The following is a 144179-nucleotide window of genomic DNA, read 5'->3' on the forward strand; positions in this document are numbered from 1 at the left end:
TTGTCTTCAATGTTTCAATTCAATTCAATTCAATTTTAATTTATTTTACATATTGTGGACATTACAAATTATAAGTTTAAGACGTTCACAATATGACATTTAGAAACAAAGAAATATTATTAAAACAGTATTATGTAATACTGTAATTATGCAATATTAAGTTATTCTACAGTATAAATGTGTAAATACAAAAAATATGAAGTATATAGGTACAAGGAAGTACACAGGATGAGTTAAGGCGTATGGGTTTATTCGCAAGAATCAAATTTGACGTAAGCGCCATGAAAAATAACAATGCTCGAAGCGTAAAAAAACGCTCGCTTCTCTTGTAGTAGATACGAAATCAGAGGTTTTAAAAGTGTTGAATTAATAATATTTTTTTCCTAACAAATTTTATAAACATTTTTGTATTCGGTAGAATAAATTATAAGAATAAAAATAGTAGACCTCTAAATAAGAACCTCATATTATTGATATGCTGAATTTGTGAAGTGACACCTTTTCTTGAACCTATCATATTTAGGTTCAAATTCAGTGCAAATATTTTTCAAAAAAAAATCTAATACTAAAAAACACGAAAGTGTAAACAAATATAATGTTATTCATTTTCATAAGCTAACATTACAAATTATAAGTTTAAAACATTTACAAGATGGCATGAAAGATTTCTGTTATTATTGCGTTTTTATTAAATTATAAAAAAATGACTCATAAAAGAAAGCAATTCAATGAATATTTGTCGAGGAACGTTTTTTTTTTTTAATTTAGTACACAACAATTATGATTTAAGAAACAATTATTATAATAGCATGTATTTGACGGCAGTACGTTTTGGTCGCCGCGGAGGATTTCGGAACATTAGTGTATAGAAAATTAATAATTGGTTCCTTAATTAGTGTATTGGTTTAACGGTATGCAATGTATTAGAATAACTATTATAAATTGTTTTTTTTTATAATTTTATTTTCTTTTCTATTGATAGCTATTAATTGATAATTGATATTATTATTTGTTAACTTGATAATTATTATATTGAGGGTTTCTTATATCCATCGACCGAGTTCAGGCAATACACAATTCATATAAATCTTGTCACTTGTGATGTGAAGAGTAATATTGTTTTTATTATTCAATGAAATAGGTTCTTACCTCAATATATGTTTTACTTGAGTTAAATAATTACTAATAAATGCCTAAGGTGATTCCATTCAATTCAACTCGGCATTAAATATATTAAATTCTAAAAGTTTTGTACTATTTCATTTGAGTCGTTTTATGCGATCCTGGTTTCGCCTTTCGACATCGTCAGGATGCGCACTCCTCAAATATACACTGACAACGAAAGCAGCTAATTCTCACTTAACAATAAATTAATACAATAAAGTAAGGTAAAAACTTTATCACCTACCTATTAAGTCAAAGTGCACAATGAAAAATTTAACAAACAATTAATTATGAATAGTTGAATTGTGGCAGTATGAAAAAAAAAGATTTTACCACAAACCATCTGAAAAATACATACATCATAAAACATATACGTGATTTTGTGCCCCAAAACACTTATTTTATTATTATTTTGACGATTAGGAAAATTATGACTCATGTTTCAGTGGCCATTACTATGACAGCATTCGAAAACGTATTTTACTTTAAATTTTCTACAAATTTACTATTTGTGACATAAACCACTTAAGATCGATAATAAATAGACCTTGAAAAATAATATTATTTTGTTTCTATTGATAATGCCAATAAACATACTCCTGGATACGTCCCTTTGAAAATAACAAAACATGGCGACCCAGGTACATAAAAACTGTATTAAGCCCAACCAAGTAGGTATTTATCAAAATAATTAAAGTCCACTTATATTTTATCTAAACTGCTCAAGTCCAAAATATTTTTTTTTATAAATGTTGCACCGAACGAATACCTTTAGGACTTCTTTGTAGCCATCGTGGTTATAAGATTCAATTATCTTACAATATCTCACATGCTGCAACCATTTGTATTACAAGATAATAAATAATATAATATAACTACATTTTTCTCAGTTTGACATTCACTGGTATTTTATGATGTTTGATTTGTCAACACAAATTATAACACCTGGTCTACGTTATGTGGTCTTGCCAATTTGATTGTTACTGCAATGCGAGTAAAGGTCATTTTTCTATGAGTTAAAATACTGTTCGCGACGGATAAAATTTTGGAAAAAAAAGACGTCCTCACCCGTTGAAATTCACAAGCCTACTAAGGTTAGAAATGAGAAATTAGAAAAACTATATGGATTAATCGATCAAATGGTCTCTTTTTGTTAATTTTGCAAAATAATTATATATCTAAATTGTCTGAAAATAGGATAAATACATGAAAACGTACGACGTGTTTTAGTAATATAGCGTCACTAATTGTACCGAATTTATAGGGTTTTATTTATTTTTTCATTGTTAATTATTATTTATAGTATTACGGAAATGTTATATTATAATAAAAAAATATTTTTATTGTGCAGTATATATTATTTTGTGAGAAAAAATCATTCAAAATTGGCTGATGTATACTCAAACTAAAATGGCTTTAAAATCTTTATTTTTCTGAAATTAAAAAAAGTACGTGAGTTAATCAATGAAATGTATTGTTTTACCCATTTCTTTCATACAATATATACCTGCAAAACTATTATTAAGTTCAAAAATTCACTGTGGCGTGACAGTCGTTTTGGCCAATTTCGAAAACAGGACCGACTATTTGTCATTCATTTTAAAAATTAAAGCGAATCAGAAAATTTTAATGACACAAAAAGTGTTATTTCAATATTATTTATTAGATTTAAAATAAATAAAGTATTTATTATGTGTCAATTCGTGTTAAACGTCCTTGCCATTTCCACGATTTTGAGAAGACAGGAAAAAACGGGTCCAATGGCCTTAAGAAGACCCTATTTTAAGAAATTATAAAATAACATCCACCTATACTCATTCTGACGTAGATGGAATCTATCAACATCCGAAGCAATTTGGTTGAACAGAGTTAATGCCCTCCCAATTGGCATCACCAATGGCAGGTTAGTTCTGCTCCTCGGGAGAACAAACAACTGATGCTCCCGATTTCTAAGATAGTTGTCAGGGACACACAAGTCAATATTACCAAGAATGGCAGAGTTCTCATTCACACCACGTATTAGTCGAAAAAAATACGTGGCCAAATATTGATATCTTCTAGCACTTAAACTACAGCATGTAATCATACCTAAGAGAAAGTCAGTTGGATAAAGCCACAGATAATATCCATATAACCTCAAATAAAGGAGTCTCAAAAATTTCTTTTGAACTCGCTCCACCATAAGGTCATATTTCAACTGATGCGGGGGCCAAAAAATCGACCCACTCTTAAGCCGGCTTCTCACTAAGGAATTATAAAGAATTTTTAATACAGTAACATCCGAAAAGACCCGGGAAGTACATTGTAGCGCCTTTTTACAAATGATAGCTATATGACCACTAAATGATAGCTTACTGTCAAACGTAATGCCAAGATCCCTTACAGATGGTATTTGCGATGTTCATAAGCTCTAAAAGAAGCTAATATTCAAATGTATTTTAATCCATAAAAATATTCGTTATAAAAATTAATAAAATGAAAAAGGTAAAGATTTCGTTACTAATATAAATGAGGACAAAATAAATATCTATAGATACACTCTATCTGAGTATGAATAATAGATGTAAATAGTTTTGAAAATGGGGTTATAGCCCAACCATCAACTTACTGCCAACATAAATAACTTAAATATTGATATGTAGAATATTTTAAAAAAATATTAAGAAACAATATAATGGAGTTAAACGACATAAAATACCATGTAACGTTGTTTTGCAGAGGCGTTAATAAATTGCATGACTTGCATGGTATACTAACGAGAGTTTCAATTCATTAATAACTCAATTTTAACCATTTTCATATTAACAGATTTTTATTTTTACGAGAAATGGATTTTTTGCACATTGAAAAAATGAAATTCCTTTGGAATTTTTTTTGAAATGGGATTCGAACCCGAGACCCTCAATATTATAAGCCTGACTCGTAACCGTTCGTTTATTGTTGGTAAACTCTATTAATGTACCGACATTTTTCAATCCAAACCAATCGCAGATGGATATTTTGCGCTGGAGTAAATACTATATAATGCTTTTTTTCTAATGAAAAACATAATATATTTGCAATTATATTTTGCAATTCTCGGATAACTATAAAAGAGAATAATCATAAACATAAAAAATAAATACATTACCATAATAAAATATTATAATTAGGTAAAAATACAACATTTACTGTATTGTTTGATTTATTAAAATAAATGTGAACTGAGAACTATGTAAAGAGTTCGGGCGGTCAAAGATTGAATTCAATTTACAGTTTTAAACTTAACCAAACGATTATGTTTTTGTTGTTTTGATTTTAGCCTGGAAATATCAGTTATGTATAATGAATTAATGTAATTATTAGATTCTGCTATTTAATTTAACTATAACAGCATATTATTATTTTATTACCATGTTTTTCTTAGCTCGTATTCTTGTTGGTCCGGTGGTTGTTAATCCAGTACAAATCTTGCAAATCGATTTTTAACTAACTTCCCAACTAGTTAGATATTTGAAACTTTTAGAATATATCAGAAATCGATGCCAATGCATTCTTTTAATACTTTTAGCCATCTTTAAGTAGAATTGAATTCATTTTTAGCTAATTCTGTTTTGTATGAAAAGTTATTTCGGAAGAAATTTGTAAAAAGTAAAATACTATTATTGGTTGCTAAGGCGGTGGTTCTAGCAACTAAATTATTAATTTATACGCGCGTTACTATGGAAATCAATATGAAATGTCAAAATTACATTTTAGTATTCTATAATATTTATTCAGTGCATATTTCTATCAAGTACAAAAAAAAAGTATTTATTAATACATAGAATTGTCAAGTTTATATGATTCAATGGAATATTTAAAAACTTGGTACATAAAAAGTTCTTTTCATCTTGTAATTATTATATACTTTAGTACATTATAAATAGACATATTATTTTTTCATTGGTTTGAACTTTAAAGGGATAAATGGTAGAAATGTATTTCATAAGTGAGCGTACAAGCGAAATATATCGTCACTGTTTTGGCAGAAAACACTAATTCGAAAAAATGACATATTGAGTTAGTACCAAAATGTTCCTTATTAACCTTACCGTCTGGAAACCTTCTTAATAAATAAACAGACTTTATTTTAAAGTCACCCTTTTTACGATTACTTAATAAACTCACATGATAAACCATTATTTCAAACATTTTAACAACTTCAAAGTCAAATTACTCAAAACTAGTATTCTCCAGTGTGTTCTGACAGAACAGAGACGATATATTCTATGTTAGTTGTCAACATTGCCATAATAATTCGTTTACCAACGCCTTGGCTGATCATTTGAATGAGAAATGATTATTTGAATGAATTGAAAAAAATATATGACTAGACTAATGCATTAGTATGTAATCAACCGAGATTGCAAAAACGTAAGTAGGTAGTATTTTCGAGAACTTGCGTAGGTAATCTTATTATGTAGAGTATATCAGGAGAATCTGCCGTGGAAAATCTCAGGGTGGATATTTGAATCAGCGAAGAAAAGTAAAAAAAAATACGGGGTGGTTCAAATAAGTAATGGCATTAGTATGTTGACCAAAAACGGTTAAAATATTATAACAAACTTTATTTCAGTAATATATAACTCGAGTTTAACAAATCAGTGTAAGCATATAATAATTTGCAACTTTACAAGAGGGCAATTTTAAACATTTCTTTCCTTTTTATCAGCTTCGCTATAATTTATTTTTCAATAATTAGTCTACCAAATAATAATGACATTATTTAACTGAATTAAAAAAATAATAACTTTACCAGTTAATCTTGAAAATATTTATTTAAAAAAGACACGTTGAGTACATAACAAATTATTAATTCAGGACGTTCACAACATGAAATTTAGAATAAAAATTACAAGTAATCAGTTAGAGAAAAAACAAGGTAGAGAAAAAAACAAAGCAAAAAAATAGTTTTAGACAAAAGAAATAAAATAAAAAACAACAATAATAAAAAAAATACAAATTAAACAATAAAATGGAATTTAAAAACAGAATATAATATAATGGATCGCCAAGATATCTACCTAATTAAGTGATTGAAAAACATTCAGTTACCTCGAGTGACATCAAGAAAGCGGTCACGCGCGGGCTTGTTATAGCCTAACCATCGTTAACCACAGATTGACTCAAAACGCATATGTTTGCATATAACGCTCATACGGACGTCGCGTTTATCGTCTATCCTGAACTTTTCATCATAATCCATTTCAAAACCAAATGAAACCGTGAGAGTGACATTTCGAACCGTCCATGTGCGTGAGTGCGTGAAATCCGAACCGGCTCCAGCGCTCGCCAGCCCTCTCAACATAAAAGGCCAGTTTCTGGCATCTAAACCCCCCTCTCCTAGATCCGTAGTTCACCAGCACCCTCAATTTACAGTCCATTGGACCTCTGCAAAAGCGCCACCACTTATAAATAACGTTTTTGATAGATCTGATAAATCCACAAATAAAATTGTTTCTTCTTCCAACTATTATAAAGAAGCTGCTTTATGGAAATAGGGAGAGCAATGACTATATAATAATATTCCACCTAATTGTTTCGGATATTAATCTAACTATCCTATATTTATTATTTAAAAGTAAGTTAAGATTGGATTAATTTTTAAAATTCCAATAATTAAGTATATTACAGGTACTTGATATTGCATATAATATTATTTCAGTTACGTGATAATCGGGTTGTAATAAAAAAATCTTTAAAATACTAAAGAAGAAGTAGTGGTAGCCTTCGTCTAAAAGCAACAGACAAAAGATGCAAAGATAATGGTATTATTATAATGTTTACGTGTGACCGCACGTTCTGGTCACCCTATTGTCGGAGGTTAAAATAAATTGTTTCACATAAAAGCAAGAGCGGAGACACTTAATGAGAGTTTGATTCCCGCCAAAATCGATTTCGAATTTAAATTTAGAACGGAACATCACAATTTACGCGCCTGAATTGCGTCTCAGAAAGAGGTTGGTGACTTTTAAAATTCTTCTTTTGTATTAGAATAATATACTTGTATTGCAAGTTATAGAACGATAGTTTCGCATTGTGATGAAAATATTCAATAATTATATTATTACTTACTTATGTACCAGCATTGGAGGATAGGGTAAACACAAGTGCGCACCACTTTCCTTAGTCCACCGCCACAACCTTCACCTTCACCTATGTGAGACCTGCAACTCGTAAATCGCTTCTGTAGCACCGCTTCCGGGTTAGCAACGGCGACAGAATCCTTGGGGCTTTGCCACAGGGATACGGAGTATCGCACTCTCTGACGAGGCAACCAAACCATCATTATTCTAGCTCCTACCAGCTCCTCGTAGCTCCGCTGTATAGGCTCTCTGGATAGTATTTAGCGGCCTTCCAGGACACCCTAATTCTGTTGGCTTGAAGAATAAGCAAGTCAGATTGAAACTTTCTTTAAACATCCAGGTCCGACGTCACCCTTTCACTCTCATCGTAATGAGAGGCTGCTTGGTCTGCTCTCTCATCTCTTCGTTACCCAGACACTTCGCATGTTGTTGCACGAGTTGAATATTGGTCCAATCATTCCATTTGTATAACGAGGTGTGTTTTCAAAGTGCATTCTTCCATGATGTAGACCCCCAGGTAAATAGTAAAAAAGTTACCTGTGAGACTATTTTAATCCACGTATGAGGGTGTGCGATGGGTACTACGTACTTTTTAGTTTTTGATTACTAACTGTGAGTAGGTGGTTACATCTTTTTAATCTAGATAATCTGTTATCCTGAAAAAACATGGTAATTTAGACCTCTGTTTTTGAAATTCAATAAATTTCATTTGACAAAACTTTATTTTATTCCAAAATCTTCCTTATTCATTGCATTCTTTTTCGATCTATCCATGCTATACCAGCCTTTATTCCACTTGATCATCAAACTAATTATATTCAGAGGGAAGAATAAAAAGAATTAGTGAGCATTCAACAAGCAGTGGATCAGTGTACGTTGATAATCATGTATTAACATTTTGCTCTATCATACCTTTTCAGTGGTTTCTTTTTCGTATTGTGACCTTAATTAATAAAGTGAATAATTAACTGAATTTCAATAATTAGACATAAATATGAAATAGATCATATCTTATTTTTTGAATTTTTGTCTAGGTATATCGTTATTGTGGACACGAATATCGAACGAATCCATATAGCTTTTCGTACCAAATCAAAAATTACTGTTTCAAATTTTCCTCGAAGGGGGTGAGAAAGTCGTAAAATTCGTACATTGCACAAGATTCGAACCCTTTTCATTTGTATGCACAAGCACGTCCCTGAAAACGGCGACAGATGCACTGAATTTTTATGAAAGCTTCCACTTTTCGTTGCACGGTTAAAATGCATCGCGGAAAATCACGGAAACTTACGAAACTTCGATGGAAAGTTACGTATGTATTTGGTTTTTGCACAAGCTTTTGAGTTTAGTTTCTTGAATATTTTGGTATTCATGTAGGCACAGAATATTATTACTTGAAGCTCCCATTTTTTTGTGATGCATTATTGTTCTAATTCACATTTATTTATTTCCATAGGTGAACATTACCAATATAATGTAAAAAGTTCATATATCACAACATTATTCCCTCCTTCTTTCCGCGTTATATATATTATCAGACATCGGTGATGATTTCAGCTAGTTTTGCCCTGCTTGTCACTAACTGGTCTAAATAGGTTTAAAGCGCTGTATTTAAAGCAGACTGAGATTCTTAAACCATAACGTTCTTTATCTTTTAGGGTCTCGCTTACATGACATTTTCTTTGGAATTACAAGATGAAGATGGTGATATTTCTCGGGATCCATAAAGATGTAGGCAAAAAAAAACAATCTTAAAATGACAAAAACTTGCGTAATAAAGAACATACATTTTACAAGATATATCTAAAGAATTTATATAACTCTCTAATGTAAAGGGTATAATATCTTTATCCAGAGCAACTTAGTTGAACACAGGTATCGCCTTGCATTTAGCAGCACGAATTGCAAGTTAGTTCTGCACATTGGAAAAACTAGTATCTAATATTCCCGACTTCTCAGGTATACTTACTTATATTGTATAAATAATTCGAAAAAATACGTAGCCAAATCAAGATCTCTTTCAAATTTTAAACTACAGTAATTTAGCATGAATAAGCGAAAATCATTTGGATAAAGACACGGATAGTATTTATTCAGTCTCAAATTAAAAAAAAATATTTTAAAAAATCCTCTCCACAATAAGTCTGTTCACACGGAACCCAAAAACATCGACCCAGCCGCAAGAATATTATTTCGTACGAAAGTACCAACGATTTTACCGATAGGTACCTACAATATTCATAGCCATGATCTATTCCGGGTCAGAACTGTTTCCTCGAGACAAACCTATCAGGCACCATTAGCGAGGGGTACAAGACTGGCAAATGCGCTCCCTAAAGACATAGACATTTTCAATGATGGAGTTTGCATTTTGTTTTTGAAACTTTATTTTATTGTATAAAATTGTTTTTTTTGTTGTTATTATTATTATTATTCTCTCTTGTGAGAGTAATATTTGTTATAATGTAAATCTCATGTTGTGAACATCCTGAATTTTTCATCATAATCCATTCCAAAACCAAGTGAAACCGTGAGAGTGACATTCCGAACCGTCCGTTTACTAGTGAATAAATAATAATAAAAAAGTGGTATTAATAATATTCCCATGGTCGTTGTACAAAATGTAGTGAGCTGAAATTTTCCAGGAATCTTTCCCTCAATCTGATTATAAACCAAATAAGTCCATATTTTATCCGAGTAGCGGGTGGCTTCGTATGGGATGGTCCAGCTCCTATTAAAATATATACGAAATCTAGTCTCACTCTGATTGTATTTATCGTTGATTAATTTTGTTGTTTTGCAGTTCATTTTATTTTGAGTTTTGATACGCATTTATGGAAATAGAATTTTAATTTTAATTAATGCCACTCTAACTGTCATTTTATAATAAAATAGTTGAGTATACAATTTATTATAAATAATTTTCATTGTTGTTATTCTGTAAGTTTTAATAACTATCAAAACTGATTTTTAATCTGTCAGATAAACATGTTGTACTGATATCTACTTGGCAGATGAAACTGGTCCCGATTATTATTAAACTATACAGACTAGTTGCTTACTGTTAAAACTTATTTTATTAGTAATAACCACCAAAGTAAATGTTAGGCGTTATTTATAATACGTCTCTTTATGGCAAGAAATATGACTTTATTTCGGATTGTCAAAAAAGACTTAAGTGTATTTTTTTAGAAGAATTATTCAATTCTTATAGTGTTGATTTATAATTTATACAACCGGGATAATGAGTTTTTTATTATTTTAAGGTATGGAATCTGCCCTTTCATATTTAGTGTCCGTTTAGATTATTTAGAAGACAATAAATAGAATTTCTTTGGATATCGTTATATGCATTCCTCTTAATATACGAGTAGAGGCGGCTCTCGTGGTGCAGTGAGTAAGGCGCTGGCCTTCCACCCGAGAGTTCTGGGCTCGATTCCCGGCCAGGACACAATATTTATGTGTTTTTCTCAAAGCCTGGGTGTTTGTGATTGGATTGTTCAAAATTACTAACAACCCACCTTGTACAAAAAAAGCAAGGACATGGTTATTAAATTCTAAAAAAAATATATATGTATATATACGAGTAGATTGACATTGTTTTATTTATACACTCTTAAAATTGCATTCGTTAAAGTGACTTTATCGGTAGACTTTTAGTTACATCAGAAATTTTAAAAAGAGGCATTAACGTAGTTCACATCAATCATAAAATTATTAATTAAAAGTGTTTTTTTTATTAATATCGATCTAGTTGTCACACAAAAAACTCACCTGCCAATCAACAATGTTAAAAACAGTGATGTCTCGTATAAGTAGGCAGGTCATGTGTTGCTTGAGAGATGGAAAAATAACGCAGAAATTTACTTATTATATATATCTTTGGTATAATGAAGTCAGTGGATTTTTTGAAAAAAAGTAATGGGTGATTTTTCCATGCTCGCAATACCACAGTAACCTGTTCATCTTCTACATTTATTATTGTAATTCACCGAATTATATTATATTATTATTTTAATCGAAATTCACGGAAGCAATTATTAAGCTAACTGTTTCATTTTGTAAGTATGCTGATGTTTATATAATATATATTGTGATTTATAAAGAGTGAGTCTGTTTATGTAAATATATTTTATTTCACACGATCCAATCATGTTGTATGACGTATAGAAAATAAAAAATTTAAATCGTTAGAATGCACGGAATTATTTGGAAAATTAAAATTCGATTATTATTTTTTATCGTAGGCGGCCCCAAAACTAATCAATTCTTAAAGCTCTATGTCACTAAGGGCGTGACTGGTTTCATAATACGTATTTTTGATTTGTGAGCTTTTATATCTTCTTTATTTTTAAATCATAATATTATATAAAAAAATAAATTGAACATAATTCAAAAGCGTAAATATTTCGGTAGATAGTAAATTAATAAAATGAAAGTTCACATTAGTTGCCTATTCATATTAATTTAGCTAGCACAATAACTCATGAAAATAGAACATTTTCCTAAAATTAAGGCATACTTCGTACACCTATTAGACCGCCAACGGAAAGCAAGTATAGACGTTACTGGTTTAACGACACCCGTTACACAACCGTTACGGGACTGGACTTACCCTTGCGGTCGAAGGTAACATGTTGGGTATAGCAGTCAAACCAAAAAAATCATACCGGGCTAGTACTAATATAATTTGTAGCATAATATTATTATTTCACTTTAATAGTGTTAACTGTAAATTCACAGAAAAGGCATGGCACATAAATTAAAATAGAACTTGATCCTATAACCTCAGTTGAGAATGCCTTACAAAATGGACGTAATCGGTTTGTTTACTTATTAGGAGTGCTTACCTACTTTGTAAAGGTATCTCGTGTCTTTAAGAACAGCATTGTAAGCAAATAAGTTTCTAGGATTTATCATGCGATAAACCAAACCATTCCAGAATCCAAATGTCATACGTACACTCTACGTCTCGTTAGTGCGTAGTATTCTTGAATATGAGTCGATTATCTGGTGTCCTTATGAGGTTTTCTATAAGCTTATTTTAGAAGGCGTCAAGAAGAAATTTCTTCGATGTCTTTATTATTTTAAAACATATAACTATTTTCCTTTTAATAATTCGTCAAACCATTACTTTCCGACTGCCTTTCTACAAGGCATGCTGATTTTTCACTCTCTTGAATCTCGTAGTTCACTTCTGTTCTTGACACATTTTTGCCTGCTATCACGAGGGATGGTTTCCAAGGCTGGCATCCCAAAGAATTCAAATTTATATGAGCCTGTAAATTATCTACGTGGTCGCAGCCATGACCTATTCTGGGTCAGAACTGTTTCCTCGAGTCAAACCTGCCAGGCACCATTAGCGAGAGGTGAATGATTAGTAAATGCGCTCCCAAAAAACATAAACATTTTAAATAATGTACTTTGCATTTTGTTGTTAAAACTTTATTTTACCACGTTTTTATTAGCTCGTATTTTTGTTTGTCCAGTACTAATTTTTTCTTGTGTGTCCAGTACATATTTTTTCTTCTTTTTCCAAGATTGTATTGGATGATTGAAGATTTTTAACTAACTTCCCGATTACCTAGACATTTGAAACTTTTTGAATATATCAGAACACGACGACAATGCTACGAATTCATTTTCAGTTAATTCTGTTTTGTATGGAAAGTTATTATTATTGGTTGCTAAGGAGGTCCTAGCAACTAAACTATTAATATATACGTGCATTACTATGGAAATCAATATGAAATGTCAAAATGACATTTCAGTATTCTATATTTATTCAGTATTTCTATCAAGTACAATAAAAAGTTTTTATTGATAAATAGGATTGTCAAGTTTATATGATTCAACAGAAAATTTAAAAAGTAGTATATAAAAAGTTCTTTTTATCTTGTAATTATTATTGTATAAAATTGTTTTTGTTTTTATTTTTTATTATTATTATTATTATTTTATTCTGCTCTGGTGAAAGTAATATTTTTGTTATAATGTAAATCTCATGTTCTGCGCGTCCTGGATGTTATGTCCACAATGTTTTGTTTTCTTCATAAATAAATAAATAATATTCGTTATTAATGTTATAATACACTGTAACACAGTAACATATGACTGCATGAAGCATGATAATCCGGGGTGACTTCTGGCTTCATTTTAAAACTCTCTTCCCGTGTTTTTATAGCAAAAGTGGTTATTTTTTAATCCTGTAGTACAATCGTATTATGGTAATTGTCAGTGAGTAACTCTAGACAGACTTGACTTTTCTTTGTACCGTATGAGATTGCTATACATTAAATTTGTATTTTTTAACAAATGTACTTTCCAATGCTATGTGGTCTCTCAAAGTAAAAACGTATTTATTTATCAGCTCTTGCTAGTATTTTTTTAAATATATAATCATTTTTTTTTCAATAAATAATACGCAAGATTTAAAAATATATTATTATAATGTATTATCATTCATTATTGAATACATATAAATCACATTATCAATACAAATTTAATATTAACATAGGTACATTAAAATAATGTGATGTTATAATAGTATACTTAAATATTTTATTTTATTTAGATTATAACATAATGGGTAGGTAGTAACTATGGGCAACGTAGAGCTTAAGTCTTAAAAAATATGTTATTTTTGTAACTATATGTAATCTTTTGGATGATACTTCTATTTCACAATGGTTGTACTGTTAAAATCTGTAATAAATTATACAAGATATAATATCGATAGCTTTTTCGGGTTTGATACCATTATTGCGATTTTTTTCAAGTTAGGTTTTTGTCAATTTTATTGTAAAGATTTAATTCAATTCAATTTATTTATTTGTGAACATTACAAATTATAAGTTTAAGACGTTCGCAACATGACATTTAGAAAGAAAGAAATGTAAAAGAGCATTACATAAAAAAAGAGATAGATCAGAATAGACATATTATATAGTAAGTTATTAAACAGTAGAAATGTGTACATACAAAAAATATTAGATAGGTACAAGGAAGTACACCGGATGAGTTAAGCAGACCCTATTTTAAAAATTTATAAAATAACAAAGTTAACAAAATAAAAGAAATAAAACAACAAAGATTACATAATACACATAATAGGTACTGAATTTAATAATAACACACATCTGTCATATCTGCTTCAGTCTCATACTAAGCAAAAAACAAAAAGTTTAAAAAATGAAATATGAAATAATATAGTGTAAATAATTATAATATAATTAATTTTCTTACTCCTGGGACTCCGTTACTTTTCGGCATAGAGATGCGCTGTACTAAAATTTCTAGCAGAAATTTTCGTTTCACAGAGAAACAAAATAGATTTCAGTTTCCTGGAAGAACTAAAAAATGTCACTTTATTTTGTCGGGAAAACTTAATATTTTCCATAGCTTAAAAAGAAGCTCCCACATTTTTTCATCACTAATGGAAACGGAAAATAATTTATTTCACTTCAGATGTTTCCTTAGAAGGCATTAAAAATGACAATTTTTTTATTTACTAAAGTGATTTTTTTTTTCAACATTTCATTTTCAGAAAAGAAAAAGATAGCATTTTTATTGCTAAATTGGCTCCATCAGCTATATTTTAACTACACACACTAATATTAATTATCAATCTTGTCATAATACTTCAGTACATATTCTTTATTTCAGAGCTGTTTTAGAAAATTCGTGATTTTATCTTATTATTGTTGTTATAATATTTAATAAGTTTAATTACATATTATTTGGTTGTATGTTTTGTTATAAATACCTTATAATAATAACTAGAGAACCTTTTAAATTTATAGAGATGACTGATGTCAAAAAGAAACATTTTAACCAGATCGTAAAAATGCCGACTGCTTGCAGTGCTCCAATCTAGTTTACGGCCGATTGGTCTTTAGAACCGACAATTCTTAGACTCAAATTAAGAAGGTTCCAACCAACATTAACTAATTTGAAACTAAAGTACTTTCCACTTGCCATTGCAGGTTAATCAAGCAACGCCAAGTTTCGATATGATGTTGAATGAATTAAAATATATGATATTATACTGATGTATTTAGGGCATATTATATTGTTTCACTATAAGTACCTATAGGTAAATCAGTATTCAGTGGCACCATGGGGACGATAAAACGGCTTGCAGTTGTAGTGGTATTGTTTACTAGCAATGCAACAGGCATTGTACCATATCGACTATGGTGCCATTGTACACATACTAAATTATTGGAATATGGGTTCAAATGAGACAGTTCTTGCGTATGTATATCGTTAGCGGAAATGATGGTCATAAGACATTAACCCATTGGAGACAGATAGAAAAGGAGAAAAAAGTGGACAGCCAGATTATTTTTTTTAGTAAATTTAATAAGAGTTTACTAAAACTGTTACAATATGATTAATTTTAATATTTTTTCAAAACTTGTGTATTATATTGAAACACTTTAATTTAAACTCATCCTTTTAAAAATATAGGTAAATTTGTAGGGTTTTAAGAAATATCTAAAAGTAAAAAATAAAGCAACAATTTGAAGCCAATTGTCCATAATCACTTGGTCAACAGCGGCGTCAACTTGGCGCCGTTTGTCTACAATGGGTAAATGAAAAGTTGTTATTCATTGAAAAAGAATCAGAAAAAAGTTGACAAAAATCAGTTGGAACTTTGTTGCTTTGAGCTATCTTAATTCTTTTGCAATACGCGTTACCCATCACTGTCCTCGTAAATCTTGTACGAGCCGAAAGGTTTGTTGTTATGGATGTTATTCGAAGCGAGGTAGCTATACAGGTTTCGATAGTGATGGCCAAATCGATTGCCATTTGGCAAGTATTTGCCGTAGTGCGATAAAAACAGTGCAACATACGGGTCAGGCGGTGAGTGGTTCAACGAGTTATAGCCTCGTTGAAAAATCCCCAAATCATCTTCAGAGCTTTTGACCTGTCCACTTGGATTTCGAAAATATTGAGCAATTCTCTTTTGCTTTATACTTGTACTTCCGGCAGTATCATTTAAATCAACAGGACCATTGCCATAGATATTCTGTTTAATATTACTATAATATCCTTTACCAAAATTACTTTCTGTAGTAGTTCTTGCTTGCTCCGGTAATACGTCATCTTTGGAAGTTTTATCAATAATTATTGACCGTTTTTCATTGTCTTTTATTGGGTATTTTAGTTTATAAAATATTTTATTAATTTTATTCTGATCTTCAAATTTCAGTTTTGAATCTATTTCTATTTCGTCAAGCTTATTTATTTGTTGTTCTGCTGTATTATAATATTCATAATCATTAACTATTGGTATATTGTCACTTTTTTCAATTATTCTTCTTCCATTTGGTTCATTTGATCTTTGTTTCAAATAATTTTCATTTGTATGTTTGATAATATCTCTCTGTACTACATTATTATAATAATTTTTATCTGGTTTTAAATCTTCATGATTTTCATTTATAATTTTTATATTCAAGTAATTCGATTTAGTAGCGGATGTATTAGAAGAACTGTTATTAAATTCATGGTTTTCAAATCCGGTTGTTGACTTTCTGGCTTTCACTTGTAGTGCGGCATCGTTTATTGTTGTATCAGGGTCCCCTCGTTTCCTGCTTACTTCCTGTGATCTCTGCTTCCTCCTTTCCCCTCGGTCATAATCGAGAGTTCCGCTACTGTGTCTGCTTGAATTTGAATCTCGAATTGGGGGCCCGGCGTATCCTGTTTCCGCGTGGGGAGCAGAGTTGTGGCCAATCAAAGGCGCGGACTGCAGACCGGATATGCTTGGATTTGATACTGAACCTGAATCCTGGCGTACAGATGATCTGATTGGGTTATACTTGTCTGAAATAACAGTATTCATTGGTTTTTAAATTTATTTATTAGGTAATTATGTTTTTTCTTCAAAGTATGTTTTCTTCTTTATGGAATATAATAAGGTTGGTGGCTTTGTTAGTATAGTTAATACTGATCAATAAAATAAATAATCTATTATTTATACAATCAGATAGCACGTCATGTATTGTTATTTACTCTATTTACAATAAAAAAAATTACGACATGTGTTACGTGACATGGCCGCGCGGATAACATGTCCTACAATGTAATCGGTCCGGGGAAAACACGTTGTTTTTTCAATATAAGTATTATGTTGAACCCAGAGTAGGTATAGGTTAAGAAAGTGACTAGAACCCATTTCTCGTAAAAATCAAATTCTGTTAATACAACCTCCACTCCGTGGAGGCCAGTGGCGAAGGGTGGAGGTAGGCTGTTAAGATCCACAAAATATATCTATGAAATATCAAAAGTTATGCAAATAAATCATAGAATAACTTTAGATATTTTGTAGATAGAATAATATTTTTATCTATCATGACTTGGTTTGGGCAGGACTTTTGAATTTAAAAAAAATTAAACCAACAATATGTCTAATTTTTAATCCAACGAAAACAAAACAAATAAGTATGAATCAAATAAGTGTGCACAATTTTGTCATATCGCCCATAGTATACCAAAACTATTATGGTTTGCTTTACCCAGGGATTAATTATTGATTTTGAAAATTAGCCAACAACACCTGTAAATTATAGTCTTAGTTCAATAACAAAGTTTAATGTGCACTATTTATGGCGGATTTTAACAGCCTACCTCCACCTTTCGCTACTGGTGGAGGCCCATATGATTTTCTTATGATCGGACATGGCTTAAAATAAAATAGTAATGCTCGACCCTTTGAAAATATAATTTTTAAATCGTTCCAGTAGGTATCTACATAACAATAACTAGGTATGTACATTATATAAAATTATTATCTTATTTTTTGCATCGAATGTTGCATTTTTTTGGTCATCTTGAATCATTGTCGATCGGTGAAGGGTTCACATTCTGCGAATGTTTCAAATTCGCAAATAGATGACGTTCATATTATTGAAAAACAGAGTGGCAATAGCGTTTTTTCGCGCTGTTAATAATATTATCATTTCAAAAATAACTTTATTGAATATTTTTTTCAAACATAACTCACCTGTATAATTTCCATAGGCATTTCGCTTATCGTTCAAAGATGTCAATACGTCAAATTTCTTCGCATTGAATATCGTAATTTGATCAGATTTGTCATTCGTTTTATTGACAGCTGAGTCTAATATCTTGTTCAATTTACTTTCAAAGTCGTTCAACATTTTTATTACTCTCTCCCCGATCTCTGATTGGGAAATATTTTGTTTCTTCATGGCAATATCAGCACTTGGAAAATCGTTAAATTTATCGGGACTCTGTAAATTTAAATGAGACTTTTTGTCATTTTCTAAAGACTTTTTTAATACCTTAACAGACTTTATTGTTTTTGAATTATTTTCGTTCTGGGTTTCTCCAACGTTAGAAGATATTTTATGCCGTCCATTTAAATTTAATAATCCATTTTGATTTTTACTCGGGAACAATAATGGATATAAATATTTTGAGTGTGACGTCATTTCTTGTACCAATCTTGGCTTCACAGATTCATGTTGAAATGTATTAATTACCGGCTTCCAAAAATTAGTACCAAGAGAAAAAACATTATTTTCAGTTGTGTCTTTTTGGCTGTAACTATTTTTCTCTCCGCCATTATTTGGTGGTGGGGTAAGATATGGGTATATAGACTGGAATCGTATTGGAGAAATAGTATGGTGGGCTTGGTAAACAAGAGGTGGAACCATTAAAGCTCTTGAATTGAATATATTTGCTTCGACCTCCTGGCTTAAGACCACTACGACCGTCAACTGAAATTATAAAAAAAATTGATTAGTGAAAGACATTTAAGAAAATCTTGTCTTTAAGGGGGGACATGCTCAGCGTAGGTCAAAATGGAGCTTATGTTCTATTTTCAAAGCATGATCCAGGACATACCTTAAACGTTGTAGATAATCTATTTATATAATTTTGATGCCTTATAATCCTTTATATTTATCTTAAACATTTGATGATTGCATAAAGTATTTTTATTACATAAAATAGTATTCTTTTAAACCTCTCGCTCTAATGTTTTAGAATATAGTCATATTTCAGTACATAACTGTGCAGTGGTGTTACGATTTTTTACATTTATTATTTTTTAAACGCATTTATAAAACCATTAGTATAATTTATGTCGACATTATTATAGTAAAATATTTACGATAAAAAATTATATTGATAATCTCTGTGATCCCAAATTTGACAAGAATTAGGCATTTTATTATTCAAAAATGAGCAAGATTAAAACATTTGAAGATAATTCTAAAGATACTAATTATAAGCTATGTCTTTGACCATTCAAGTGTTATAAAAATCTTACGAATAATGATTGCTTTATAATAATTATTGACCTAAGAATAAGGTAGTGTTTTTGTGAAATACGCCATTTCTTTTGGCATTCCCCAGTGGTAACAGGAGAAACTCATGCCTGTGGTAAAAATGCTCTATTATATTTATTAGGTATTATGATTCACGTAATTAATACCTACATACAAATATTTTTTTCTTTAATGATAATATGACACACACTGCCTGTAGGTATACAGCGCTCGAAATGAAAAAGTTTACGATCCGGAGCGCTCGAAAATTTTCTGGCGATATTAACAAGGTTATCAAATTTTATTTGTATATTATAAACATAAGTGTGCTAGATTTTTTGTTATATCTATAGAATATCTAGCTCTGACGGTCAAATTATCTTGTCCGTGAGACGGAGCGATAACTTTACATATTTTATGAACCGGAACAGCGCTCCGGTGCGTTCCGGTCCATTTCGAGCCCTGTCTGTATAATAAACGGCCATTTAACAATAATTATGTTGCCAGGCTTTGTATATATTTGTATTGGTGTTTTACAGTCGACAATGGGAAAAATACGCGTCTCGATATATTTTTATTAAAACATATTTTCATTCATCGCTTGAAATCTCTGTATTTGCTGAATATTTTGTATTCTTCAAAAGTAACCTTTCATTGTGCCTAAACCGTAAAGTGTTCAACCATTGTATGCTTCTAGTGCTCACGTTTGCACGTGAGAGAAATCCAAAAAATACCAATATGGCAAGGTGCATATTATATCATGGACATAACTAAGGGGAGGCTTTCATCCAACACCTACAACTACCTACTTACAATTTTATTTACATATCCAGTACCTATGTATAGCGGCGAAGGATGGAGGTAAGCTGTTAAGATCCGATATAAATAGTCTACAATAAACTTTGTCAGTCATACGTAGGTATTTGTTTTCATTGAACTAAGTCTACAATAAATTTATAGATGGTGTCGGCAAGTTTTTTAAAAAGTAAACTAAACTCTGCCTAACCCAAACCATAATAGTTTTGGTATATTTTGGGCGATACGACAAAATTGTGTAAACGTTTTCATTTATCTTATTTGATTTCGTTTGATTAAGAATACATATTACACATATTTTTGGTTATTTTTTGTTAAATTCATTAAGCCCTGCCTAAACCAAACTATAATAGACAAAATTTATTATTATATCTTTAAAATATTCAAAGTTATAAATGATTTAATTGCATAATTTTAGATATTTTATAGATAGACGAGTATTTTTTGACTATTATCTATTATGGCTTGGTCTTCCAGGGTTTAACTGAATTTTAAAAAGTAACCAACAGCATCTGTAAAGTTCAGTCATATTTCAATGAAAACAAATACGTATGGCTGACAAAGTTTAGTGTCTACTATTTATGGCGGATCTTAGTAGCCTACCACCAATGACATTTAAGGACGAAGCATCTGGAAAAAAAATGACACTCACTTTTTTGTCGGGTCTGCCGAATGGCATAATCTGTTCTAACGCCATTACAATAAAGGTGATATTGCTATAAATTCCCGATGCTTTTTGTTGGGTCTGCCGAATGGTTCGGTTCGAACGGGTTCGCTCAAACGAACATTGATACTAGAAACACTGTTCTAACGCCATTACAATAAAGGTCATATTGCTTTAAATTCCCGATGCATGATATGGCATAATGGATATTGCGTGACGTCTACCTATGCACGTGCGAATGTCGCTATGAGTGAATTTACTTGCTAGCTACTGTACTGAGTGCGTCGTCCATTAATTATATCATTGCCTACCACCAACCTTCGCCACTGCTATGTATTGTTGTAGAATATCTTAAAAAGTATCATTTTTGGATGAAATAAATTAACGTTTTATTATAAAAATTAACGGAATTACATTTAACCATTTTTTTTTTAGATAATATCTACATATTAATATTATGTAATTAATTAAAATATTTAGGACCTCAGTCCCAAAGGAAAAAGCGGTGGTTCATTCGTTAAATTATTATGTAATATCGATAATTCAATCTGGAAAGGATATGGAAAACTTAAATTTTAAATGTACCGTATATCGTCATTGTTCTAGCAGAAGACACTAATTCGAAAAAATGACATATTGAGTTAGTTATACCAAAATGTTCATTATTTCAAACTTTATCGTCCGGAAACCTTCTTAATAAATAAACAGTCTTTATTTTAAAGTCATCCTTTTTACGATTACTTACTCACATGATAGACCATTTCAAACATTTTAATAACTTCAAAGTCAAATTACTCAAAACTAGTATTCTCCAGTTAGTGTGTTCTGCCAGAACAGAGGCGATATAAACTATTTGCAAATTTTTATTATGAAGATTCTATTAAAACAAGGTTATTTAACTATTTTTTTTAAATAGGTTTTTTTGTAATACATTTTATTTTCCCACTCATCTTGAAATCCAGATATTTCATTTAATTAAGGCTATACTTCAACTGGGACACGGTTTAAACGATCCTGACTACGTGCCGCGAAGCGTGCAGAACAAAACATAATTTGTCAAAAAAATACAACATGCGTCCATTTAATGTTATGTTTATTGTTCTATTAGTAACAATAATAATATATTCATTGACATGTTTACTTTTTAAAGTAAATGGGTAACGTTTTTAGTCATCTTTACATGATTTAAGAATTAATACGCCCGTCGCCATCACAAAACAAATTGACGTGTTCACAGCTCGACTTTCGTTCTCCGATTGGCAGCGAGTCCAAAATTACGTCGCGCCTATAGTTTAAAATTATTTGCCGTTTCCCTGAAGTATGCTCTTAAGGTGATACATCAGTGAAATGGCAAATAATTTTCAACTATGGGCGCGACGAAATTTTGGACTCGCTCGCATTCTGAGAGAGAACGTCGAGCCGGAAACACGTCACTTTATTTCGTGATGGCGACGGGCGTATTAATGCTTAAATCGTGTAAAGATGACTAAAAACGTTACCCATTTATTTTAAAAAGTAAACAATATGTCAATGAATATATTATTATTGTTACTAATAGAACAATAAACAGAACATAAAATTGACGTTTGTTGATTTATATGACAAATTATATTTCGTTCGGCATGCGTAATTTGCACCCGCGACCCGCAATCCGCGCATCGCCTAGCCACGATCTTTTTAGACCGTGCCTCAACTGAGGTACAGCCTTAAGCAATCAAATACCGAAATAGGTTCAGTGTTTTTTTTGCAGAATTTCAACTACAAATACGGAATTTATTAAATAATATTATACAATAATAATACTTTTGAAATGCTTTATAAGCACGATTATTGAAACTGATGTTGCAAATTTAATTATTTAATTACAGGTTGGGTAACATGATAATATAAAATAACGTATTTATTATAAAAAGAACATCCGGATAATATAATATTCATAATTTTAAATATATTCTTATGTTATTTTATTATATCAATAAATTTTAATATTGAAGAAAGCCGGGGGATATATCAAATAATTACAATGGTGAACAATATACTAATGTGAGATTGCCCACTCATTGGTAATTATTTTGAGAATGATGGTAGGTAGTTAATTAATATTTTTTCTAAAATTTATTGTTATCAAGTAACTGCAAACTATCAATTCTTACTAGGAAGACATTTTATTAATCAAAATATATCACAATTTTATTTCAAATACTTTTAATTTTACATAGGTAATAAATAAAATTATACATTATAGTTTTTTTTCAGATGTATTTGATATCTTTTATTAATTTTGATTGATTGATTGATTGTATTATAACATAACTGACATGTAATAGCAGTTTAACAGAAGTTTAATTACTGAATTTTAGAAGACTAGGGAGCTGTGATTTTAACACAAAATATTCTAGAATATACCTTAGGTACCTAGGTATATAATTGCTATAATCTTTATCTTGCAAAATACATTATCGATACGATTAAAGTATTTGTATAAATGGTCGTAAGACCCTCGTTTTACTGTAGTTATAGTGTTTTATTCGAATTATGTAATTACATGGGAAAATATAGTATAAATAAAATGATTATAATAATATTTGAAAACTTACTAATAATAACAGCGTTTTAAATAACATTTGAAAGCACTTTATTAGTATAACTATTATTTTAACACTTCTGACTGTTATTTTTTTGTTTATTTAATACGTCTTTATGGTAACAGAGTTCGCACGAAACTATGTAGTTAGGAAGAAAACAGTGGAAATGCAAAAACATTTTTTACTTTCTATGCAATTACAAAGAGAAATTACTTGAAATAAAAGCGAAAGCCCGTTCGTCCCATTGTTTTATAGTACCTAATAAACGGAACATATCAACATGGTATGGCACTTTAAGCAAAGGATGTACTACTGCAGGGGTGGCGAACCTACGGCACGCGATATTATTTTGCGTTGAAGATTAAAAAAAATACCAGTATAAAAATAGTAAATGACAGATCGCATTGCTTAAGAAATAGCAGGCAAATACACTTGAAGCAGTGACATCCCTAGACAAACTGCTGCCCATAGGCAGAGCCAAAATGCCGCCCTTTTTATACAGTATTTTTTATCATCCTTTATGACTCCAATATCCAAGAAATGTGTTGTATGGATACATTACTAGCAAAATATATTCCACTGAAACTAATTAAAATGCCATATCTAATTCAACGGTTTCAGATACATTTAAAAATACACGTGATAACTTTCAAAACTCGCGAGTGACTGGCAAAAATATTTGGATAAATTAATTAGGTGGGTAAGTCTGCACGTATCATTGTTGGCCATCAAGGACGTGACGTCCAAGAATAACGGAAGTAAACTAGATATCGCGAAATCGACAAAAAAATACAGTCCTGTTAAACCTTTTATGTTAATTAATACATTTTGTTTCCAGCCAGTGAGCTGAATGTTTTAATAAAAAGATATTTCCATTATTACTAAGTTTAGGTAGATATACTAAATAGTACATATATACTTAATGATTCTCCTCGATTTGCCGCCCTTCGAGTAACTGCCGCCCCCAATCGATGCTCAATCTGCCTACCCCCACGGGACGTCACTGTCTTCAAGAATAAGCATTACGTTTAATGTAAATATATAATTGCATAGGTCGTTCCATAGACTTTATGCGTCATATATAATATTATCACACTAGAATCATCAGGCGGTGGAGGATGCCGCACCGCGAACCTCTAATTTTTATCGATTTACGTTGCTTGAGACCACTGAAGCGAGAGAATAACCTCATCTGATCGGAGCAATTCTCGTGTCAATTTGTGCCAAACCAATTAATACATTACCAAACAGTTTCATTTGTACCCATAAAAAATAAGAAACAAAAACTTGATGAAGCTAGTAGTTTTAATTCTGGCAGGCAGTTTCAAAATTGGTGGACCGGTGGAAAGTGATAAAGCTAATACGTGTGCTACATTCTTTGAGTGGTATCTAGAACAGTGGTTTCTAAGCTTTACGTTACTACGCCTCCCTTTTAAAACAATCTAATCTTGGCGCCTCCCCCCCCCCCCCCCCTTTAATTTCATTAAATACATTTTTGCACAAAGTGCTTTTTTTCTACTTAGCTGGCTCGATATATTGATTTCATTGCATCTAATGCAGAAAATTCCGTTTCGCATAAATATGATGTTACGAACGGTAGCAGTTCCTACTCGCATCGCTTTTCTTGACAAAGTATTATGTTATTCTTCAGTTCGATCCATATAAGTATAACCATTTTTATTAGTCAGGAAATACACTACAAATAATTAAATAAAATTCTACGTGTGAATTATCATCAATCACACACACCACACAATTACATCAAATTGAATCACATAGACACATAGGTATATTATAAAATGTTAATAAACTGTAACCGAAATAGCGCCGCAGGTGACTTTTTTTACTAATAGAACGAATTTGTGGTGTGTGTTTATCTCACTTAACTGGTCGATCCGCAACACCGGGCTCCCAGACAGGAGCCATGTCAGCCCCCCTCTTGTGGGGGCCATGCACTAAGTATAGAAATGAGGTATAATAAAATTAGTCTTCATAATTCATACAGGTTTGCAAACAACCTAACTTTTATAGGACTGTTTTTTTTATGTAGTTTATAACTAGCTGCCATTTTATAAACTATGCAATTGCACACTGCAAACCTGTGTCTACATTATCGTGTTAAAATTTTCGTGCCTCCCTTTGCAACAGTCCGCGCCTCCCAAGGGAGGCGCACCCCTCAGTTTGGAAATCGCTGATCTAGAGCATCATCATTTTTTTAAAAGGATTTTTAAAAACTATTTTTTCCTCATGAAAAACTGCCCGGCACGTCAGACAGTTCAAAAATAATATTTGGGAAATTTTGCAACGCGATAAAGAGGTTCGCCAATTCTGTACCTACAACTGCATCAAGAGTGACATACATACTAATTAAATAAATAATTACAGTAAGTATTCTATTCGGCTTGAAAAAATATAGGTACCTAAAAATAATCAGCTTAAAAATAATTTGTACCTATTAAGGGCGGACATGTTCAGCGTTGTTTAAAATGGAGCTTTTATTGTATTCTCAAAGCATGATCCTGGACATTCCTTAAACGTTGTAGATAATCTATTCATATTATTTTGAACCCTTATTATCCTTTATATTTATTTTAAACATTTGATGACTGCATAAAGTATTTTTATTACATAAAATAGTATTCTTTTAAACCTCTCGCTCTAATGTTTTAGAATATAGTCATATTTCAGTACATACATGTGCAGTGGTGTTAAGTTTTATTACATTCATTAATTTTTAAACGCATTTATAAAACCATAGTATAATTTATGTCGACATTATTATAGTGAAATATTTACGATAAAAAAATATATTGATAATCTCTGTGATCCCAAATTTGACAAGAATTAGGCATTTTATTATTCAAAAATTAGGCAAGATTAACACATTTGAATATAATTCTAAAGATACTAATTATAAGCTATGTCTTTGACCATTCTAGTGTGATAAACATCCAACGAATAATGATTGCTTTAAAATAATTATTGGCCTAAGAATAAGGTAGTGTTTTTTTGACGGCCGTAGCCATAAATTGACAAACCAAAACTGAAGTAGATCATGTTAACGCGCGTGTTTGAACATCATCATGCTTATAACTCTCCACGCTCCATTTTGACATACGCTGAACATGTCCCCCCTTAAGCATTTTGTAAAATGAAGCTCTACCAACTAAATGCTAACTCAAATTATAAGCAGTGACGTCCTCAGATAAAATGCCGCCCCTAAGCAGCGCCAAAATGCTGCCCCATTTTCTTATACATTATTTTAATCATCCTTTCCAATGAGTTTGAGTCCAATATCTTGTGTTGTATGGATACATTACTAACAAAATATCAGACTAATTATTCGCAAATCTGCACGAGTTGTTTCTGGTCACCAAGGACGTCGCAGGGCAACGGAAATAAACTAGATATCGCGAACCCGACAAAATCAGTGAGTTGAATTTTTTAATGGAATGATATTTTCGTTATTACTAAGTTTAGGTAGCTATTTCAATATATTCCTAATGGTTTTCCTCGATTTGCCGCCCTTAGAGTAACTGCCGCCCCAAGCGACGCTCAATCTGCCTACCCCCACGGGACGTCACTGATTATAAGAGTGTAGGTATCTTATTTTATTGATACGTTTACTATATTAATAATATTATGTCAACGTGACTTAAATTTCTAGATCATTTTTTTAAAGTATCATTGAGATTCCGATTAGATTATTATTTTTGTACATAAATATTATTAAATTGAATATTATTTTTAGCCGCTAAAAGAATGATAATGCAGTGACATCTATGAATACAATGTATTAATAATGTTAAGTTGCACGAATATTATTTTCAATGTCAGCTAACTCATTTAGTTCTCAGCCTTTGATATAGGTGGCATTAGCTCTAGTTAAAACGATATATTATATTATAATTATTACAAGATTAGTTTTATAAAGGACACGGTTTTTACTAATGAATCTAGTATTTATAATGTACTTATGTCGTATTATTATATTATAATAGAATAATTAATACTTTTCATATTAGAACGAGGCATACCAGCAGAGGCACCTAGCGGAAAAATACGAAGCTTGCAATTTGAGACAATTTTTGATAATAATTTACAATAATTAATTCAACTTATGTACCTATCTGAAAACACTAAAAAGAAAAATATTTATTTTAAATCAAAGATAAACTTACGACAGTAAAAAAATGTGAATTTGTTACATATTTATGTCCATAGTTACGTTGTTATTACATTATATTTTATGGTCATATTTATTATTAAAATTTAGTTTATTAAGTTTTCAATTTTTCACCGTATAGATATTTGACTAATTCATCGTTGTAATATTTTTTATATTTATTTTAAAACACATCGATTTTTATAAAAATATAAATGTGTATAAATTGAAATCCTTTTTATTTTCTTATATCAAATTTTATTTTAGTTATGGTCCCAATATTGAAGCACGATTTGATATAAATAGAAAGGATGCCCCCCGCAAGGGAAGGGGCTGACAAGGCTCTGGCCTGGGGTCCGGTCTTAAGCGGGGCCTCGGCATGGCGGATCAACCAGCCAAGTCAGATAAGCACGCATCATAAAATGGCACAGAGTAAAAAAATGTCTTCAAGCCTAACATTAACTAAATTAACACTAAATATGTGGTTAGTCGATGCGATTTTTGATTGATTGGGTGCCATGTATGAATACTAAAGATAGATTAGATAAACTTAACCAAAGTGGAATTTATCTAGTAAGTTGTGACTCTTGTGATGCCAAATATGTTGGACAAACGGGAAGTTCTTTTAATACTAGGATCAAAGAACATTTAGCCTGTGCCAAAAATGGTAATGAATCTTCAGCTTTTGGAAATTATTTAAGTTTAAATAATCACTCTTTTAATATCAGTAATAATTTTAAAATCCTGCATTTGAATGAGAAATCTATAAAATTGGATAAACATGAAATCCTAAAAATTAATAGGTATAAAATTTTTGCCCAATTCTAATTTGTTAAATGATCAATTATATTTTGTGTCTTCTCCATTATTATACCCTATTTAATATTTGGGATTGTCATAACATAACTTTATATATTGTATATTATTTATTATTTTAATTTTTATTTAATTTTGACTCATTTTTGGTTGTATTTGTTTTTTTATTCGATCTCACTTCAATTGATAATATTGTTTTATTTTATTTTTTATAAAATTTTTATTGTAAATTTTGATTAATTATAATTATTTGTTGATATTAATGTTATGTAAGTGTAGATTGTTTCATATTTTGTGGTTTGTTAATATTTTAAATAATTTGTTTAATGCCCCTGACGTAGTATGAAATATTAATGTCCAATCTCATTAGTTTTAAATTAGTCGTAGTATTATTATGTACCTATTGTTATATTATTTCTATCGCTTTGAATTTTGTTTGATAAATATTGTTTTAAAAAAATGTATTCAGTTGAAAATGTCCCACTGAGGCGGACGAAACCGGTCCTAATATATTAATTAAAGTGGAATAAGTACTATAAAAAAATTGCGTTTTATTAAATAAAAACAACAAACTACCTTTAACCTTAGAGATAGGTGGGGGGGGGGGGGGTCAAAGATCCGAGTCTGGGAGCCCGCTATGGTTCACTCTCTTTGTTACCCATGTGCAGATTTTGGATTATAATTACAAAGGCAACTGCTTACTATGCAGTAAAATCGACTCAACCCAAATGTTATCTCGAAAGCCAGGCCTAAACGCACCTAACTATATTTTTTTTTAAACTTGTAATAGGTCCATATTATTTTTAAATCAGGCATTGTTTTTTCGTGGACCCCTTGATTTTATGTAATGGAAATTGATTCCTGTGTGACTGAATTCGGAAACGTCTCTCTAATGAATAACTTGTGGTAGTAACCAATGCAATAATGTAACGCCCACGATGATCGAACGGTATTGTGTTGTTTTTAATAATGTCGGGGTTTTTGAGTGCAAATCCCGTATTTGATAAATTCACACGTTGTGTTTTTAATGTATGTTTGTACCCAGTTTCCAGAGTATTGATATACTTACTATGTTAAGCATGGTTTGGTAAATATCCATCTCTCGTAAAATACAAAAAATCAACAATTCAATCAAACGTGGTGATATATGTACGAGTATGTCGGTATATAATATAAAGAAAATAATCATTTTCAATAACGTTATTCCTAAACAAATACATACATATTTTGTGGCTAACTGTATGAAAAGCAAAGATGTTGATTTTCAACAAGGTTTTATCAAAATTTGATACTTTAGGTACCTTTAATAATGCAATCACTGCATCCATTGAATAGTTAATGTTGTACATATAAATAATTGACCATCTGATTGAAAATCAACGTTGTATACAAAATATCTCATGACTTTATTTCACATAGTAAAAAAAATCGCATCCGGTGCAATTTTCTTCCATGTAACTTAATGTATTGTATAAATTGTGATGGGAGTGTTAATTACCTCAATAAAAATAAACATCACTAATAAATATTAGTGTGACGTCGCGTGGGGATATGCAGGTCATGCATTGCTATGGGACAACATATTAAGATGGGCGGAAAATGAAGTAACAAAAACGATCATTACAACTTTTGAAAGCATTGACTGACGATGCGGTCGCTTCGTTTGAAATTACCAAAATCTTAGTTTTTAAAAATCACAAGGGGACCTCTAAACTTGTCAGACCTCCATGGACCTAAAACCGCAATTGTTTGAGAATGGATTTCGTGGAAGTGCTCTAATCTAATCCTCAGTCATAAAATAGTCATAATATGTAATTTATTCATGATTGATGTGGCATTTATATATTTAAGATTATAAAATAGGTAGATATTGTAGGTACCTAACAACTTAGCATACTATTTGAGATTAGAAATGAAAGCGGATGGTTTCCATTTGTCATATTGCGTTCTTCATTATATTATTAATACGAAATTGTTTTATATTAAAACAATATACCTAATGACCGCAAGCTTTCCTGACGACAACGATAAGCATGTGAACAGGATGTAGATAAAAGTAATTATTTGTATAAATACCCACATCTTGCAAATTACTGATCATTTGCAATTGTCAACTGACTCTTTCAAAAATGAAGTATTTTATTTTAATTTACGTGATATTGTCTGTGTTTTCCAATGGATTTTGTACAGATTGTACCAACGAGTCTTGCGATAATCATTGCAAAAGTATCGGGAAAACTGAGGGTGAATGCCTTAATTACATCTGCACGTGTTACTCAAAGGGTAATTACTAATAATTATAATATATAAGTTACTTACCTAACTAAATTAACTAATTAATAACTTGTCCATTATTATCACGGTCCTGAAGAGAACGTTTACTTTCCATACATGATTAACACAGACTGATAAGCGTAATGTTATGTTTATCTTATTTTTTTTTAACTTATTTAAAATGTGGAATTATTTTTCACTCATATTAAGTATTTATAATTAAAAACTTATGCAAAATTTTCAGATTACGAACATCACGTCAAAAATATTTTTATATCGAATATATTATAAAATTGTATGATAGTTATTGATATAATTAGTATTGGTATTACGAAAGAAATGATAGTAATAGGTACTACGTTTATTCAAAAAAAATATTTTTAATAAACTGTTTCTTTTATTCAACGAATAAGACACAAGATTTCAGTATGTCACATTATATGTACTGAATATATACACAATTTGAAAACATATTATCTTGCATTTATACAATAGAAAAAATCTTGATACTGGCGCAAATCCAGCAGATACAGGTTCAAGTCCCGTCGGGTGTCGTAATTTTTTCTACTGAACGATTTTTTTCTAATATTATATAAATCCAAAAAAATACGAATTCCACAAACAAATAATTGGCTGTTTCAATGAAATTAATTCTCATAAAATAATACGTACTTACATCATAATCAGAAGTAGATATTATTTATTGTATTAATAATAACCTCTTGTTATTTCAGAAAGTGATGGAAAGTTTTACAAAAACTAAAAAAAATAAAATATTAAAACAAGTAGCCATTTTTTATTTCCATATAATTTATAATGGAACAGTAATAGATACAATATAATTTATATTCTTTTTATAATGGAACATTTATTTTGCATTAAAAATTGTATTATATTTATAATGGAACGTTTATTATGCATTTTTTTATAAAAACAAACAATTTCATCGATTGATTCGCAAACTTATTCAATACAACCTACAATTTAAAAATAAATGCATTTTCACATTTCATTAAAAACAACCAAATTTGTAAAACTAACGAATTTACTGGCATCATGGTAGGTATTTATTAATCAGTCGAAACAGTTAAGATCGAACATTGAGCCTGGTTAGTTAAAGTGTATACAAGATAAACCTAGACAATTAGTTCATGGGTCTTATATTATATTTTTACCTGAAGGAAATCGTTGTTGTCAAAATAAAAACACTGTGGAAAATGCATTTTAAGATTTTTCATACCCTCATACGCTTTATTGTCTTAACATTTTGGATATCAGTTATGAATAGATTAAAACTATGCATTGAGACTGACATATTAGGTAAGTATATGATATTTTTTGTATAAAATCTGTATGTACTAAATTTAAAAAACTGAATATTAGGTACTGTTCGGTTATATGGAATACAGCGGAAAACGCATTTTGAAAATAGCCGATAAACTGGATTATTTGTTAGGTTAACCTAACCAAACCAAACCTAACCTAACCTAACCTAAACTAACCCAAACTAACAAATAATCCAGTTTATCGGCTATTTTCAAAATGCGTTTTGTACAATACAGTCGGCTCTCGTAGTGCAGTGCGTTAGGCGCTTGCCTTCCACCCGGGAGTTCTGGGTTCGATTCCCGGCCAGGACACAACATTATGCGTACTTTTCAAAGCCTGGGTGTTTGTGATTGTTCAAAATTACTAACAACCACCTTGTACGAAAAAGCAAGGACATGGTTATTAATAATTCTAAAAAAAAAAAAACCGAACAGTACCGAATATTATTTTGCAGTCGCAAAGGGTGGAGGTATGCTGTTAAGATTCGACATAAATAGTGCACATTAAACTTTGACAGTCATTTGTATGTGTTTTTATTGAATTGAGACTACATTTTACAGATGCGGTTGGTTGATTTTCAAAAATCAATGAAACCTTGTCTATATCAAACCATAATTAATAGTTTTGGTGTGTTATGGGCTATTCGACAAAATATTGCCCAATTTTTCATTCATACATTTTTGTTTTTGTTGAATTAACAATACATACCTATTACATGCGTGTTGGTTAGTTTTTATAAAATTCATTAAGCCCTGTCTAAACGAAACCACAATATATAAAACATATTATTTTATCTGTAGAATATCCAAAATTATGTAAGTTATAATAACATAATTTTAGATATTTTACGACGATTATTTTTTGACTATCATCTATTATGACTTGGTTTTCGCAGTGTTTAATTGAATTTTAAAAAAGGACCCAACACCATCTGTAAATTGTATTCTTATTTAATATAATATAAAATAATTCTTATTTTAAAATAAATTTATATGACTCGCAAAGTTTATTTTGGACTATTTATGTCAGATCTTAACAGATTACCTTTCGCAACTGTTATTTTGTAAACATCAAAATATGAAGACTTTTTTGTGAATAAGGGCATGAAAGAATACATTCCTGCTACATTTAAACTCCTTCTAACCTTGGACGATTACTATAATATTATATTATTATCTCTAATATAGACATTTCCAATGTTGTAAGTGATGTATTTTTTCTTTTTAGTATCGGAAGCAGTAAGTTTACCTGGTCAACCCCCTGTAGATGTACCAGTGCCACCACCACCACCGCCACCACCACCACCGCCACCACCACCACCGCCACCACCGCCGCCAAAACCAGTGGCCTCTGGAGCTGTTACATCGCTGTTCTGTGTCCCATGGATAGGAGTCGTCTGTTTGCTTATAATTAACATTATTAATAACAACAACCGTTATATAATCATGATGTAAGTAAGTAAGTGATAATGATATAAATTTTTGTAACAAACAATAATATTTTTTTAAAGTTATACTTATTTTGGGCCGATTGGTAGAGAGTGAAATTGAGACGTTACGAACGTGCGCGACAGTATGGAGTTAGTTGCGAATCAGTCAGTTATATACAAACGCAAGTTTGATAGTAGAATTGTTCCGTTGCCTAGGCAACGAATTAATTATTGTTGGCCATTTGCAATCCCTTACGTAAACAAACGATTAAACGTCAGAGTGACAGTTGTTACTTCAAAAATAAAAACAACGAAAAATAATTATATAATTTAGTAATATAAGTTAAAGTGTATAGAAATAAACCAACGGCGCTTTAATAAGCGGCCCCTTTTCTTGAGTGTGTAATTTAACAAGACAATAATTAAGAGCTAGTCTAAGAATCTAGGTTATCACAAGTTTTGTTTTTGTTTTGTTACGCCAAAGAAGTAAAACTCCTAATTCTCCATTTTATACACAAGGCGACTATCGACCGCTAAAGTGATAGTATTAATTACATATTTGTATTGAGGCATTATAATTGTTACAATAAGTTAGCCGTCAAAACTGTATATCTCGCTCTAAATTTTATCACAGCCAAGAGAGGTGCTGTTAAAATATAGCACTTATTGCAATAATTACAACCAACTTATTGTACTTGTTACAATAAGTGCTAATACTTTAATACAAACCTACCCTAAGTTTGATAATATTTATCACTTTAGCGGTCGATAAGTATAGAATAGACCCACTGGGCCTTTAGTGCAAAGTTTTTTTTATTATTTTCTTTAAGTTTCCTGAGTTCACACCTACTATTTAATATAATATTATATTACATAAATCATAGTAATATATCGTTATAGTATGTACCAAGCCTAAGAAAGTTTCTTGGTGGCCTGACGGAAGATCTCTCCACTGCCTTAACCTTAGAGATACTATGAGTATTTTCATATATCACCCCGACATCTCAGTCTAGATTAGAAAAGGGATCTCTTGGTTAGTTTAGTATTTTCCACCCTTGATATATTTCGCGTGAGAGACGATTTATGGTAATATTAATTTGATTTTTACATATTATAAATGGGACGCTTTGAAAAAATACTTAAAATTTAAATTTGAATTTTTGTGTTTACTGTCAATCCACGGTGGAAATGCATTATATTATTAATTTAATTTAATAAAACGCAAATTTTTTATTGTATTTATTCTACTTTTATTTAATGTCTGGACCGGTTTCGTCCGCCTCATAATGACATTTTCAACTAAATGTCATTCTGAGAAAACGCAACATGCATTTTTAATAACAAATTCAAAATTTGACAAAAGCAATCAATCAATACATTGAAGTATCCTATCATATCTTATAAAACACTTAATTAATTAAAATGTATAAACTTGCATATGCATATTTCTTAATACCTCATTAAAAGGACACTAAAACGAAACATTCTTAATTATTAACATAAAACAATAAACACTTACAATACATAACACATTTAATATTACATTACAAAACAAATAATTTATATAACATGATACATAAAATATACAATATAATAATACATTAATACCACTTGATGGACAATCGAGTAAACAGGAGCAGTCATAATAATTATAACAAAATTATGAGTCAAAAGTAAATAATCAATGAAACAATCGATTAAGTTAGGCTAAATCTATAAGACAATCCCGATTATTATAATATAGGATACAGTAACAAAATTGAATTGATCATAAAACAATAAATTTAGAATTAGGCAAAAATTTATACCTATTGATCTCTAGGATTTCTTGTTTATTCAACTTTTAAGATTTCTTATTCAAATGTAGGATTTAAATTTTTTTAATGATGTTAAAAGAATGATTATTAATCATTTATATTTAAATTTTATTAAATCAAATTAATAATTAAAAACTTTAGTAAAATTATTGTGTTTTTTTTTATTATAGATAACTTTCATCGGACTTAATAGTGGGTCAGACGATAGAGCTTCAGGAGTGGTACATAATGGATGATTATAATATTATGAAAATCACATCACATCACAATCCATCACAAGCGGTGCAACAGTGTAGGGTGGTCCAAGGGTTTTTATAGTATACTACCTATTTATAATATCAAAAGTGATAAAATAAGTATAAATAACCAATGAGTAATGACTTTAATGTATGGTGTGATAGGTGATATTTTTAAAATATAAAACTAATGTACATATTATTATGATTTGTATTCTTATCTGTGAAATAATAAAAATATGTACCTAATTGTAATAAATTAATAACAATAGTGAGGAAAAATATTTTAATATCCAAATGCAGATAATTTCACTGATTGCAATTAAAACCGGATGCTTCACTGAATCATTGCAGAATGCATGCCAAACAATGATACCACAATGAACTTACACTATCCATTATAAATAATATAATTATAATTATTTATTTCACTCATTGACTTATTGAAACAGCTATCGGTTTAAAAAAAAATGCATTTACATGACACATTAAATATAATATACACATAGTAATATGTGTATATCAGCGATTCCCAAAATGGGAGGCGCGTACTGTGCAAAGGTAGGCGCGAAAAGCTTAACACAAATGTGGCCACATGTTTGCAGTTCGCAAGTGCATAGTTCATAAAATGACCACTAGTTGTAACCTACATTAAAAAATAGCTCTACAAAATTTAGGTTCTTTGCAAACCTGTCTGAAGATATGGAGACTGAAATCCAAATATCGCGCCTTAGTAGAAAAAGAGAACTTAATATTAAGCAAACACATTCATTGCAAGAAAAACAAATTATTTTGAAAATGAATATATGGTAAAACCTTGTTTATTTTTCTAATTAAGTTTTTTTCCATTTGATATATTAGTACCTACCTAAATTTTTGACTATTTAAAAATGTGTCTGTAGTATTTAATAAAATAAAGGGGGGGCGCCAAGATTAGACTTTTTTTTAAAGGTAGCCGTAGTAACATAAAGTTTGGAAACCGCTGGTGTATATTAGATATTTAACCATGCCCTATCCTAATAGTTATATATCCTCGTTTTTACGAGAAATAGATGTTACCCACATGCTCAACATATTGATAGGTCTATACTCTAGGTCCAAACATACATTGAACAACATGTGAATTTTTTCAGACCCGGGATTTGAAACCGTGACCCACGACAATATATGCCTAAGGCGTAACCTCTCGGCCATCGTAGCCCTGACACATAAGTAGTTTATTGAAATGCAGAATATTTTTTTTTAAATAAGTATATTAACAATTCAATTTAAATATGTAAACCAATCTATAATTTATTCATATTTCTTAATAAATCACTTGCTTTTAAATATAAGTTTGCTTAATTTTTTACAACGTTATTCTTATCTCGTATACTTATTTTTCCGGTGGTTGTTTGTCAGGTACAAACCTTGCAATCGATTTTTAACTAACTTCTCAACTAGCTAGACATTTGAAACTTTTAAAATATATCAGAACACGGTGCGAATGCATTTTTTAACACTTTTAGCCATCTTTAAGTAGAATTGAATTCATTTTCAGTTAATTCTGTTTTCTATGAAAAGTTGTTTTGACACCATTATTGGTTGATAGGGGTCTGGGGTCCTAGCAACTAAATTATTAATATATACGTGCGTTACTATGGAAATCAATATGAATGTCAAAGTGACATTTCAGTATTATTTTATTATTTCTATCAAATACAATTTTTTTGATCGTTTAAACTAGTCAAGTCAAGTTTATATGATTCAACAGAAAATTTAAAAACGTTGTAAGTATATAAACAGTTCTTTTTATCTTGTAATTATGTATTATAAGAACTGTAAAATATCTGTCATGTATATTATGATTATGATGTTAGAATAAATGTATATTATGTTATATAAAATACTGATTTTTTTTTATTTGTTCGTAAATAACCGCGAAATTGAAAATCCTGTTTTTTCATTTAATAAATTAAATCCAATTCAAATGACAATGTAAACCTTTAAACTTCATCTTCAAAACGAATATAATAGTCCTGTATCAGTACCGTGTATAATCCAAATTATTATTTACAATACAAAACCAATAATATCAACACTGTTTATTATTTCAACTGTGTCCCGAAGAGCCAAATTATACACACAGCGCAACCTCCTAGATCTAGAACAATAAATATTGTATCCTTACACCAAGAAACATTATGAACAACAGTATCTAGTACTTATCTGTTTTTATGCCTATGCCGGCAACACACACTCGGCGAGCGTCTCCATTTAACGTGGTGGTGGAATCTGAGCCTCCAAATTTACTAATGGAGCTAATAAAACTGCAATCAAGCATAGAGAATACATGTTCGAAAGAGATAAGCTTGAGTTTTATCAGAAATATATCCTGGAAGATAAATTTCCAAAAATAAAACGACTGGAAATGTGCATTACAGCAGTATTTGGGTCTACATTTCGCTGCGAATCGTAAAAACGAAGTGTCGCAGCAGGTTGCACTATGAAAACACGAATAATAAACTGTGATGCGTGTCGGCTAAATTATTATTCAATATGAAAAAGATATCAAACAATACATAAAAACAGGTGTCACATTAATTATAAGGTAATTAAATATTTTGAATAAGTTCTTCGTTCTATTTTACAACGTTTTTCTTAGCTCGTATTCTTATTTGTCCGGTGGTTCTTTGTCCGGTACAAATCTTGCAATCGTTTTTTAACTAACTTCCCGACTAGCTAGATATTTGAAACTTTTAGAATATATGCACACATAGAACACGATATATAGAACACGATGTCAATGCATTTTTTTAATACTTTTAGCCATCTTTAAGTGGAAGTGAATTCATTTTCAGTTAATTCTATTTTGTATGAAAAGTTATTTCGACACCATTATTGGTTGCTAAGGGTCTGGCGTCCTAGCAACTAAATTATTAATATATACGTGCGTTACTATGGAAATCAATATGACATGTCAAAATGACATTTCAGTATTATTTCTATCAAGTACAAATTTTTCTGATCGTTTAACCTGGTCAAGTTTATATGATTCAACCAAGATTCAACAGAAAATTTAAAAACGTATATAAGAAGTTCTTTTTATCTTGTAATTTTTTTTATATGTGTGGGCCACCTAAGCTCAGTAGTATTTTTTTTTTTGGCAAACCAAACGATTTGGCTTAGGACTAGGAGCCCTATGCACAATCGTCTGTCATAATTACAACAAAATTACAACAAAACACTATCCAGAAAGCCTTTCATAGTTATGATCGAGTTGTTTATGGTCCACCAAATCTGCAATAGCTTCGTTCTGTTTTTCTATTGAAAATATTACCATTATATAAAAATTCTCTTTTTCATAATTTAGGTAAATTATTTTGTAATTGTTAAACGATGACAAAAATATGAAAAATATACAAAATAAATTCAATAACTATAAATACACAATTAATCTAATATATAAAAATTAGTATTTGTGTGTTTGTTTGTTCGTATTTAATGCGCAGCCATACCGTTCATCCGATTGCGATAAAACTTTGTGAACTTATTGCTTGCACTTGCGGGAAGAGTATAGGCTATACTAATATATAAAAATGAATGTCTGTCTGTCTGTGTGTCTGTCCCTTATGCGTTCCTATACCATTCATCCGATTGCAATGAAATTTTGGTAAGTGGTTGTATGCACACCCATGAAGGTTTCTGAATTAGAAAAATCATCATCTTCTTCTTCTTCTTCATTATATTTTCTATATACCATTCATCCGATTGCAATGAAATTTTGATCAAGTGTTGTGCTCACGCCGCAAAGGTTTCTGAATTGTTACAACTATTTTCTTTTTCTTCTATTCTATCTTCTTCTATTTGTATGCGTTCTTATACCATTCATCCGATTGCGATGAAGTTTTGACCAGTTGTTGTGAGCACGCCCGCAAAGAGTTCTGAATTAGTACAACCATCTTCTTCTTCTTCTATTCGTATGCGTTCCTATACCATTCATCCGATTGCAATGAAACTTTGGTGAGTTGTTGTGCGCACGCCTGCGAAGGTTTCTGAATTAGTACAACCATCATCTTATTCTTCTATTCGAATGCGTTCTTATGCCATTCATCCGATTGCGATGAAATTTTGACCAGTTGTTGTGCGCACGCCCGCAAAGGTTTTTGAATTAGTACAACTATCTTCTTCTTCTTCTATTCGTATGCGTTCCTATACCATTAATCCGATTGCAATGAAACTTTGGTGAGTTGTCATGCGCATGCCCACGAAGATTTCAGAATTAGAAAATCATCTTCTTCTACTATTATTCGTATGCGTTCCTATACCATTCATCCGATTGCGATGAAACTTTTGTCAATTGTGTGCGCACACCTGCGAAGGTTTCTAAATTATTATTATATAACATACAAAGTTTGTTGTTTGTTTGTTCCATCCAATTTTGATTTTTTTTTACTATATATTAATAACATTAATAACGTTTTCATATTTTGGATTCGATTTTAATTTAGTGTTCCTATGTTTGACCTTTACTCCTATTAGAATTATTTTCATATTGCCATATTGTATTACACAGATATTTTAATATTAAAAAAATAATTTCCTCTTATTATTTTTCAAATATCTAAGATAAATATAACCACGAAGCGACCCTGTGCGAAGCCGGGTACTTCAGCTAGTATTTAATAAAAATGATTAAATGTCTCCGCAATTAGTGAATAAAATAAGTTATTTTTTAACCATGTTTTTCCCGATACGGTAACACTTGCCGTTGAAATGTCAGATTTTGTCATTTACAATTATTACAAATATATGCCATGATGTGAATAATTATATAGAGTGATTAAAACTAATATTACCATGTTGGTGTGTAGGTAACTAAGTACTTATATATTTCAACTACCTATCTATTGGTTTAATATTACATAAATATCTAAATCTGAATAAGAAAAGTTAATTCATAATTCATTGACACTGATATTTCAATTCGATAATCGGTTTTACTAAATTAAGACATGTACAGAATCAAGAAAGTAATGGAAAATATATCGTATTAAATGTCACGGATATTTAATAGTTGTTCAATACCCATATTGAGATCAATTGTTAAATGAATTTGAGAGTATTGGCCGTTTTAAAGACACGTCAATTTATTTTGACAGCAGCTGTCAGTGGTAAATGGCAATACAAAAGGGGGGCAAGGGGGCGAGTTCATAACAAAAGTAGTCTATGGTTAAGGATTTCTTATCTCTATAATCTATAGTTAACAGATGGATTTCGGCTACTTACAATTTTTACTGTTATTTTATGGTAAGTACGAATTGAGCATCGCGCTCTAGGACTATATATAGACTCTGGAGATGGCCAGTGCGTCGATCGCGGACATAATAATCGTAATGTTAACATTGGTGGTAATAGTGATAGTAATGGTAATGATTGTAAGCTAATGTGAGACTTTAAAAAATTAAATAACATATAAAATGCCAATAATTGCCCCTGGCTGTCAGCCGGTCGCCTACAAAATAATTAATCAGGGCCGTATGAGAAATACAACTTACCACCGATTCAAAAGGCAACCGTTAAATTTATATTTTGATGATAAATAAACTAAAACCTAAATTTAAACAATATAGTTTTGCGGGAAGGGGGAAAAGTCCAGTGGGAAAGCCACGCACACGATGGGGTGATAACGTTACAAAAGATGCCAACCAGCTGCTATAAATCAGAATCTGGAAAAGACGTGCGGAGGACCGTACCGGCTGGAGGACGGCGATGGAGCAGGCCAGGGCTCGACTTGAGCTGTAGCGCCATCGAAGAAGAAGGAGTTTTGAGGGCGCAATCTTGGATAAACGACCATTCTCGTATGAACTGGAATAAGAACAATTGAAAAAATGTTACAGCAAGATAACTGAAAGTCCATTTAACAATTAAACATGTTATTATGAACTTCCGGATAGTGTTAACTTACTTATCCTGAAGGGAGACCCCAGGTCAAGATCTTTGGCGCCCCTCCTACCTATCATTAGGGTTAAAGACAGTGATATTCTAAAATAGCATTTTTCAAATGGTGTTCGAGGTAAAATTAAAGGTATTGATTGTATGTTTAGCGATATTTTGTATTTAATAATACATCTACTTGAATTTATGGCTTATTATCCGGTTAAGAATAATTTTGTTTGTCGAATATTGACATAATAATAATAAATTATATCCTACAATCGCATAATTTAAAATATTAATACCAGCGTAGTAAAATAGCGACTTTTTTTACTATAAGAGCAAATTTGTAATTTGTATTTATCTCACTTATCTGGTTGAACTGCCACGCCGCCCTTCCTGAGCCTGGTCCCCCATGCTAGAGCCCGGTCAGCTCCCCCTTGTAGGAGCCATGCACCAAAATTAGATTATTAATTTATGTTTTTTTATTTGATCAATAATTTGATTTACAAACAACAAACCACACGACGAAGAACTAAATGTAAGTATATATTATATTTTAGAGATATTGAGAGTTGATTGTGTCACAAACTGTACGGCATGTTGCACCCATTTGTTAGAACTACAAATCGTACAGATAAAAATCATTTACTTCATGCCAAAAAAAATCAGTACCTAATCATGTGTAGGTATATAGCGTTTTTATCATTAACAGTAACTGGGTTACCTTTTTCGTTTTCAAAAATATACGGCCCAATTACACCAAACCATAAACCACACCAAATGTTAATTTTTGTGGTTGTACAGGTGTTTCAGACACTCATCTGCAGATTTCCGGTCTGCCCGTTGAACTGGTGACCAGGTTCAAATACTTGACCATGTTGCCACGGTTGCCGACGATGGTGGTATTTCTAGTGAGCTTAAAATCCGCATAGGTATGGCGGAATTGGAATTCAGCTAACTTGCAGTCCCATGGAGGTCAAGGCTGTATTCTGTGATGGTCAAATGTCGTATATCTAACACGTGCGTGTTACTTGTGCTCTGTGCTCCTGTATGGCTTTGATATGTGGCATCTTATTAAACTTTAAAGGTCTCGGGTTTTGAGCTTTGAGAATCGATGTCTCCGCCGAATCTTAGTGGTGCATTGGTACGACCGCTTTACAGACACAGAAGCCCTTGGTGTTAGGCAGGCGGGAGGCGCGAAAGTTGGTGATGGACCGAGGGAAGTAGGGCGTACTTGTGCTTGCCCTATGACCCAATGTTTGGGCGTGACAGAGTAAAAGAGATAAAAAGGTGTTTCAAGAATGGCATGTGGGTTTTCATTATTTCAAATGTGACAATTGTGCGTATGAAGCCATTTAACGAAAATTAACTTCATTGCTGAAGATGATTTATGAAATAATTGGACAATTGGACTGTTTAAAGTTGCTCTAAAGTCAGCCCAATCAGCAAAAATTTGACGCTCCAAATGGTCATTCGGTTTAAGTTCTTACGTTAACTGAATTTTATACACCTAGAAATGCTTATGAATATTATTATTTCATGTAGTGCCATAAGAAAGTTCTAAATTTTCGAAAACTAGATGTAATTTAGATTGTTCTAAATTTTCATCCACAATTTGATTCATTACACCAATATTTTCAGCAGTACATTAACGTTTTGACGAGGTGAATTTTTAGCATCACACCCATTATCATATTATGACTCAAATTTTCCAAATAATTTTCAAACAGTAAGATCTGTAAGGTCATCTATAAGGTCAAGATTATTTTGAAAATAAATTGCACGTAATACCCGAAGCGTTGCTCGAATAGATTCATTATTGTTGTAATAAATGATTGTAACAATTTGTATAAGCTGTTAATAACTTACTGTGTATCTTTCCTTAATGATTAATTTACCAAAAAATACTCAACACAAAAAAATGTCAATTTTGGAGGGAATCAGAAAAAATGGCTGTTATAAAGTTTTAAGAATCTATGTTAGTAAGTTGATAACCCTATAAATACATTATATTATATTTCAAAAAGAGATTATCAAAGTAACAAACAAAATAAAACGCCTTCTTCAATCAAATTCAACTAAATTTATAAATTAGGTTTACCGCAAATATTTATTTATTTATTTAGAAAAAGAGTATTACGGCATTACAGCGATTGGCCAATGCGCCATAATACATAATAAATACAAAATTATAAAAATATCTTAATTACAAATAACAACTAATATAACAAGAAAGTAAAAAAGACAGCATGTGTTTATGTAAATATTAAAGAAACATGATAATATATACAATTATAAATTTAACCTATTTAACAGGTCCACAAACATTATATAGTAAATAAAAAACAAATCAACCTTTATGTTGCCATCAAATACGTTAATCGCACGATACACAGCATCATGAAACATAACATCTGTCCTGCGACGAGGTATCTTGAAGACCGTAGAGTTACGAGTGATATGTGTGGGAACATGAAAATTAATATTTACCAGTATATACGGATTGTAAATGAAATATGTGAATAATAAGCATAGTTAGTTATATGTTATTAATAAATGATAATTTATTCGTCATTGAGTCTATGCTTTTTAAGTATTTAATCATTTTTTCCACTTTACGGCACTATAGCTCACTACGTATCAATTTGACATAAAAAAATATTACTTCTATAAAATAACATATTAGAAACTGTTCTGTAGTGTCTACAGATGAGAATCTATTTTGAAAAAATCGACTCGTTTTCTAAATGGCGACGCTAGCCAAAGTGCGCAAAAGTCAAAATTTTGATTTTCTTAATTTGTGCCCGAAAATAATATAACAAGAGGATAAGGTAAGGCCTGAACAAAAACGATGCATACGTGCAAGTGAGAAAGTATACGGCACCCTTATAATCTCTGTGACACGCGCTAGAGTAAGATAAACGGTTTACAGATGTGTGAGGTAGTTTGTTATGGTGTCGCCGCCAAATCTTAGTTTGTTGCATAGCTGTGTCGAAAACCTGCAAGCGCGTGTTGCTAAAATTGTTATTTTTTGTGTTAAATATAAAGTAAATGGTAAATATTTTTAGTTAATTATGTAGAAAAGATGGTTGTGTGTACTGTATTAAAATGTGGTAGCCGTACTGACAAGCAAGTATATGGTATTACGTTTCATGTAAGTTGATACATTTTCGTGATAATTTATTTGTATATTATTATATATTTTAATATTAGTGACCTAGTGTTTCTTTAAAGTAACTTAAATTATGAATATCTTTACCTAATGGTTGCATTTTGACCGTCTAAAAATATTATATCACGTAAAAAAAATAGAAAATTATATTTTAATTCTGAACGTCTAGTGCGAGCACTTTGGGCTAGCACTAGCGAAATGGTCTATGGTCTCAAACATTTGTACACGAATGCATTCGCTCGCCCACAAACCAAACGCCCGGCACGCAGCTTCATTTAGCAATGCAATAAGTGGCGTCTAGATGTATCTATAGTCTAAGTCTAAGGGATAAGGCCCTTTAATGGCTCCTACTATGGACTATAAAATCATATATTAGGTTATCGATATTAATAATTATGTACAGGTTTACTCTCATTTTTTTTATAATATCAATTAGAAATAAATAGGGTTTACTCTTGTTTCATTACATGCAGTAGCTATCAACTAATATAATATTAATTAAGTCACGTCGAGTAATGGATTTTATACTGTTATATTAGTATTTATCTCGTTGACCTTTAGTTTTTTATCTGCTCAGTTGTTTTTAATTATTGTTACACAAACAGGGTCGCATCAAGGATACTTGCCACCCGAGAGCCAACTGAAATTTGCCGCCCCCCAATAAATAAGCATATTGTCAAATTAATAAAATAAAAAGGGAGAGAAGAGTGTAAAATAGTAGTATAGTATCGTTGTTAGAATGATAATAGTAAAAGAAGTTTAATAATTGTAATGCACAATTGTTAAACATGGAGTGCCAACTAATTCAATCAATAAAACATGAAATATTTAGTACTATTAATCTCACAGCGTATGAGATTCGGTTTTCTGCCAACTTAACCTTCTGTAAAGAATGCTTTATAAATCATTTATCTACCTCAAATAAAATGTCATTTGTAAACTCGTTGAAATATTAAATTATAATTTTTGGGCGCCTTAAAAGGTGTGTATATTTTACAAATTAAATATAACAATATAAAAATAAGAACACAGCTTTATCGTGAAAAGTGTTATTTAATTACACACAACCAATTTACATTGAAATTTAAAATGATACGAAAACAAATACAAATTTTAATACAAATTTGAGAAGCGTTCCTTGGTATGGACATAGAGAATTTCTTTTACTTAGCTTTATGTTTAAAGTATGATGGCTGGAACTTCATCTTGGCTGGAATCTGCCGCCTTGTCTTCTACCTTCCCGTCCGAAAGAAAGAAGCGCCATCCTGCGTTGAAACTGTTTCTATTATGTTAACCGAGCACGTCCGATCTGTACTGAATCTAATCTTGGAGTGAAATCTTCTGGGCGGAAATAAGTTATTTGTTGATATGACGCTTTCAAAAAGGCGGGAAGAAACCTCATTGGCCTATTTTTAACCGTCATTGTTTTAGAAACAAGGTTGACACATACTTTTAACAAGGTTGTGCCAAATTTATTGTTAATTAAATTAACATTATTTATTTAAGTCTGCGTTTGAAATGTAGACATGTCACGTGAAATGTAACATGACAATATTTAGGAAAATTGAAGAAATGTGTAAGAACATTATAACAAATCTGATACTTATTTTATTTTTATTACAAAAAATATTCTTATTTATAAAATGTATATGCATATTAACGTGAAGTGATTTAAAATTATTATGTCGATGTACACAATATTATATGAAATTTAATATGCAGGCGACTTACTTATTCACCCTTTGCCATACAAATATTTAATATTTAATGTAATATTTTATTTGTATGCAATTATACTGACCTATTTTAGTATTATTGTCACTTATCAGACATATTTTAATAAAAAATATTAATATTGGTCTTTAGCCATAAACGCCCCTTTGTTGGAGTATATGCACACCACGAGGCTTCTTCAAGAATCTTTGTCGCTCGCCAGTCTTCTTGCATCGTTCCAGGTCAAACCAGCACCCCGTAACTTCAGCGTATCTGCGTATATACTCTATATAATATAGTATTTAAGGGCCTTCAAGGACTCTGAAATTCGGTTGGCTTAAAGAACAGGCAAGCCAGGTTAAAATTCTCTTCTGGCATCCACAGCACGTGGCTAAGCCAGGTCCAACATCGCCTCCTCTCAGCGTTATGAGAGGCTACTTGGTGCGTTCTCGTATTTTCTCGTTATAAATTAAAGCAGAACGGTTAGAATGCAATCGTCGAATAGGCGGCATTTGGTTTTGACCGGCTACAATCGTAAGTCCTAGACACTCCGCGTCGAGTTGAATGTTGCTCCTGCCATGCCAATTTGGAAAGCGAGCTCTCTCTGCATAATGCCATCTTCCATGATGTGTACCTCCAGGTATTTAAAGCTGTAGACGCTGTCGTTATTTTGCCCTTCTCTAATCAGAAGGAAATCCTGATCAGGACAGATGCTGTTACATAAAACGTTGGTTTTCTTCGCGTGAAAGCGTCATCGACACATTCCAGGTCGAATAGCTTCACCATGGGGGTAACAGATATGTCTCGGTCAGATGGTATTCTTTTCCGTAGTATGAAGTCAAAGAGGATGGTGAAGAGAAACGGAGCAAGGACGCTACCTTGTCTGACTCCGGTCGTGATCCCGAACCATTACATCACATTGTCACTAATTCTAAAACAGCATTCGCTATTCTCGTGTAGGCATTTGATAATGGAAATGATCTTGGGGGGGGACGGATCTCGTATGCTGCTACGATATTATTATTTTTTATTAAAATATGTCTGAGAACAATACGTCAGCTGAATGCAGAACTATTCTAACTCACATTTGAAATATTTTGCTGAAGACTTTTTTGATACAGCCCACTTCAGTTATTTATTATTTATATACAAGTGTATGCACTATTTTTTTCATCAATAATTTTACTAAAATATGATGCATCCATTTATCCATAAAGATAATATATAATTTCAGTAAGTTGTTTCAAAAACCTCTCTCCTCAAAAATTTAAAATGTAAGTTAGAATAGTTCTGCATTCAACGAATAGTAAAATAGGTTAGTATAATTGCATACAAATAAAATATTACAGAAAATATTACATTTTTGTATGACAAAAGGTGATTAAATAAGTCACCTGCTTATTAAATTTCATATAATGTTATGTATATCAGCATAATAATTTTAAATCATTTCACGTTTTAATATTAATATGCAGATACATTTTAGAGAACAGAATATTTTTTGTAATACTTATAAAAAAATCAAATATCAGATTTGTTACAATATACACATTTCCTCAATTTTCCTAAATATGCTTGTTTATTGAGGAGCGGCAATCTCCGGTTGGCTCTCGGGCAGCCAGCATCCTTGATGCGACCCTGTTTATATTAATATTATTTTATCTCTCAAAAAAGTGAAAATCCCAACAATAATTAAAAACAACTGAGCAGATAAAAACAAAAGGTCAACGCGATAAATACGAATATAACAGTAAAAAATGCATTATTTGACGTGATTTAAATATTATTTTAGTTGATACCTACCTACTGAATGTAATGAAACAAAAGTAAATCCTTTTTATGTCGTCTGATTGATATTATAAAAAATAATATATTACTAATTATATTAAGTAATATTATCCAAAGTGTAACTAAATTATTTACAATGTATACAAATAATCCAAACAAGGTAATCGAAAATAATAGTGATGTTTTACTAGGTCAGCAAAAGTTTGAAGATAAATATTCTTTGGACAATGGTAAATTCAATAAAATATTGTGGAGTTTGTGTGTTACTTTAAGTTTTTATGCCACGTTGAGATGTGGTATGCTGCAAAGAGAAGTGAGTGAAATGAAGCAAATATTAGAAGACAAAAATTGTTTGATATCAAGTGATCTCCTAAGGACCAATTTTGAAAATGAATTATTTACCATAATTCAGAAAAGAATGGAAACAATTAATAACGGCAAAAATATGGGAATATCTTTAATCCCAAATGACTGGCAAGAGGTAAATACTTCAAAAGAGGAAACAATTGAGAAGAGTGGAAAAGTTTTAAAGATGTCAAACTGCGATGGCTTAAAAGGTTTATATAATATTTCCAAATCTAATCTGAATAAAATTATCTATAATTGTTATCTTAATATTTCTCTTTTTGGTTGGCGTTAACATTGCAGTACACTTTCCCATTCTGCACCAGTCGTGTCCAATACCAAAAGCTTGTAAAGGCTGCATAGTCAAGACAAGCCTCTTTTTTACCCACGTTTCTGCTGTATTTAACTTTTCATTAAATTATATTATGGAGTAAATTATACTAGTATTCACATAACGGAAATATACAGCGTTTCTACGGTTGATATCGAAGCTAATGGCCCCACCAAATCACATTCGCCCTGTACCACACCGGTCTCGGTAGTATCACAGGACTCTACGTTTCGTTTAGAAGTACCATTTTTTATGATTGTAAATGTCTCAGGAGCAGTTATCCAAGTCAAATGTGCTTTGATAAAGAATGTATGATTTTAAATAATTAAGAGTACCCACAGGAGAGAGGAGCACATAGAGTAAAATAAAACGGTTATGTATTTGGCAAATATATATTTAGTACATATTCTTACATATTATTTTATGTGCCCGCCATTCCATTTTTGGTTATAAATGTGCCTGTGATGAAAATAAGGTCAGGTAAAATATAATTAGACCCAATGCGATAATAACATACACTTTATTATCCACCTAAATATGTTTCATTAAATTTATTTCAGGAGAAAAGGGTGATAAGGGAGAACGAATAGAACCATACTATACTAAAATAAATCAAGATTCGAGTGATCAAAATAATAATTTTATGTTTGCCAGAATGGTCGCTTCACACAAAAATAAGCATTATGTTGACGGAAGAAGGGTAAGCAAAGTCTTTATTAGCAATATTTAAATGTGACTATTGCACCACTTCGAAGGCAGCGACTTGCCTGCGTGGTATAGCTTGTGCAAACTACTTTTGCAATGCTTTTCGGTTTGCGTGAGCTACAGTTTTCCCGTCCATATACACGGGCTTTCCTGTACAAACCGGTTTGCGCAGGTAAGCTTTTTCGACCAATATTGTTAGTTACCTGATGTGTTTTCGCAGCTAAAATGGTCAGTGATTTCAAAGTATATGCTCTTTGATGTGCGTTGTGACTAATTACCTATTTATAATATGTAAAAAACGACGGTATACGTTAGCTATATTTTTTATAACTAGAATACCTGAGAATAGAGTATCTATTTATATAAAATTGAATGTTTGTTTACCTGTCCCGTATGCGTTCAAATACCATTCATCCGATTGCAATGAAACTTTAGTGAGTTGTGCGCATGCCCGCGAAGGTTTCCGAATTAGTACATCCATCTTGTTCTTCTTCTTAATTCTATCTTCTTTTATTCGTATGGTTCCTATACCATTCATCCGATTGCGACGAAACTTTCGTCAGTTGTTGTGCGCATATCTGCAAAGTTTTCTGTACAAGTACAAGCATCTTCTTTTTTTCTATCTTTTTCCATTCGTATGCGCTCCTATATCAAATTTGGAAAATCCATACTTCTCACATGGACAGCTGTATGTGGCCTACTCACGCGTTGGAAAATCTTCTGATTTATTCGTGTACGCACTAGAAGGAAAAACAAAACAAAACAAAAAATATATTGTGTATCTACAAGCACTTCAATAAACAGAATTAAAATATAAACACTTTCTTTCTTTGGGTGGCATTGCAACGCATGCCGGGTACTCGCTAGTGTTAAATAAAAAGGAAAAAAAATGTCAGAACATTATACATCTATGGTTTAGTTGTAGACATATTATTATTATAGGTTTTAATATTTATTATATCATGTACCTTCAAAATATGTTTTGCAGGCATTAAGAAGACAAGTCCGAGAGGCAAAAAAATCGGATGATGAACTTTCTAATATTATTAAGGTATGAAATTGATTATCGAAAACAATCTTAAATAATATTATATATACACTACATAACAATAAACATATTATATACCGTTTTATTCTCGACAAAGAGAAATTGCAATCTCTGGACTTGTTAAAATCTATATGAATAATTATAAACATAGTCAACTTTTTCTATAGATCGAATTATTGGCCCTTTTTATATGCTGTGAGCAGCCAATTGCAATTTAATATGTTTCCTTCACGACTATATTGATACTTTTGAGAGAAAATAATTTAACTTTGATCACATGGTCATTTGTGGTATTTTTTCACAATGAAAATCAAAATAATAATCAACTTACAAACACAAGAGCTTTCATTAAACTCAAAAAGCAACGTTTTATAATTATCCATATGTTTTTTTCTAATCCAATCATCCTATATTCCCGGATTTTAAAATCATAAATCACTCCATAGTTGTTCATCACTTTCCTTCGGGATCACCGTTTATAGTTATTCGTTATTTTAAATTGCTAAAAATTAGTTTATTTATATGTACATATGGATTAAAAAATACAAATCTGTTTTTATGGTTATCTATTGTTTCATGTATATTTATTTTATTAATACATGATAGTATGGTTTTGTTATTTTGGTAGTTTAATGTCTATTGCGGACAAACACAGTATGTATGCAAGGAACGATTATTCAACTGAGAGATTATTTTTGTGAATAGCTTTATTGAAAGGTTTTATATCGACTGAGATAATTATTTCTATTTTATCTTGATAGATGTTACTTTTCTGCGAAAATATGGACCAATGATTCTACGGACTAAGATTACGCGATATTAAACATTCGATCTCATCGTTGCAAATAAAAAAATAGCTAGCGTATCACTTTTTTAATTTTTTCCCCATTTCAATTTTACATTTGTTTTCAGTTTTGTCAGATAAGATTGTATTACTATTGATAATAATGCATGGTTCCAAACGGTCTAATAGTATATCACCAAATCTTTCCACATTACAAATGATAACTTGATTATTGGAAAATAAATATTTGTTAAATATGAAACGATTACTTTGATGTAATATGATATATTAGACACATTAAATTTAATAATTTAAAAATATTTTTATTGAAAATAAATATATTTTTTAAATCCGTAGAAATGATCTAGAAAAATAATAATATATGGGTGCCTAAATTACATTTATCTGAATAAAATTAGTGATTTCACTGACACATCATAGCGGTGTTTAGAATATAACTGTGTTGTAGGCATATCGTAAAAGGAAAAGACGAGAGGCGATACCAGAATATTTTGTACTTGGTACTAATTAAAAAAATATAAAAATCGCATACAGCTTTAGTTTTATTAAAATTTGTAAATTATCTTTTTCTGAAGGATTTGGAAGCAGCTGGATTAGGGTTATTAGCAGAGGCTCTCAAAAATATTAAAGTAAGTAAGAAAATATTTCTTATTTTATCATTATCATGACATAATAATATATGAGAGTATACATGTACATAATTATTAATATCGATTACCTAATAAATGATACTAAACTCCATAGTAGAAGCGATAAAGGGGCCTTATCCTCTTGTTATATTATTTTCAGGCACAATTTAAGAACATCAAAATTTTGACCTTTGCGCACTTTGGCTAGCGTCGCCATTTGATGATGATGATAATATGTAGTAAGCTACAGTGCCGTAAAGTGAGAAAGATGATTAAAAAATTATAAAGCATAGCCTGAATAACGAATAAATTATCACTTAATTATTACATATTTTTTAATATGCCTATTATTCACATATTTGCAGTAGGCTTAATTTGTAAGTTTAGTTGATTGAAGATGGCGTTTTATTTTGTTTGCTACTTTGATAGTCCCTTTTTGAAATATAATATAATGTATTTAAGGGGTTATTAACTTACTATCATAGATTTTTAAATCGTTATAGCAGCCATTATTTCTGATTTCCTCCAAAATTGACATTTGTGTTGAGTATTTTTTGGTAAATTAATCATCATGGAAAGATACACAGTAAGTTATTAATAGCGTTTCCAAATTGTTACAATTATTTATTACAACAATAATGAATCTATTCGAGGAACGCTTCGGGCATTGCGTGAAATTTATTTTCAAAATAATCGACCTTACAGATCTTAGTCTTCGAAAATTATTAGAAAATTTGAGTCAAATATCACACACATTACCATTTAATGGTAATGTGTGTTATGCTTAAAATCCACCTCATCAAAACGTAAACGAACTGCTGAAAATATTGGTGTAATGAATCAAAGTGTGGATGAAAATCCAGAACAATCTCAGTTACACTGGGTTCTCAAGAATTTAGACTTTTTAGGCACTGCATGGAATAATATTATTTATAAGTACTTACTTGAAGGTATATAAAATGCAGTTAAAATAATAACTTAAGCCGAATGACCATTTGGTGCGTCGAAATTTTCGTCGATATGTAGGTAGTTCCAACAAGGTGGTGCAGCATGCTATACTGTTCGTGACACAACAAACTCTCAATATCTCTAATATATATTACATATATATCTTATTTGAAAACGCTTTATCTAAAAAATGTAATATTTAATCTTATATAGGGAGAGCCTGGAAAAACAGGAAGCCCTGGTCCACAAGGACTTCCAGGGCTGATTGGTGAAAAAGGTAATCCAGGATTGACTGGCCTTCCAAGCTATAAAAGACAATCAGTAAGTTTCTACATTAATATTTTATTATTTAAAATCACATAATTTTTAAAACAGAGATGGGTTTTCGACCATTTAAAATATCGTTAGAAAGCATAATTTTTAAATTTAATAAAATTTTAAATAACTTGCATCACTTGTACACTTAGTAACACTTTTAGGCAGAGAACGATGATTCCAGATTCGTTTTAGGAATTAAAGGGGAACCTGGAATTCCTGGTTATCCTGGACTACCAGGAATACGTGGAATCCCTGGTACAAATGGAATAGCTGATGTGAGTAAAAATTTGATTTCTACCCACTCGGTATTATGTGCTCATAAGAAGTTGTAATTATGTTAACTATATTCAATAGGTGTACATGCGGTGAGAATATTATATAATATTATAATGTGATGGTTAAAATATCAGTCTTATATCTACATTCTTCCAAAGCAACTATGGTTTTCATAATGTTGCTAACTATACCATCTTTATTGCTAATTTAATAAAAAAAACTTTTCTGATGGCATGGTAACTTTTTGAAGTTATTATTTTGAATATTTTAATAATTAATTTATAAACAATATAGTTTTAACCTAAATAGGGAGGAAATTAATTGTTGATGAGTATTATTGTAATGCAAATTAGCCGTCAGCTATGAGATCCAATACAATTGTGACAATATTATAATATTATTATTAAATGCAGAAAATAGAATCATGAGATCGTAGTTTCTACTTAAACAATTTTTGCTGAGAAATAACCGGACATAGTAGAGGTAAAATATTACCATTTTATAATCATAAATATTTTGTAAATAATTATTGAAACGATTATTTTAGGGAATAAAAGGTGATAAAGGTGATACAGGAAGTGATGGCACACCTGGTGTCCATGGAAATAGTGGACCTCCTGGTGTAACGGTTAGTAAACATAATGTTGTTCATAAATACTAGATTGTTCTCTTGGTCTGCAAGTTTCAGCAATATTGGTCGAGAAGTTTGTTAGCTATTATCGAATTATCATATAGATAGAGACAGGCGGTTGGCAGACACTAACTTACTATAAACAACAGATTAATCCAAGCACAGGGAAGCCTCGGACCCCCGTTTCCATCTTGACGACCTCGCCTGAATTCGATAAACGATTTTGTTTTGGAACCTACAATATCCGTACTCTAAATTTCCCTGGAAAGGCCGAGCATCTAACAGAAATACTTTCTCAATACAAGTTAGATGTTCTCGGGATCAGTGAGTGTCGAATCACTGGCATTGGCGAGAAGTTTATTCGTGGGTTTTGTCTATTGTACTCCGGACACGCCACATTGCGACGTAGTGGAGTTGGATTGCTGATGTCCAAGGAAGCCTGCAAGTGCCTCACCAGCTGGGAACCTATCTCCGAACGTCTACTCCGTGCTACTTTCAAGACCAAGTCGGGCTCCATCACTTTACTGCAGTGCTATGCTCCCACAGAGGCTGCTAGCGATGCAGATAAGGATACATTCTACGAAAATTTGGCGAAAACCGCTGGAAATATCCCCAGCTGTAGTCATGCAGTTATACTTGGTGATCTAAATGCCAAAGTAAGATCTGACCCCTCGCGTGGACCTTTTGTGCTGGAAAAACATGGCTCTGGCCAAATGAACGATAATGGTTCCCGTCTGGTAGATTTTGCCTCAATGAATGGTCTTGTGATTGGTGGTAGTCTTTTCCCTCATAAGACCATCCACAAATATACATGGACATCGCCAGACTTTAATACAAGAAACCAGATCGACCACATTTTGGTCAAAGCGAAATACCGGCATGAACTACTAGACGTGCGGACATATAGAGGTGCAGACATCCACAGTGACCACGAACTCTTGGTCGGAAAATTCCGTATAGACCTCAAACGAGTCCCAAACCCCAAAAGGACGGTCAGACTCGATGTGGAAAAACTGAAAAGTACCCGTGTGCGTGCAACCTATGAGATGGAGCTGCGGAAGCGCTTATATGATGCTCGAACTCTCACGTCTTCCATCGACTCGGATCCCTTGGAAGGAAAATGGATATTATTCCGGGATGCTATAATGAGCTCCGCAACTACTGCCTTAGGAGAGCGGCATACACACAAGCCGGACTGGATGTCACCTCATACATGGGAGTTGATTGAGAAGAGGAAGCTCCTGAAAGAATTGCGAGACAATGGTACATACGACCCACAGCGCAACGCGGAATACCAAACAATGGACCGCGTGGTAAAGCGTTCTGCCCGCCGCGATAAGCGCCGACGCCTGGATGACCTCATTCGGGATGCGGAATCTGCTGCCTGCAAGAATAATCCAAGTGCTCTCTTCCGCATCACCAGAGCAATTTGCGGTAGGAAACGTCCAGTGGTCACTGCATTACGCAACTCTGACGGAGTGACAGTCACTGAACCTGCAAAGGTCCAGGAGCTATGGCGCCAACATTTCAGTGATGTCCTGAATCGCCCACCTCCATTGTATCCCTTCGATATTCCGTCGGAGATCACCGCCCTCGGAATCACTACTGCATCGGGATTCTGCGAAGATCCTCCGACAACTGCTGAAGTTAAAGAGGCTGTCAAAAGACTGAAGCGCAGGAAAGCTCCTGGAGATGATGGCATCCATGCAGAATTTCTGATCTGCGGACTGAGCGCTGTATTGCCGTCCTTGTGTGACCTTCTGCACGAGGTGTGGGAAAGAGAGCAGTGCCCCAAAGCCTAGAGGGATGGTACCGTTGTTACTCTGCACAAAAAGGGTAACTCACAAGACTGTAATAATTACAGAGGAATCACTCTCCTCAGCATTCCCGGGAAGGCGTTGGCGCAGATTCTCCTGTACAGGATTAAAAGTCCCATGCTGGACGTTTTGCGTGCGCAGCAGAGTGGATTCGTTCCGGGGAAGTCCTGCTCAGAGCATATTTCAACTCTCCGATGTCTTCTGCAACAGTACCAAGAGATGAATATACCTGTCGCCTGCTGCTTCGTGGACTATGAAAAGGAATTTGACAGTCCTCATCGTGAATCTCTGTGGCAAATTCTGCTAGGCTATCGTGTCCCACGGAAACTGGTCGCCGTGATAAGTGCTCTCTACACCAATACAGAGTGTTGCGTGAGAGCAGCTGGAACATCCTCTGACCTCTTTGAAATCACGTCAGGAGTCAAGCAAGGATGTGTACTTGCGCCCTTTCTTTTTATCATCATGATGGATTTCATAATGCGTAAGACGGTTTGCCCCGACAGTGGGATACGCCTACATCATGATGACACAACCGATCTATGCGAAGAAAGACTGTGCGACTTGGAGTATGCAGACGACGCAGTCGTGTTTGACTCGACGATCGAAAGGTTGGAGGTAACCGTGAACAGGCTAGCCGCGAACTCGATGCGTGTGGGTCTTCATCTGAATGCCGCTAAGACCAAATCCATGTGCAGTGCTGCATGCATCGACGCCGAAACTCCTCTTCGGGTTTCTGGTCTGCCCGTCGAGCTGGTGTCCAGATTCAAATTCTTGGGTGCCACGGTTGCCGATGATGGTGGTATTTCTATTGAGCTTGGAATCCGCATGGGTGTGGCGGGCTCTGCGTTCAACCAACTTGGAATCGCATGGAGGTCAAAGCTGTATTCTGTGAGGACCAAATGTCGTTTGTTTAACGCGTGCGTGCTACCTGTGCTCCTGTATGGCTGTGAGACATGGCATCTTACTAAGCTTCAAGAGTCTCGGCTTTTGAGCTTTGAGAATCGATGTCTCCGCCGAATCTTAGGGGTACATTGGTACGACCGCGTTACAAACACCCGAGCTCGTGAGCAGACACAACAGCCTTCGGTGATTGAAGTTATCACGAAGAGAAGATTTACGTGGCTGGGACTTGTATTCCGGATGCCGCCAAAGAGTGCGGTACTTCGTACCCTTGTGGCACAGCCTCAAGGGTTCCGTCGCCGTGGCCGCCCCTCCCTCACCTTGCAGCAATGCTACAAAAGCGACCTACGTGCTGCAGGTCTGACATGGCGGGAGGCGCAGGAGTTGGCGATGGACCGAGGGAAGTGGCGCCAACTTGTGCTTGCCCTATGCCCCAACGTTGGGACTTGATAGGGTGAAAGAAGAAGAAGAAGATTATAATAAAATATAAACTTATTTATTTATTTCTTGAGTGAGCATTTACTTCTAATAATATAACTTATATTGTTATTTCAAATATTTTTCATTTTTATTGCGCTTTTATTAACTTATCGATCATTAATTTAAGGGAGTAAAGGGAGACATGGGTCTACCTGGGTTTCCGGGTTATCCAGGAAATATGGGATTTACTGGACCACAGGGTATTAAGGGAGTATCTGGTGACAAGGGAAATCAAGGAACAGTTGGCAGTCCTGGTATGCAAGTAAGTTGAAATATATTCTTCTTTCTATTTCATTTTGGAAATAAAAAGGCATTTCATTTATGAACATCTGTCCAAACTCACCTTCGATTAATGAATTGTACATAGAGATTGTGAATCTCGTCTTGAGAATTTTCTAAAAATTATCAGAAAAGGCCTGCCTATCTTGAATCTCAAGAAAGCAATTTGCTTGAATTTTGAGTATTGTCATATATCGAGAAACCATTGACAAGATTCTTGAGAAGTCGTAAAATCGTCTCTAAGCTAAACTGCAGATAGCAACTGCTGTTTAAATGAAAGCTGATAGAATTTCTCAAGAGAATTTAATTTCTAGGTTAAAAAAAGTTTTGACACTGATTCTGAATGGAATTTCTTAAAATTTTGGCTGCAGGTTATAAAAAATAAAGCTATTGACTTTCACAATTAGCGGAATTTATTGAATAAGTTATCGGTATTTTCTTGCTGTAAGATCTAAAAAATAAAGAAAAATAATCTCGAAAGCTCTTGAGAAATCAAAAATACCAATCTCTTTTTCTTGAGAAAACAAATATTAATGATATCGAGAGTTATTATCGAATCTCGAAAAATTAAAAAAGTCGAGAAATCACATGCTCCTGTATCTATAATATAATAATCATTATTATTAACCTGGAATATATAAATAAATAACACTTTGTTGGCAAAAATGCGTTTCGATATTATTTCATATTTCAAAAGTTTCCAATATTCTAATGCGTTTTGACTTTGTAGATTAGTATAATAATATAATTTAGGTATTACTTTAGCAGGTGATCATTAGTTTAATGGTTAGACAATAAACCCATCCAATTTGAGTATTATATAGGTTGGTGGATTAATATAGGGTGTATTTTTTTTAGTTTTTAAGTATGTCACTTTATTTTCGTTTTGTCAGAAAATGAAAATTGGTTTTTTTTCACTCATTCAAGGGAGAGAAAGGAAATGCGGGTGTAACAGGATTTTCTGGATTAAAGGGTGATCAAGGAATTCCTGGAATTAAAGGAGAGCATGGAGATAAAGGGGATCAAGGAGCAATAGGTTCGACTGGTGTAAAGGCAAGTAATAATGGTAATTTAAAATGTTAAGAAATAAAAAAATCGTGAAAATTCGCCATATGGCCAGTATCAGATCAGTAGGTATAAATATTATTGCATCTGTAAAATTTGACACTAAATAAGTAAGTGTGGCTTTAATTGATAACTCTCGTCGAGTGCCAAGAAATATACCTTAATTGTATAAGATACATTGTTTTTTTTTTTAAATTGTCTTCTTAAATTTGATCTTATTGTCATGATTTGGGCTACAGTCGTATTCCCAACTCACTTTAACACTTAATTGCACGTGTTGCTTTTCAGCAATAATCGGTAGCATTGTTCATTTTTTTTTGTATGAATAGAACTATATTTGCAGTTCTCTAACAGTATACAAAGTGTGTCGACAAAATAGTTATTTTATAATAATATTGTGAAAATTATACATTAAATGTGATCGATTGGAAATGTATCTAATGTGATAATCAACAAAGATTAGGTTATTATACTGACTATGTCAAATGCATCTTACAATTTTAACGAGCCGGCAATCCAACATATTTCAGAAGAGACAGACCAAAAAATCGCAGACTAGACGGAGTCATCGATAGCCATAATATGCTTGCAGAAGATACTGACCTAAAAAGCGGTCACTACGGATGGAAACAAGTAAAGAGTTGTCGTAGGAAGCCAAACCATAACCCAAAATGATGAATTATATTTACACGTGCATTTTAGTAAAACTGTATCCTATAATGACAAAACCAAATGCGTTGTGATAATCATAAAAAAATACATTCATTAAATAGGGTCAGCAAGGATGTATGGATGTTGCGGTGCAACCAGGAGTTTCCGGTATTAATGGCCTTCCAGGAATTAAGGAAGATCAAGGTCCTTCTGGACCACAAGGGCTTCAAGGATCGCTTACATCCCAAGGCGCCACTTAAAGCATAACCCCACTTATTTAAATAATAAGCTTAATAGGACCTACAACTAGACGACAACGCTAAGAAAAAAGCCACAACTCTCAGTACACCCATAAATCGAAAAAAAAAATGTTTTAAAATTTAGAATACGGTATTTTAAAAGATATGGCTTAGAGTAATTCAGTCTAGGGATTGCAATACCGGTATTTCAAAACCGGTATCTCAGTATTAAATACCGGTTTCAAAAATCAGACAATAGCGATATATTTCGTATTGGAAGTGAATATAAAATCTATTAATTAATATAAAACGTTTAGCAGGACTGTGTTTTTTTTTTTTGACCGTCTGGTTTATTTCCGTTGGCCTTCGACCTTAGTGACAAAGAAAGAAAGTTCTAAAAGAATGTGCCAATATTTCAAGGTATTTGTAAACATCAGTGTCTCGACCATATCTTGCCTTTACATAATATATTTACCTATTTTTATATTATTACATACATATATATGTACTAATTTAGATATTTTTGCTATGCAATATTATTATTCTAAAGAGATTTTTATATATAATATATATTTTTTGGTTTCTGTTTTTTTATATTTTTTTAAGAATACCGGTATTCAATTAGAAATACCGAAATACCGTCATTAGTATTTTCATTTGGTATTGCAATCCCTAATTCAGTCAGATAAACCCACGGATAGTATCCATGCAACCTCAAGTAAGGAAAACGTGACCACTTATTTTGAGCGCTCTCCACCATAAGACCGTACTAATTTAGCTGTTGTGGGACAATCAATAGCCTCATTATCAAGCCTGATGCTGGGCTAAGGGGCTTTTGATAGTTTGAAGACTCATGCCAATTATTATTAGGTACTTACTTGAATAAGTGGGGTTGAAAGAATTAAATCAAAAAAATCAATCCGTATAGCAAAAAAAAAATGTCGACTGTTATTTTGGATGATATTGAAAGCAGATTTTTTTAAATTATTGAATACATAACCATTGTAACATATTTATATTTTCAAACGAACTGGAACAGTACGTTGTAATGAGTGTAATATTTATACTGAAAGTCAAGTGCGTAGGTATCGCAGCTTATTCACCTTGGGGTTATGATACCCTTCTACCATGTCGATGGAACATTGTGATGTTAACCGTCAGCCGTATTGCCACAAATATTATATTCCATATCACCATTACCATAAAATATTGAAGTATATTTTTGTTCCAAATCCAAACATTGCATTGGTATATTCCATATCCCGATATAGAACAAGCTAATAGTATTAATTTAAAACGCTATGATATAATTTGTATTGGCTTGTTCCATACCCTTTTCGACCAATGGCATTGCGCATATCATCTGGAAGAATGTGGATAAAGAACAAAACAATACGCAATTAATAATTTAGCCAGCACGCCATGCAGGCTGGTGAGACGCTCGTGATCAGTGGCGCACCCAGGATTTAATATTGGGGGGGGGCAAAGAGGAGAATGTAAATTAGTCCCATAGGTTCTTTTTCTTCTTCACAGCCTAATTTCTCGTTTATCGGCCTTTTGTCTATTGCACTCGGTGTACTTACACCATGGTCCCCACATCCTAAAACGGGCTAGGATATTTGGCGGGCCCCCTACCTACCGCTAAGATTAAAGGCAGTGTGAAACACTACATTAACGTTTTTCAAATTGTGTTTTAGTACAAATTAAGGTTACATAATATACAGTGAATTATGAGTGATTTTTAATACATCTACTTTAATAATGGAGCTGTCGAGTATCGACAAAAAATATATTGCACAATTATATAATTAAAAATGTTTATGATGTGTGTTTATTTCACTTATCTGGTCAACCTGACACGCCGGGCCCCCAGGCTAGAGCCCTGTCAGCCCTCCCCAGCCATGACCTACACCACTCGGAATTCAGGTGGACACCGAGAATTTTTTGACAGTTCCATTAGGGATTGGGTTTCTAAAAAAACCTGACATTAGTGTTTCGAAATTTTTGTGTTAGAAATTAAAATCTAAGAAATTTTTCTAAAAAGGGTGCTGGAGAATTACAAATCATTTTTTTGCCGTGTTTTTATTTGTCTCAGCCCAAAGGTATAGTTTATTGGCCTTCAATTTCAAGGTTTAAAATCATTCTGATAATGATCATGTTTGGTGGGTGCCAGAGCCCCTTGCCCCCCCCCCTCCCCCAATGGGTGCGCCATTGCTCGTGATTCATAACATTTGACTAATTCCTATAAGTATGGCAGACTCAAAATACTGACGCAGATCATTCGTTACATTCTAACCGCGAAACATATAATTTTGTGGTCAGATAATTGTGTGTGGATCTGAAAAAATTAAAAAAGAGAATCTCGAGAGCTCTTAGTAAATCAATAATACCAATCTGTAATCTCGAATCTCAAGAAAGGATAAAAATCGAGAAATCATAAACTGTAATAATTGTATTCATAATAATATAATTATGATAATCATCATTTATTAAGCTATCTACCAGGAATATATAAATAAAAATATTAATTTCATAAATTAAATGTCCCCAATATTTTGATGTGTTTTATTTTTTTAGATCAGTATGGATATAATGTAGGAAGCACTTTATCGTCTCCCATCGATGTGCTATTTGCCATAAAAATTATTCTACCAAATTTAATTCTTTAAGACGTAACGTTTCTGAATCAGATGATCAATAGTTTAATTGCAGATAATAAACCCATACAAATTGGGCATTATATATTATGTTGATGGGTTAATATAGTATTTTTTTAGTATTATTTTATGTCATTTCATTTTTGTTTTCTCGTATTGTTAATTTTTCACTCGTTCAAGGGAGAGAAAGGAAATGCGGGTGTAACAGGATCTTCTGGATTAAAGGGTGATCAAGGAATTCCCGGAATTCCTGGACTAACAGGAATTAAAGGGGATCAAGAAGCAATAGGCTGGGCTGGTGAAAAGGCAAGTAATAATGATAATTTAATTTTTGAATTTAATATTTTTTTCATTTAACGAATAATTCACAATATTTAAGAATGTTACATTCTATATAATTGAACACACATAATTTTTAAAACATATTATATCTGAGCAAATATAACAAAGCTAAAAATTGTTGAGAGTCTTACTTTTTTCAAAAAGATTATGAAGAAGTGTTTTTATATTTATGTATGTTCAATAATTTAAATTGTTAAAAAATACAAAATTCGTGAAACTTCGCGTGTATGATCAGAATATTGCATATGAAAAATTTGACTCTAAATAAATTAGTATCCATGGCTTTAATTGATAACTCTCCGTCGAGTGCCTAGCATTATATCTCGATTGTATAATATACATCGGTTTATTTTAAGTTGTCATCGTAATTTTTATCTTAATATTATGATTTGGACTACTATCATATAAATACATAATGCAGTTTAACACTTAATTGCACTGTGTTGCTTTTCAGCAACAATCTGTAGTATTGATTATAATTATATTTTATTGTATGAGTAAAACTTTATTTGCACTTCTCTATAGTGGACAGATTGTGATGAAAAAATAGTTAATTTATAATAATATTAAACTTTAAATGTGATCGATTGGAAAAGTTGTAATGTGTACGTATATTAAAGTGTGGCTATCTTGTATTTAGAGTTAATCAACTAAGATAAGTGTACCACACTGACTATGTCACATGCATCGTACGATTTTTAATGAGTTTAACGAGAAAGAAAATTATGCCCGGCAATCCAAATTTAGAAGTGATCATCCAAAAAATTGCGGGCTCGATGAAGTCGCTAATGACATATACATAACTAAAAAGCGATCACTATCGATGGAAACAAGTTCTCAGGCAAAAATTGTCGTAGGAAGCCAAAGCATATTCCAAAATGTCACACTCATGATGACGATAATTATTTATATTTACATATGTTGTAACAATCATAAAAAAATACATTAAATAAATAGGGTCACCAAGGATCTCTGGGTGTTCCGGGGCAGCCAGGAGTTGCCGGTATTAATGGTCTTCCAGGAATTAAGGGAGGTCAAGGGCCTCCTGGACCACAAGGGCCTCAAGGAAACTCTGGTCCGATGGGGCTACAGGGGCTTCAAGGATCGCTTGGACCCCAAGGCGCACCAGGACCGCAAGGCTCAATTGGTCCTCAAGGAGTACCCGGACCTCAAGTTAGTTTGACGACATTTAATATTATTTGTTAAACAAAATAGGATATAATTTTATTGTCTGTGAAGAGTACTATAATATTGAAATAGCTATATTTAATCGTGACGTTTAAGAGGTCAATTTGGTAAGGCGTGGGAAAATACTCAAATGTCTCACTTTTTTAGCTACTTTTCTTTTACTACGTTCGGGCCATAACACTTAATAAATGCAATATATATATATGATTTGTACGAATAAACTACATTCAACTCAATATTTACTTAATTTCTATCTACAATACATATCTGTGTGATACTTCAACTTCCAGTTTCAATTTAGTCACTGGTGGCTACCTAGGTAAGCTACCCGTAATGTGTTGTGTGCCCCACAATCTGCTACCTAACGCATTACCTCATTTTATTAAATAATAAGCTTTATAAGACCCTAACGTTGCTAACTATTATTGACAGAGAAATAACGATTGATTCTCCAGATTTCTAAGATAGTCATCAGGGACACTAATCATATAGATCAACACTAAGAAGAACGGCACAGTTCCCATTTATACCACCAATAAATCGGAAAAAATAAATTTGTTTTAACGTTTAGCAAACGGTATTTAAAAAGATATAGCTAAGAGTAAGTCAGTCGGATAAAATATGGGATAGTATCCACGCGACCTCAAGTAAAGGAGTCGTAACCACTTATTTTGAGCGCTTTTCACCATAAGACCGTACTTCAACTGTTGTGAGACCCAAACAATACACCCACTATCAAGTTTGATGCTGAGCATAGTAGCTATAATAAAGATTTAATAGTTGGAATACTCATTCCAATAATTATTATTAGGTAGGTACTTCCTTAAATGAGTGGGTTTGAAATAATAAATAATAAAATTATTCTACCAAATTTAATTCTTTATTTATAAAGACGTTACGTTTCTGAATCAGATGATCAATAGTTTAATTGCAGACAATAAACCCATACAAATTAGGCATTATAATATAATAATATTATGTTAATATGGTGGGTTAATACAGTAGGTATGTTTTTTTTTTATTACATGTCATTTTATTTTTGTTTTCTCAGAAAAATATGAAAATTGTTATTTTTTCACTCGTTCAAGGGAGAGAAAGGAAATGCAGGTGCAACAGGATATTCTGGATTAAAGGGTGATCAAGGAATTCCCGGAATTTCTGGACTAACAGGAATTAAAGGGGATCAAGGAGCAATAGGTTGGACTGGTGAAAAGGCAAGTAATAATGATAATTCAAATTTTTAATTACCTATTTTTTTATTCAACGAATAATTCACAAGATTTAAGAATAATATGACATTCTTTATATTGAACATACATAATTTTGAAAACACTTATGAGAAAATACATTAGAACCAAGAGAAAAATTGCGGAGTGTCTTACTTATTTCGAAAAGGTTATGAAGAAGTGTTTTCAAAATTACGTATGTTCAATAATTTAAATTGATAAAAAAACAAAATTTGTTAAAATTCGTATGTATGATCAGCTTGTATCAGATCAGTATATTGCATATGAAAAATTTAACTCTAAATAAATTAGTATGGCTTTAATTGATAACTCTTCGTCGAGTGCCTAGAATTATAACTCGATTGTATGTCAGATCGCCACATTGGTTAATTTTTTCAAAAGTTGGCATCCTAATTTTGATCTTAATGTTATAATTTAAACTACAGTCATATAATACACAACGTACTTTAATACTTAATTGCACGGTGTTGCTTTTCAGCAACAATCTGTAGTATTGTTTATATATATTTGTTTTTGTATGAATAAAACTTTATTTGCAGTTCTCTACAGTGGACAGAGTGTGCCGACAAAACAGTTAATTTATAATACTATTAATTATATATTAAATGTGATCGATTGGAAAAGTAATAATTTGTACTGAGACTTAGGAGAAATTCACGTGTAAGAAGTCCTCGGATCTGGCTCGTTGGTGTATGGACAGAGAGCCATTGTATGGCTTTAATTAACAAAAAGTATTGAATGAAATAACACAGATTTTTATTTTATAATTCCGCGCAAAATTATGTTTTATTACAATTGGACAAGCATTGGTCTTATTAAATTTCATTTAAATGTGTCTTAGACAAGGTTCGAAATGGACAGGAACATACCAGAGCACCATTCCTGTTCGTGAAATCAGTAAAATTATCGCTCCGTCTCGTGGAAAAAATAATTTGACCATCTGAGCTAGAGAGGACAAATAATAGAATCTAACACTCTTATTTTTTTGAAATACACATAAAATTTGATATCTTTGCTATGTTAATATATTATCTTCAGAAAACTGTCGAGCGCTCCGGTTCGTAAACTTTTCCATTTTGAGCACTGGTTAGATTATTTTCAACCGGACCCATCACTCGTACACATTCCTAGATTTTCGCCGCGCTCAGTTTACGGGACTGTTGCTCCAACTACTCTAACACGAAGTGCGTGGCCTTGCTGCCAGGTGTAATACCCTCCAGTCGAAGGCGCGTCGTTTAACAAATAAACAAACGCATATTGCGATAATAATATTATTTTAAACATTTCTTTGCGGGCAGGATCATTGTCAACTTATGTCAACTTTTGTCTGGGGTATGTTGATATAAAATTTTTGATGCGGCATTAGAGACATTTTGTTATGAGGAAGGTTACATTTGGTAATAGTTCCTACATTAAAGTGTTGCTATCATTGATTTAGGGATAATCAACTAAGATTAAGATACTATAATGATACATGCATCGCATGCAACGTACGATTTTTACCGAGTGACAAAAAGAGTAATGCCCGGCAATCCAATATAATTCAGAAGTGATAATCCAAAAAATCGCAGGCACGATGAAATCACCAATGGCTATAATATGCTTGCGGAATATTCCGAACTAAAAAGCGATCACTATGGATGGAAACAAGTTGTCAGACTGTTGTCATAGGAAGCCAAAGCATATTCCGGAATATCGTGCTCTTGACGACGATGATTTATACTTACTTAATATATAATCCTAGAATGACAAATTAAATAAGTACCATAAAACGTAGTGTCATTGCTAGATATACAGTTAATTGCAATCAAGATTTTTTTTGTTCAAATGCGTTGTGACAATCATAAAAAATACATTCAATAAATAGGGTCAGCAAGGATGGCCGGGTGTTCCGGGGCAACCAGGAGTTGCCGGTATTAATGGCATTCCAGGAATTAAGGGAGATCAAAGAACTCCTGGACCACAAGGGCCTCAAAGGAACTCTGGTCCGATGGGAATACAGGGGCCTCAAGGACCGTTTGGATCCCAAAGCACACCAGGACTGCAAGGCTCAATTGGTCAACAAAGAGTCCCTGTACCTCATGTTAGTAAGAGACATTTAATACTATTAAATATACGAGTATATAATTTTATTAACCTTGAAGAGTATTAAAATATTGAAGTAGCTTTATTTAATACTGACGTTTAAGAGGTCATTTTAGTATGGCGTGGGAAATTAGTCAAATGTCACACTTTTTGAGGTACTTACTATTTTTTCACTACACTCGGGCTATATCACATAATAAATGCTAGAGAATAAAAGATAGAGGACTTATATGAGTATACAACATCCAACACAATATTTACTTAATTTCTATCCACAATACATATTTGTGTAATACTTAGAATCTCATTTTCAATTTAGCCACTAGGTAAGCTACTCGTAATGTGTTGTGTGCCCCATAAACGGCTACTTAACGCCTAATCCCACTTATTTAAATTATAAACTTAATAGGACCCTAACGTAGGTAGCTAAGTAGTATTGACAGATAAACAACAATTGCTGCTCCCGATTTCTAAGATAGTCATCAGGGACACACATATCAACACTAACAAGAACGGCACAGTTCTCGTTTATACAACCCATGAATCGAAAAAAAAATGTTTTAACGTTTAGAATACGGTAGGTATTTAAATAAATATAGCTAAGAATAAGTCAGTCAGATAAACCCACGGATAGTATCAATGTAACTCCAATTAAAGGAGTAACCATTCCTTTTGAGCGCTCTCCACCATAAGACCGTACTTCAACTGTTGTGAGACTCAAATAATAGACCTATTATCAAGCCTGATGCTGAGCTAAGGAGTTATAATAAAGTTTTAATAGTTGGAATACTCATACCAATAATTATTATTAGGTGCTTGCTTAAATGAGTGGGTTTGTAATAATAAAATCAAAAAAAATCGATACGGTAGTCTGAAAAAAGGTGTCTACTTTTATTTTAGATGAAATTGAAAACAGAATGATTTTTTCAAATTATAGAATACAATACATAACCATTGTTACTTATTTATATTTTTAAGGGAAATGGACCAGTACGTTGTAACGAGTGTAGCCGAGACGTAGTCAAGTGCATATCCAAAACAGAATATTCACCTTGCAGAATTCCCATTTCTCTACCATGTCCAGCTGGAACATATTGTAATGTCAACTATATACCGTATTGCCACAAAGATTTAATTCCATTATGCCTCTAACAGTCTAACATAACGTTTCCTTAGTACTGGTTTGTGATCTAGACCACTCTTACCAAAAAAACTTTTTACGTATAACGATCATTGTTATGTTACATATCCAGTGAAAAAAGACTAATTTTTTTTAAAATAAACTAGTTGTAAGTGTATTTTTGTTCCAAATCCATAAAAATAATACAAAACATTGCATTGGCTCCATATCCGGATATAGAGCAAGCCAATAATAATAATTCAATACGCTATGATATAATTTGTATTGGCTTGTCCCATACCCTTCCATATCCCCCCTACAGATGACAGGGGCTGATATTTTTGACTACCAAGCCATTGTAGCTTCTTATGCTTTTACCAATATTTAATTCAGAAAATTAAAGCATTTACAATAGGAAAAATAATCTCTTCTGTAAATATGTTCCATCAGCAAACGAGAAAATCGTTGAGATGAAAAATCCATGATGAAGTTATGTCATAAAATGATAAGGATTTTTTCAAAGTACTATTTGCATCTTAAAAAATAATTAATAAGGGTTTTTTCTGGAAACTATTGTATAATTCATTCAATTGCTTTATTTCCCTTTATATTTCTTATTTTTTTTTTGATGATATTGTATTATTATTAGAAATTTATATTTATATCTTTTTTAAATCTTTACTTACTTAGCATAAGATTTTTTTCAATATTCTTATTGTAACAATTTTATTATCGTAATAAATAAAAAAATGATAAATATAATAACCTATAATGTATTTTTTATTATTGACGAAAACACAGTAACAATGAAAAAAAATATTACGCGTGTTGTAACCCGAAAATATGAAAAAATATTACCTTAGTTTGTTCTATATCCATAATTTGTACCATATTCACAAAAATACGAAACATACACAATAACAATGAACATGGAACACAAAAATAACGTAAAATAAAGCATAGCGGTGCATCAATACCATGCGAAATCACTATTGATAAGAGTTCCTACTGAATATAATTAATAACATCCCAACAGAAAGCGTGTTTCTCAACCAAGTATGCATGTCTTCATGTAATGCTTATTTCCCGCAACTTATTCAAGTTATTAGAATTGGAGATCCAGAGATTGCAATTCCTCTTTGTCAAGAATAAAATAGTCTTATTTTTATTGTCATGTAGTTTATAAATAATATTTTAGAGATTTTTTTGATAATTCATTTCATTTCTTAATAAAATTAACGACTTCGTCGTCTGATTTTTTCGCCGCTCGAACTTGTCTTCTTAAGAGAGGACATGCTCAGCGTAGGTCAAAATGGCGCTTTTGTTCTATTTTCAAAGGATGATCCAAAAAAATGGATCAATCTATTTATAGACAAGTCCATTTAATAAAAGACATTTCAACATTGTAGTAGATATCTATTTATTTAAAAATAATGCAAACAGAAATTCCTCAATACCCCTTTTTCCAATGCGAGCCGCATGGCTGCTTTTAAGTTTACATTTGTCAACTGGCTTCGATATTTGTTTTTTTATGAAGTGCATTACACTGAATGATCTTTCACAGTATACAGTAGTAGGAAAAAATCGACAATAATAATAAATCAATTCTTGCCAATTCTTTGAATTCACTTTATCCATAGAAACGGACTATTTCACATCTCCTGATCTCATCCATGATCTCATCACAAAAACATATTATGGATCATTTGAGCGTGGAAAGAAATTTAAGACAAGTGATGTGTATTAAGGTGGTACATGCTCAGCGTACGTCAAAATGGAGCTTTTATGCTAATTTCAAAGCATGATCCTGGACATTCCTTAAATGTTGTAGATAATCTATTTACATAATTTTCATGCCTTATTATCTATGTGCCTTTAACACCCACGGTGGCCGCGTGGCTTAAGCGCTGGACTATCACGCCGTGGGTCTCAGGTTCGAATCCTGGGTCTGGCAAGTACACATATTGTTTTTCAATTTGTGTGTGAGTCAGGGTATGGACCTAATAGGTTGAGCAAGTGGGTGACGTCCATTTCTCGTAAAAAACAAAATGAGTTAATACAACCCTCTACTCTGTGGAGGCCCATATGATCATATTAGGATCAGACATGGTCGAAAAAAAAATTATCCCATATATTTATTTTGAACATTTGATGACTGCATAAAGTATTTTTATAACATAAAATAGTATTCTTTTAAACCTCTCGCTCTAATGTTTTAGAATATAGTCATATTTCAGTACGTCCATGTGAAGTGGTGTTAAGATTTTTTATATTTATTAATTTTTAAAAGCATTTATAAAACCATTAGTAAAATTTATATCGACATTATTATAGTGAAATATTTACGATAAAAAATTATATTGATAATCTCTGTGATCCCAAATTTGACAAGAATTGGGCATTTTATTATACAAAAAATGGGCAATATTAACACATTTGAAGATAATTCTAAAGATAGTCATTATAAGTTATGTCTTTGACCATTCAAGTGTGATAAACATCCTACGAATTGACCTAAGAATAAGGTAGTGTTTTTTTGAAATACGCCATTTCTTTTGTCATCCCCCAGTAGTTAAGATACAACATACGGCCGTAGCCATAAATTGACAAACTATAATTGAAGTAGGGAGTAAAATGATGTTAACGCGCGTGTTTGAACATGTACCTAACCGATTTTTTTTAAAAATGTGTGTTAGTTCACAGTTTTAACACGTAGCCAAAAAGATGTTGTCTTACAATAGTTAAAAAAATTGTATACTGTCGTTTTTTTGCATATAAATAGGTTAGTAGTCACAACGTCTATCAAGTACTCTGAAATCACTGACCAGTATAATAGCGAAAATATATTTACTTACTTTTCGTTGACAAAGAGTTAAAAAAATTCAATACTTATAAATTATTAAGGTGTTTAATTACTTTGATTTTGTTTGTTGTAATGTTTAATTGATTTGAATCGGCAGTGAAGATAAATGCCTGATCTAGTACTATTGTTTTGCTGGTGAATTAAAAAAACAAATAATTTAAAAAATATGTTTTAATTAGTTATATTTGTTGTCATTTTAAGCCTATAGAATGCAATATTTAAAAAAAAAATCTAAAAAACTAAGAGTAATGATATATTATAGAGAAAGCCTATTTTCAGGCAAAATGAAGCCGCGCTTCTAGCGTATACGCGCAGTAGAACAACGATTTTATTATTATCAACTTAACTATGAAACGTTATACCATCGTGTTGCTTCTCAGTACGACTAAAAAAATTAAACATAACATAGTTAACCATATGTTCTAATAAAATAACCTAAAATAATTACCACTAACCTTATATTTAACACAAAAACAATAAATTTCAGCAACACACGCACGCAGTTTTTACATGCATGTAATCAGCCAAATCAATTTTTCCGGCAACGATTACAATTTTTTAAAATTCAGCCGAAGAAATTCTATCTTACTCTAACGCATAGAGCGGAGATAAAACCGTGCCGAATGCTTACTCACTCGCACTTATGGTTAGTTTTTGTTCAGGCTTTGCAAAATATAAAAACTCTAAATATAGTCAAATTTACGGTAATATTATTATTTCACGTATGTAAATGTGTCTTAAAAAATACACTAACTGTATAAACCTTATTTTTTTCAAATTTAAAACCGAAAATATATGTGGAAAATTAGTAAAAATAGAACTTTAAATGCGTAAAAACTAAGTATTTACCTCACTTAACAGGTCGACCCGGATGCCGGCCCCTCTGAGCCTGGGCCCCCAGGCTAGAGTCATGTCAGCCCCCCTCCCACCCTTTGTCGAGGCCATGACCTCAATAACTGACATTTATACTCCAAATGAGGCAAATTATTATATAGGTGTACGTATTCAATAGCGTACATTCAAGCTATACCTATAACAACGGAAAAAAGGAGGACTTTCTCATATACCTGTGGGTCTATTCAATACACAAGGCGGCTATCGGCAGCTATCGATGGTAATTTAGCATAGTTATGTATTAAGATATTATAATTGTTACAATAAGTTAGCCGTCTAAACTGTCAAAACTGAATATTTCGCTCTAAAAGTTAACACAGGGGGTGTTGACAATTATTGACAATTTATATATTCCCTCTTTGCTTACGTTATGTTTTGGACACCATATAAGCTCTGACTTGCTTAGCGGATAGAAAGTGCAGCTAGCTTAGCCGCTAAGTTTTTTTAGCGCAAATTTGATTCTCGTTCGGATTTTTTTTTTTTTTTGTAAAATATCTATTTTAGTGCATGTTGTCTTTATTGTGAAATTTTATAAAAAGTAATATACTTATAATATTTAATGTTCAGTAAATTATTATAACAGTTATATATTGAAGATGAAACAAAATTGAAGTTTAATGGCCAAGCGGTGACTGTGAAAGAACTGTGAAAGACAGATTTTTTCAAATATCTGCTTAAACAATTTAGACAAAAAAAAAAATCCGATAAGTAATTAATTTATTTACAATATTTTTAATGAAAAATATAAATATCAGCAAACAACATTAGTCATATACAAATGGATCAGAGCTGTATGAAGACTTTGAATACCCCTTATAGATAGTTTTCCCATTTGTGTTTTCAATAACATAATATCGTAAAGTGTTCAACACACGTGTGCTACTTATACCTACTTACGTACGCATGTAAATTTTGGAACACTCACGGTTCACCATCATTAATTATTATTGGTTCTGACACTACTTGCGAGTATCGATGCTTTCGACCAATATGATGACTTTTGCTGTAATAACCACAATTTTCCGACCATGTCCGATCCTAATAGGATCATATGGGCCTCCACAAAGTAGAGGGTTGTATTAACAGATTTTGTTTTTTACGAGAAATGGATGTCAGCCACTTGCTCAACCTATTAGGTCCATACCCTGACTCACACACAAATTGAAAAACAATATGTGTCCTTGTCAGACCCAGGATTCGAACCTGAGACCCACGGCTTGATAGTCCAGCGCTTAAGCCACGCAGCCACAATACTACACAATAAACTAATAGATAAAGAAGCAGACAAGGGTGCAAGATGTGACATAGGTCGTCAAACAGATTGAATAGGAATAGGCCGCAAATGTCGCTAGGCGAATGGATAAGCGCTGGGTGAATGCAGTCATACAACGGTATAAATAGGTCTCTCAGCCAAAGTTGAGGCGAGCCATAGCGAATTCAGATACGAAAGATTTTGTGTATTGGTGCATTTCTGAGGCAACGGGCATTGCACAACGTCTACGAGAAATAGCCGTTTGTCTTGCTTATACCTATTTATTGCATTTATAGCGAAAAGACGACAGCATGCGTATACGTTGATGTTCTGTTTAACTTAAGTTAACACATCTATAGCCAAGGGGCACTAAACGATAAGAGGAGCGTCATAAGACCCACTGTTTTACAATTCACACGATTCAGTGGATCTACGAGGTACCGAAAAACTAAGAATCGACAGGTATGAAAGGAACTAAGAGAAGACTTAATTTACCCAGGGTAATTATGATTTATCATCAAACTATCTTAACAAGAAATAAAAATATAATTAATATTAAATTCTACAAGTTTTTAAAAAGGTTTGTCGATAGCTATTTCGGTTGTAACACCGTTATAAAGACTATTCAGATAGGCCGCTTGCCATTGCTTAAATACTACACGTGTATAGATAGACACAGAATACATTCTCTTACTCGTTCCAGCAATATTATGAATTTGTACACTTATTATTAATTGTAATATAATTAATACTTTGAAAACCCTAAGTGGGTTTTTTAATGGATATCAAAATTTATCAAAATTACAGTGTTCGAGATTGACATTATTAATCAATTAAAATATTATTTGTATAATTGTATTATTCGTGTGTTTAAATTATATTTAATAGTCGCGACGAATGCATTACCAAAATTTCATTAATTATGTGATTACAAAACTATCTTAAGGCTATCCCTCAGCTAAGGCATTGTCTAAAAAGATCGTGACTAGGCGATACGCGGATCGTGCAAATGACGCGCGCCGAGCGAAATATATTTTGTCATAAAAATTCAACATGCGTCCCTTTTATGTTATGTTTATTATTATATTCGTAATACTAATAGTTCATTCATTGACATGTTTTCTTTTTCAAGTACATGCGAAACGTTTTTAAGTCATCTTTACACGATTTAAGAATATGTTCCTGCGACGCCATCACAAAACAAATTGACGTGCAAACAGGTCGACTATCGCTCGCCGAAATTTTGTTCCACATATAGTTGAAAATTATTTGCCGTTTCACTTATGTACGCTCTTAATTTATCGGCGCCTGAAAATTTAAATACAAATAACGAAACCAAAGTTCCAATTAAAAACATGTGTTTTTGGATTGTCAATATATTATATATATATTTGGGAAGCCGTTCAACTCCTTATTATCTAGGGATGTATAACGATTTATAACACAAATAAAAAAAATACAAATAATATACATTTTTGCAATACTGGCCCTCCATCTGACGACAGCAAAGAAGAGACACACGATCTACCAACCAGCTCACGGTGTGCTTTTTTTTCACTGTGGGATTGATACGAGTAGATATATTTAAAAAAAAAAATAGATTGGGCAAATGGCTGACAATTCGTTAAACAATCTGTTAACACAGCAACCCTTCTGTGAAGACCTATGTGACACACACCAAACATGGTTTACAAATAATATAAGTACAATGAAGTCATGCGCGCGCACAAGGTTGGATGGGATTTCTTGCCGCCCCCCCAGAAACGGAAAAGGTTCCCTTCTACGTCAGGACCTCATGACTGAGGATTGTGTTCCGGATGATAAGTATGACCGTTAAACGGTTAAATTTATTAATAAATATCGTGGATATTTTTTCAAAATTACTTCTCCCCCCCCTCAAACCATTTTGCTGTATTTGTGCCTGCTGATATGATCGTATACAATAAGATCTTTGTTTGTATATCCTAGTAATAAAAATATAACGAAGAAGTATTTGCTTTAATTCGACTCTGCTTAGACATTATCCCAATTCTATTTAATATACAATTAAAAAAGTAAACTTGAGAAATACCAAATACCCAGATAACAAAGGTCAAAAAGATAAGTGCATTATGGCATTATAAAACGAACGCCACTATGAAATTTCTAAGACTTAAGGAAACATTATTTAGTCTGAAACATATAAAAATATTATAGTAATATATTTTTGTTTAGTTAAATATTCAAAATAATATTAAATTTCACCATGGATACAAAATTATTTCTCACAGAGAACAATCCAAATAAAGACTTAAAAAAACGTTGCAAAATAAGTCAAACGTGCTCACTGGAACATATTCAAAATTATAGTAAAAATACCAAATATAGTAAAATACTCTGGATTTTGTGTTTTATTTTAAGTTCCTATGCAACGTATAAGTGTGGGAAGTTGCACAGTGAATTGAGTGACCTTAAACTGTTGATAAGTGGAAAAGATGTACTTCAAAGTGATTTTGTGATTAGTAAATTGGAAAATGAGATACTCAACAGGATCCAGAAGAGGATGTCAGGTAAAAGTTATTTGATTCCAAGTGAATCGGAAAAGAACATTGCCTCTAAGGAAGGTAGTATTTATTTGACTAGGAAATCTATGAACTTGCCTCGGTGTAACTGTGTTAAAGGTTTGTACATATTATTTTTTCTTTATTTCTATATTTCTCAGTTTAGTTATAATATTATTTTCTGATATTTTTTAACTTCTGCAATTTACCACTTATTGGTGGGATGTCAATTAATAGTGAGGAATGCGACTAACAATATTCATATCGCTCACTTATAGAATTGGCCCCTCTGTCTAGCGGTTATCAGTAGCGGGTTTAAGGACGTAGAGGCCTGACACACTGACTTATTTCAAAACGATAAAAATTACACTAAACACCAGAAATCACATCCTTTTATCAAAACGAATTATTATCAAGAGTAACAGTGGTACAAATAATAGCATAAGTGGTTGAATTTTTTTGTATACAAGTAGGTATGTATCCGTTTGAGTGATAATGTTATGGACCTGTTTGATATTGTCTGAAGCGATTTTTTTGTGCTTTGGGCAACATATTATTCTCGATTTGTGAGAGATAATTTATGCATCTTTCAATTTGTTTTTGTCCAATTTGGTAATTATTTTGTGGCCTCCTTTGAAATTTTCTAATAAATCGATTGCGATATCTGCGTCAAAGAAAATCGACCCTGGCGGTGATTCGTTTTACTCCACTCTGAGCTATCTCTATATACCACGGTGCATTTTACGAAAATCCCCTAACTTTAAGGGGCGTTGTTATCATCTTAGTATTATTAATTAGTATAGTATACTTTTTGAAGTCTCCAAGATATATAATATATAAATTAGGAAGGTGAGAGATACGAGTGATATATTATAACGGTGCTCGTAATTATATATAAATGAATAATAATTGTCCATTATTTAATGATTTAGGAGAGAAAGGTGAAAAGGGGGAAAATGGTATCGATATGATACGATACACTAAAATAAAGAATGATTCACTTTTTGAAAATGGCCATGGTGGAACCGAAGAAAATATAAGACAAGCTCAAAGACTACAAAATAACGACGCTCAAGATTATTTTAACAATAAGGTAAAAAGCACATATCAAGTTACATTATTTAATTTCATAGTAATTTTAAAACACTTAGTATTTCTAAAGTTATCTACAACTATTTAGTGCAACAACCCGCGCGCATGGTTGTCGTGTGGTATTATAGCAGTTTTCACTAGAATCGTGGGTGAGTTCCATCTCGCAATTCAACAAATAAAAATGTACCTATATTGTATTTTTCAATGTGAGTTCGATCCAATTCTAGTATGCTATGAGTTTTATCTTAAGCTTACAACCATTTGTCATGAAACAGTATGTTAATATAATTTTATCACCCACTATGTTCAGGAGTGATCAGAGTTTACAAATATAATATATTATATTATTACTAGCTGACCCGGCAAACGTTGTTCTGCCATATAAATTATTTCTAGTGAATATTTTGGTTGTTAAATAAAAAATAACGAATGTATCGTAAGTGTGTGGGGATGGGATCTATGACAGAAAGAGGAATAGAGCGCTGTAGACGATGACCGCCGATAAAAACAAAAAAACATCAACCATTCATTTTCTCAATTTAAAATGAGTAATGATGTTCATAATGAATGAATTACCTGTGACAGGATCTCGTTGTTTAATGTTTATGCAATATCCGTCTTGTCCCTTCCAGAAAATTATATTATTGAACGATATTGAAGAGCTTCGTATGAACGGTGTGTGTCAGCGATAAACTCCAGATTATTGTTTCTTCTTCGAATCACGATTTCTCGCGTCGATGTGCGGTCGCCAGCCATGATTCCAGCAATGTCGTCAACAACAGTCGCATTGAATCGACGTACGTGCTCTCCAGCTGGTGTTTTATCAGGATTGATGGCAATGGCGTGATTGTCACTTTGCAATTCGTGTATGTGTGCTTTGAAGAATTTCAATAATTCATTGTGCTCATTCAACAGGGCGTCCAGTTCGCCGACGATGCGCCTGGCATTAGGCAAATTGAGAAATTGAGCCGCAACGTGCATCCAGATGATTGATGTCCTCACCGCCGCGCCGCGTCCATAAAGTAGATTTGTAAAAATGTATGTGGTTCGTTTGGCATTGGCAGCAATGAGCCTACTTTGTGGTATACTTGGCCTTTGATTTTGAACGTAGAATGGAATTGTTGACCATTTATTGTGAACTATTTCTGTTGCTCCGGACGAAGTCATTTGTAAGCATGAATTGAATGTGCGAATGGACTTCAGGAACAGGTTTGAATCTGGAACCGTACCGATGAGCAAGCCGTTCAATGGTTCTGGTGGTATCTCAATTTCTGGTAGTTGCACTTTTCCTGATGCGCAACACATCCCGGCTGACTCATGTTTGAATTTGAGCGCATGACAATGGGAACATTCTTTGTCCATAGCACCAATCAGCACTTTCAGATGAGCGGAATATTCAATATCTGGCTCGTACTCAAATGCAAGACGAAGGAACGAAGCGGATGTAAATGTTCGATGTACTTGTTGGCGTTGTCGGTCATTTGCTCTGCGTGTGTTAACTACGAACCGGCGCGCTTGGCTCCATTCCAATTGTCGTTGTTGATTTCGTTCAACTCGTGCCTCTTGTGATTGAGATGCACGCAATTGCGACATGCTTACACGCACGTTTTTGTTATCTTGTTGGATTTGTTCGTCTGTTCTTTCTGCTGTACTATTTCGCATGTTTGTTGCTTTATTCGTTCGACGGCCCAAATGGCCCCCCTTGCGTCTTGCTGGCATTGTGCACTGTAATACACGCACATAAAAATAGATAAATTAAAATAAATCGTACAAAATTTTGCACGCACTGCGTTGTGATATGCCGAATGAAATGTCAAAATGACGCGACGTTTCTCTTGAATTCTTCTCGGACGTAGCGCCATCTGTTATTCAACAACATAAATAATTTCGTTCTGTTTGAAATACGAACGACGGTTAAATTTGTTCATACAAAAATAATAAAATCGCGATTAAAAAATGGGAGGATGGGGGTAGGAGGGTGAAAATTTAGGGTTATAGGTATTTTTTATGCCAAATAAAAAAAAAATTCAAAAAAAAAATAAAAGAAAATTTTTCTGGATAGAGTTACCCTAATCACCTAGCGGTATGAAATATACTTGTTGACCTATTCTCATACCTAAAAAATATCATAAAAATCGGTCGAGCCATTTCGGAGGAGTTCGACCACAAACATCGTGACACGAGATTTTTATATATTTAGAGAAGATATAAATTAATGGTGACTGGTCATTACTGCATTATACGGGGCACATTAGGCTCCATAAGATTAAATTCTGCAGTAGCTTCATTATAAATTTGATGTTTATAAAATTTCGTCGGACTTTATCTATTACCGTGCAAAATCAATAAAAAGATAAAACAAAAAAATCTGCCTAAAAAATAGATTATCACCATTTAATAAATTTTCTTTATTTATTTTCAGAAAACCCACATATTAAACAGACGAATTCGTGGAACAAAAAAATCTGATAATGAATTAGCTGATATTATTAAGGTAACTAATAAATGTTTTTTTGGAAGTCTTATGTGCGTAATATAAAAATTCATAGAAATAAGTATATTATCGAAAAAAATGTTTATCGCAGGTTTGTTAAGGTGAATATTTATTTTAATTATTAATCTCATACTTTTACATACTGGCCTCGATAGTATAGATAGTAGATAAGTAACGATATTTTTTGTAATACTTACAATATTTTTTATAAATACAGGATTTGGAGGCAGCTGGTTTAGGCTTATTGGCAGAAGCTCTCAAAAATATTAAGGTACGTACGTAATAATTAAGTTTATCCAAAGAATATTTAAAATAGTCCATTTTTTAAATTCTGTTTTCATTATTATTAAATGTTTAAAATATGCCAAGAAATTTTAATGAAAATAATGAAAAATTGCGTGTGCCTACGTATTATGTATTAGATTTATTATATTTATTATCTTATGCAATAAAAAGAGTATATATAAATTTAATTAATAGTTTATTGTTAATTTTGTTTAGGGGGAACCTGGTAAACACGGAGAAAATGGTCAAATAGGAGTTCCAGGAATGACAGGCTCAAAAGGAGAAGAAGGAATGACTGGACCTCCAGGACTCAGAGGAGATACAGGGATTAAAGTAATATTATAGTACCATTACAAAGTCAAACTCTTATTAAATTTATTGATAAAATTAATAAATTTGCTGCTCTTATTCCACCGATCAATAAATGTAAGGTTCATTATTTCCGATGAATTAATTTAAAATTTTGATTATTGTTTAATTTAATAAAACGCATTTTTTTGTATTACTTATTCCACTTTTGATCAATAAATTAGGACCGGTTTCGTCCGCCTCAGAGGGACAGTTAACAAAGTAAAAGAAATTAAACTGTAGAGTTTATTGATTGTTAGTAATGCAATATAATGTAATTTAGTCTAGATATTATTTTTTTCAATTAATCTTTATATTAGGGAGAAAAAGGTGAACTTGGACAAAGCGGAGCTCTGGGAACTAAAGGAGATCGAGGAATATCAGGAATAGCAGGATCAGCTGGAATAAATGGAGTACCGGGAGAAAAGGGAAACGCTGGAATCGTGAGTTTTTTGTGTGTGATTCGTTTGCTTAGGTACTACTGCATTTATTTACCGCACCTCACTGATGCATTTTAGCACACACGCAGAGAGTAAACACTCTAGTATATTATATTATGAGTATATTATGTTGTATTCTCTAGTTCATGTGGTTTGGCGGAGGATAGGTATTGCAGATGAGATAGGGTAGTATTGGTTCGTAATGATGGAGGAGGCGAAATTTTATTTACTGTATAAAATAACTACAATGGTACAAACGATGCAATATATTAAATATAACGGTAGTTCGCTTCCATGTGGCTTTGACGGAAACTTGTAATCGAGTGAGATATCCAATCGATTCTGACCTGCTTTTTTATAAGTACATATTTTCACTATAGGCGGCCATATACGTACAGTTTTTGTAAGAGGTTGAACATGCCAGTTAATACGTAATGGCGGCCATACAGTTATCTTTGGTAGATAATCTGCTGCGCCCATAGACGGACACTTTTCGACCTGTCAGATGTGTGCCATGTTCAAACTGCCAGCGACCCCCTACTCCCGTGTTTTTGTAAAACTGTTGGAATTTCAACTAGCCGAAAGTTCTCGGGTGACGTTAGATGTTGGTAACGTAAAGTAGAATATACCGCGCGATACAACTTCGGCTGGTGTTGCTTGTTATAAAATACAAATTCATTTATTATTAAAAATGTAATAATATTATGTACGCGGAGATCGCAAATATTATATTTTATTTATTTTTACGAGAGTAAAACAAAGTAATAGTTATTTATGTAAACATATTATTTTATACAATATAATATAAATGTTAAAATGAAAGTTATTGTGAAAATATAGACTAATAACTCAGTACTCAAATTTTATTTATTGTATGTAGTGAATATTAAAAATTATTAATTTAAGACGTTCACAACATAAATTAATATACCTAATTGTGAATGACAATGTCGCTTAATCTAAATAAAATTTAAGTACATGTATATTTTAATAATATCATAGTAATTAATTATTATACTGATGATTGATGTAAATATAATTTTGTGGCATGTTTAAATTTATTGTATATAAAATCAATAACTTTATAAATATTACCGTTTTCTTACTTAATTAATACTGTCCATTAAAGGGAATAATTTATTCAAAAGAAAAGATTATATTTTATATTTACACGAATGTGTATAATATTGTTTCGGTGAATCGATAAAATACACAATCCACTAGCGAAATCATGATTTATTTTACCAACGTTATAGGTGTGTATTTTATGTCAATTTGTTTCTAATAAAAACAGTTATAACCATAATAAATTCAAAGTAAAATTATTCGTGCATCAATATCGTTCAAGTATACTCTACCTAAAACTAATTGAAACAATACCCCTGTGTAATATCTCCGCGAACCTAACCTCCATAGTTTTTGACACTTGCTCTGCCACAGACAATAACTGTACGTATATGGGCACGTCTGTTGACAGTTCGACAGATTTAAATGCGGTAGTTAAACTGATCTGTGGAGTGGCCACTAACGTACAGTTATTGAACAGTTATTTTCTGTGCCATGTTCAACCTGTTACGAAAACTGTACGTATATGGCCACCTTATGACATAATTTATATTGAAATGATGATGAAATAATATTAATTCGCAATGTTATAAAACTGCAGATCCGCTACCTCATAACATTAGAAAAACATATTACATATAAGTACTGACTGATTCTAGGTGAAAAATGTTTACAGCCACATTATATAATAATAATATTATCAATCCACCATCTAAGTATTATCGATTTTAGTTCAGAATCCTTATGTAATGATGCCAAGCATTGACGATCCAAATTGTATTGATTGGATTGCGTAGCCGATTGAAATCCCGGCTGATTGGCCTGACAAAGGACAATAACTAATTGTGTTTGCGCTATGACTATGAGTGATGTTCATAAAATATCACTTCCAACATTGAGAGTACCTTCATTAAAGACTGAAAAATATGGTTAGTAAAAAAATATTTACTGATAGTAATATTTTTATATCAATTACTTATATTTTTTAGGGAATCAAAGGCAACAAAGGTGACAGAGGAAACGATGGAATCAATGGGCTTAATGGTCTCATGGTGAGAAGAATTATTATTATTTATATTATATAAGTATAGATGTATATGTTACACCGAATGTGTGAAATTATGTATTAGATGAAATCGGCTAATTTTGTCTAATTCATGAAAAATGCGAGCCCGTTGCCTTATTCATGAATTCGGTAAATTATCTGCCGAGTGCGTGAATTCGGCAGGGTATGTTATTCCTAAACTGTCAACATGACAGTAGAAAAAGTAAATTTAATACGGATGGTTTTATTAGTTATAATTGGACATAATATAATATTATTATCATTAAGTTAGGTTAGGTTAGGTTTTTTAATTCTGAATTAGACTAAATGTCCATTTTGAGGTTAGCTAACAACTGTCAACAAACTATCAAATCATACTATCTCAAACAAACATTTTTTTTTTGGGCATAGTAAATGAATATGAACGTCACTGTAGTTATTGATTGGTATATTTTTATATAATCAAAGACATTTTTTGACACATTTGGTTCATTTGATTAGTTTCAAAAAACACCACCGGAGCGCCACCATCTATTTTGACCAATGCATGAGCATTTGACACATTTGGTTTAGTTGCAAAAAACACCCTAGAAACGCCACTATCTAATTTGCCCAATGCATGAACTAGGCAGAAAAATTAGTGCCGAATTTTCGCACTCCTTTGCAGATATTTTGCCTTATTCATGAATAAGGCAACGGGCTTGCGTTTTTCATGAAATAGGCAAAATTTTGCCGATTTCATGTAATACGCAATTTCACACATTCGGTGTAACATATACATAAGACCAAATACGTGCCAGGGCCACCGTAATAATTGAAAATAAGTCAATACATAATATAATATTTACTGTTGAGCCTGGAATGTGTAAACTATAAAACCTAATTAATATTTTAATAACCGTGTGGTACAGAATCATTGTGTCTTTGTTTTTATCTACAATAAATATATACCTTTGCTCAGTCTCTCTCATGTGCTTATACTATTTCTACCATTAAAATGAAAAAAGGATTTCACCTCCATAAATTAAATTTTAAAGGAGGCAAAAAAAATTTTTTTTATGGTAAATATGATAATTATTAATACTTTGGTCCTAAAATTTCCAATCTGATATTAATTATTATTAAGTCTTTTCCCCACTTGGCTTCCTTCTTTTTTTTTAATAATTATTACGACGTAAATTTAGATAATAATACGGTCTTTGTAGAGTACATCTTTTGGACACACCGTGTATTTAGTCATGTGCAATGCTCTTATCCAATAAAACCTATTTTGAAAAAACTGAGGGTTATATCCTTTTTCGTTTCTACAGTCCATATTCGAAGAGTCGCGGGGTGCTAGATGTATCCATATTTTATTCGATTTCAACGAGTTGCATTGATCAACTTTGATGTATACCTACTTGAAGTGGAAGCAGGTCTATGTGAAGTGGGTTATCAATTCTTAGTTTGATAGTAACAGTGTTGCTTTATTAACTAGTTTTTGTATTTAAAAAAATAATATTTACGATCTCCAATTTGAGTTTCTTATGACAGTAAGTATTCAAGGGTACATTTTGAATATTTTCTTTCCTTCGCGCAGTGTAAATTAAGATTTAGTGGTCCACACGATCATATTTTTAGTGATTATTTCAAATAGTAATGGGTCTTGCTTATATTTCGAAGCTATACCAGCTTCGTTGGAGAATTGTGTTGGATGAATCTTGTCTTTGAGTCAACAAAAGGCAACGTAGTGACGCCGTGCACGTTAGTTAAGCTAATAGTATAGAGCAGTGCTCCGCAACCGGTGTGCCGCGAGACGATGCTAGGTGTGCCAAGGCGCATTGTGTCAAAAAATGCAAATAATTTTGTATATTATACAATACTTACTTAATGGCCAAATTTGCGTGCATGGCTGGTAATATATTTGAGCACCTGAATAAAATTAATAAAAAAATGCAAGGTCAGAATGAAAATATATTAATATGCTTCACTACCATTGGGATATTAAATAAATTTACTACCATTGAAAACAGGCAATGAATTTTGGGTCCGGACCAAAAACTTTGCTGCAAAAGAAATTTCATCATTACTTTCATATAATCAATACGACTGGATTCGAAACCCTTTTGCAACCAATGCCGGAAATTCTATAGAAGCACTAAAATTATATTCGCGAAGAATTTTGTTGAATTGGGGAACGACGTGACGCTAAAAATGAATTTCGCCGATGTTCCATTGGGTATTTTCTGGATTTCGGTTAATAAAGATATCCTTGGATTTCCGACAAGGCTATCGCAGTTCAGCTTCTATTTTATACGACTTATACCTATGTGAGCAACTTTTTTCAACTCAAGCTATAATTAAAAATGATAAGCAGTCATACTTGATGGATGATAAGAACTTCGGGTTTAATAAGGGGGGCGTGGCAGATCAACCAGATAAGTTAGATAAACACAAATTTTCTCTAATGGGTAAAAAAGTCGCCTGCGGTGCTATATTACTATGCTGATACTGATATTTTTAAATATGCGATTATGGAGTGAACACTACCTACTTTAGAGTATCACACTGTCTTTAACCTTAGCAATAAGTAGGAGGCCCGCTTCAGCATGTGGGGTCCATATTTTGATGTAGAAATTGTTTTACCTGTGGTGTGCCGCGGAATTCTGGGAATACCTTTGGTGTGCCATGGGTGAGAAAAGGTTGCGGGGCACTGGTATAGAGCACAATAGATGCAACTTTTTGAATACAGACTGCTGAGCTATTTGAACGTGATAGATAAGACTAGAGTGAAACAAATGCTTTACCCTCACCACGTCACTTTCTGTGACCTCTCTGATAAATTATATATTTCACTAATTTAAGGGAGACAAAGGATATACGGGCTCAATAGGATTACCTGGTTCTAAAGGAGATGGGGGGGCTCCAGGACTTCCAGGGCAAACAGGAGTTAACGGGGTTCGTGGAGACAAAGGCGATCAAGGAGCGATTGGTCACACTGGCCCACAGGTAAGTCTAATAATTGGTTTTAGAATAAATAATTATTAAAAAATTAATAGTTTTCCATTTACGTGATTTTTTATATATGGACATTTACAATACTTTATAGCTAGTCTTACAATGATATGAGAATTTAATATAAAACCACAAATTTAATTTAACCCAGCCAACTTCATTAATTTTAAACCCGTCGCTAGAGAACAGAAAAAACGTATAAAAAAAACAAAACAAAACTAATTTACGACACGTGTTAACATGGTAGGTTTTATCAAGTATTGCTACCGAAATTGAAGTTTGAGTATGTGTACAGTTATAATAATTATTGTCAATAATTGTGTATCCGACCATGTCCGATCCTAATAGGATCATTTGGGCCTCCACAGAGTAGAGGCTTGTATTAACAGATTTTGTTTTTTACGAGAAATGGATGTCAGCCACTTGCTCAACCTATTAGGTCCATACCCTGACTCACACACAAATTGAAAAACAATATGTGTACTTGCCAAACCCAGGATTCGAACCTGAGACCCACGGCGTGTAGTCCAACGCTTAAGCCGCGCGGCCACCGTGGGTGTCAATTGTGTATGATAGGGTCAAAAAACATTAAATACGTTCAATTGTATGGGAAAGAAATAATTATTGGAAATATTACAATATATATATTGAACATACATAACTTGAAAACAACTCAGATATATACCCACTAGAAAAAATCAAATTTGAAAAAAATACGGGATTAGAACCCTTATATCCACTGGTGTCGCGCCAATATGCTTATACCAATTAAGCTACGAGCCTCATACCTAATTCCAATAATTTTAACTAGTAGGTCCTACATGAAATGTTTATCAAATTGCGTTATTATTGACTATCGGTTTTTGTGTTTTAAATCAAGGAATAGTAAATTCTAATTTATATATGTTTTGTACTATTCCATATAAGTCGTTTTTTGCGACCCAGGTTTCGCCTTTCGGCATGGAATAGTAATTACCTTATTGACTTACCGACGTCTGGCTCTCGCAAGTATTTAGTTATAACGTCTACTTGAACTTGCTAACAATTTTTAATAGACTATTTATTTTTATTCAACGAATAATTCACAAGATTTAAGAATATAACATTGCATATATTGTACATAGATAACATGAAAACACCTTAGATAAACCCACTAGAAAAAATCACATTTGCAAAAAAATATGAAGCTCAACGGTATTAATATGAATAGAAGAGGTGGGATTTTTAATGGCAAAGCTGTAGAATTGTAGAGGATTGAAAATATTTTTAATTTATGTGTTAATATGTTGTATTTTTTTTATTATTTGGTACCTATATACCAACTGGCATTCTTATAAATTGTCATTAATAATTACACGCAAGTTAATACTTAATATCTTAAAAAGATTGTGGTATACAATAATTGAAATAGAACTTTCCTGCATATGATTCCAATTTACAACGATCAATAATTTTATTACTGTCCTTAAAATATTCCATAAATAATAATTTAAAAAAAAATCTTTACTATCTTATAATTCTATATCAGAATCAAACAAAATAAAATGATACTTCCATTATCGGTTGGACAACACAATGACATAATATTATTTATTTGTCAGCAAGAAGGTAGGTTAATAATTCCATAGTTTTTTTTTTACTAATTTAAGGGCGAAAGAGGCAATGTGGGTTCAGCAGGTTCACCTGGGTCTAAAGGAGACCAAGGAAGTCCTGGACCTTCTGGACAATCAGGAATTAATGGAGTACGTGGAGACAAGGGGGATCAAGGAGTGCTAGGGCAACCTGGTCCACAGGCAAGTTTCAATACTACAAACTTCCCTAACTGTTTGTCATTGGTGCTTAGGAATCATTTCATGTATATTATATGTGGTCATACACCAGGTTTCCGAGCCAACCAATAGTGTTTTGTTCAAGATGAAAAAGATATATATTACCATCTATATTTTCATTGAACTAATCTTTCTTTCAACAGGGTCCGCAAGGGCCACAAGGTGGATATGGGCAGCCTGGAGCAACAGGAGTTAATGGTAGTCCAGGATTAAAGGGAAATACAGGAGCACCAGGAATTATTGGACCACAAGGACCTCAAGGACACCCTGGTCCAATAGGCCCACAAGGAGCACAAGGAGGCCAGGGACCCCAAGGACTACTCGGGCAACAAGGAGCACAAGGGCCGCATGGTCCACCTGGGCCACAAGGAGCACAAGGACCTTCAGTTAGTTTGATCATGTTTTGTATACTTTTATGATACTCGTATATAACGTATTTGCATTGAAGAAATGATGACCAGGCATTAGTTGTTGTTAGCAAGAGGTAAGAGAAAAATAAAACTAACACGTCGAAGACTAAGTATACCTACAACGTATTACATTTATTTATCTTCTCTTTTAGATAATTCCTCAGGGCTGAGGATCCTGACTACCTTAAAATTCTGTAATCTTTTGGGCGATCAGGACTGTTCATGCCTCTCATTCCTCTGCTTCTCTCAGGGATAAATAGGAAAAATAGACTGCGAATTATGTAATAAAATCAGCGAAATACACTAATGATAGTGATTTAGAATATTTATTTGAATAATCGCGTTAGATATTATCCGAAACTGCCAAACCTTGAATAATACCATAGTGTGTCCACTTCTGAAACGATCATTTTTGTATACCACACCAAAGATATATCAGAAATTTTATCAAACTATAAGATCTGTGCACTGTATAATTACTTATTTCGGTTTATTAACTTGAACTAATTGTTTTTTATTTATATTTTCAGGGGATACCAGGACCTCAAAGAGGTAAATATTATTCATTTTGAAAGCAATTATTCTACTTAATATTATGTAATTATTCGACAATTTAAAAAATCACACGTCTAATCAAAAAATAACCACAACGATACGTAGGTACTATGCAAAATATTATTCAATATGATAAAATGACTACACTCGCGTAAAATTTCTTTTGTAAATACAAATAAAAACATACAAACATATATCATAAAATATCATATGATTTTATGATTTATCATTTGTGATCACTGATCAGTTATTGGAAACACTCATTTTTAAGGAAGACGTGTAAAATCACGGTCCATTTTTTTATTTGTTCGTTCCAAATTTTATCATTTATTTATTACCAACAAAAGCAGACGAGAATAATAGTATAATACAGAAAATCATAAAAACATATACATCTTTATAGATTGTTCAGACTTCATTAAAATAATAGACGCATTTGACTTCGTTTTAATGTATTATATTTAGACAAGTTTAGTTGTAATAGGATAATGAATCTAAAGATTTCTACTATTAACATAAAAAATAGGATAGCTTTGAATAACAATGCATTGTAATTAAAAATAAAGCCCCATTGAAGTAAATATGCAGCCTTGCTTTTATCAAAGTTAACAAAATTGTATAAATACCTACCTATTAAAAAAATTTGGTGGTATTAATTTAAATATATTGTTGTTTCAGCATATTATAGCGAACGAAGACCAAGCAGTGGTGGACGATATTAAAATATATGAAAATGTAGGTACGCCATTTGTTTCAATTGACAGAAAACAAAAAAATAATACATATTTTATTAATTGTGTTACAATAATGACATTGTTTTACATATCTAGCTGATAATGATGAAAGCCTACAGCTTATTAATTTCCGGTTATTTATTTAATCTAGACAGATGATCAGTGACGCCCCATGGAGTTAGGCAGGTGATGCATTGGTTAGGGGCGACACGTTATAAAATATGGAAAATGAGGTGAACGAATACGAATAGTACAACTATTCTATTTTTGTATTGTAATTCTCAATGACGTTTTATAATAAAGGTAAATATCTCACAAGGGGACCTCCAAACCAGTCAGAACCTCAGATGCATGGCTCCCGCATCATGATGAACCGGAACTCCAGGCTAGGATCTTTGGCGGGCTCTCCTACCTATCGCTAATGTTAAAGGCAGTATCATGCTCTACTGTAGAATTCCCAAAATGGTATTCCACGCAACCCCAGTGTTCTGCGAGAAAAAAATAATGCGTATTCCGTATACTTTTCCACTTAAATTGTTGAGTTGTCTGCACTTGGCATCATAATATTATGAAACACGGATCACGACCCCCTTATGTGAGGAGTCTAGATACATGCGACCCAGCACCATATTATATGAATAGCCACTTTCAAAGTCAGGGAACACATACTTAAAAATAATTATAAAATAAAATTATACACGTGAATTATCATTTAATTATATCAATTATCATATCACATCAAATTGTATTGCAAAACCGCATTTTTTAATTGTTGAAGTAAAATAGTCCCGCAGGCGACTTTTTTAAGTATACAAGAAAATTTGTGTTGTGCATTTATCTCACTTAGTTGGTCGACCGGCCACGATGGGCCCACAGGCTAGAGTCTTTTCAGCCCTCCAAGTTTCCAATCATGCCTCCACTACCTATGAACATTGCTGTTTGAGAGATTGTTTCGTGAAAATGCTCTAATTCTCAGTAGATGATATCGTGTATCATATAATTTTTTATTTACCTCTTCTGTTGCACTAATTGTCAGCTTAAGACAGCCAAAAGTAAATAACAAAACAGCTGGGTAAAATGCCTAACAAATTTGCGTACAATTTGAGACTAAAAACTTAAAAGTCAATAATTGGTCACGCTTCGATAATAGTATTACTGACAATTTTTCTTAGTACAATATCGTTAAGCCCAATTAAGATGACTTAACTTATAGAATAAAAATTTTACAGAAGCTGAGAATGAAAGTAACAATTTGATGTAAAATGTATAGCTATTGGATCATTCCCTTAAAATATAGGTATAATAATATTCATTATCAAGTAAGTGAATAATGAACGAAAACAGAAAAAAAATAATGCTGAAAATCGTTAGTGGTAGCGTTTTGAGATTTTGTCTTTTATTCGTTTTAATAACCTTGATTACTTCTCGGGTCAAGAATGATTTATTTAAATGTTTTTAATTTAATATTGATTTTTTTTATTCACAGAACAAAGGCGATATAGTATTGGCAGACGGAATTAAAAACTTGGTGGAGAGGATACAAATTTGACTAATGGGGGGACATGCTCAGCGTAGGTCAAAATGGAGCTTTTGTTCTGTTTTCAAAGCATGATCCTAGAAAACGTTGTAGATAATCTATTTATATAATTTTGAAGCCATATTATCCTTTATATATATTTGACATTGACAAACTATAATTGAAGTAGGGAGTAAAATGATGTTATCGGGCGTGTTCCGGTTAGGTACATGTTCAAACACGCGCGTTAACATGATCTTACTCCCTACTTCAATTTTAGTTTGTCAATTTATGGCTACGGCCTTATGTTGTAGCTTAACCACACAAAAGAAATCGCGTATTTCAAAAAATCACTACCTTATTCTTAGGTCAATAATTATTATAAAGCAATCATTATTCGTAGGATGTTTATCACACTTAAATGGTCGAAGACATAGCTTATAATAAATATCTTTAGAATTATCTTCAAATGTGTTAATCTTGCCCATTTTTTGAATAATAAAATGCCTAATTCTTGTCAAATTTGAGATCACAGAGATTATCAATATAATTTTTATCGTAAATATTTTACTAAAATTATCTCATTATAAATTATACTAATGGTTTTATAAATGCGTTTAAAAATTAATAAATGTAAAAAATCTTAACACCACTGCACAGTTATGTACCGAAATATGACTCTATTCTAAAACATTAGAGCAAGAGGCTTAAAAGAATACTATTTTATGTAATAAAAATACTTTATGCAGTCATCAAATGTTTAAAATAAATATAAAATATAACAAGGCTTCAAAATTATATAAATAGATTATCTACAACGTTTAAGGTATGTCCAGGATCATGCTTTGAAAATAGAAAAAAAGCTCCATTTTGACCCACGCTGAGCACGTCCGCCCTTAATTGCTAAATATTCGTTTGAGCTTATTTAAATTTATTTGAAACTGTTAAATTATTAATTTTATAGTATTTTTTCTGAAGATATGCGCTTTAGTTATATCGAATATTGATTAAATAAATGTCCCTGATAATTACTAGAATAAAATGAATAATAAATGATAAACCAACAATATTAATATTTATTATATAGATACCCTCTCTACCGGGAACTATCTAGAATTCTAGAAATGGCTAACGTTAAACAACTTTGTCTATTCATTTCAGTACATAATATAATAAAATATTTCCTAAATTCTATTTATTGGCAATAGATTAAAGCATATTTATTATATATAAAAATGCTTTTTATTGTAGTACCTACCTATTATAAAGTATTTTTAAATATTATGAGCTTTTATTATAATTCAAGTGCTGACATTCTTTAATTCAGTAAAGTTTAAAATAACTTTTAAGTTGTCGTGATTATAATGACGTGATAACCCATTTGCCATGATAATAATCAGCATAATTCTTAGCGTAATATACTAGATGGCCTGGCTTCCTCTAGAGTCGAGTCATATTTCCATCGACCAAATAATAACTAAGCACTTCAACATGACGTGTCTCCCAATATTACCCATAACTTGGTGTGTCAATTATTATTGTTTTAAGATACTTAAAAGCCTGTCCAACTACGAATTCACCAAAATGCGGAACAGGACCACATTTAACATCAATTTCATGCCACTTGGATCAGTGAATATTTCGTATTCATAATAAAGGGGACCAAGAACTGAATACGTACATACTACATTATATATTAATATGCTTTATGTCTTGGACATAATCTTTTTTATATTTACCCGTCTATGTAGGAAGGATCGAATTAGAACTCGCGGCATTCATATCTGCTTATTATTAAATCACCGTTTTAATAATAAGCAGATAAATCAGAATATTTTTTGTGATATAAACAAAATATCAGATTTGTCATAAAATACACATTTCTTCAATTTTCCTAAATATGCTTATTTATTGGGGGGCGCCAATTTTCGGTTGGCTTTCGGGCGGCAAACATCCTTGAAGTGACCCTGTTTGTTTGTATATGTTTATATTATCATTATTTTATCTCTCAAAAGTGAAAATTTCAACAATAATTAAAAACAAATAGCAGATAATATAAAACAAAAGGTCAACTTGATAAATACTAAATAACACTATAAAACGCATTACTCTACGTCATTTAAACATTATTTTAGTTGATACCTACTTACTGCATATAATAAAACAAACGTAAACCCTAATTATTTCTGATTGATATTATAAAAAAATAATATATTAATGTATTAGATAATATATCAAAATTATTTACAATGTATAAAAATAATCCAAACAAGTTAACGCTTTCGCTGCTGAAGAGATAATGAGATTTTAATTGCCCCCTTTAAAATGCACGTTAATTACATCGATCGGCCGCCTGGTCATTACGCGCCGTGTGCGTCTTCCGCGTCCTAAGTATTAATCGAAAATCAGAGTGATGTTTTATTATGTCAGCAAAAGTTTGAAGAAAAATATTCTTTGAGCAATGGTAAATTCAATAAAATATTGTAGAGTTTATGTGTTATTTTAAGTTTTTATGCCACATTGAGATGTGGTACGTTGCAAAGAGAACTGAGTGAGATGAAGCAAATATTAGAAGACAAAAATTATTTGATGTCGAGTGATCTCCTTAGGGCCAATTTTGAAAATGAATTATTTACCAGAATTCAGAAAAGAATAGAAATAATTAATAATGGTAAAAATATTGGAATTTATTCAATGCCAAATGAGTGGCAAGATATGAATACTTCAAAAGAGGAAACAGTTGTGAAGAGCGGAACAGTTTCAACGGTGCCAAACCGCAATGGCTTAAAAGGTTTGTTATAATATTTTCAAATCTAATCTGAATAAAATTATCTATATTACCTTTTATTTCTCTTTTTGGTTGGCGATAAAATTGCAGTACACTTTCCCATTCTGGACCAGTCGTATCTGATACCCAAAGCTTGCATAGTAAAAAAAAAACCTACCTTTTCCCACGTTTCTGCTGTATTTAACTTGTAATTGGATTATGTGATGGAATAAAAATAAATATCATACTAGTCTTCACATAGCGGAGTTAATATATAGCGTTTCTGCTCTTGATATTGAAGCTAATGGCCGCACCAAACCACTATCTCCCTGTACCACACCGGTCTTAGTCGGTAGCATGTCGGTAGTATCACAGGAGTCTTGTAAAATTTCGTTTTCAAGTATAATTTTTATGACTGGGAGAGCGATGCTCAATTCGTACTAAAGTAAAAATTGGTAAGTAACCGAAAACCATCTGGTAACTATGGACTATAGAGTTAAGGAACCCTTAATTATATACTACTTTTGTTATGAACACGCCCCCCTTCTGTATTATCACCGGCAGCTGCTGTCAAAATAAATTCACGTGTCTATAAAACAGTCCATATGGATGGACTGTTGTATGGACACTCAAATTCAATTAACAATTGATCTCAATATGGATGTTGATGGTGTTAATTCATTTGGCATGTACCTACATGCAGAATATGCATGTACACAGCTTGAAATTATTGCGAACAATGTAGGTACGCATGGTAGAATTCGCGCAAAATGCCGATAATAGACAATCTCGAAAATAGAGAACAGAGATCTTTTGTTTTCGACTGAAACACAATACTTACGATAATATAATATTTTGAATAATTGTCAACAGTGAGTCGTTAACTCAGTATTTATTAGGTATGTAGTATATATTAGTATTTTAATGTTATGAGTAAGTACAATTTCATAACATGTCGACAAAAAAGCCATTGAAAAAGATTAGGTGCCTACGTACTTGGTAGGTATAAGATAATTTAATTACCTATTATAAACTGTTAAACAACTTATAAATATCCGTGAAATTTAATACGTCATACTTTCGTTGATTCTGTACATGTCTTACGAGTATTTAGTAAAACCGATTGTCGAATTGAAACGTCAGTGTCAATAAATTATGAATTAACTTTTCTTATTCAGATTTAGATACTTATGTAATATTAAACCAATGGATATTTAGTTGAAATATATAAGTAGTTACCTACACACCAACATGGTAATATTAGTTTTAATCATTCTATATAAGCATTCTCATCATGGCATATTTTTTGTAATAATAAATTGTAAACGACATCATCTGACATTTATACGGCAAGTGTTACCGTATCGGGAAAAACACGGCTCAAAAAATAACTTAAGTATATTATTCACTAATTGCGGAGACATTAATTAATTTTAATTAAATATTAATTGTGAATTTATAGTTATTGAATTTATTTTGTTCAGTTTTCATATTTTTGTCGTCGTTTAACAATTACAAAATAATTTACCTAAATTATGGAAAAGAGAATTTTTATAGGTATATGGTATTATTTTCAATAGAAAAACAAAACGAAGCAATTTCAGATCTGGTGGACCATAGACAACTCGGTCATAACTATGGAAGGCTTTCTGCATAGTGTTTTCGGCTAAGGAAATTTTAGTTACAGAAGACGATTGAGCATTGCGCTCTAAGAATATTTTAGGAGCAGTTACCCAAGTCTTGAGTCGCCATGTACTCAAATGTGCTTTGATAAAGAATATATGATTTGAAATAATTAAGAGTAACAATAGGAGAGAGGAGCTCATGGAGTAAAATATAATGGTTATGTAGGTATTTGCCAAATATAAATTTAGTACATATTCTAACATAATATAATATGTGCCGGCCATTCCATTTTTGGTTATAAATGTGCGTTGATGAAAACAAGGTTATGTAAAATATAATTAGACCCAATGTGATAAAAACATACACTTACCTAATTACCCACCTAAATAGGTATGTTTTATTAAATCTATTTCAGGCGAAAATGGTGATAAGGGAAAACGAATAGTACCATACTATACTAAAACAAATCAAGATTTGAACGATCAAAATAATAATTTTATGTTTCCCAGAATGGTCGCTTTACACAAAAATAAACGTTATGTTAACGGAAAAAGGGTAAGCAAAGTATTTATTGATTAATTATGGTAGCAATATTTGAATATGTCTATTATACCGGCTAGGCGGCAGCGACTTGCTTGCGCTATATAGTTTGTGCAAACTACTTTTTCAGCGCTTTTCGGTTTACGTGAGCTACAGTTTTCCCGTCCGTATTCACGGGGTTCCTGATACAAACCAGTTTGCGCAGGTAAGCTAGTGGTAAAGCATGAGCGTCTAGCCAGCGAGTTTAGAAATATTTTATAGGTATTATAATTATTTTTATTTGGCACATATTATAAGATTATTGAATTCTGCTCATAATGTCACATTTTTCATTAAAATAATAACGTTAACATGTATTGCGTAGGAATAATGAATTATATTTAATATCTTATTAATATATAGTTTTATTGTTAACCACCAACAAAAGATTAATTTTAGAAAGAAAAATGGTAGTCTGCTTATTCAAAGAAGGAGCAAGTTTCATCCCAGTAATTAAACAGTTTTAATTATTAGTATTGAGTGCTTTTAACTCTGTTTCGACCAAAAGTTAGTTACCTAATGTGTTTTCATTACTAGACTGGCCAGTGATTTCAGAGTATGTAGTGTTTGATATGCGTTGTGACTACTTACCTATTTATATGCAAAAAAAATACAGTATACTTTTGTTACAATTTTTATAACCAGAATAGGTACCCGAAAATAGAGTAAAGTCTGTCAAATAAAAAAAAATATCAAAACTATATACATCTGGGGTCAAATTATAGACATATTATAGGTTTCAATATATTATATTATGTACCAACCTTCGAAATATGATTTGCAGGTATTAAGAAGACAAGTCCGAGGAGCAAAAAAATCAGACGATGAACTCGCTAATATTATTAAGGTATGAAATTGATTGTCAAAAAAAAATAATCAAAAATACTATTTATAAACAACATAACAAAAAATAAGACTGTTTTATTCTCGAATAAGAGAAATTTTAATCTCTGGACTTGTTAAAATATATGTGAATAATAATTATAAATAATGTAGTCAACTTTTTCTGTAGAACGAATTATTATGGTCCCTTTTTATATGCTTTGAGCAGCCAATTGCAATTTAATGTGTTCCTCCACGACTATATTGACACTTTTAAGAGAATTAAACTTTGATTCCAATATGGTCATTTGTGGGTTTTTTTCACAACGAAAATCAAAATAACAATGGACTATTAGTGGATTTTAAAAGTAACACAAGAGCTGTTATTTAAATCAAAAAGCAAAATGGTCTCCCGTATGGGACGTATGGGAAAAAACATATGGAAAAAATAATAATATATGGTTGCCTACATTACATTTAGCTGAATAAAATTAGTGATTTTACTAACACATCATAATAATAAAACTATGTTGTAGGCATATCGTAAAAGAAAAAAAAACGAGAGTAGATACCAGAATATTTTAATATAAAATTATAAATATCGCATAAAACTGTAGTTTTAATGAAAATTTGAAATTATCTTTTTCTGAAGCATTTGGAAGCAGCTGGATTAGCGTTGTTAGCAGAGGCTCTCAAAAATATTAAAGTAAGTAAGAAAATATATTTTATTTTATCATTTATTACAATATATTATAGGTATGAGAGTAAACCTGTACATTATTATTAATATCGATTACCTAATTTATGATATTATACTCTATAGTAGGAGCGATAAAGAGGCCTTATCCTCTTGTTGTATTATTTCCGGGCACAAATTAGGAAAATCAAAATTTTGACCTTTGCGCATTTTGGCTAGCGTCGCCATTTTGAAAATGATTCGGTTTTTTCAAAATATTTTCGCTTCTGTAAACACTAAGGTACCTAGGTGTAAAAATAGTTTTTACTAATTTTCTAAAAGTAATATTTTTGTTCATGTCAAATTGATACGTATGAGCTACAGTTCCGTACAGAAGGAAAGATTATTAAAAACTTGAAAAGCATAGACTGAATGACGAATAAAGTATAATTTATTATTTACATAATATTATTAACTATGCTTATAATTCAAATATTTTCAGTAGGTTTAATTTATAATTTCAATTGAATTTGATTGAAGAAGGCGTTTTATTTTGTTTGCTACTTTGATTGTCTCTTTTTGAAATATAATAAAATAATTCATTTATAGGGATGTCATCTTACTACCATAGATTTTGAAAACGTTATAGCAGCCATTTTTTTGGATACCCTCCAAAATTGGAATTTGTGTTGAGTATTTTTTGGTAAATTAATCATCATGGAAAGCTACACAGTAAGTTATTAACAGCTTATACAAATTGTTACAATCATTTAATACAACAATAATGAATCTATTCGAGCAACGCTTCGGGCATTATGTGCAATTTATTTTCAAAATAGTCTACCTTACAGATCTTACTGTTTGTAAATTAATTGGAAAATTTGAGTCAAATGGTAATGCGTGTGATGCTAAAAATCCACATCGTCAAAACGTAAACACGTACTGCTGAAAATATTGGTGTAATGAATCAAAGTGTGGACAAAAATCCAGAACAATCTGAATTACACCTTGTTCTCGAGAATTTAGAACTTTCTTATGGCACTACATAAAATAATAATGTTTATAAGCATTTGTAGGTGTATAAAATGCAGTTAACGTAAGAACTTAAACCGATTGACCAATTGGTGCGTCAAAATTTTGCTGATTGGGCTGACTTTAGAGCAACTTTAAACAGTCCAATTATTTCATGAAGTTTAATGAAATTTAAGTTTTGGTTAAATGGCTTCGTAGACACACACAATTGTCACATTTGGAGTAATGAAAACCCACATGCCATTCTTGAAACACCTTTTTATCTCTTTCACCCAAGTATTATGTCATAGGACAAGCACAAGTCCGCGCCAGTTCCCTCGGTCCATCCCCAAGTTTCGCGCCTTCCGCCATGCCACACCTGCAGCGCGTAATTTACTTTTGTAGCACCGTTGCGGGGTGGGGGACGGCCTGAGGGGGGGACATGTCATAGCCACATAAAGCGTCTCTTCGTCACCGACCGAAGGGCTGCTGTGTCTGTAAAGTGGTCGTCCCAATGCACCCCTAAGATTTAGCGGCGACAAAAGCCGAGAACTTTAAAGTTTAATAAGAAGCCATGTCTCAAAGCCATACAGTAGCACAGGTAACGCGGGGGCGACATTAGCGCGCGGGACTCTACGGCGCCGAAATTTGCGCGTGGACTTTATTGCGCAATTTATTAATTACTTATATAAAAATATATATTAATTTATTACATTCATGAAATCTGTTATATTTTATTATATACATAATAATTTAGATTATTTGAAATAACAATAACACATTTAATATCAATAGCATATTAAAAAAACCCAGCGGAATTAATGCCTTTCTAGCGACGTAATGGATACTCAATTCCATGTAATATATTCAATGGATAAAATGTTCATGAATAGGTTTATAAAAGTAGGTACCAATTAATTTTAAATAAGATGTAATTTTTGATCCAAAGTTATCTAAGGTAGGTAAATTTCTTTAAATGAGCAATGAACAATAAAAAATAATATTATTTTGCGCGCTACTGTCGGCGCGTTAAGATCCCACGCGCTAACATTGGCGTGCTAGAGTCCCTTGCGCCTAAGTCGGGGTGCCCAGGTGACACGTACGTGTTAAACGATATTTGGTCCTCACAGAATACAGCATTGACCTCCATGCGACTTCAAGTTGGCTGAATGGCAACCCGCCATACCCATGCGTATTTCAAGCTCACTCGAAATACCACCATCGTTGGCAACCGTGGCACCTAAGTATTTGAACCTGGTCACCAGTTCGACAGGCAGACCGGAAACCCGCAGATGAATGTCTGAAACACCGTTGCTACCACAAAAATTAATATTTGGTGTGGTTTATGGTTTTAAGGTGTAACTGGGCCATATATTTTTGAAAACGAAAATGGGAACCCACTTACAGCGATGAAAAAATCGTTAAGTATATACACATGATTAGGTACTGATTTTTCTGGCATGAATTAAATGAGTTTTATCTGTACTATATGTAGTTTCAACAAAATGGTACAACATGCCATACAGTTTGTGATACAATCAACTCTCAATATCTCTAAAAAATATATATCTTATTTAAAAATTCTATAAAAATATATAATATTTAATTTTATCTAGGGGGAGCCTGGAGAAATAGGAAGTCCTGGTCCACGAGGATTTCCAGGACTGATTGGTGAAAAAGGTAATCCAGGATTGACAGGACTTCCAAGCTTTAAAAGGCAATCAGTTAGTTTCCATATTACCATTTTGTTATCTATAATCACATAATCTTTATAACAGAGATGGATTTTCGACCATTCAAAACATCGTTAGAAATTATAATTTTTAAATTAATGAAAATATTAAATAACTTGAATCACTTGTACACTTAGTAACACTTTTAGGGTGAGAATGATGATTCCGGATACGTTCTAGTAATTAAAGGGGAACGTGGAATTTCTGGTTATCCTGGACTACCAGGATTACATGGAATCCCTGGTAAAAATGGAATAGCTGATGTGAGTAAAAATTTGATATCTATCCACTCGGTATTATGTGCTCATGAATTTTGAAGAAGTTCATTACAATTGTGACAATTTTTGATGATAAATTACCGGACATAATAGAGGTAAAATTTGACATCGTGGAAAAATATTACCATTTAAGAAATATTATTATTTTGTAAATAATTATTGAAACGACTATTTTAGGGAATCAAAGGTGATAAAGGTGATAAAGGATCAGATGGTAAACCTGGTATCAATGGAAACAGTGGAACTCCTGGTCTAATGGTTAGTAAATGTAATTTTGTTCATAATATTAAATACTAGCTTGTTTGCTTGCCTTGCAAGTTTCAGCAATATTGGTCTAGAAGTTTGAAAGCTATTATTGAATAATCATATACAAACAGGCAGCTGACAGACACTTACTATAATATTAAGCTTTGAAATATATTATAAACGTATTTCTTTATTCATTGGGTGCGCATTTACGTATATAATATAAATTATATTATTATTTCGCATATTTTAGTTTTTAATTATGATTTTTTTAACTTATCGATCACTCATTTAAGGGAATAAAGGGAGAAATGGGTCTACAAGGGTTTCCGGGTTATGCAGGAAATATGGGATTTACTGGGCCACAGGGTATTAAGGGAGTATCTGGAGACAAGGGAAATCAAGGAACAGTTGGCAGTCCTGGTATGCAAGTAAGTTGAATCAATATATTATTCTTATTTATATTTCATTTTGGAAATAAAAAGGCGTTTCATTTAAGGGGATCTGTCCAAATTCTTTCTCGGATTAATTATACATAGAGGTTTTGATCCAGAAATCTCGTCTTGAGAATTTTCTAAAAATAATCAGAAAAAACCTATCTTAAATCTCAAAAATGCAATTCGCCTAAATTTCGAGTGTTTTCATATCTCGAGAAATCATCGACGAGATTCTCGAGAAATCGTAAAGTTGTCACTAAGCTTAACTGCCGATCGCAACCGCCGTTTATATGAAAATTGATGGTAACTTTAATTTCTCGGTCAAAAAAGCTTCGACATAGATTATGAATGAAATTTCTTAAAATTCCCGATTAAACAATTTTGGCTGAAGGTTATAAAAAGAAGCTCTGGACTTTCATATTGAGCGGAATTTTTTAAATTTATCGGTAGTTTTTGCCATACGATCGAAACAAATAAAAAAGAGAAACTTGAGAGCTTCTCATTCTCTTCTCTTGAAAAATCAAAAATACCAATCTTTAATTCTTCAGAAAACAAATATTATTGATTTCGAGAATTCTCAAATCTCAAGAAAGGAAATAATTCTAGAAATCAGGAACTCTAATGGTATTCATAATAATATACTATAAGGTTTCAAATTATTTGGTAAGTATATAATTCAAAAACAGCAAGTATTTTTAAAATAGTGGCAATTATTTAATATTACAGCAAGTAAAAAATGATTATTGGTAAGTATAAAAATAATATCTATGGAAGTATTTAAATAAGCATAGGGAATTATTAAAATAATTAATGGTAAGTATAAATGTCAATTTGTCAGAATAAAATCTAATTTGGACAGATTTTTTTCAAATAACTTATTTAGAAGCTTCCGTATTATGTTAAATTTAGTAGAATAATATTCTTCTGTCCGGCTCTCCAGAAAAAATTGTGCCTTCACTGTTACTATTAGAATAGTATTTATTGTTTTTTTCTTTTCATCCCTTCGCCCATTCTGTGTAGCAGCTTTGATGTGTATCTATAAAATAGCTCAATAATGAAATGAGAGTGTATTGAGCAAGCTTTTAGAGCCTTTAAGATACTATTTAATAAGTCATAATATTATAAAGTTAGCTACCAGAAATATATTCAAAAATACTTATTTTATATTTCAAAAGTCACCAATATTCTGCTAGGTTTTGACTTTGTAGATCAGTATGGATATAATTTAGGTAGTACTTTATCGCCATTCGTCGAGTGCCCAGACTTATGATGTGCTATTTACTGGCCATCAAAATTATTCTACAAAATTCTTTATTTATAAAGATGTAATGTATCTAAATCAGATGATCAATAGTTTAAAAAGTTTGACAATAAACCTATACATTATATAATATGTAGGTGGATTAATATAGGATTATTTTTTTTTAATTTTATATGATTTTATTTTTATTTTGTCAGAGAATATTTTTTTTTATTTTTCACTCATTCAAGGGAGAGAAAGGAAATGCGGGTGTAACAGGATTTTCTGGATCAAAGGGTGACGAGGGAATTCCCGGAATTCCTGGTCTAATGGGAATTAAAGGAGAGCATGGATATAAAGGGGATCAAGGAACAATAGGCTGGACTGGTGAAAAGGCAAGTAGGGGCAAGATGACATCTTGTGTTCCTCTGGACAATCTCCAGCTTTAATCATTCCTGATTTTTTTTCTTCAAAAACTATAAAAAAAATAGAAAAAAGTCTAAACTGTTTGCAGCTGACATAAATGATTAAATAATATATAGGTATAATAATAATTAATCAATCATTCTTAACTTAGGAATAACCTATATATAAAATGATATTCATTACTCAAATTTTTTATTTACATTGACAATATATTATAAAGATACTGATTATAAGCTATGTCTTTGGCCATTCAAATGTGATAAAACATCTTACAAATGATGATTGTTTTATAATAATTATTGACCTAAGAATATGGTAGTATATTTTTTTAAATTTTCTTTTGGAATTTCCCAGTGGTTAGGCTACAACATACAGCCGTAGCCATAAATTAACAAACTATAACTGAAGTAGGGAGTAAGATCATGTTAACGCGTGTGTTTGAACATGTCGGCAAACCAATATAATTTAGAAGGGATAATCCCAAAAATCGCAGGTTCGATGAAGTCACCAATGGCTATAATATGCTTGCGAAATATACCTAACTAAAAAGCGATTACTATTGTACTATTGATGAAAACAAGTTGTCAGACAGTGTTGTCGTAGGAAGCCAAAGCATATTCCTAAATGTCACACCCATGATGACAACGATTTAATCATAATGCTTAACTTGTTGGACGCGGCGCATTTAATCACTATTTAATTACCGCATTTAAATAACATGATAATTATATCGAGTGCCCAATTAATTAGTGTACAACTGGTGTACTATCCGCGTGGAAAGGATTTTAATCTTAATCATTAAATAAATAGGGTCAGCAAGGATCTTTGGGTTTTACGGGGCAACCAGGAGTTGCCGGTATTAATGGCCTTCCAGGAATTAAGGGAGATCAAGGAACTCTTGGACTACAAGGTCCTCAAGGACCCCGATGGGGCTACAGGGACTTCAAGGATCGCTTGGACCCGAAGGCTCACCAGGACCGCAAGGCTCAATTGGTCCACAAGGAGTCCCCGGGCCTCAAGTTAGTTTGACCATTTTTATAATTATTTATTTTATAAATATTCACATAGGTACTTGTGTGATAATTCAAATTTCAGTTTCAATTTAGCCACTAGGTAAGCTACTCGTAATGTTTTGTGTGACCCACAATCGGCTACCTGATGCCACCCCACTTATTATATAGGTAATATTATAATATTAAGCTTCATAAGACCCTATTGTTGCAAACTATTATTGACAGGCAAACAACAATTGATGCTCCAGATTTCTATGATTGTCATCAGGGACACACAGATCAACACGAAGAATAACGGCACAGTTCTCATGCATACCACCCATTATTTAGGAAAAATAATTTTGTTCTAACTTTCAGAATACGGTATTTAAATAGCATGGCGAAGGGTGACTTTTAGAAAGAGGTAGGGTAAAGAGATCTGATAAAAAGAACACACTTGTCAGGTATACTTACAATAAATAAGAAGATAAAATTAAGCATTAATTAAGAAATTAATTCAGTTTAAATTACGTTTTTTTTCAAAACATTTATACACATCAAAAATCACTGGATAAAAGTTATTTTTATATTTAAAGAGTCTATATTTATCTCGAAAAATCGTTACTAAGCTAAACTGCCGATCGCAACCGCCGTTTAAATGAAAACTGTTGGAATTCCACAAGAAAATTTACTTTCTCGGTGGAAAAAGCTTCGGCATCTATTTTGAATGGAATTTTTTAAAATTCCCGATTAAAAAAATTTGGCTGAAGGTTATAAAAAATTAAGCTCGGCTTTCATAATGAGCGGAATTTCTTAAATTTATCGGTATTTTTTTCCCGTAAGGTCTAAAAAAATAAAACAAGAGAATCTCGAGAGCTCTCGAGAAAACAAATATCATTAATTTTGAAAATTCTCAAATCTCAAGAAAAGAAAAAAGTCGAGAAATCACAAACTCTATTTTGTATACATAATATAATAACCACTATAATAATAGTCATCATTATTAAATTAATATTATATATAAAACAATAAAAATGCGTTTCAATAATATTTCAAGTATTTACAATATTCTGATGGGTTTTGATTTTGTAGATCACTATAGATATTATACTGTAGGTAGCACTTTATCGTCCTCCATAGAGTGCCCACACATAATTATGATGTGCCATTTTCCAACAAAAGACGTAACGTTTCTGAATCAGATGATCAATAGTTTAATGGTAAGACAATAAACCCATATAAATTGGGCATTATAAAGGTTGGTGAATTAATATAGTATTTTTTTTTTAATTTTTATGTCATTGTATTTTTGTTTTCTCGGACAATGAAAATTGTTATTTTTTCATTCATTCAAGGGAGAGAAAGGAAATGCTAGTGTAACAGGATTTTCTGGATTAAAAGGTGGTCAAGGAATTCCCGGAATTCCTGGACTAACGGGAATTAAAGAAGAGCATGGAGATAAAGGGGATCTAGGACCAATAGGCTGGACTGGTGAAAAGGCAAGTAATAATGATAATTTTAATTGTTAAAAAATACAAAATTCGTGAAAAATCGCGTGTATGACCTGCCTGTATCAGATCAGTATATTGCATCTGTAAAATTCGAGTGCCCAGAATTATATCTCGAATGTATAAAATACTAGGGTTTTTTTTAAGTCGTCATCTTAATTTTGATCTTAATGTTATGATTTGGTCTGCATACTACTACTACAGTCGTATACACAAAAAACTTTAAAACTTAATTGCACGGTGTTGCTTTTCAGCAAATATGTAGTTTTGTTTATATATATTTTTTGTATGAATAAAACTTTCTTTGCAGTTCTCTATAATGGACAGAGTGTGCTGACAAAATGGTTAATTTATAATAATATTAAACATTAAATGTGATAGATTGGAAAAGTATATTTTGTACTTACATTAAGTGATGCTATCATGCATTTAGGGTTAATCAACTAAGATTAGGATACTATACTGACCAGTGGCGATGGGTGGAGGTAGGCTATTTAGATCCTCAATTAATAGTCCACACTAAACTTTGTCAGTCATACGTATTTGGTTTCATTTAAATAGGCAGGGTTTAATTGATTTAAAAAAAAATAACAAATACCATATTATGTAAACTTAAGTCTTACTTCGATAAAAACAAAAACGTATGACTAACAAAATTATAATGTGCACCATTCATAGCGAAACTTAACAGCCTACCTCCACCCTTCGCTACGAATCCTGACTATGTCGCATGCATCGTACGATTTTTAACGAGTCGGCAAAATGAGTAATGCCCGGCAATCCATTGAAGAGACAGACCAAAATATTGCAGGCTCGACAGCTACAATATGCTTGCGGAAGATACCGAACTAAAAAGCTATCACTATATAAATGTGTATAATTTGAAAGGTAGCAAGTAAAAAAAGAGGTTTTTTTATAAATTCGTAGTTTTACGGGTTTCTATATTTATTTAAAAAAAACATAGATTTTTGACGATTCTTGTGAACATACTTTCTATTTATTTTAGCCGCTACTAAAACACCTTCAGAGTAAGACCATTTTTACACAAATCAGAGAACAGAGATGACTCTGCCGTATATTGAGAACTATTATACATCACTTATCTACCTTCTACCATTTTAATTGATTTTGACAATTTATTCAAAATATATAATATTATAAATATAACTGATGGTGGATAATTAAAAAAAAAGAAGAGAATAATTAATACTATTTACAAAGTTGAAATAAATAAACTTTTATGATTCACATCTGTATCAGTTTGTTTTAATAACGGTTATTTTCTTTGAAAAAATCGAGAAAATATAATGAATTAGAACCTTAATATATTATTATAAATAACCATATCGACACATCATTATTTTTGAGGATGCTGTGATATTGAAGTAATTATGTACATCATGGCCCCCACATCCTGAAGAGAGCCCCAGACTAGGGTTTTTGGCAGGCCCCCTTACCTATCCTTAAGGATAAAGGCAGTGTGACTCTCTACAACAGTAGATTTGTCAAAATGGTGAATGAAGTAAAATTAATGTTTATTTTTAGCGATTTTTGGAGTTATGGAGTTGTCGAGAATCTACACACAATTAAAAATTGCATCGCACAACGACATGTCTTAAAATATTAACATTATTGAAGTAAAATAGTGCCGCAGGCGACGCTTTTTTTAATATTATAGAAATTATGTGACGTCTATTTATCTCACTTATCTGGTCGACTCGGCACGCCGGGTAGAGCCCTTTTAGCCTCCCCTTGTGGGGGCCATAATATGCGTAATGTTTAAAGTTTCTATAGCTGAGTATAATATATTATAATATGTATTGATCAACAAAATCCAGCATTGTCTTTCAATGCCATTGGTAAGGCTTTTATTTATACATACAGTAGGGATAGGCAGGCCATGTGTTGCTTAAGGGCGGCATATTATAAACGGCGGCGGAACCAATACGAACATTACAACTTTTAATAGCAGTGGTGGGTTTCCATGAAGCAGACAGAAAGTGCTGACATCTTAGTTAAAACAATAATGGATGCATAAAAAATAAATAAATCTGAAAGCCTATCCTATTTTTGTAGTGTGTATGGCAGTTTTCGCACAAGTATTTTTTTAACGATTTTGTGTGACCGTACCGAAAATCGGAATTCGATTTAAATAAAAAGGAGTTGAAGTTATATTATACTTTTTTAGAAATAAGTAAGTAAGTATCTTTTTTAAAATAAGTATTTAAGTATGCACGCACTCGTCTTTTTTAGACTTTATTAGAATGAACTTTATAAAAAAGATATGGTGAACAAAACCATAAAATAAAATTATTTTTATAAATATTATAAATTTATTTTTATGATTTCTTCTAAAAATACGCACTGATTAATCGAAATATTTGAAAATATATTTTTAATCAATTTTCTGAAATTGCATGCTTAGTATTTTTCTACCAGGTGCCTCTACTAATACGAAAAAAACAGCATCCTGGGGTTGAGATTCTGAACTTCGGAAAGTGATTCCTACAGGAAATAAAAAATTAGGAATCCAATCGCTTGTCAACTCAAAACATCTAAAGTACCCAACCTAACTGTGCTATAAAATCACATAACAGTGTAATTTGAATGTGGCATCTAGGTATAGGTAGAAAAAGCTTATGAATACAGCAATATTATTATTCGAAACAATAACAAGTTAAATTGTTAGTAATAAAATTCATAGATGTCAGTGTATACGTACATACAACCTGCAACCTAGGTAATTAGTGGTACTGTTTTCAGTAAAAACTGCAATGAAATTTTAATTTAAATTTTGTAACCGGCTTCTACCCACCAGAAGCCCACCTAGACGCAATCTGCCAATGGAATAATATGGGCTTTAATAGCGGTGACACCACGGGTAAGAATATATAATTTAAAATATTTGATTATTATAGTGAATGTGCCAATAAATAACTTATAATGGTATCTTTTATGTATTTAGGTGTTTTGGTTCCTCGCGGGCCGCGTATAACATCTACACAAAAAGACCTTCTCGTACAATTAATGTACGAGAACAAAAACCTTGCCCTCGCGACATTTTATGGTCCTCTCGGGGTATCGGAGCATGTATCCCGGCGATTAGCCAATATAGGCCCACCAAATTATGTTGAAAAGTGGAAAGCTGTTATTGTAAATACTTAATAATAATAACCTAAAGTTAATGTCTTAGCACTTATTAATGTTTACTAGGTATTGTTAATCTTGATACGTTTTATTATTGTGATTTCCCAGGTATGGAAGGAGATGAAGCAAAAGGCACGGAAGAAAAATGCCGACCATTAAATGCAACGGGCAACCGCGCTGTGGATGTCATTGATTTATTTCTATTGCAGCCCGTAACACACCAACACGTGAGGAGGTTGTCGCACGTCACTCGGTGCCAAGCTTCGAGGGCATACCTAGAGGTAATAGTTAAATATTGTTTGTGCATAGTAATATATATTAGAATTTATTTCCAGCCAGCAATATTAAATATTATCCATCTATTTGTATTGCAGTCTATGATAATCACTCGGCCGGTGAACATCTGACCCGGCAGAGAATAGAGACGCCTTTACGGCCCAAGAAAGACATTCGACATAAAACAAAAATCATTCAAAATTAGACAGGTTCCACACAAAAAAACAGTCAACAGAACAGTCAGAACATCTTCGGTTTAGGGTTTTTTTTTGTATTTCGGCACATATAAAATGAAATGTGATAAAAAATGTGAAAATTTGTATTACAGCAGCGAGATATAGGCCATCATTGATGCCGGCCGTTTTTCCCAAACTGAAAATAGCATTCATCTAGACTAGGTCATCATGACTGATTGACTGCATACACTAATATAATATTATGTATGCAGTATGTAAACGTAAACAAACAATATTTCTTTAGTAAGTAAGTAGTACATACGCCTGCCATATCTATACTTAATACATGTGGCCCTCGACTTTCACACGTAATTAGTTCCTCAGAAAGTGTACATTAAAATATTATTTATTTATCAATGAGTGTAATAAATTTAACGCTTGTTTTCTTTAGAAACTTGTTATAAGTATATATATAAATAGTCAAATACCACCCTTTTACGAATTTGAGAAAGTGACAGGGAACAGAGGAGAGAGTAGCAACTGCGTGGTAGAGCACAGTTTTTGCATTATCAACAAGAATGTACTTTGTAAGAAATGTACGAAATAACGAATTATTTTAAAGTCCAGAGCCACCCTTACTACGATATCAAAAGAGAGTATTGTATCAGACATAGACTATAGATATATCTAGACGCCACCCGTTGCATTGCTAAATGAAGCCACGTGCCGTGCGTTTGGTTTGTGGGCGAGCGAACGCATTCGTCTACAAATGTTCGAGACCATAGACCATTTCGCTAGTGCTCGCACTAGACTCTCAGAATTAAAATATAATTTTCTATTTTTTACGTCATATAGTATTTTTAAGCGGTCAAAATGCAACCATTAGGTAAAAATATCCATAATTTAAGTTATTTTAAAGATACACTAGGTCACTGATATTAAAATATATAATAATATACAAATAAATTATCACGAACATGTATCAACTTACCTATGAAACGTAATACCATCTTGTTGCTTATCAGTACGGCTACCATATTTTAATACAACACACAGAACCATCTTTTCTACTTAATTAACTAAAAATATTTACCACTGACTTTATGTTTAACACAAAAATAGCAATTTTAGCAACACGGTTATAGACGCTTAGTTATGCAATAAGCTAAGATCTGCCGGCTACATCGTAGCAAACCATCTCCCAGATCTGTAATCCTTTTATCGTACTCTTGTGCGTGTCGCAGAGATTATAACGGTACCGAATACTTTCTCACTCGCACTTATGCATCGTTTTTGTTCAGGCCTTGGTATCAGAAGAAATTATGTATATGGTGTGTTGTAAAAAAAATAATCCAAGTATAAAAGCATTACTAACAATTTTTATTAATGTTAATATAATACAATATAATTATTATAAACGTATAAAATAGAATAAGTACATAATAGTATGTGCATTATGATAAATTTGGCATATTTCAGTCAATTGTCGATAATATATTGGGTAAAAGGTTAGTTATTTATTATGCCGCATTTATTTAATTAATTATTGGCACAAAAATATGTGTTGACAATTCTCCGTTGAGCAGAATATGCCTGCCTTATCCTATTGGCATTCCAAGTGGCAGTATATACAAATTCAGATGGGACAGGGTCATCTACAAGTTAGATTCGGTATCCTGAAAAAAAGAGATTTGTTAGACAATACATGGCATACTCAATCCAATGTCACATCTCTTTAAGTACCTACTGTTTTTATTTACTTGAAACTTAAATTACCTAAATTGTTGTATCATGTTGTGCAGAATACAACATGCATATATTTTTTTTATTTTAGTTGCTTTTTGTTCGCTCGTAGGCATCTAAATTTTGTTTTAAGTACACCGTTGAGTCTCTCTACCACATTCAATGAATAGTGAGCACCTCAACCGCATAACCTAATTTGCCTGAAATGTTTTTAGATCAATCAATACGAAGAAAACCAAAAGGCAACAAGAGAATAACGAAGATGACCGAGAGAGCAGACGAAAGCGGCGACCGACGTTCGTCAGCTGAATGCAGAACTAAGATTTCAATGATCACAATCTGTTTTTTGAATATGTTTTCGATTAAATAAATTGGAAACGTTATACATTGTGTTTTCATTAAATACCCACTCATAACTATGCAAAATTTTGATTCCTTTGATGTATACGGAATACGGGTAAATGTAAAACCAAACGAAAATGTTTGTTACTGGCAGTGCCAGTGGCGAAGGGTGGAAGTAGGCTGTTAAGATCCGCCATAAATAGTGTACACTAAACATTAAGTTAAAACTCTTTCGTTACGCAATCGTTCCATTTCCATTTTGACCATTGATTCGTTAAATAATAAATGTCATGTTATTGAGTTCGAATGTTAATGAATTTTTTGTTTTAGTTATTTGTAATGAAGGTATCAAACAATAGTAAAATTCTCTCTATGCACATTCATCGCTAATTAATACCTATAGTAATAATAACAATAATATACAATTTCAATACTACATACTGTCGATGAATAATTATTTCAATCAATTTTATAGGCAACAATAACGAGCTCGAAGCGTTCGCTACCAGTCGGATTTGAATAAAAATGGCGGCCCTGAAAAGGGCCTTTTGTACGACGATAGCTGATGATCCTGGTCTTCTTGTTGTCGCGGGCCGTGTTTCCCGCCAACTCGAGTATTTCTATCCATTTCGGATTGCACGTGCCTTTTCTTGGAATCTGAAATAAAAACAAAATTTTACTGACACATAATATTGCAGTTCAATCATTATTATTTGCTTTTTTACTCATCATGTGAATGTCTTGGTACTCTAGTTATATGTAAAATTGTATAAATTGGTCAGAGGGTATCAACACGACATTAAAAATAATGCATTGGTTGGTAAGTAGGTATTATACCTTCTTTGAATTTCGTCACGAGAGTCAGCACTGTTCGGAAACTTCAGGTAAGTACTGCCAAGCACTGACATTATAGCATCGGATACATTTCTAATGCATCTGCTCACTGATGGCTGGCTCATTGCGCAGAAGATGTCTTGGCCAACCCCTTTTTGGTAGCCTCCCTCTGCGTAAAAACGCAAAGTAGCCATAACCTAAAATTCAAGTAAAGGAAACAAGTTATTTCAATATCATAATATTCAAATCTTATTAATCTGTCGTGGTGAATGCTTAAAGATGAAGTAGGTAGGTATTTACATGTACTGTTGTCAAACTGAGTAAATGTATCTTACCCATGATGTTATCTTGCGCTGTCATAAAGTAGGGTTAGGTATAGCTACTAAATGTCGAAGTAATTTGTGACTTTAACTCATTCGCTGCTGACTATATAATGAGATTTTAATTAGCAACTTTAAAATGCACGTTAATTACATTGATCGGCCGCCTGGTCATTACGCGCATGTGCGTCTTCAGCGTCCAAAGTATTAATTACCTGAATTTGGACAGGAATTCCTTTGGGTATGCCTCTCATCAACACGGAGTCCAATTTGGTCACTATCTCGATCACCATTTCTTTCGACAGTCTACAATAATTGTCGGAATAACGTTTCCGTAACATCAAAAGGATCTTGGCTATCGCGAAGTCTCCTTTGCTCTATATTCAGCGCGTGTACCTCGTACACGCCGTCTTCTTACTTCGTCAGCGTGCAAAGTGATCGCAAGAATGAATGCCATTGCAGTAGACGGACAATAAATAAAACAATATTACTAGTTATTTGACAGCCGTGAAACGAACATTTTCTATGATTCGAACCATAGAATCCGTAGAATCGAACCACAAATTGTGGTTTGAAACTTTGCATCTATCTTGCATCTCAATTTTCAATATGTAAAATTGACATATTTTCTCTCGTTCTCGCAGTAGCACGCCCAATCGACCTGCCGTTAACTTTTAGCTGCTTTTAGGTTAACTTTCTTACGCAAATGTCCGCCGGAATAGCTAATATGCTAATTGTGATAATTTTATCATAATTAGCCGTTTTAACATGTTAACAGATACCTTTGGATACGTTAGAATAGCCCCGCAGATACATATTTATTAATTAATACAGTTGAAATAATTGTAAATTATCAAAAAAAAAATCTCAAATTGCAAGCTTCGTATTTTTCCGCTATGTGCCTCTTTAAAAACAGCTCAGTAAAGGCTTCACCTTATGGTGAATATTCCACCTAAGCCCAATCTAAAATAACCTTATAAAAAATATTTAAATGAAATGTTCATTTTTTGGAAAACCTCTTTTTTATTAGTATATCGTATTTTATTATTATTATTACAACGTTTTTCTTAGCTCGTTTTCTTATTTGTCCGGTACAAATCTTGCAATCGATTTTCAACTAACTTCCCGACTAGCTAGACATTTGAAACTTTTAGAATATATCAGAACACGATGCCAATGCATTTTTTAATGCTTTTAGCCATCTTTAAGTAGAATTGATTTCATTTAGCCATATTATACAAAAAACAGTGTAATCAGAAGAGTCCTAATTATAAATTTACATCCAAGTATTCCAAACCAGCTAAGTAGACCCTATTTTAAGAATAAAGCCCACCTAAACTTATATTCACGCAATCAAAGTAATATGTCGATAACCGGAGTGATTTTTCCGAAACAGTCAATGTCAGCCAAATTGAATCTGCCAATGGTAGGTTAGTTCTGTACACAGAGAATAGACAATAATTGATGCTCCCGATTTATCAGAGGGACACATATAAGTCAACTCTAAGAAGAGCTGCATAGCTCTCATTTATACTGCCCAAAAAATCGGAAAAACACCAAATATAAATTTCTTTAATAACTTTTAGACCACGGTATTGAAATATGAATAGCGTATAGGTATAGTTAGTCAGTCTGATAAAGCCAAGGATAGTATTCATCAGCGCTCGAAATGGAAAAGTTTACGAACCGGAGCGCTCGACAAATTTTCTGAAGATATTTACATAGCCATCAAATCGTATGTGTATTTTATAAAAATAAGTGTGTCAGATTTTCTATTCTATGGCCTATCTAGCTCAGACGGTCAACATATTTTTCCACGAGACGGAGCGATAATTTTACAAAATTCACGAGCCGGAACGGCGCTTCGGTGCGTTCCGTTCCATTTCGAGCCCTGGTATTCATACAACTTCAAGTAGAGGAATCGTGACTGAAAGAATTAAATCAAAAAAATCAACCCGGAAAGCAGAAAAAAGTTGTCGACTTTCATTTGGGATGAAATTGAATACAGAATGATTTTTTTTAAATTATAAAAAACATAACGACTGTTATATATTGATATTTTTAAGGTAAATAGAAGACTACGGTGTTATAAGTGTGGTGAAATAAGTCTACAGTGCTTATCCAAAACAACGTTTGGACTTTGCGGTGATACCCTCGATATACCATGTCCAGCTGGAACATATTGTGATATCAACCGTTGGCCGCATTGCCAGAGAGATCATATTCCATTATGTTAACATAATGGTATTTCTTACACTGACATAATACCACTATAATGAATATATTTTTTTAAATTATTTAATACAGGGTTTCCCAAACTTTTTCTGCAATGGAACACTGCAACAAACCCGGAAATTTTAACGGAACACTTAGATTGATTCCTACTAGATAAAATTAAAAAAAAATGTTATTAAAACACATCATTTATTTAGTTATTACATATTTTTAAATAAACAACTATAATATATTATAAACATAAAAATATGAATAAATAAAGCACTAAGGCAATGACTTGATAATTTTGAGTCCTTTAATGGCATATATCAGGCACAATATTGGTAAGTTGCATTCTAACATCTGGTGTGGCGTCGATCCTGTTCCTGCACTTTGACTTCGTTGCAGCATAAATAGAAAATCCCGCTTCGGATAAATAAGTAGTAGAAAACGGAAGTAAAACAATCATGCCCCCCCATCATGAAGCGGGCCCTCAGGCTAGGATCTTTGGCGGGCCCCCTACCTATCTCTAATGTTAAAGGCAGTGTGACACATCACGTTAACATTTTTCACATTTTGTTACAGCTCAAATTAAGGGCCCTTTTTCAGTGTATTATTAACTATTTTTCTATTTTTAATACATCTACTTTCATCATGGAGTTGTCGAGTATCAATACGGAATAATGAAAAATTACATTGTTCAATTATATAATTTAAAATTAACAAATATTAATAGTCATGAAGTATAATTGCGCCGCAGGAGACTTTTTTTAAATATAAAAGAAAATTTGTGATATGTGTTTATCTTACTTATGTGATCAACCCGCCACGCCGGGCCCACCCAGAGCCCGTGCCCCCAAGCTAAAGGCCTGTCAGCCCCCCTTGTATGAAAACAATAATAACTTGTTTTGAAAAATTGGGGTACTCTTCTGAAAAACTCACCGATAAATCATTTAAAGGCTGATCTTCAAATCAGAGTCACTAATTAAATCAATAAGATTTTCATAGTCACTTGCGCTTAAGTCTACTGGTTTAGCTGTCACGGAAAATGGATTCTGAACCCAGGAATCGTCCTTACTAGTTTTCAGAAAATATTGCAAAAGTGTATAAAACCTTCCCAAATTGTCGCGGAACACCTATTCAGGTTCGGCGGAACACTGGTGTTCCGCGGAACATAGTTTGGGAAACCCTGTTCTAACAAATTACTTAACTCCAATATCAATAATAAGTGATATTCTGTAGAATTTTGGGGTTCCTGAGTGCAAATCCCGTATTTGATAAATACACACGTTGTGTTTTTAATGTATGTTTGTACCAATGTGACTGTTTGTACCTAGTTACCAGAGTATTGATATACTTACTATGTTAAGCATGTGGTATTGTAAATATCCATCTCTCGTAAAATACCAAAAATCAGCAATACAATCAAACGGGCTGATGTATGTACGAGTATGTCGGTATCGGGTATGTGATATAAACAAAATAATCATTTACAATAATTAACGTTATTCCTAAGCAAATACATACATATATTGTGTCTAACTGTATGAAAAGCAAATAAATGTTGATTTTCAACAAGGTTTTATCAAAATTGATACTTTAGATACCTTTAATAATGCAATCACATGCTGCGTCCATTGAATAGTTAATGTTGTACATGGAAATAATCGACCATCTGACTGAAAATCACTGTTGTATACAAAATCATCATGACTTTGTTTCACATAGTAAAAAAAATCGCATCCGGTGCAATTTTCTTCCATGTCATTTAATGTATTTTATAAATTGTGGTGGGAGTTTCATTGCCTCAATAAAAAATAAACATGACTAATAAATATTACGTCTGTGACATCACGTGGGGATATGCAGGTCATGCATTACTATGGGACGACATATTGTTAAGGGCGGCAAACGAAGTAACAAAAACGATCATTACAACTTTTAAAAGCAGTGACTGACGATGCGGTCGCTTCGTTTGAAATTACCAAAATCTAAACTTGTCAGACCTCAAATGTAGGTACCTAAAACCGCCATTGTTTGAGAATGGATTTCGTGGAGGTGCTCTAATCCTCATTAGTTAATATTATATTATAATATGTAATTTTTTCAAGATTTATGTGGCATTTGTATATTTAATGGTCTGATATGTTTAATTTTAAAACAATATACCTAATAACCGCAAGCTTTGCTGACGACAACGATAAGCATGTGAACAGTATGTCGATAAAAGAAATTATTTGTATAAATACCCACATCTTGCAAATTACTGATCATTTGCAAAATTGTCAACAGACTCTTTCAAAAAATGAAGTATTTTATTTTAATTTACGTGATATTGTCTGTGTTTTCCAATGGATTTTGTGCAGTTTGTACCGACAAGGTTTGCAATGATTTTTGCAAACAGAACGGGAAAACTGATGGTGAATGTCTTGATCACATCTGCACGTGTTACTCAATGGGTAATAACTAATGATTATAATATAAAAGTTACTTACCTAACTAAATTAACTAATTAACAACGTGTCCATTATTATCACGGTCCTGAAGTAAACGTTTAGTTTCCATACATGATTAACACAGACTGATAAACGTTATGTTATGCTCATCTTATTTAAAATGTGGAATTCTTTTTCACGTATATTAAGTACTTAATTATAATTAAAAACTTATGCAAAATTTTCAGATAGGTACGTCAAAAATATTTTTATATCAAATATATTATAAAATTGTATGATAGTTATTGATATAATTAGTATTGATATTATGAATGATATGATAGAAATAGGTAAGTACTACGTTTATCCAAAAAAATATTTTTAATAAATAATAACGAATAATATACAAGATTTCAGTATGTCACATTCTATGTACTGAGTATTATATTATACACTAGCTGAGCCAGCTGGCTCTCGCCAGTCTGTCTCGCTAGGTCTTGCAGACGGCTTGGCGGTGTTGGATTTTAATATAATTGTGAAGTATGCATAGATGGCGCCATAGTTTTCTCTTCGGGATGGGTTTTTTATTCACGTCAGACAGTTTGACATTTCGCTGATAGTAGTAGAATGAGGTTGCGGAATCCTTCATCCAGCAGTGGATTGATCCTAGTTGATGATGATGATGATAACGATATGAGTATGTAGACAAATATAATATCACCAATTTTGATAAATACAGCAATTCAAATGACAGATAGGAGTATAATATGGGTAGGGAAGCCTATATCCAGCAGTGGATTGGATCAGGTCGATGGTGACGATAACGATATTAATATGTAGATAAATATAATATCACCGATTTTGATAAATACAGCAATTCAAATGACAGAAAGGAATAGAATCAGGCTAGGGAACCCTTCATCCAGCAGTGAATTGATCCTAGTTGATGATGATGATGATAACGATATGAATATGTAGATAAATATAATTTCACCGATTTTGATAAATACAGCAATTCAAAAGACAGAAAGGAGTAGAGTCAGGCTAGGGAGGCCTTAATCCAGCAGTGGATTGGTTCAGGTCAATGTCGATAAGGATGATATAAATAGGTATAGTATCACAAATTCGTTTAACTGCTAGTAGTAGAATCAGGTTGCGGAACCCTTCATCCAGCAGTGGATTGATCCTAGTTGATGATGATGATAACGATATGAATATGTAGATAAATATAATTTCACCGATTTTGATAAATACAGCAATTCAAAAGACAGAAAGGAGTAGAGTCAGGCTAGGGAGGCCTTAATCCAGCAGTGGATTGGTTCAGGTCAATGTCGATAAGGATGATATAAATAGGTATAGTATCACAAATTCGTTTAACTGCTAGTAGTAGAATCAGGTTGCGGAACCCTTCATCCAGCAGTGGATTGATCCTAGTTGATGATGATGATAACGATACGAATATGTAGATAAATATAATATCTCCGATTTTGATAAATACAGCAATTCAAATGACAGAAAGGAGTAGAATCAGAGTAGGGAGGCCTTTATCCAGCAGTGAATTGGTTCAGGTCGATGATTATGATGATGATATGAATATGAATATGAGGATAAATATAATATCACCGATTTTGATAAATACAGGAATTCAAATGACAGAAAGGAATAGAATCAGGCTAGGGAGGCCTTTATCCAGCAGTGGATTGATTCTGGTTGATAATGATTTAAATAATATGTATAACACCAATTATTGTTGAATACCTTTTAAATATTTTTGGGTTATATGAGCTAATTGAATGTATATAAGTTTCATTGGTTTAAAAAATTATCATTTAACAGCCATAAAAAAAGGTAACGTTATCAAATTTTGAAATAATAATCTATGGTTGATCCAGTGTTGCCATGTCTACTGAAATTTTAGTAGATCAACTGATATTTTTTTTCGAAATTCAAGAAATCTACTGATATTTGTGGTTCTCCATAATTGTAAATTAACTGATGATTCTTTCAATAATAAACTTGAAATGATTTATGCATGACCTTTTTTGATGTTATACACTTCTAAATTGACATAAAAAGCATTGTAACTCTACCCAAGAGCGCCATTTTACCCATTAATATTATCATCATTGCTTACAATAAATTAATATAATTAGTTATTGTTATTCTTATTAGTTTTAAATTTTAAATTTTGACTTGGCAACACTGGGTTGATCGCATAGTCAGTGTTGCCTTGTCTATCTACTGAATTTTTAAATTTTGACTTGGCAACACTGCAACCCAGTGTTGCCAATTCAAAATTTTAAATTTCGTAGATTTTACAAAAAATTCAGTAGATTTCATAAAATATCAGTAGATTTTGAAAATGTGGTTTATTAGATATGATTTAAAACTAATAAGAATAACAATAACTAATAATATTAATTTACTGTAAACAATGATGATATTAATGGGTAAAATGGCGCTCTTGGGTAGAGTTACAATGCTTTTTATGTCAATTTAGAAGTGTATAACATCAAAAAAGGTCGTGCGTAAATCATTTCAAGTTTATTATTAAAAGAATCATCAGTTAATTTACAATTATGGAGAAACACAAATATCAGTAGATTTCTTGAATTTCGAAAAAAATCAAAAATTCAGTATATTGGCAACACTGCTGGGTTGATCGCATAGTCAGTGTTGTCATGTCTATCTACTGAATTTTTAAATTTTGACTTGGCAACACTGGGTTGATCGCATAGTCAGTGTTGCCATATCTACTGGAATTTCATTAGATCTACTGTAATTTTTGTCAGGAAAAGAAGAAATTACGATATTTGTGATGAACAAAAGTCACTTTTTACATGATTTTTTAAAAGACACTTGTAAGATTGTGTCAATATGCACGCTTTCACCAAACACAATTGTTGAATTTTATACATTTTTGTCAATCTACTGATATTTTGAAGAAATAATTAAAAAATTTACTGAACTTTGAAAATTTTAGTTGGCAACACTGGTTGATACCTTTTAAATATTTTTGGGTTATATAATGAGATAATTAAATGTATATCAGTTTGATTGGTTCAAAAAAAATTCATTCAACAGCCGTACAAAAAAAAAAAGTGACATTAAATTTGGAAATATTATTCCTTGGTTATGTTAAAGCGCCCGCGTTTCAATGAAATGATCAGTTTTAATCGGAATTCGTATAAATGTCATTGTTTATTTGAATAATTATAGTTATCTACGGGTACTTGTTATAAATGTGAGTTATTATATAGTGCTGTGCATTTTAAAATCATCATGAGACGTAAATAATATCACCTGTGACCTGTGAAACAACAAATGACGGGTGGTATCTAGTTTTTAAAAGTGATTTTTTTGTGACTGTGTTAAGTATTACAAAATTGTGCTCACTTCAAATTGTAGTTACTCGAATGCATCTGATAAGTATACATGTGGTGAGTAAATTGGAATAATGCAGTTGAGTATACATAGCGCGATAAATACGTAGTGTCAAAAGACTTGATTTCCGTCAGAGGTGTAGAAACTTAACTTAAAACAAAGAACTTTATTCACAAAAAAATAAATAAATCAGTTCTAATATGTTTATCGGTCAATCTTATTATGATTAGTTTGTGAAAATCAATTGTAGATATCGGTCAAAACGCATTTTAAATTTAAAGCGGCCATCTTTGGTGAGCCGCTTTGAGTGTTGCAAACATTGTGAAAAAATTAATTCCCGACATAATCAGTTGTCAATAAAGTGGCGTGTCGCTGGAAAATGTATCGGGAAATGAATAAAAATCACCGATTTAGGGTGGTATTTCGTCAAACGGCTGTCAACTATGGTTTACCGATATTTCACGATCCGAGAGCCGATTTTTCATTTAAACCTATTGGACATGACGAATAAGGCACACAATCGCTCGCAAAAACGGGCAAAGCTGTAGGATAATAATATATAGGAGACTAGCTGAGCCAGCTGGCTCTCGCCAGTCTGTCTCGCTAGGTCTTGCAGACGGCTTGGCGGTATTGTATATTAATATAATTGTGAAGTATGCATAAACGGCGCCATAGTTTTCCCTTCGGGATGGATTTTCATTTACGTCAGACATTTTGACATTTCGCTGATTTGTCAGTTTTACGATTTGCATCTCGTCACTGCCAATACAAATTTGGAGTCATATGCGTAGTCTATTCTGGAGTCAGGCCTTCACAATATCACCTGACACCACTTCAGGCTGCTAGGCCTGCTATAGCAGTGGATTGATCCTGGTTGATAATGATTTAAATAATATGTATAACACCAATTATTGTTGAATACCTTTTAAATATTTTTGGGTTATATGAGCCAATTGAATGTATATAAGTTTCATTGGTTTAAAAAATTATCATTTAACAGCCATAAAAAAATGTTACTTTATTAAATTTTGAAATAATATTCTATGGTTGATCCAGTGTTGCCATGTCTACTGAAAATTCAGTAGATGAACTGATATTTTTTGCCAATATACTGAATTTTTGATTTTTTTTCGAAATTCAAGAATTCTACTGATATTTGTGTTTCTCCACAATTGTAAATTAACTGATGATTCTTTCAATAATAAACTTGAAATGATTTACGCATGACTTTTTTGATGTTATACACTTCTAAATTGACATAAAAAGCATTGTAACTCTACCCAAGAGCGCCATTTTACCCATTAATATCATCATTGTTTACAGTAAATTAATATTATTAGTTATTGTTATTCTTATTAGTTTTAAATCATATCTAATAAACCACATTTTTCAAAATCTACTGATATTTTATGAAATCTACTGAATTTTTTGTCAAAATCTACTGAAATTTTAAATTTTGACTTGGCAACACTGGGTTGATCGCATAGTCAGTGTCGCCATGTCTATCTACTGATTTTTTAAATTTTGGCTTGGCAACACTGGGTTGATCGCATAGTCAGTGTTGCCATGTCTATCTACTGATTTTTTTAAATTTTGACTTGGCAACACTGGGTTGATCACATAGTCAGTGTTGCCATGTCTATCTACTGATTTTTTTTTTAATTTTGACTTGGCAACACTGGGTTGATCGCATTAGTCAGTGTTGCCATGTCTATCTACTGAATTTTTAAATTTTGACTTGGCAACACTGCAACCCAGTGTTGCCAAGTCAAAATTTAAAATTTCAGAAGATTTTGAAAAATGTGGTTTATTAAATATGATTTAAAACTAATAAGAATAACAATAACTAATAATATTAATTTACTGTAAACAATGATGATATTAATGGGTAAAATGGCGCTCTTGGGTAGAGTTACAATGCTTTTTATGTCAATTTAGAAGTGTATAACATCAAAAAAGGTCATGCGTAAATCATTTCAAGTTTATTTTTGAAAGAATCATCAGTTAATTTACAATTATGGAGAAACACAAATATCAGTAGATTTCTTGAATTTCGAAAAAAAATCAAAAATTCAGTATATTGGCAAATTTCAGTAGACATGGCAACACTGCTGGGTTGATCGCATAGTCAGTGTTGCCATGTCTATCTACTGAATTTTTAAATTTTGACTTGGCAACACTGGGTTGATCGCATAGTCAGTGTTGCCATGTCTACTGGAATTTCATTAGATCTACTGAAATTGTTGTCAGGAAAAAAGAAATAATGATATTTGTGATGAACAAAAGTCACTTTTTACATGATTTTTTAAAAGACACTTGTGAGATTATGTCAATATGCACGCTTTCACCAAACACAATCGTTGAATTTCATACATTTTTGTCAATCAATGGTATTTTGAAGAAAAAATCAAAAAATCTACTGAACTTTGAAAATGTTAGTTGGCAACACTGGTTGATACCTTTTAAATATTTTTGGGTTATAATGAGCTAATTAAATGTATATAAGTTTCATTGGTTCAAAATAAAAATTGACTCAACAGCCTTACAAAAAAAAAAAAAAAGTGACATCATATTTTAAAATTTTCCTTGGTGTCGTAAAACGCCGATATGTCGTACGCCCGCGTTTCAATGAAATGATCAGTTTTAATCGGAATTCGTATAAATGTTATTGTTTATTTGAATATTTATAGTTATCTATGGGTGCTTGTTATAAATGTGAGTTATTATATAGTGCTGTGCATTTTTAAATCATTAGGAGACGTAAATAATATCACCTGTCGTTTTTTACGTAAACAACAAATAATGACGTATGTTACCTTGTTTTTAAAAGTGATTTTTTTGTGACTGTGTTAAGTTATATAAAATTGTGCTCACTTCAACTTACAGTCACTCAAATGCATCTCATAAGTAAATATGTGGTCAGTCAATTGAAATACCGTATGTTAGTATACATAGCGTAATAAATTTATAGTGTCAAAAGACTTGATTTCCGTTAGAGGTGTAGAAACTTAACTTAAACAGAGAACTTAATTCATAAAAATTTAAATAAATCAGTTCTAATATGTTTATCGATCAATCTTATTATGATTAGTTTGTGAAAATTGATTGTATATATCGGTTAAAACGCATTTTAAATTTAAAGCGGCCATCTTTGTTTAGTCGGTTCGAGTGTTGCAAACATTATGAAAAAATAAATTCCCATATTGTCAATAATGTGACGTATGTGCCGGAAAGCTTTAGAGAAACATCAATATTATATCGCAAGATAACTTAAATTCGGAAAACCCTTCCTTTCATACTCTATATGACCTATTTGAATTTCGAACATTCCATAAGTGTGTTTGGCGTTTTACGTGACGAATAAGGCACACAATCGCTCGCAAAAACGGGCAAATTTGTAGGATAATAATATATAGGAGATAATTTGAGAACATATTATCTTGCTTTACACAATAGAAAAAATCTTGATACTAGCGTGAATCCAGCAGATACAGGTTCATGTCCCGTCGGGTGTCGTATTTTTTTCTACTAAAAGACTTTTTCTTATATTATGTAGATCCAAAAAAATACGTTTAATAAACAATTTTAAACCAATTTGATTCCACAAACAAATAATTGGCTGTTTCAATGGAATTAATTCTCATAAAATAATACGTACTTCATAATCAGAAGTAGATATTATATTTTTTTTATTGTATTAATATAACCACTTGTTATTTCAGAAAGTGATGAAAAGTTTTACAAAAACTAAATAATAAAATATTAAAACAAGTAGCCATTTTTTATTTCCATATAAATTATAATGGAACAGTAATAGATACAATATAATTTATATTCTTTTTATAATGGAACATTTATTTTACATTTAAAATTTATATTATATTTATAATGGAACGTTTATTATGAATTTTTTTTTATAAAAAAAACAATTTCATTGATTGATTCGCAGACTTATTCAATATAACCTACAATTTAAAAATAAATGCATTTTCACATTTTATTAAAAACATCCAAATCTGTAAAACTAAGTTCTAAAATGTTTTTCGCTTTGAATTTACTGGCATCATGGTAGGTATTTATTGATCAGTCGTAACCACAGAATATTAGAGAAGATTAGAAAAGAAATATTTCATACGAAACAATATAATATTATAAATACATATTACTAATATTGGTGTTTTAACGCGTTTTTTAAATTAACATACTTTTCACACACAGTTAGGAATATACTTTATAGAAATTGAAAAAAGGATATTAATTGTATTTTGTAGTAAGTATATTTCTATGTTTGTACATTGTACAGAATAATTATGAAAAATATTAAATATAATTATTAAAACCTCATCAAACTTATACGTGACATAATATATAAGATTAAGTAATAACAAGATAAGTACATAAATATTTACATACAAAGGTAATTCTAAATAGGCATAACATTAATCGCATTTATAATTATATATTAACAGAAAATATCATTATATAACATATAAATCAAATATCAAGTTTTTTGACTATTCTGTCGCATGTATAATGGAAGATCTCTCTAAACATGGCATCATCACTTCCCTTCCGAATAAATATGGGTAGGTACAAAAAGAAATTTTAAATAATTGCTTACTTGATGACAAAACGGTATCTAAATACACTACATTAACGGTGAGCAATAATTAATAACTGAAACATTTAATGACTTGATTTTATTTTTTTTATTTTATAATTAAAATGAATATTGACAGTAAATAAATGCACATTTACCTATGCATATTGCATATGCAACAATAAATCATTATGACAAACGAAAACAGTTATCCCTAATTGATTATTATAAATATTGTCTAATATTCCCTGTCTGAAATGCGGCCCTGTTATTCAAACAAAATACACGCATTATATGCATTACAGTGGTGTGCGTCGCACTCGTCAATAACGTTTAACATTGTTTGTGCGTAAACGTCAAATGCCATGCAGAAAATAAATTTTAATGCATGTTACGATATTGACATAAATATTCAAAATAACAATAAAAATATGCTTACTTGTGAAATGTAGTTGCACTATTTGTTTTATTTTTCATATTTGTATCATTACCACAACTTTTTACTGAGCAGATTGCTATTTTCAATTTTAAATGAACATAAAACCGACAGTAGTTGTCAGGGCAACGCACAAGTTTAGAATAACGTTTTATTAACACGCGTTTAATGTTATCCTTACCCGAGATCGGTTGCCTGCGTAGCCTTACCAGTTGGGTATTTCAGTTCCCATTATTTCTGAGTTCCCTGGTCGTAACTCTTAAGATCGAACATTGAGCCTGGTTAGTTAAAGTGTATACAAGATAAACCTAGACAATTGGTTCATGTGCCTGATATTATATTTTTACATGAAGGCAATCCTTGTGGTCAAAATAAAAACAATTTATGGAAAATGCAATTTAAGATTTTCATACCCTTAGTGTTAATGATCTTACTCTTTATTGTTTTAACATTTCGGATATCTGTTATAAATAGATTAAAACTATGCATTTAGACTGACATATTAGGTAGGTATATGATATTTTTTTGTATAAAATCTGTATGTACTAAATTTTGAAAAACTGGATATTATTTTGCAGTGGCAAAGGGTAGAAGTAGGCTGTTAAGATTCAACATAAATAGTGCACATTAAACCTTGACAGTCATTCGTATGTGTTTTTATTGAATTGAGACTACATTTTACAGATGCGGTTGGTTAGTTTTCAAAAATCAATGAAACCTTTCCCAAATCAAACCATAATAATTTTGGTATGTTATGGGCTATTCAACAAAATAATGCACACTTCTTCAATCATATTTTTTTGTTTTTGTTGAATTATGAATACATACCTTTTACATGCGTGTTGGTTAGTTTTTATAAAATTCATTAAGCCCTGTCTAAACGAAACCATAGTAGATAAAACATATTATTTTATCTATAGAATACCCAAAATTATGTTAGGTATAATAGCATAATTTTAGATATTTTATGACATTTATTTTTTGACTGTTATCTATTTATGACTTAGTTTTCGCAGTGTTTAATTGAATTTTAAAAAAGTAACCAATACCATCTGTAAATTGTATTCTTATTTAATACAATATAAAATAATTCTTATTTTATAATAAATTTATATGACTCGCAAAGTTTATATTGGACTATTTATGTCGGATCTTAGCAGCTTACCTCCACCCTTCGCCACTGTCTTTTTGTAAACATCAAAATATGAAGACTTTTTTTGTGAATAAGGGCGTGAAAGCATACATTCCTGCTACATTTAAACTCCTTCTTACCTTGGACGATTACTATAATATTATATTAAATTTATCTCTAATATCGACATTTCCAATGTTGTAAATGATGTAAGTATTCTTTTTTTTTAGTATCAGAGTCAGTAACTTTACCTAATCCGCCCACTCATCCCCCTGTGGATGTAACACCGCAACCACTCCCACCAACGCCAGCACCATCAGCGCCACCACCACCACAGCCACCACCGCCACCGCCGCCGCCACCGCCACCTCCGCCACCGCCGCCACCGCCGCCACCGCCGCCACCGCCGCCACCGCCGCCACCGCCGCCGCCGCCGCCGCCGCCGCCGCCGCCACCGCCGCCACCACCGCCGCCAGAACCAGTGAAATCTGGAGCTGTTACATCGCTGTTCTGTGCCCCATGGATAATCGTCTGTTTGCTTATAATTAACATTATTAATAACAACAACCGTTGTATAATCATGATGTAAGTAAGTAAGTGATAATGATATAAATTTTTTTAAGTTATACTTCTTTTGGGCGTTTGGTAGAGAGTGAAATCGAGACGTTACGAACGTGCGTGACAGTATGAAGTTAGTTGCGAATTAGTCAGCTATATACAAACGGAAGATTGATAGTAGAGTAATTGTTCCGTTGCCTAGGCAACAAATTGATTATTGTCGGCCATTTGCGATTCCTTACGTAAACAAACGAATAAACCTCAGAGTGACAGTTGTTACTTCAAAAATAAAAACAACGAAAAATAGATAAGATTGAACCCTGACAATATAATAATGTTTTCAACGATCATAAACCTAATAAGTATGTATATCATAGCAAATGTTCTATTTTTTGAAAAATTACTGTTTAATTGCATAGTCCAATTTAAAATATATTATTTTACTAAAATGATATATTTTTATTGTAGAATAATGTATAATAAGTATACATACTGTGAAAAAATAATATACTCACGTATATTATAACCACGGACATCTGATGTACCAAAATATGGATATCAATTTCAGCCAATGATGTTTATAATTAATAATACCCTTTTATGATAGTATTGTATTGATCATTTATATATTTCTATTGATAGCATTTTTATTATATCTTATTTCTATTGATAGCATTGAATTGATCATATTTTAACAATTTAGAATTAGGCAAAAATTTATACCTATTGATCCCTAGGAATTTTTATTTATTCAACATTTAAGATTTCCCATTCAAATGTAGGATTTAAAAAATTTCAATGATGTTAATAGAATGATAATTAATCATTTATATTTAATTTTTATTAAATTAAATTAATAATTAAAAACTTTAGTAAAATTACTGTCGTTTTTTTATTATAGATAACTTTCATCAGAGGGTCAGACGACAGAGCTTCAGGAGTGGTACATAATGGATGATTATAATATTATGAAAATTACATCACATCGCAATCCATCACAAGCGGTGCAACAGTGTAGGATGGACCAAGGGTTTTTTATATTATCCTAACTATTTATAAAATCAAAAGTGATAAGAAAAGTATAAATAACTAATGAGTAATGACTTTAATGTATGGTGTGATACGTGCTATTTTTAAAATGATAAAACTAGTGTACATATTATTATGGTTTGTATTCTTATCTGTGAAATAATAAAAATACGTAATTATAATAACAATAGTGAGGAAAAAATATTTTAATATTCGTAGTAATTAATTCTTTTCTAATGCAGATAATTTCACAGATTGCAATTAAAACCGGATGCTTCACTGAATCATTTCAGAATGCAGGCCAAACAAATGACACCACAATGCACTTATAATATCCATTGTAAATAATTATAAATATTTATTTCACTCATTGACTCATTGAAACATCTATCGGTTTAAAAAAAATAGACGTATTTACATGACACATTCAGCGATTTCCAAAATGGGAGGCGTGGACTGTTGCAAAGGTAGGCGCGAATAGAACACAAATAAATTATTTTGCAGTTTGCAGTTTGCAAGTGCATAGTTCATAAAATGACCACTAGTTGTAAACTACATAAAAAAACAGTTCTAAAAAATTTAGATTGTTTGCAAACCTATCTGAAGATAATATGGAGACTGAAATCCAAATATCGAGCCTTAGTAGAAAAAGAGCACTTTGTGCTAATAAGCAAGCAAATCCATTGCACTATTGAATTAATTGTTTATTTTTCTAATTAAGTTTTTTCATTTGATATATTAGTACCTACCTACATTTTTGACTATTTAAAAATGTGTCTGTATTATTTAGTATTTGTAAGGGGGGGGCGCCAAGATTAGACTTTTTTTTAAAAGGTAGGCGTAGTAACATAAAGTTTGGAAACCGCTGGTGTATATAAGATATTTATACATGCCATATCCTAATAGTTTTATATCCTCATTGTTACGAGAAATAGATGTTAGCCACTTGCTCAACATAGTACTAAGTCTATACTTTAGGACCAAACGTACATTGAGCGATATGTGAATTTTTTCAGACCCGGGATTTGAAACCGTGACCCACGACAGTATACGCCTGAGGCGTAACCGCCCGGCCATCGTGGCCCTAACACATAAGTAGTTTATTTAAATTCAGAATATTTTTTTTAAATATATTAAAAATCCAATTTAAATATGTAAACCAATCTATAATTTAATCATATTTTCTTAATAAATCACTTGCTTTTAAATATAAGTTTGCTTTATTTTTACAACGTTTTTCTTAGCTCGTACTCTTATTTGTCCGGTGGTTGATTGTCTGGTACAAATCTTGCAATCGATTTTTTACTAACTTACTGACTAGCTAGACATTTGAAACTTTTAGAATATATCAGAACACGATGCCAATGCATTTTTTAATAGTTTTAGCCATCTTTAAGTAGAATTGAATTCATTTTCAGTTAATTCTGTTTTGTATGAAAAGTTTTTTCGATACCATTATTGGTTGCTAAGGGTCTGGGGTCCTAGCAACTAAATTATTAATATAGGTATACGTGCGTTACTATGGAAATTGATATGAATGTCAAAGTTACATTTCAATATTATTTCTATCAAATACATTTTTTTTTCATCGTTTAAGCTAGTCAAGTCGTATATAAAAAGTTCCTTTTATCTTGTAATTATGTATTATAAGAACTGTAAAATATCTGTTATGATTATGATGTTAGAATAAATTTATATTATGTTATATAAAATACTGAATTTTTTTTATTTGTTCGTTACTAACCGCGATATTGAAGATCCTGTTTTTTATTTAATCAATTAAATCAAATTCAAATCATAATGAAAACCTTTAAACTTCAACTTAAAAACGAATGTAAAAGTCCTGTATCAGTGCCGTGTATAATCCACATTATTATCTACAATACAAAACCAATAATATCAACACTGTGTATTATTTCAACTGTGTCCCGAAGCGCCATATCATACACACACAACGCAACCTTCTAGATAATAATATAACAATAAAAAAATGTTGTATCCTTATACCAAGAAACATTATGAACAATATTCATACTAGTACCTGTTTTTATGCTTCTGCCGGCATGTCTCTATTTAACGTGGAGGTGGAATCTGCGCCTCCAAATGTAATAACGGAGCTAATAGAACTGCAATCAAGCATAGAGATTGCATGTTTGAATGGGATAAGCTTGAGTTTTTTCAGAAATATATCCTCAAAGATAAATTTCCAAAATTAAAATGACTGGAAATGTGCATTACAGCAGTATGGTCTACATATCACTGCGAATCGTTCTTTTCGAAATGTCGCAGCAGGTTGCATTATGAAAAGACGAATGATAAAGCGTGTCGGCTCAATTATTATTCGATATGAAAAAGATATCAAACAATATACAAAAACAGGTGTCACATTAATTATAAGGTATTAAATTATTTTGAATAAGCTCTTCGTTCTATTTTTTTTATATGTGTGGCCCACCTAAGCTCAGTAATATTTTTTTGGCAGACTAAACGATTTGGGTTAGGACTAGGAGTATAGACTCTGGAGCTTAGACTATAGATACATCTAGACGCCACCCGTTGCATTGCTAAATGAAGCTGCGTGCCTTGCGTTTGGTTTGTGTGCGAGCGAACGCATTCGTCTACAAATGTTCGAGACCATAGACCATTTCGCTAGTGCTCGCCCAAAGTGCTCGCACTAGACGCTCAGAATTAAAATATAATTTTCTATTTTTATACGTTATATAGTATTTTTAAGCGGTCAAAATGCAACCATTAGGTAAAGATATCCATAATTTAAGTTATTTTAAAGAAACACTAGGTCACTGATATTAAAATATATAATAAAATACAAATAAATTATCACGAACATGTATCAACAAACGTAATACCATCTTCTTGCTTGTCAGTACGGCTACCAAATTTTAAGACAACACACAGAACCATCTTTTCTACTTAATTAACTAAAAATATTTACCATTGATTTTATGTTTAACACAAAAAATATCAATTTTAGCAACTCGAGCTCGCAAGTTATCGACGAAGAAGGGAACAGAATATCATCAACAAGATGTTAAAACGTGGTTGCTTGATCTTGCCTTTCTCTGTGACAATACAGAAAAATAAAATCTATTGAATCTACAACTTCAAGGCGGGGGGAAGTCATTAATTGATTTGATTAGTGCAGTGAATATAAAACCAAACTTTCACTGAACTGTGAACAACAATAATTAAAGGAATGTGATTTTGTCCGAGTGTAAAGATATGCAAAATATAATGGTTAGTCAGTATTTCAATAACATATCAACGTAGCAAATGGACTTTAACCTGAGATTTAAGGATTTCTCTAAATAATTAGAAGATTTTGCTACATGTATGTCGTTCCCATTTAATGATAGTATAAACGGGGAAAAAATAGTATTTTATTAGATATCGATTCTAAACATCTTGCCACACTTGAAGGAGAAATATTGACACTAAAATGCGATGTGGTCCTGAAAGCCAGAGCTTTAAGTCTTGTGAAAACAAATTTTCACATCTTTGGAAAGTTGCAGGATATTTATTTAACTTGCTTTTTTGGTTTTACATATCAGTGCGAATCGGCTTTCCCTTTAATGAATGCAATCAAAACGAAGCATCGCTCAAGATTGACTAATGATAATTTGACTGCGTCCTTACGTCTATTCATGAAATAGTGGGTATGTTTTAAGTTGCTAACAGCCAGCGCAATCAGCAAAATGCACAAAAATTTCGATGCACCACATGATCATTCGGATTAAGTTGTTATGGTAACTGTATTTTATACGCCTTTAAATGCAAATCTTTATGAAGAATATGTTATTGCTTACGTAATTTTTCACGATTGGTTGTTACCGGAATATGTATGTGCAAAAAATAAACCCCTACTTATCTCCACAAATCACCCTTTTAAGGGCGCTCCGCTTATTAAGGTCGATTTTCATTTGGCAGTGTGAATCTACGGTTTCATGCATGAGAATATCCACAGGCGCAATTTAATAGCGGCCGCGACGTGGGATCTAACCAGTTGAGGCCTTGTTTTGATTTTTAAATTCAGTAAAAAAAATTCTTTCCTAATTAATTTTTAAAAGCTCTAACTTTATCGCGGCGTCTAGTTTTCACTAACCTTACCAAAACTAAGCTTTTATTCTACTTGCAATTAATTTACAACATTAGTTTTCATAATGCAATTAACTTTGCTGGACAAGATTGTACCTAATTATATTTTTTTGATTTTGATTAATTTTATGTTTCATAAAAGTTATTTTTGTTTTCAATTTAGAATTTTGATTAAATTTTTACAACAAAATTAATTCTCAACTTACTCTACTTATATTGCTAGCTTAATTAGTACGAGGGTGGGTCAATAAGTCCTTAGAAAAGCCGACAGGTGGCGCGACTAGTACTGCAAGCGGTTTGTTTTCATGCAGCGGCACTACCGATTCAGTATGCTGCGAAGTTTCAATCAGATTGGTCGGGTTGTTGTGTGTTTCTCGTACATTTAAAAAAAAATTTGCTTGTGGAAAATGGAAAAATGGAAAATGGAGAAAATTGAGTTTAGAGTTGTTATTAAACATTTTAATATAAAAGGGTTAACAGCAAAGGAAATAAAAAATGAGTTGGATTTAGTTCACGGCATATCTGCTCCTTCACTTGCAACTATTTATAACTGGTTAAATGAATTTAAACGTGGTCGTACATCAACAAAGGATGAACCACGCTCAGGACGTCCTGTAGAGGTGACTTCACCAGAAATGATCAGTAAAATCCACGATATGGTGTTAAGTGACCGAAGATTAAAGTTGAGTGAGATAATTGAGGTTACAGGGATCTCAAAAGGTAGCGTCATTTCTATTTTACATGACAAATTGGGCATGAAAAATATTTCTGCAAGATGGGTGCCGCGTTTGCTCACAGTCGACAATAAACGCAGTAGGGTGGTGGCCTCTAAAGCCCTGTTGTCGCTCATGCAACGCAATCCGGATGAATTTTTTCGTCGCTTTGTGACTGTAGATGAAACATGGATACACCACTATACTCCCGAGACGAAAGAACAGTCAAAGCAGTGGATTGCGAAGGCAAACCATGTCCAAAGAAGGCGAAAACCGTAAAATCAGCTGGTAAGGTTATGGCTACTGTATTTTGGGATGCACGTGAAATTATTTTCAATGACTATTTGGAAAAAGGAAAAACAATAACAGGGGATTATTATGCATCTTTATTGGACCAGCTAAAAAACGAAATTGAAGAAAAACGGCCTCATTTAAACAGGAAAAAAATCCTCTTTCATCAGGACAATGCCCGTGTTCACACATGTTTACGATCAATGGCTAAAATTGAAGAATTGAAGTTCGAATTGGTCGACCACCCACCGTATTCGCCAGATTTAGCCCCCAGTGCCTTTTACTTTTCCCAAACTTAAAAAAATGGCTAAGTGGACAACGTTTTTTTTCAAATGAAGAAGTCATCGATCGGACAAATGCTTATTTTGAGGACCTTTCGAAAACTTATTTTTCTGACGGTTTAAAAAAAATTGAGAAACGTCTAACCAAGTGTATTGAGCTCCAAGGAAATTATGTTGAGAAATAAAAAAAAAATACAAAAATAAAACCTGTTTTAATGCTTTTTTCTAAGGAATTATTGACCCACCCTCGTAGCTTGTTACCAACCATCACATCGTTATTACCTATCTCTTTCTTCGTGGTGGAGGGTCGTGATCATCTCCGACTCTCGCTGTTCATTATAGTTAAATACAGAATTATAAATTATCATTTTGATTCTTGATGTTCGTTCATTTATCCAAATATTTTTATTTGAGCATTCCATTCGTACATCTTTCGGGTCTATCCCAAGGGTTGTGACACGCCCTCGGTCGAGCGACCCAGTTTGTGAGGCTGAAATTCTGATCTTGATAAAACACGTTTTCTATCTGTCACCATACTTCTTCATGTCTTGCTGTCCATCTACCACAAAATAATTATAATGTCCCTTAATACTAGCTATATAATCGATATATCCCAAATCACAATTATTATTTTACAAAACTATTTAAATCTGAAATCTCCACATGGTGCACGTGTGAATTTTAACAGGAAATAAATGCATTTTTTTCTCACTAATTACTACGAATATGCAAAAGAAAAACATTTCATTGCCTTCTGTCAAACTAAAATAGGATTGTCGGTTTTTTTTCGCGAACCGAGTATAACTGACGTGTCAGAATATTTTCAAATTTAGAACTTGCGGAAGTCCGAGAAAACATCGAACAATGATATTGTGACATTTCTATTAGTATAGACATTTATTGCAATATATTATTATGTACAGTCCTACAAACTTATCTAAAGAACGGTCAAAAATGGAACTACGAACTCTCATATGGACGCCATTTGCGAGGAAATGTGTGAAATGTTGCGGAATGTTAGTTTCTGTCCAGTTGCGAGTCTTGATTGGGTAGTTTTCGACAGTGGCCCCCCATCCATTCTATAGATAAGTTTGTAGGTCTGTATATTCATTGCTAATAATAGAGAATTTCGATAATTCTATCGATGAATAATTTCAGATATACTTAATAATATATGATATAATATAATATGAATTACAAACTACCATATAAAATATTAAAAATGGTTATCCTGATACAGAAATTGTATTTTTCTTATATTTAGGTAGGTAGGTAAATGAAATTCATGTGACGTTTAATACAAATAATGAATTCATGATGTTATTAATAATAATTAAATTGAAATAATAATTCTTCTTATTTTATTTTCTAAATAATGACATTACGCGTCATTTATTTTTATAAATATAATACATATTTATAGGCTAATGATATAATAGTCAATTATTACCATTTTACGCCATAATTAGGTACTATCCGTAAGTACCTACTACTTCTCCCATTGTTGTACGTTATAAAAATAATAACTGTATCATTTACTCACCCTAATACTAAATTAAGTATGGTGGAATTTATTCAGTAGTATTATTAAGAACTTACTATTTTTAAAATAAAATACAATTTTTTTCTCATGAGATAAGCAGAGTATGGACCCACCCCTTCAGAGTGGTTTTTATATTAAAATACCTTTTGCAAAAATAGTTTCAATCTAATGGTATCTTCCTCCATTGAATAAACAATATGACGTATTATTTGTATTGCAATAATCTAAATGTTAAAAAATAAAACTATCCTGAGTTTGGACAGATTTCCATAAATGAAATGCTTTTTTTGTGTCCAAAATTAAATAGAAATATTTTTCAACTTACGGGATTTCGACCCAAACCCATCCTAAGCTTGCCGGCAACACCGAGTTAAGTTTATTTGAGGCTTTCTAGCGATTAGTAATGCAGAAATTAGGTATATAATTTGATTTATTATGGCGTATTGAAAATCTCTGCTATTAAAAATCTATCAACATAATAGAGATAGGACAATTTCAATATAAAATTTATATTTTTCCTGAAAGGTCATAGTTATATTTATCGTTGTTCTGTTTTGTCATGTTCTGTTTTGTCGTGTTCTGTTTTGTCATATTCTGTTTTGTCTTGTTCTGTTTTGTCCGGTCACCTCTTTCTGTATCACCTTTATCCAATGGTGGCTGGGGCCCTTTAGGTCAAATGGTCATTGACCTTTCAAAATCTTCCTCTATACAATGTCAATTATAATTATTACTAGCTAGATAGGCTGGCGAAGATCAGATAGTAATTATTGTTAGATATCGGCTACGCTAAAGCATCAACGTTAGATGCACGCTATTGTATATTATTATGTACATGTGTGTAGTTACAATACACACAAATCTCACACGCAACGTCCAACTTCTCGTCTCAACGCGCTTGGGTCAATTTACAATCTTCCGGAGATATAAAATATTTCTTTCTCTTTCTTTTTCATATGTGAGACGGAGAGAAAGCTCAAAGCATTTTTTTCTTCATATTATTTTGCCGCCAAAAATTTGCCAAAAATGAAAGAGAGACATATTTTCTATGTGTTAAATGAAATATAATATATATTATATCATTGTACACACAGAAAAAAATTATTTCTGAGTTCCCTGGTCGTATAGTAGGTACCTACTACAGTACGCGACGACGACTCGTACTACTGACAGTCGAAAAAGTTGTTTTAATCTTGTATAAATAGTACTTGGTACAGTTATTATAATAAATAGACACACACAGTTTGGTTTTTTATATTATATTTATAACATTTTTATGGCATTGGCGACATGGCAAGTGGACCTTATAACGTGTTGTGTGCAATTTCGGTTAACGATGGTTGGCGATGTGAAAAATGTAAATGTATGTAAGTATCTATCTATAACAATTTCTAGCAGTTCTTCTATAATGTATAAAAAAACAATTTGCAATACGTCTTTCAAGTAGGTATACCACGAAAAGGCAAAAATAATATAATATATTCAAAATTGACCTACTACTTTTTCGGGCCTAAGGCCGCCAATGCTTTTATCACCTTTGATTCCCTAAAATAGTCGTTTCAAAAATTATTTACAAAATAATAATGGTTATAAAATGGTAATATTATTTTCCCATGATCTAAAATTTTACCTCTATTATGTCCGTAAATTTGTTTGAGTAAAAATTTAGATCTCAAAATTCTCTTTTCTGAATCTAATAATATGATACCTAATATTGTCTCAACTGTAATATCTGTTGCAACGGATCTAATTACTGACGTCTAATTTTATTTATATTACATTAATTTCCAACAAAAGTATAAATTAAAAACATCTAGTGATTTGAGGTAAAAACGATATTTTATTAATAAATTATTTAAAAATTCTAAATAAAAACGTCACAAAGGGTCCAAAATATCAGAATAGAAAAATAATGGGCCTCCATAGAGTGGAGGTTTATATTAACAGATTTTGTTTTTACGAGAAATGAATGTCAGCTACTTGCTAAACCTACTAGGACCGTACTCTGACTCAAATTAAAAAAAAAACAATATATTGTGTATTTGCCAAACCCAGGATTCGAACCTGGGACCCACCATCTATAGGTTGATGCTTAAGCTGCGCAGCCATCGAGGATTCAACAGCATTGATAAAGAATCATTGACTCAATGCAGGTATATTCAAGCTATACCTATAACAACAGTAAAAGGGGGACTTCAATACACAAGGCGGCTATCGGTGGCTATAAATGGTAGTGTGTCGTATTTATGTATTGAGGTATTATAATTGTTACCATAAATTAGACGTCTAAGCTGTCATAACTGAATATCTTGCTCTGGGGGTGTTAAAACATAGCACTTTTTGACGGTTAACATTACTTACCCTAACTACTAACCCTTAATCGCCACCGATAGCAGTCTTGTGTATAGAATAGACTCATTTATGTCTATTGAATCTAAAACAAGTGAAAAAAATATAACTCTTATATTTCCAATAACAAATAATGAGGATAATATAGCCATATTTATAAGCTTGCTATTTTAAATCTTTAGTTCTACGTTGCTTATTTCACAATCATCAATCTATTATTATATAAATTCCCACAACATTTTCACAGCTTAGGAATATAGCTCAGCAGGGTTATTCTAACATGTTTCACGTACTGCGGCACACGAATAAGTGTTCTACGTTGAACTGTTTACGTACAAATTTCCGGATACGATTGCAATAAGCTGTTAAATTAATGATATTCAGTTCAGACTTATAAAAAAAAATTGATAAGTTTGCCTTTGGAAGAGAAACAACATTATCCAAAATAAATATTATCATAAATTTTAGGGGGAGATGGAGGAAAATCCATTATTATCTTTGAAACTTTTATTTGTAATACAATACGAATCATAAACAAATTAAAGCCATTCAAACTTTAAAAAGCATGAGCGTCTCACCAGCCTGCATGGCGTGACAAAATAAACTGACTAAATTGCCTATTGTTTTGTTCTCATTGGTCGAAAAGTGTATGGAACGAGCCAATACAAATTATATCATAGCGAATTGAATTATTACTATTGGCTTGTTCTTTATCCGGATATGGAATAAACCAATGTAATAGTTTGTATTATTTTTATGGATTTGGAACAAAAATACACTTAAAACTAGTTTATTTCAATATTTTTTGGTCTTTTTTACTGGATATGTAGCATAACAATACTTAATGACCGTTTTACGTAAAAAAAGTTATTTTAGATATAAGTGGTCTGTGTCACAAACCAATTAATACTAAGGTAGCGTTATGAACACTCCCGTTGCCATGTTGATCTCGCAGTTTCTGAATGACCTTATATCATAGATACCCCACTTATTATTATGTATATAAACGTCTTATTTTAGCTTTTTGTAGATAAAATACTTATGCATAATAATAAAAATGTTAAGTAGTTGGATTAAATGTTTTCTACGTAAAATTAATCATATTTCGAAAGTCTCGTCGATATTTTGATAAGACACCTAACCTAAGAGAAAGTCAGTCAGATAGAGCCACGGATAATATCCATACAGCCGAAAGTAAAGTGTCAAAAATTTCTTTTGGACTCTCTTCACCATAAGGCCGTACTTTAACCGATGCGGAGCCTAAACAATAGATCCACTCTCAAGTCTGCTTCTAACTAAGGAGTTATAGAGAATTTTTAGTACCGTAACATTCGAAAAGCCCCGGGAAGTACGCAAGACAAAGCCCAACATTGCAATAGGTTCGCCACTCCTGCACTATAGGCATGGAGTCACGTTGTGAGTCTTCCGATGAACGTACATAATAATTATTTTATACAAAGATTTTAATGTTATAATTACGTCATGGGTCCTAGGTTCGAATCCTGGGTCTGGCAAATACACATTTTTTTTTTCAATTTGTGTATGAGTCAGAGTATGGACCTAATAGGTTGAGCAAGTGGATAAAATCCATTTCTCGTAAAAACAAAATCTGTTTATGCAAACCTCCACTCTGTGGAGGCCCCCATGATCCTAATAGGATCAGACATGGTCAGAAAAAAAATACAATGCATACAATATTATTTATGGAAACCTCCAAAGTATGGTGTAATATTCATTTTTTACCCCCCCCCCCCCCCCCCAAGATAGTGTGGTTGCATTTACTTTTTATTATAATCTCTCACAAAAAACATTGTTACATCTATTTGGCAAATATTAGGTAACCCTGGAATTGTAATATCTTGCCTATTCTACCAATATGCTACGTCATTTTTTTCAAAACATCCACAAGCACAAGAATTAAAATAGAATGATTGATTTAAAACGAGATTTTGAGTGTGAAGTGTGACGCTGGTCAAGGGGCGGGTATTCTATTCTAATCCATGTTCTGCAGTGGGCCAGTATCAGTAGGAGATGGCATTTTATGGAAATATTAGGGCGGCAGGATTCAGGGGGCGCTTTACATTTTAATTCAGAATGTTATACTATGTAAAAGGTAAAATAAGTCAATATTTTGATAACAATAAAATATTTGTTTCAATTTTTCTTTAATTTCGGTCAAATTTCCAATAAAATTTGAATTTGTATTGTGGCAATTTTGAGCTGACACCCAAGTGCATAGCCCCCACAAGGGCGGGTCTGACAGGGTTCTAGCCTGGGGGCCCGAGCTCAGGAGAGGCTCGGCGTTACCGGTTAATATCTAGTAGAAGAACATAAACTGGCCATATTCGAAAGAAGATCCTCAGGAGAATTTTCGGGCCAACATTGGAAAATGGAAGTTACAGGATAAAAATGAACCACGAGTTAGAAGAGTTAATAAAACATGAAACGGTGGTGAAATTCTGTCGATCCCAAAGACTAAGGTGGGCTGGACACGTTGAGAGAATGCCTGAGCACAGGACGCCAAAAATCATGACCAAGTGGATCCCACAGTGGAAACGGTCTAGGGGCAGACCAAAGAAGAGGTGGGCTGACTGTATCGAAGAGGACTGGAGAAAGATGGGGAGGGCTGGAGACTGGAGAGGAGCAGCCAGGAAAAGGAGCGTGTGGAGGACAATTGTAGAGGAGGCCAAATCTCGCCCCGGGATTTAGTGCCGAGAAAGAAGAAGAAGAAGATCTAGTAAAAAAAGCCAATATATATGAAGAACAACAGATGCAATTTAATGTGATATGAAGAATAGATATAGTTAAATGATAATATGTGTAGCATTTCATTTTATAATTATTTTTAGTGTGTTTCCCGACTATAAAAATGGCTATTTATCCATTATGTCAAATAATCGTATGTTACTTGATGCTCAGTGCCGACAACTTAATAAATCAACTGGATTTATTTAAAAATACAAAAATCGCTAAGGATACATACACGAAACACCCTTATGTTGACCTCAAAGAACCCTGGGGTTTCGCGGAATACCATTTGGGGAACACTTATGTAAAAAAATCACACTGCCCTCCATCTTAGCAATAGGTAGGGGGGGGCACCAAACATCCTGGTCTGGGGGTCCGCTTCCGGATATGGGGGCCATGCCCAAGTGGCATCCATCCTTGGTGCATCCCAAGCATATTGAAAAGTTATGTGATGTCTCATCAACTTTTATGAGTGCATCTTTAAGTAGGGAATTTCTTGATCATCATAATCTCAGCCAATCCTTACCCACTGTAAATTAGATGTTGACCTTATTTTATTGCACTGTGTTGTCAGTCCATAGTCTTTCGTTGCCGCGGTCTTACGCTAAACTTGATTACCTCATCGATCCAGCGAGCTTTTGGTCGCTTTTTTAGTAACTCATAGGTACCAATGGATGATTTTTTCTTCGAGCGATGTCGCCTGCCCATCTCCACTTTAAGGTCTTATTAGTAACTTAATATGCAGTTAATAAACATGAATATTAATATGTACTATAGAATATAGTATAGAATAACTTTCCAATATTGCGCTAGAAAAGGCGATACGGGATGCAAAGATTGATGCCCGTGGCAGCGGCACGATATTTACTAAGCCTGTGCAGCTGCTGACGTATGCCGATGATATCGACATCATTGCTTACTGAATTGGCACTGAAAAAGGCATTCACAGCACTATAAGCCTCTGCCAAAAGAATGGGTTTACAAATAAATGAGGCAAAAACTAAATACATGCCTGTATATATCACACCACGAGAAGTCGCACCAAATTTAAATATTGGTGGATACAAGTTTGATACGGTCGACAGTTTCATATACCTTGGATCTCTTGTAACTCGACATAATGATATTACAGAAGAAATCAACAAGAGAATCATGCCTGCGAATAAATGCTACTTTGGCCTGTTAAGACATTTAAGTCCCGCATACTATCTCGCCGAACTAAAAGCACTCTTTACAAGACACTTGTAAAGCCAGTGCTCATATACGCATCGGAAACCTAGACATTAACTCTGCGAAATGAACGAGCACTTAACATCTTTGAAAGAAAAATTCTCCGCCGTATATATGGACCGATCAGGGATGGCACCAATTGGAGGAGAAGATATAATGCTGAGCTCTACGGGCTGTACGAAGATTGCAGCGCAGTTCAATCAATTAAGATTGGGCGACTGCGATGGCTAGGTCATGTGCACCGTATGAATGACAATGAACCGGCAAAGAGAGTGATGTCCAGCAATCCAATAGGACGTAGAAGAAGAGGGAGGCCAAAGATTCGCTGGTTGGATGGAGCTGCCAGTGACTGCCGTATTCTGGGGGTACCAAATTGGAAAGCGGCCACACTGGATAGGTGGAGGGAGCTGTTGGAGGAGGCCAGGACCCACACCGGGTTGTCGCGCCCCTGATGATGATAGAATATAGATTGAGGACACTTGTTAAATTTATTTAAATTCTAATTGATTAAAGTTTAGTACTTTTATATTCGAATCGTTTTTGCCTCTCAGCATTTTCAGCCACTATGCCAACGTACAAATGACACAGATTATAAAAAAAAGGTTTACCCGTAAAACTACCTTCTTATTTCTCAACATATTAGGCATCACACAAAAAATATTTTTTTATATTATGTATAATAGGTATTACAAGACCAGGACTCGAAATGGACCGGAACGCACCGGAGCGTCGTTCCGGCTGGTGAAATCGATAAAGTTATCGCTCCGTCTCGTGGAAAAAATATTTTGACCGCCTGAGGTAGATAGGTTATATAATAGAAAATCTAACACACTTATTTTTATAAAATACACATACAATTTGATAACTACATAAATATATTCAGAAAATTATCGAGCGCTCCGGTTAGTAAACTTTTCCATTTCGAGCGCTGTACAAGACCATCTATTGGTAATCCAAGAAACTTGTATTGATACAATTAAATGATTAATTATTTATTTTGCTTCACTGATACCTACTGATTATAACGCATCTACCTAGTTATTATTTACAAAATTCATTCTTCTTTTTATAGATGTCACTGTCACATAACAACCACTGTTTTATTAATTAATAATCTTTTTTTTTAATATTAACTTCGAATAATTATTAATCGTTTATTTGTATCATAATATATTATAAGATAACATGTGAAAAATCTGTGGTAGGTATATAACAAATTTCAATCTTTTTCATTTCAATTTCTTCAAAATTTGACATAAGAATAAATTTTAAGCGGGAATCAAAAAAACTGCAGTCAAAAAATAACTACCTACTGAGATAAGTTGCAGACTTTCCCAATCGGTGTGCCGCTGGCAACTCGGAAATGAGTCACAGTATATGGTTACATATTCGTATACTTATATTACCATTACCTAAAGTCAGAGTCGCGGTTGGCGTTTTCGCAAGAGTTTGTGAGCTGAAAGATGAAATAACACTTTTTACTGTTGGATCTAAACGTATTATTACATTATAACAAAATGAGCAAAATAATGACTCTCTTCGAATGCTTATTCGGTATTAATTTCAGAAGCCACACATTGTAGTTTCAATATAATAATAATTAAATAATTAATAATAATAAAAAAATATTAATAATTAATATTTTAAACTTCAAAACAGTTTGATGTTTTTGATTTTTTTTTATTATTATGATTATGTTAATAACTTTTTATCACTATAAATTCAACAAAATTAAAAAAAGTAAACAAAATTAATTGCTGTCTCGCTCCCTCCATCCAGTGCTCTATCAGAGTAGCCAGACAACGCAAACATGTCAACGTATGCAGACAAATGAGTTCGAATTACATATTTATTAAATAAGTATTAAATTTATGAAACTCGTCAAAATAAAATGTGAATATATGCTGAAATTTAAAAAAAAATCTGTCGTGGTCGAATAGTGGCGGGCGCACACAAATCGTTCAGCGGGCACATGGTTGGGAATCCCCTGTTTCATCTATAGAAAGGAACTAATGAGTTTGATGAATGGCTAATAATAAAAAAAAATATTTGAATGTCTATACCTACTATAATATACTCCTTTTAGGAAATAAAATGGTACTTAACTTAAATTTTAAATAAATATTGATAATTTTACAATGTATACTTTTAAGTTGCTTGATATTTATAACGTAACTGTACAATATGTTACTGTAAATGATTCAAGTAGAGGAAAAGTGGTATGATAGGGACACGCATTGAAAGGGCCACTCGCCATTACATGAAAACTATTAAAAATCTCAGCCTGAATTATTTATTTTTATTGTATACTATACGTTTTACGTTTTCGGAGGTTAAAACTATTATTTATTGAAGACTAATATAATTTGTGGTATATGCGTGATTGCATAATATGTTATGCGAATCAATTAAATTTATAGTGTGAGTAAATATATTTTGACAATCTCTATATTTTCGTTGAAAACATTTTGGGCAGTGGTTTTAGATATGAGAGGGCCACTCCATTATACTACCATTATTAATGACGTGATTCTTTGACTTAATCAAATAAAAATATGTAGAGCTGTAGTTTCTGATTGTTTTTCTAGTTTGGCAGCAGAGATGGCAACACCGGCGACGGGCGGAAAATAGATCAGGTAACCACAGCAACCAATCAACAACGAAAGAAGATCGATCACCACGAACATGAAATGAATATATTACTGATATTATCATTATTAAAAATCGATAATAAAGACATTAAATATCTTTTAAACTCTAAACAAGTGTATGCTTCAACATCATCCATAATAATTATACTTAATTAAAATATGACAGAAAATAAAAATAAATTAATGATCTATGTGTGATTATTGAATTATCAATATTATTTTATGCATTATTGGTTCGTTATGAAAGGGCCAAAGTGAAACTATTTTAAATGCACGAAAAATCAAGGTAAATGTGCCGCAGAGGTGGACATGAGATTTTACAACTTTCTTTTTAGACCAAACCAAACCTAACCTAACATAACCTAATATTACCTCATATAATCTTAGTTTGTGATAATGGTGTATCAAAATGTATGAAAATTTCAAATTTTCAATTAACGATTATTGGATCGAAAAGCCGATGCACCGACAGAAAAAGGTATTTATTATAATTGTCCACATGGAATAAACTAAAGAGATTGAATCTCAGTTTTCGTAAAAA

General features: G+C 32.3%; 2 protein-coding genes and 2 long non-coding RNA genes across 5 annotated transcripts; 3 read left to right on the forward strand and 1 right to left on the reverse strand.

Annotated features, from left to right (window-relative positions):
• Positions 1-15631: 15631 nt before the first annotated feature.
• Positions 15632-19020, reverse strand: LOC147073474 (uncharacterized). Its single transcript, XM_085945353.1, has 2 exons — positions 18283-19020; positions 15632-17102 (listed from the first exon to the last, which is right to left on the reverse strand). Exons 1-2 carry the CDS (start codon positions 18956-18958, stop codon positions 15970-15972), a joined length of 1809 nt encoding a protein of 602 aa, XP_085801479.1. The 5' UTR covers positions 18959-19020; the 3' UTR covers positions 15632-15969.
• Positions 19021-30714: 11694 nt separating this feature from the next.
• Positions 30715-37853, forward strand: LOC147073475 (uncharacterized). Of its 2 annotated transcripts, none has more exons than XR_015070468.1 (3): positions 30715-30902; positions 33447-33669; positions 35636-37851. It is a non-coding gene; the product is annotated as an uncharacterized LOC147073475 (long non-coding RNA). The 2 variants fall into 2 exon arrangements; XR_015070467.1 differs by having other exon boundaries at positions 30720-30902; positions 33447-33677; positions 35636-37853.
• Positions 37854-48311: 10458 nt separating this feature from the next.
• On the forward strand, positions 48312-105097 carry LOC147073476 (uncharacterized). Its single transcript, XM_085945654.1, has 36 exons — positions 48312-48850; positions 49530-49669; positions 50663-50725; positions 52103-52156; positions 53318-53425; positions 53584-53697; positions 54246-54326; positions 57654-57788; positions 58733-58862; positions 62602-62723; positions 63717-63932; positions 65036-65161; positions 67062-67277; positions 68258-68423; positions 75631-76068; positions 76881-77041; positions 79463-79534; positions 79752-79805; positions 80036-80152; positions 80488-80610; positions 82662-82724; positions 85562-85705; positions 87361-87504; positions 87684-87926; positions 88481-88502; positions 93247-93546; positions 95564-95703; positions 96512-96574; positions 97202-97255; positions 99853-99960; positions 100119-100232; positions 100425-100505; positions 100790-100924; positions 102422-102565; positions 103407-103615; positions 104944-105097. Exons 1-36 carry the CDS (start codon positions 48430-48432, stop codon positions 104966-104968), a joined length of 5046 nt encoding a protein of 1681 aa, XP_085801780.1. The 5' UTR covers positions 48312-48429; the 3' UTR covers positions 104969-105097.
• A 2734-nt stretch (positions 105098-107831) lies between these two features.
• Positions 107832-110823, forward strand: LOC147073477 (uncharacterized). The gene is made up of 3 exons (XR_015070482.1): positions 107832-107977; positions 108352-108524; positions 110654-110823. It is a non-coding gene; the product is annotated as an uncharacterized LOC147073477 (long non-coding RNA).
• Positions 110824-144179: the final 33356 nt, after the last annotated feature.

Source organism: Rhyacophila brunnea, unplaced genomic scaffold (assembly GCF_057557595.1).
Source record: "Rhyacophila brunnea isolate RB1 unplaced genomic scaffold, BYU_Rbru_1.0 scaffold_18, whole genome shotgun sequence".
Classification (NCBI taxonomy): domain Eukaryota; kingdom Metazoa; phylum Arthropoda; class Insecta; order Trichoptera; family Rhyacophilidae; genus Rhyacophila; species Rhyacophila brunnea.

Excerpts from the sequence above, each read along its gene's own strand:
- LOC147073474 (XM_085945353.1), bottom strand. The coding sequence starts at position 18,958 with ATGGTTCCACCTCTTGTTTACCAAGCCCACCATACTATTTCTCCAATA. Across the intron at positions 17,103-18,282 it reads TGCCTATGGAAATTATACAG|ACAAGTATAACCCAATCAGA; the intron begins GTGAGTTATGTT and ends CTGTTATTTCAG.
- LOC147073476 (XM_085945654.1), top strand. The coding sequence starts at position 48,430 with ATGTATACAAATAATCCAAACAAGGTAATCGAAAATAATAGTGATGTT. Across the intron at positions 62,724-63,716 it reads TAGGCTGGGCTGGTGAAAAG|GGTCACCAAGGATCTCTGGG; the intron begins GCAAGTAATAAT and ends TTAAATAAATAG. Across the intron at positions 100,925-102,421 it reads TTGGCAGTCCTGGTATGCAA|GGAGAGAAAGGAAATGCGGG; the intron begins GTAAGTTGAATC and ends CACTCATTCAAG.